Below are 129,777 nucleotides of genomic sequence, written 5' to 3'. Positions count from 1 at the left end.
GATTATGATGATAATTACGATGATATTTTAAAACAACACACCAAAAGCATCAAATACAAAAACAGAAAAACTATAGATCTAACAATTCTTATTATTCAAATTGGCGATACTTGATTTTTAAGATGTTATCATGTATATTAGATAAACATGTATAAATCATGAACACACCAGTTTATTTTTCTTTGCTCGTGTTTGGGAAAGAAAGTATTCATAGCCTAAGAAAATAGTCTCTTTATTCCGATATTTTATACCATTATAAATTCACATGTTATTGGTCCAATCAAACATAAAATAGTACACTTTTCTGGAAAATGCAATGTCAGACACTGAATGTGAACACTCAATCTCAATGAAGGCCCATTTAACTATCTATATGTTCCTCGATCAGAGTGAGAATCATAAATAAAATCTGTATCTAACGGTGATACTTTATAATACCAATAATATTAATACTCTAATAGTGATATTTGCTTCAACAGTAAAAATTAATGTTAAATTTGTATCTAAAAGTATTATTCACCAAACACTGTCTTATCTAACAGCGATACTCACAGAGAAGTTATATAGAACAATGTAATTCGTCTAAAAGACAAATAAATCATGACACTGTTTCTGTTGTTTTCGGAATTAAGTACAATCAAATGTATTTTCGGACAGAATTTCAAACTAGCTTTTCGAAAATCAGACAATACCATTATTTTTTTTTAATACTTGACAAGCTGAATCAACTGTTTAAATGAGTATTATCATTTAACATTGTTTTTTGAAATCCTCTTATTAATAGTGTCATTGCCATCTATGCATTTTGTAAAATTGATATTTCATAAGTTCTTAAGATGATAAAAATGTTAGCAAGTTTACAGGCAAAATGTTCAGATTTCTCGCCCACTTATTTCTTAATACATTTTCCGGCCAAAGGCCGTCTAAAATCATGTTGACTTCCTGAAAAAATACAAGGAAGAAATGAATATAAGAAGAATGTTCATTAATTGCTTTGTTTACAATAACAAACTGAAATCTGGGAATCTCATTGGCCATTGTAAAATAAAATGTAAAGGATAGTTCTCAGCATTCTTAAAATGAGTATTAAGAACAGTTCTAAAATAAAATGTAAATAATAGATCTTGCCATTATAAAATAAAATGTAAAGGATAGTTATAAAATAAAATGTATAGGAGAGATCTTCAACTTTCTAGTTAAATTGCTCAGATATTCAAGTTCTGTTTCAATATATATCCTCACACAAATCATTTTGCACTGCGTTTAGATCTCCTTACATTTTCTAGCGAACAGTTTATTTTACAAAACTTATTGAGTTATAAATTGTGTCCCAAATAACGAGACCACCAATTAAATTCAAGATAAAACGTTTGTTGATGTTATATAGCCATTATCATTTTTGTTCTATTTGCAATATGTCATATGTGATTCTTTCAATAATACTTTCAATATTGTATGTGATTACAAAAATGTAATAACAAGTAAGAGGAACACCTAAATCAGTACTGTAAAAAAGAAGTTGTCCAACTTTGAAGAGACATCAATATAAATATGCTTATCATTTAATGTTTACAAAATGTTGTTGCTGCTTTTTTAACCAGAACAAATATTATGTCATTGTTATGCAAGCATTCCTGACATAACATTTTTTATATGTATCGAACACGTAGAAATATGATATGTAAGTTAATCAGTTTTACTTTAGCCGTGTACTTTTTTAAGAGACTTCTTATAAGAACAATTACTATGTGACCAACACGATGTCAAACATGTGCGACTTTGACGATTTTTAACATTGTGTCGTTAGATGTTATCAAATGTCGTTAATAGTTGATTTAGCTATTTCCAATCTACTGGATACCTACTCCATCAAATTTGTTCGAAAGGACATACAAATAGTGGTAAACGTAACGTAGATAGTCATTATGGGGAGACTGGTTCATAGTTTTTATAACAATGCTAATAGGTTTTCGATTCCTAGCCATACCAAATAACCTCAAATAATAACCTACGCTACACAGCGAAAGCAAATGGAATAGTTCCTGTCACGCCATGGTATTTCTTAAACTATTTCTTCAATTTGTATCTTCAGTATTTTATCTCTAAATTTACAGTGATAAATTCGTTCCTGTAAACAAGATTATTTTAAAGTATGTGTGGTTCTTGTTATATGACATCATTTTGGAAATATGCTCAAAAAGAATAGGACGGTAAGTAGGAAACAGCAATTTGACGGAATTTACGGAGTGAAAAAAGAATTAAATTTTACAAAATTTTCTACCGACTGCATATCAACAGTTTTTCAAGCCAACGGTTAGTTGATATATAACTACAAGCTTTTATGCAATAAAGAAACTTTTTTATATAATATCAAAAATATTTATAAAAATCTTACACATGATAAGATATTTTAAAGCTCTATTTGCGGCGATAGAATTAACAAAAATGTCACCTATCTATTACCTTTCTAAATGAGATATATTGTGTTATTATTCATTCATTGTTGTGTATAACACTGAATTCCTTTGGACGAGTACACAGCTTTTAAAACTATATTAGACAATACGCTAGCCGAGTCTGATATACGTTTTGCAGTTATGTACTAGTCCAATAGAACCAGTATTGTTCTAAACAATGTAGTATCAAGTCTTATCACCCTTCTTTTATAGCATAAGTTATTAAATTCACACAATTTAACATAATGTTTATATCTATGGTTTTGAATATTTATATTACACTTTCTGTAATAAGACAATTTCTGTAATATTAACAATGACTAGTCGTTTGTAAACTGCTTACCTCAAAACATATACATGTATACACATTATGTTTGTATTTGTCTTAAATCATCTTGTGGATTTTCTCGGTTTATATCTATTAATTGTAAAGTGCAAGGATTTCTGGCAAGATATCTCTGAGACACAAGTAGGCGTAAAAGACTTACAGGCAATATGTCCCGAAAGACAAATGTCGCTGTATTTAATCAGCATCATCATCTGTTTCACTTCCTATGTATCCTGTAATGTATTATTGATTGTCAAATAATACGATAACATGACAAATGCAAAGAAAAACATAATTAAATTACATTTAGTTAGATTCAAACTTGTACAAATAAAAAAGAAAGAGACGGAAATAAAAGACGTTTTTGGTGGCAGTACAACAATTATCTCAAAATAGATATGGATAACATGCTGTTCCATTTTATCAAAGCATAAATGCGCTGATGTCTTGCATTATGTCATGTCATGCCAATCTGATTGACCCGTTCGTATAGAAAATAGACGATTGGCTAGTTCATATTGATTGCATACTAGTCGAATAACCTCTTACCATAGGGCTGAAACAGGCTTGCTATTATGCAATTTTTTGGTATTTTAAATTGATAACGGATTATTCAGTTTCAGGTTTCATTTTAATGCATTTAATTTGACTGTCAGAAGATTCAGGCAAGAGTATCTACTGTTTACATGGGTGCTAGAAAACCCTGTCTTAAATAATCCCTCATGTAAGACGCGTCGCGTGTTTTAAATGACGTCATTCCCACGCGCCTTTAATAAATAAATTGCGTTTTCAGGATTTGAATTAAGGTGTAAATTCATACGCTTCGATAAAAAGGTGCTGAATGAAAAATATAGTTTTTGTTATTGTTTTTCGTCATATCATGAATTTGTGAAAAGAAAGAAAAAAATCATGCACCGACTGTCGTCAAAGACATGAATATATAGCTCTCGGGTAACTGTTTAGCGGACACTCGTCAAAGCCTCGTTAACACCGTTAACCTCGAGCTAGATATTCCGGTCTGAACCGGCACCCGGTGTAAGATCATAATGATATTAAGATGTTATAGTGTTCATTAGACAAACATACATAAATCACGTGCATAAGCTAATATCATACTGACTTTTGTCTGTATAAATAACAATATCTCTATTTTAAGGGAAGCGAGTACATCACAAGAAATATCAATACATTAATTTATATCCCATAAGGGTTTTTTTCTGCCATCCTTATAACATTACAAATTGTTATGTTTTGAGTAGTTTATTTGTATGTCCGCAAATAAGTCAAACAAACAGTCATAAATGTTGTTTTAGAGTGATGGAGAACAAGCCATTGGAAGTACTTTTAAAGTAGTAATTTTAGTTGATTACATTTTTTATGATGATTCTTCATTTATTCTCAAGCAGAAAAGCAGAAAATAAACCAGATAAAACAAATAACTAGGGTATTGCTGTTGTCTGAAAGGAAAGTTATAAATCTACTTCACTCTTAAATTTGTTTGGAACCTCATTTAATGATGTTAAAAATACCCTGCTTGTTTCAATTTACCATGTGCTTTAATTGTATATAGCACAAGATCTTTTTCGTGCATATCATTGAACATTTAAGTTGAAATAACTCAGAGTTGATTTCATTTTTGAAAACATTTATTAGTCACGTTTAAACACACATGGTACCTTTCATTTATCCTGCAGCTTCACAGTTTAGCAACACTAAAAACCAGCTATGTTATTCATACGCCCAGGTTATAAAAGGCATGATAATTGTCAATACTAATTGTTATTTGTCAATGCGCAATTGACTATAACTAATTTATTGCCTATAACCTTAATTGTTGCAGCGTGAGTTAAGCCAAGATACTATATTTTGTCAGTGTATCCCTCCTGTTTTGATCACTTATGCAAAATATGATCGAGAAAATGAATTGATTGAGTTATGCACAGGATTGGTTTGATTCTTTCATTGATATACACTTGCTGATATCGTCGTATCTGGTAGTGATGATTATTTAAAGATGTTCAACTGAGTAAAACGCAACATTTAATTTTTTTCATGTATCAAAACTGAAAAAATAAAATAAATAAAAAACGAAATCATAAGTACTAATCTGAATTACGATCTTTTTGTGCAAGTATTTGGCGTATTCGAGTGTTAAACATTGCAATGCTTTCCATCTTTTAAATTATTTTGCACATAAAGTTATAACCCGGGAAAATAGATTTTGATTTGGAAATTGGAGTGAGCAAATGATGAGTTTTGTGCACACATGTTATTGTTCCAAACCTTAAACAAATGGTACAAAAAATCTTGAAAATATCTTAAATCGCTTTATTAGAAAAAAAGATCCTCAGTCGAGTCCCTTTATGATAGTTGTCTATAAGTGATATTATTTAAGATATGTTTTAACAGCAAAAAACTATTAAAGGTCTGTTTCTAAAAGTGGTACTACCTTAAACAGTAATTTCTTTTGTTACTTCTGTATCTTAAAATTAAATATACGAAACATATATTATATATTGTATGATATAACAGTGATACTCATTAGAAATCTATATCTAGCAGTGAAACACACTTGAAATAGGAATGTATCTTGGGGTGGGACAGTTTTGTAATATGTAATGCAGTTTTTATATGTTAACATTTGTAATTAACAATGGTTGCTCAGTCGCCATTAAAATAGCCATTTATTAAAATATACAACTAATTTATCTCAGTTTGACAGGTAACAATTATCGAAATGTCACTTTAAAATATGTATCTCAAAGTCAAAAAACCATGACACTGTTCCTATTGTCTTCATAATTATGGCCTAGTAATTACCCCCTCGCGTATTTTAGTATAAATTCTTAACAGTGAAATACACTATAAAAAGTTAAAGAAACTTTGTGAAGAATATATTTGATAAAAGTGCATTTTCTAATTCATTTGGGTATATTCTTTATTCAGTTATTAACGACTCATTTATAAGTATTTACTCACTCGGTGACCACCACGATGTCAAACATGTAAGAACATTTACAGATAGCAAGACGATGTGCAACGTCGTGTCGTTAGATGTGATTAAATGTCGTTAGAAATTGATTTAACAATTTCCAATCCCCTGCAAACCAACCCGATCAAGCGATCAAATTTGCATGAGATAACACACAAATAGCAGTAAACAAAATGCAGACAGACATTATTGAGAAAACAGTTCATTGTGTTTATAACAATACTAATAGGTTTACGATTCCTAGCCAAACAAAATAACCTCAAATAATAACCTACGCTACATAATTAAAACAAATGGAATAGCTTCTGTCACGCTACGGTATTTCTCAAAAAAATTTATTGAACTTGTATCTTCTGTATTTTATCTCTAAATTTACAGTGATGAATAGATTCCCGTAAATATATCTGTTTAAAAGTGTATGTGTGAAACTCCGATAATCATTCTGAAAATATGTTCAAAAAGAATAAGAAAGAAAGTAGGAAACAGCAATTTGACGGAATTTACGGTGTAAATAAAGAATTTACAAAACTTTCTACTGGCTGTATATCAACAGTTTTTCAAACCAAAGGTTAGTTGATATTTAATTTCAAATGTGTATGCATTTTTTTTCTAAAAGCTTTTTTGTCTAATATGTATATTAATTAACTATTTAATAAGTTTCAATATAAAAGTTAATTTGAAAGTTGTCACGTTAATAAAACACGAGCCGCTTAGCCATATAACCTGTCAAACAAATATTAAAAATACTATAAATTTAACACATTTTAACATTACGACATTGATATAATTTCGAAAAAGAAATGTTACTGACCGTTTTCTGTCATATTAACAATGTCCAGTTGTATGTAAACTGTTTTATAACTTAAGATATAAACGTTTGATATATCTATCTTTAAAATCATCTTGTAAAAGTTTCTCGATTATATATTTGATTGTGAAATATAAGAATTACTGATAAATATCTCCCCAAGACACAAGTCGGTGCAAAAAATTTACAGACAATATGTCCCAGAAGACAAATGTCGCTACATTTAATCAGCCACAATATCCGTTTCACATTCCATGTATCCAGTATTGGTTTAATAATTGTCAAATAAAACAATAACATGAGTAAAAGTAATATAAAAACTATTATAAATAACAATCAGTTTTAAGTTGAAGATGAAAATAAATTGTTGTTTCATCAAGACAATACAGAAGAGACGAAAATAAAAACGTTTCTGATGGCAGGAACAATTGTCCCATTATAAATAGAGACTGCTTATTGTCACATTTGATAAAAGCATAGATGCGCTGATGTCTTGCAGTTTGTCATGTCATGCCTATCTTTATTGAATCACGTTTAAACGGAAAATAAACTAGAGGCTAGTTCATATTGATCGGTTACCAACTGAATGACCTCTAACCACACGGCTGAAATGTAATCAGAAATGAGGCTTGTAATAATACAATTCTTTTGGTAGTTTAAATGCATAAACAAATATTTCAAGTTTCAGATTTCATTGTTGATGTATTTTATTTGATTTTGAGAAGTTAATTGGTAAAACTGATCAGGGCCATATTTGTGTAACAAGAGATAATATTAAAGATTTAATTAAACGTTTAGTTTAAGTATTGATTTTGAAGTCTAAAACCACAAAAGTCAGTTGGTAACAAGATTCGAATCTGATGCAGATATTCAAAAAACATTTTTTGTCGTAAAAATGCAGAGTTTCATAGATCTTGCACATTCTGTCTATGTTTTTTTAAATGGCACTATTGGACCAAGAGAATTAAAATTAAAATAATCATATATAAAACATATTCAAATCATGTGCATAGGCTAATAGCAAGCTAACATTGTATATTTTAAAAGGACTCTACTGAGGATTTTTGACTTAGCGGGACTGGAAATAATTTTTAAAGATTAATGTTGAATTAATGTTGATTTGATAAAGCTCAAGATCAATTACTTGTGTGCCAAATTGCTGACCATTCGCTCGTTTTACCAGCATAATAATTCAAGTTGTTAAAATTGAACAAAAATGGAAAAGCGTTGCATTTCGCTCAAATTAAGCTCAAAATAGCCCAATACTAAGATTTTCAATTTATTTCTTTGTATATTTCTTTTTTTATCATTTGGATATCTTTTTCTGTTTCAAGTGCCCGGCTGATCTATGTAAGCAATTCATTTTTTTAGGCTTTTGGACCTCAGTGGAGTTTCTTTATTAGTAATGGCATAATTTCATGTTTGGGAAAGTGAGTACATAATTAACAGACTATAAATTCCGGATAATAATTTATGTCTCATTATTTCCTTTCTACCATTCTGATACCATTATAAATTATCAAGCTTCTGGTAGTTTATGTGTCTGTCTGCAAAAAAAGTCAAACAAATAGTCATAGCTGTTGTAGTAGAGTGATGAAGAACAGCTCAGTAAAAGTCTTTGCAAATTAGTATGATCAGTTGATTTCCCATTGTATGATGATTTTGTGTTCTGAGAAGAAATAAATAGATTACAGATAGTATCGGTTGTCTGAATGCAAAAGAATAAATCTACACTTAATTTATGAGGACCTTCATTTAATGAAGTTGAAAATGTTTAATAAAAACATTGGCTTTTTCTACACACAACCAGGTTTCTTTTTCGTATAAACACATATCAGTCATGTTACACTTTTGCAGGTTAAATTGCATTTATTATGAAGCTTCACACATTGACATATAACTGAAACACGATTATTATCACATTTGAAAACCAGCTGATGACAGTCATGCGTGTTGTTGTTTTTTTTCTTTGTTTTTTTTTTGTTTGCTGTAAAAAACATGATACAAAAAATGTAACTGGCAAAATACTTGTACAACTTACTTTAACTTGTCGAATGTTTACACGCTTTTATTACATGCTTTTCGATGGTTTATAGAAAAAATATATCAGTGAATTAAAAACTGATAATTTCACTGTTTGAAACAGTGAAATTATCAATTTGATAATTTCACTGTTTTGAATTTAAGCCCCTTACGTTGTTTCAGTGAAATACCAGCGTACACACAACTGGGAACCAACTTAATAATCTGACGTCGTAAATGACGTCACGTTGTATAATTATTTGGCGCGTTATTCATTTATTACTAGGTAAAAATGTCCTTTTTAACGTTTGATTGCATGTAATAAAAATAAAATTTGTTTAGTTTAGTGTAAGATCGAAATATATTTCACCTCGTGAACACCAAAACTTCACATTTCACTCGTGGCTGCGCCACTCGTGAAATATACCTTTTGGTGCTCACTCGGTGAAATATATTCCGATCTTACACTGAACTTAACAAATATCCTCTATATATTTTATAGCGTAAAGTAAACCTTTTCTGTGTATACTTTCTATTCTGTTGATCAATTATGGCGAATAGGACCGAAACATTGCGATTTTCAGTGATGCATATCTATCATTTATAACATTTTTATCTGGCAGTGAAATATATTTCAAGGTTGGTTGAAAACACATAAAAAGGCAGAATGCAAAAAAAAACACATAATTGACTTTATTTAAACTTTGCCCCGGTAATTTTAGAATATGGATAACAGAAAAGTTTAAGCAAATCAAATCTGTGGTTGTACCGACCTCGTTTTCAAGAAACCTGCACTTTCTGAAAATCTGAAACATTCTCAATAAGTTATTTTTTGGGCCTGCGATTGATAGCCAAATTTGAGGATTAAAACATTGCAAACTTTTTCCTTTGTTTTCTTTTGTTTATTTTTTCACATAAATTCTTAAAACTTTGGGAACACCGAGTGGGGATAATATAAATTGATTAAAGAAATAAAGGTTTGAATTATTTTTCCGTTTTAAGTATAATTCTTTTTTTTGAAGTTAAAAATATTTTTTTTGATAACAAAATTCAAATTTTACAACACACTGTTCCAAAGTAATGTTGATTAGATGATAATTAGATGATATTTAAAACAAACACACCAAAAAGCATCAAAATACAAAAAACGGTAAAAATTAAAGGATCTTAAACAATTCTCATTATTTCAAATTGGCGTTTAACTTTGATTTTTAAGATGGTTATCATGTATTTAGAAAAGACATGTATAAAACCATTTGAACACACCAGTTTTATTTTTTCTTTGCTCCAAGTGCTTGGGGAAAAAAATTCATAGCCTAAAAAAAATAGCCTCCTTTATTTTCCGATAGTTTTATTTACCATGTTAATAAATTCACATGTTATTGGTCCAAAATCAAACATAAAAAGTACACTTTTTCCCTGGAAATGCAATGTCAGACACTGGAATGTGAAACACTTTCCAATCTTTCCAATGGAGGGCCCATTTAAACTATCTATATGTTCCTCAGAGTGAGAATCAAAATAAAATCTGTATCTAACGCGTGATATTTATAATACAATATATTAAAATCCAATAGTATATTGCTTCAAAACAGTAAAAATTATTGGTTTAATTTGTATCTTAAAAGTATTATTCAACAAAAACAACTGTCTTATCTAACAAAAGTTTATAGAACATGTAATTCGTCTTAAAAGATAAATAAATCATTGACACTGTTTTCTTGTTGTTTTCGGAATTAAAAAGACCCGTCATATTGTATTTTCGGACAGAATTTCAAACAGCTTTTTCGAAAAGATCAGACAATACCATTTATTTTTTCGAATACTTTACCACGCTGAATCAAACTTTGTTGCAAATGAGTATTATCATTAACATTGGTTTTTTGAAATCCTCTTATTAATAGGGGTCTTGTCCAAAATCTATGCATTTTGTTAAAATTGTATTTCATAAGTTTCTTAAGATTGATAAAAAAGTTAGACAAGTTTACAGGCAAAAGTCAGATTTCTCGCCCGACTTATTTCTAATACATTTTTCCGGCCGAAGGGCCGTCTAATCTGTTGACTTCCCTGACAGAAATACAAGGGAAGAACTGAATAAGAAGAGATGTTCATTAATTTGCTTTTGTACCATAACAAACTGAAATCTGGGAATCTCATTGGCCATTGTAAAATTAAAATGTTAAAAGATAAGTTCTCAGCAATTCTTAAAAAGGATATTAAGGACAGTTCAAAATAAAATGTAAAATAATAATCTTCCATTATTAAAATAAAATTAAAGGATAGTTATTTAAATTAAAATGTTACATAGGATAGAATCTTTCTAGTGAAATTGCTCAGATATCAAGTTCTGTTTGCAATATATCCTCACACAAAATCATTTTGCACTGCGTTTTAGATTCGCTCACTCTACATTTTTCTAGCGAACCAGTTTTATTTTACAAAACTTATGAGTTATAAATTGCTGTCCCAAATAAACGAGACCACCAATTAAATTCAAGATAGAAACGTTTGTTGAGTTATATAGCCATATCATTTGTTCGTATTTGCAATATGTTCATATGTGATTCTTTCAATAATACTTTCAAATATTGTAGTCGATAAACAAAAATGTAATAACAAGTTAAGAGAACACCTAAAAATCAGTACTGTTAAAAAAGAAAGTTGTCCATTCTTTGGAAGAGACATCAATATAAATATTGCTTATTCATTTAATGTTTACAAAATGTTGTTTTCTGCTTTTTTTTAACCAGAACAAATATTATGTCATTGTTATGCAAGCATTTCCTTACATAACATTTTTTCTTATGTATCGAACCGTAGGAATGAATTGCCAAGTTAATCAGTTTTACTTTAGCCGTGTTACTTTTTTAAGAGACTTCTTATAAGAACAATTACTGATGTGACCAACACGATCGTCAAACATTGTGCGACTTTGACGATTTTTAACATTGTGTCGTTAGATGTTTATCAAATGTCGTTAATAGTTGATTTAGCTATTTCCAATTGCTGAATGAATACACTCTACTCCATACGAACTTTGATTCAGATGAAGTACACCACTTAACAAATACTGGTAAACGATAAAAACGTAGATAGTCATTAGTAGGACATGGTTTCATAGATTTTATCTATAAATTACAAATTGCTAATAGAAGAGAGTTTCTTGATTACCTAGCCCTATACCAAAATAAACTCATACATAGGTGATAACCTTACGCTACACAGCGAAAAGCAAAGTGGAATAAGTGTTCTGTCGACGCGCGATGGGATTCTTAAACCTATTTTCGCTTCAAATTCAATATTCGTATCTTCAGTTATAACTTTATCATCTAAAAGTGGTTACAGTGATTAATTCGTTCGTGTAAACAAGGATATATTTTAATATAGCTATGTGTTGGTTCTTGTTATATGACATCGATAATCATTCTGGCAAATATGCTTCAAAAAATCGTAATTAAAGATAGAAAGTACGAAAAAAGCAATTTGACGGAATTTACGGAGTGTAATAAAAGAATTTTAAAAAAACTTTCTCTAACGGCTGCTATATCAACAATTTTTTCAAAACAAAGGTTAGTTTGATATCTTGACTACAAGTTTGTATGTAATATAAAAGAAACTGTTTTGTATAATATCAACATTATTTTTAAAAAATCGTATACATATGATGAATAGATATGCTTAGAGTAGATAGAATTAACAAAAAATGTCACTCTATCTATTACCATTGTCTAAAGATGAGATATATTTGTTGTGTCTATTATTCATTCATTGTTGTGTACAACACTGAATTCTTTTCCTGTACGAGTACACAACTGCTATTAAAAACTATATTAGCACAAGGTGCATAGCCGAGCCTGTAGGTTTTTGCAGTTATGTACTAGTCCAAAAGAACCAGAACTGTTCTAAACAATGTGTGTCCAGCCTTATCACCCTACTATGTATAGCATAAGTTATTAACTTAAAACATTTTAAACATAATGAAAAACTATTTGATGTCTATTGTTTTGAATATTTATATTTCATGTTCTGTAACTAAGACAATTTCTATAATATTAACAATGACTAGTCGTTTGCCTAAAACTGCTAACCTCAAAACATATACATGTATACACACTCATGTTTCTATTTGTCTTAAATCATCTTGTGGATTTTCTCAGTTTATAAAATTAGATCTATTTATTGTATAAGTGCAAGAATTTTCTGACAAGACTATCCCTCCGAGACAGACAAAGACAGGCGTAAATAGACTTTGAAACTTACAGGCAATATGTCCCCAAGACAAATGTCGTGCTCGCATTTACATCAAGCAGCATCATCTGTTTCACTTCCCTTTATTATCCTGTAATAAATTATTGATTGTCAAATAACTACCGGATTAAACATGACAAATGCAAAGAAAAACATAATTAAATAACATTTAGTTAGATTCAAACTTGACAAATAAAAAGAAGAAAGAGACGGGCGAAATAAAAAACGTTTTGATGGCATTACAACATATTATCTCAAAATATTAATATGCGATGTAACATTGCTGTTCCATTTTATATCAAAGCATAGATGCTCGCTGATGTGTTTCCGATTAATGTCATGTTATGCTAATCCGCATGGATATATGTATAGCAAAATCTGGCACGGATTTGGCTAGTTCCTCAAGTTGATTTACATACTAGCCGAATAGCTCTAGCGCATACGGTGGTAAATATTGAATTCCAGAAATAAGGGCTTGCTATATTTGTGCCATTTTTTTCTGGTATTTTAAATTGATAAACGAATATTTCAGTTTCAGATTTCATTGTTAATATGCATTAAATTAGATTTTCATAAGAAAATTGGTAAAACTGATGTAAACATATTTGTATAACTATATATAACGTCAAATTCAACGTTTTGAGTAATTCTTGTTTTTTTCAACCTGTCCTACACCCCTTATGTACGACAAGTCACGTGTTTTAAATAACTTCATTCCCACGTGCCTTTTATGAAAAAAATAGTTTTAGTAATTTCTATCATGAATTTGTAATATGCAAGAAAAAGAATCATACACTGGCTGTCATGAAGAACATGAATATATAGCTCTAGGATAAAAGTTTAGCGGACTAGATATTCCGGTCTATACCGGCACCTGGTGTAAGATCATAATAATATTAAGATGTTATCGTGTATATTAGATAATCATATACAAATCAAGTGCATAGGCTAATAACATACTAACTTTTTTCAATAATAATATTTCAAACTTTATTTTCATGAAAGTGAGTACATTACAAAATAAAATTAATAAATTAATTTATATTTCAAGTTTCTTTTCTGCCATTCTTATAGCATTTCGAAATGTCATGTTTGAGTAGTTTATTTGTATGTCCGCAAATACGTCAAAACAAATGGTTCATAATTGTTGGTAATAAAAGTGATGGAGAATAAGCCGTTGGAAGTATTTTCAATAGTTGAGTACTATCAATGATCTTACGTTCTTTTATGGACTGATTGGTCTGACTTTATTCTCAAGAGCAAAAATGTAAACACAAATTAAAATTAAATAACTGGTATATTTCTGTTGTCTGAAAAGGATAAAGTGAATAAATCTACCTTTACACTCTTAATATCTGTTTAGAACCTCATTTAATGATGATGATATTCTTTATCCCACGCTGCCATGATTTCATAATGTTTCCTTCATAGTGCTATTGATTGTTATATCAGCCATACACGCTATATTCTTTTTCGATGTGCAATTATCATTTTGATACACTCAATTTTGAAATAACCCAGAATTTATTTAATTATAATTAAAATACAAATTTTATCAGGTGAGTTTCAAACAAACAAGATAGATACCTTTCATTTATTCCTGCAGCTTCTAAAATTTATAGCAACACGATTAACCAGCTTATGTCATTCATACGCCCAGCGTTATAAAGAACAAATATGGTAATTGGCAATACTTTGTTGCTTAGTGCATGCAATAATCGCCTCTCAACGAGTATTGTTTGCCTATGATGCCTATATTATGCCTTAATTATCATATAGCTTACGAGTACAAGATCATATAACTACCAGATAGTTTTGTTTGAAGGGTATCCCTACTCTCTTGTTGTCCAGCCTTATTATGACCCAAGCCTGGCCAAAAAATGATCGAGAAGTTAGAATTGCATTGAGTATTGCCACTAGATATACTCAAGTCATCTATATCTTTTCATTGAATATAACACTTGCTGAATATCATCCGTATATTAGGCATAACAAACAACGTATATGTCAGTACTCATGTCATAACAGTGATGATTTATTTAAAGAGTTGTTCAACTGAGGTAAAATGCAACATTTGATTTTTTCATGTATCAAGTATTGAAGAAAAAATTGAAAACAAAAAAAAAAAAATTGAAACTAATCTGAATATCGTTCTTTTTATATGCAATTTTTTGGCGTATTCGTAGTGTTAAACATTTGCAATGCTTTCCAACTTTTAAATCATTTTGCACATAAAGTTATAACCAGTGGAAAAAAAGATTTTGCTTTGGGAAAATTGGAAATAGCAAATGATGCAGTTTTGTGCCACCACATGTTATTGTTCAAAACCTTAAACAAATGCGTACACAAAATCTTGAAAATATCTTAAATCTCGCCTTTATTAGAAAAAAAAGATCCTCAGTCGAGTCCCTTTATGATAGTTGTCTATTAAGTGTATGATTATTTAAGGTAGGTTTTTTAACAGTAAAAATTATTAAAGGTCTTTTTCTAAAAGTCGGTACTACCTCAACAACAGTAATTTCTTTTGTAACTTCTGTATCTTAAAATTAAACATACGAAACATACATGTATATTATATATTGTATGATATAAGTGAAAATCATTAGAAGTCTATATCTATCAGTGTAACATACTTGAAATAGGAATGTATCTTAGAGTGGGACAGTCTTTAAATATGTTATGCAGTTTTTATATGTTATCATAAACATTTGTAATAAACAATGTTTGCTCAGTCGCCATTAAAAAAGCCATTTATTTAAATATATAATTAATTTATCTCAGTTAGACAGGTATTAATTATCAAAGTGTCACTTTAAAATATGTATCTCAAAGTCAAAAAAACATAACACTGTTTCAATTGTCTTCATAATTATGGCCTAGAAATTCCCCTTACGTATTTTAGTATAAATTCTTAACAGTGAAATACTCTATAAAACAGTTAAAGAAACTTTGTTTCACGTGAGGAATATATTTGATAAAAGTGCATTTTCTAATTCATTTGGGTATATTCTTCATTCAGTTATTAACGACGCATTTATAAAATATTTACTCACTCGGTGAACACCATGATGTCAAACATGTAGGACATTTCAGATAGCAAAACGATGCTCAACAACTGTGTCGTAGATGTGATAATAATGTCATTAGAAATTGATTTAACTATTTCCAATCTCCTGGAAACCAACCCGATCAAACGATTCAAATTTGCCTTGAGATAACATACAAATAGCAGTTGAAACAAGATGCAGACAGGCATTATTGAGAGAACAGTTCATTGTGTTTATAACAATACTAATAGGTTTACAATTCCTTAGCCAAATAAAATAACCTCAAATAATAACCTACGCTACATAACTTAAACAAATGGAATAGCTTCTGTCACGCCACGGGTATTTCTCAAAACATTTTTCTTCAATTTGTTTATCTTCAGTGTTTTTATCTCTAAATTTACAGTGTGATGAATAGATTCCGTTAAGTATATCTGTATAAAAGTGTGCAATGTGTGTTTTCTTGTTAAATGACTTCGATTAATCATTCTGGAAATATGGTTTAAAAAAGAATAAGAAAGAAAGTAGGAAAAAGCAATTCGACGGAATTTACGGAGCTGAATAAAGAATTTACAAAACTTTCTACCGGCTGTATATCAACGGTTTTTCAAACCAAAGGTTAGTTTTTATTTAGTTTCAAATTTTTATGCAATTTTCAAGCTTATTGTCTAATTGTCTATAAAAGTTCGTAAGTTTCAATGTAATATAAGTAAATTGTTTTCACGTTCTATCTGCGGAAATACAATTCAATTTGGTAAATATATCAACTTACTATTATAATATCATTGATAATACTGCACATATACATGTATACACACTATGTTTCTATTTGTCTTAAATCATCTTGTGGATTTTCTCAGTTTATAATTAGATCTATTTATTGTTAAGTGCAAGAATTTCTGACAAGATATCCCCGAGACACAAGAAGGCGTAAAAGACTTACAGGCAATATGTCCCCAAAGACAAATGTCGCTGCATTTAATCAGCAGCATCATCTGTTTCACTTCCTTTATATCCTGTAATAAATTATTGATTGTCAAATAATACGATAACATGACAAATGCAAAGAAAAACATAATTAAATAACATTTAGTTAGATTCAAACTTGTACAAATAAAAAAGAAAGAGACGGAAATAAAAAACGTTTTGATGGCAGTACAACAATTATCTCAAAATAAATATGGATAACATGCTGTTCCATTTGATCAAAGCATAGATGCGCTGATGTTTTCCATTATGTCATGTTATGCTAATCCGATTGGATATATGTATAGAAAATAGACGATTGGCTAGTTCATATTGATTACATACTAGCCGAATAGCCTCTTACCATACGGGTAAAATTGAATCAGAAATAAGGCTTGCTATTGTGCCATTTTTTTCTGGTATTTTAAATTGACAGTAAATCGGAATATTTACTCAAGATTCAAGATTTCATTGTTAATATGGGCCATTAAATTAGGATTCATAAGAAATTGCGGTAAAACTGATCTGTAAACCATATTTGTACCTATAAACTATATTATAAACGTCAAACTCTCCACAAACGTTTTGAGTAAGTGGCTTCGTTTTTTTCAAACCTGTTCCTACACCTTTATGTAGGCGATACGACAAGTCCACGTTTTTAAATTAACTTCATTCTCCACCGTGTCCTTTCTCATGAAAACCATAGTTTTAGATAATTTCTATTCATGGAATTTGTAATATGCAAGAAATAAAGAATCATTACACTGCTGTCATGAAGAACATCGCAATATATAGCTCTAGAGATAAAAAGTTTCTTAGCGGACTACGATATTCCGCCATTATACCGGAGACACACTCGGTGTAAGCATCATAATATAAAATATAAGATTCTCTATTGCGATGTATATTAGATAATCATATACAAATCAAGTGCATAGGCTAATAACATACTAACTTTTTTCAATAATAATATTTCAAACTTTATTTTCATGAAAGTGAGTACATTACAAAATAAAATTAATAAATTAATTTATATTTCAAGTTTCTTTTCTGCCATTCTTATAGCATTTCGAAATGTCATGTTTGAGTAGTTTATTTGTATGTCCGCAAATACGTCAAACAAATGGTCATAATTGTTGTAATAAAGTGATGGAGAATAAGCCGTTGGAAGTATTTTCAAAGTGGTACCTTCAATTGATTTCGTTTTTTATGGATGATTCTGACTTTATTCTCAAGCAAAATGTAAACCAAATAAAACAAATAACTGGTATATTTCTGTTGTCTGAAAGGAAAGGAATAAATCTACTACACTCTTAAATCTGTTTAGAACCTCATTTAATGATGATGAAATTATCCCGCCTGTTTCAATTTACCATGTGCTTTGATTGTATACAGCACACGATCTTTTTCGTGCATATCATTGAACACTCAATTTGAAATAACCCAGAATTTATTTAATTTATTAAAACATTTATCAGTGAGTTTCAAACAAACAGGATACCTTTCATTTATCCTGCAGCTTCAAAATTTAGCAACACGATTAACCAGCTATGTCATTCATACGCCCAGGTTTAAAAAACATGGTAATTGGCAATACTTGTTGCTTATGTGCAATTTACTATAACGTATTGTTTGCCTATATTGCCTATATTGCCTTAATTGTTATAGCACGAGTCAAGTCAAACTACCATATTTTGTTGAAGTATCCCTACTTCTGTTGTCCAGGCCTATTATGACCAAGCATGCCAAAAATGATCGAGAAGTTGAATTGATTGAGTTATGCACAGTATAAGTTAGTATCTTTCATTGATATACACTTGCTGATATCATCGTATCTGGCAGTGATGATTATTTAAAGATTTTCAACTGAGTAAAATGCAACATTTGATTTTTTTCATGTATCAAGATTGAAAAAAAAAATTGAACTAATCTGAATATCGTTCTTTTTATGCAATTTTTTGGCGTATTCGAGTGTAAACATTGCAATGCTTTCCAACTTTTAAATCATTTTGCACATAAAGTTATAACCAGGGAAAAAAGATTTTGCTTTGGAAATTGGAAATAGCAAATGATGAGTTTTGTGCACACATGTTATTGTTCAAAACCTTAAACAAATGGTACACAAAATCTTGAAAATATCTTAAATCGCTTTATTAGAAAAAAAGATCCTCAGTCGAGTCCCTTTATGATAGTTGTCTATAAGTGATATTATTTAAGGTAGGTTTTAACAGTAAAAATTATTAAAGGTCTTTTTCTAAAAGTGGTACTACCTCAAACAGTAATTTCTTTTGTAACTTCTGTATCTTAAAATTAAACATACGAAACATACATGTATATTATATATTGTATGATATAAGTGAAAATCATTAGAAGTCTATATCTATCAGTGTAACATACTTGAAATAGGAATGTATCTTAGAGTGGGACAGTCTTTAAATATGTTATGCAGTTTTTATATGTTATCATAAACATTTGTAATAAACAATGTTTGCTCAGTCGCCATTAAAAAAGCCATTTATTTAAATATATAATTAATTTATCTCAGTTAGACAGGTATTAATTATCAAAGTGTCACTTTAAAATATGTATCTCAAAGTCAAAAAAACATAACACTGTTTCAATTGTCTTCATAATTATGGCCTAGAAATTCCCCTTACGTATTTTAGTATAAATTCTTAACAGTGAAATACTCTATAAAACAGTTAAAGAAACTTTGTTTCACGTGAGGAATATATTTGATAAAAGTGCATTTTCTAATTCATTTGGGTATATTCTTCATTCAGTTATTAACGACGCATTTATAAAATATTTACTCACTCGGTGAACACCATGATGTCAAACATGTAGGACATTTCAGATAGCAAAACGATGCTCAACATTGTGTCGTTAGATGTGATAAAATGTCATTAGAAATTGATTTAACTATTTCCAATCTCCTGGAAACCAACCCGATCAAACGATCAAATTTGCTTGAGATAACATACAAATAGCAGTGAACAAGATGCAGACAGGCATTATTGAGAGAACAGTTCATTGTGTTTATAACAATACTAATAGGTTTACAATTCCTAGCCAAATAAAATAACCTCAAATAATAACCTACGCTACATAACTTAAACAAATGGAATAGCTTCTGTCACGCCACGGTATTTCTCAAACATTTTTCTTCAATTTGTATCTTCAGTGTTTTATCTCTAAAATTTACAGTGATGAATAGATTCCCGTTAATATATCTGTATAAAAGTGTGCGTGTGTTTCTTGTTAAATGACTTCGATAATCATTCTGGAAATATGTTTAAAAAGAATAAGAAAGAAAGTAGGAAAAAGCAATTCGACGGAATTTACGGAGTGAATAAAGAATTTACAAAACTTTCTACCGGCTGTATATCAACGGTTTTTCAAACCAAAGGTTAGTTTTTATTTAGTTTCAAATTTTTATGCAATTTTCAAGCTTATTGTCTAATTGTCTATAAAAGTTCGTAAGTTTCAATGTAATATAAGTAAATTGTTTTCACGTTCTATCTGCGGAAATACAATTCAATTTGGTAAATATATCAACTTACTATTATAATATCATTGATAATACTGCACGTTTTAACGTCGATTTTCATTGGATAATCCTAACGTTACTATACACGACTACTGTCAATTTTGTGAAGAAATCTCATTTTTGTCTTAAATAAGGAAGTCTGATAACATGTTATATGACCGTGTATTTACACGGTTGTTTGCAGGATAACCTGAGCCGCTAGGCAATATAACTTGTCAAAAACCCTTATAACTAATATTATAAAGTAATCACGACATTTATATGGTTTCAGAAAGTTTTGTTTCTGACCACTTTCTGTCATATCAACAATGCCCAGTCGTATGTAAACTGTTTTTAATTCTAATATATAAAATTTTGGTTATTCAATCTTTTAAAGCATCTTGTGAATATTCTCAGTTATCTTTTGATTGTGAAGTGAAATAATTACTGATAAATATCTCGCCAAGACACAAGTCGGCGCCACAGATTTACAGACAATATGTCCCCAACGACACATCTCGCTGCATTTAATCAGCCACATCATCCGTTTCACATTCCATGTTTCCAATATTGGTTTAACAATTGTCAAATAAACAATAACATGAAAAAATGTAAAATAAAAATTATTATAAATAACAATCAGTTTAAGTTGAAGATGAAAATAGAGTGTTGTTTTATTAGGACAATACAGTAGAGGCGAAAATAAAAACGTTTCTGATGGCAGGAACAATTACCCCATTATAAAAAATAGACTGCATATTGTCACATTTGATAAAAGCATAGATGCGCTGATATCTTGCTGTTTGTCATGCCATGCCTATCTTTATTGAATCACGTTTAAATGTTTTAACAGCTAGAGACTAGTTCATATTGATTGTATATAAGCAGAATAGCCTCGAACCACACGGCTGAAATATAATAAAAAATGAGGCTTGTTATAATGCCATTCTTCTGGTAGTTTAAATTCATAAACAAATATCTCAAGTTTAAGATTTCATTTTTAATGCATTTTATTTGATTTAGAGAAGAAAATTGGTAAAACGGATCTTGAAAATATTCGTGTAAAAAGAGATAATATTAAAGATTTAATTATTAAACGTTTAGTTTTAGTATCGATTTTGAATTCTAAAACCCCAAAATCAGTTGGTAAAACGATTCGAATCTGATGCAGATATTCAAAAAGATTTCTTGATGTTGTGTTCTGAAAAAAGAGAAAGAAAACAAAAATTAAATATATTACAGATATTATCTGTTGTCTGAAAGCAAAAGCAAAAATATACACTTAATGTATGAGGAACTTCATTTAATGAAGTTGAAAATACCTCGCTTGGTACAAAATCTGTTTTTGTAAGCACCACACGTTTTATGTTTCGTACAAACACATATCATGCATGTTACTCTTACGCAACAGTGCAGGTTAAATTGCATTTAGTCTGAAGCTTCAGACATACAACTGAAACACGAATATTATCATATTTGAAAACCAGCTATGACATTCATGCGTTTTTGCTATAAAAAATGTTTATTGGCAAATACTTGTAGATAGTTTACAACTTATTTTAACTTGTTTCTTGTTTACACGCTTAATGTTTGTAGAGTAAACCTTCCCGGTGTATACTTTCTATTTTGTTGAGGTCTATTGCAATCAATTATGGTGAATAGGGTCGAAAAATTGCGATTGGCAATGATGCCCAGTTTAGATCTGTATCTAACATTTAGAACGTTTTTATCTGACAATGATATATATTCAAGGTTAAGAACACATAAAGCTGAATACAACAAATCGCACAATTGACTTTATTTCAACTTTGGGTAATTTTAGAATAATTATTATGATAACAGAACAGTTTAAGCAAAAACAAATTTGGGGTTACCGACCTCGTTTTAGAGTAATCTGCGCTTGATTGTTTTGCTTAAAATGTTTCTATCAAGATCTAAGATAATGTAAAGACTTTATAGTCTATTGTGTAGACTCTTCTTTACCTAGACATACGCCATTAGTTGAGACATAAAATTTGATATATTTACATAGATTAACCAATGCACTTGAACTTGTTTAAAAAACTACAACCGATAAAAAGGAAATATTTTCATAATTAGTTTTTTGGTGCGATTCATAGCCAAATTTGAGATAATACATTGCAACGAGTTCCCTTTTTTTGGTTTATTTTGCACATAAATTCTTATACTGGGAAAACAGAGTGGAAAAATGGATTGATTTTTTATAACATTTTAGTATAATTCCTTTTTTAAGTTAAAAAAAAAGAAATTGACACCAAGATTAAACTTTTATACAAAATGGTTCAAATAACAAGAACATTCAGTGTCGTACAAAAAATGTCAATTTATGGATCTATTGAAAATAGCGTTACTTGACTTTTAAAGATGTTATTATGCATATTATATATATTTAAATAAATCATGAAAATAGCCTATGTTTCACTAGTTTACGTTTATAACTTCATATGAGTGAAAGAGAGAGTACATAGTTAAAGAAAATTGATATATTAATTAATGTCTTTTTATTCTTATATTTGTATACCATAACTTATCCAAATGTTATTGGTCCAAGCAAAAATAAAAATAGTACACCTTTCTGGAAAATACAAATTCAGTCACTGAATATGAACACTAAATCTCAATGGAGGCCTATTTTGCAATATACATGTACATCGGAGTGAAAATCATAAATAGAATTTGTATCTAACGGTGATATTTTATAAGACCTATATCCAATAGTGATATTTGCTTCAACAGTAGTATTAATGTAAAATTTGTGTTATTCACCAAACACTGTCTTATCTAACAATTTGGATATAAGAATACTTACTATGTGACCAACACGATGTCAACATGTGCGATTTTTTTAACATTTTGTCGTTAGATGTTATCAAATGTCGTTAATAGTTGATTTAGCTATTTCCAATCTACTGGATACCTACTCCATCAAATGTGTTCGAAAGAACATACAAAAAGTAGTAAACGTAACGTAGATAGTCATTATAGGGAGATTGGTTCATAGTTTTTATAACAATGCTAATAGGTTTTCGATTCCTAGCCATACCAAATAACCTCAAATAATAACCTACGCTACACAGCGAAAGCAAATGGAATAGTTCCTGTCACGCCATGGTATTTCTTAAACTATTTCTTCAATTTGTATCTTCAGTATTTTATCTCTAAATTTACAGTGATTAATTCGTTCCTGTAAACAAGATTATTTTAAAGTATGTGTGGTTCTTGTTATATGACATCGATAATCATTCTGGAAATATGTTCAAAAATCGTAAGATAGAAAGTACGAAAAAGCAATTTGACGGAATTTACGGAGTGAATAAAGAATTTAAAAAAAACTTTCTAACGGCTGTATATCAACAATTTTTCAAAACAAAAGGTTAGTTGATATTTGACTACAAGTTTGTATGTAATAAAGAAACTGTTTTGTATAATATCAACATTATTTTTAAAAATCGTATACATGATAAGATATTTTTAGATAGAATTAACAAAAATGTCACCTATCTATTACCTTTCTAAATGAGATATATGTGTTTTTATAATACATTGTTGAGTGAGGTTATTATTCATTCATTGTTGTGTACAACACTGAATTCTTTTGTACGAGTACACTGCTATTAAAACTATATTAGACAAGGTCCTAGCCGAGCCTGTAGGTTTTGCAGTTATGTACTAGTCCAAAAGAAAAAAGTGCAAGAATTTCTGACAAGATATCCCCGAGACACAAGTAGGCGTAAAAGACTTACAGGCAATATGTCCCCAAAGACAAATGTCGCTGCATTGAATCAGCATCATCATCTGTTTCACTTCCTATTTATCCATTAATGAATTATTGATTGTCAAATAATACGATAGCATGACAAATGCAAAGAAAAACATAATTAAATAACATTTAGTTAGATTGAAACTTGTATAAATAAAAAAAAAGAAAGAGAGGGAAGTAAAAACTTATTGATGGCAGTACAAAAAATTCTTTCAAAATAGATATGGTCAACATGCTGTCACATTTGATCAAAGCATAGATGCGCTGCTGTCTTGCATTATGTCATGTCATACCGATCTGATTGAGAGATTGAGACCCGTTCGTATAGAAAATAGACGATTGGCTAGTTCATATTGATGCTAATATGCAAGGAAAGAAATCATACAACGGCTGTCGTCAAGGACATGAATATCTAGCTCTAGGGTAACAGTTTAGCGGACACTTGACAGAGCCTCGTAACCACCGTAAACAGTTACCCTCGAGCTAGATATTCCGGTCTGTACCGACAGCCGGTGAATATAATAATATTAAGATGTTATCGTGTATATTAGACAAACATATACAAATCAAATTCATAGGCAAATATTGTCCAACAATATTGACCTGGCACTTAATTAACTTTCGTAAAGGTTATTTGAATAAACATTGACCAGTATCTATCGAATATATCAATATATTTGCTAACTTCACTCGTCATTGAGGTGTGGTGTATTGGTATAGATGTCAGACTACCAATCTGAACGTCTGAGGTTCGAATCCTTACCAACATCACGTTATGATTTTTTTTTATTTACTTGCAAGAATCAATTTGAAGCTGGTTTTAGAATACCTTTTAAAGGGTGTTTTTATACACAGCTATATTTTGTTATTTCATTACAGAATCATTCAACAGAATTCTTTGTGACATGCAATCTTATAATTATGCTTTAGCTCACACACACTATAAAGGCAGTTACATGTATTAAAAATACTACACAGATAGTACACAGTACACAGAACAAAACGGTTTGCAATAGTTTTTCGTGAATAGGAGTTTAAAAATTAAAATAAAAAAGAAATCGCTGAAATAGGATTCGAACCTACCAGTTTACGTCTACATTCTTCTAGTAAAACCCCTTTACCAACTGCGCTAAGAGTGATCTTCAATTCAATTGGATCGATTCGTAGCGGTTACGGAATATACCGATTGCTAGGTCATATGCAAGAGTGCCAGGTCAATGTTGTTGGACAATAACATGCGAACTTTTTTCTGTATAAATAGCAATATTTCAACATCATTTATAGGAAAGTAAGTAAGTAACAAAAGAAAATCAATAAATTAATTAATATCTCATAAGTTCCTTTCCGCCATTTTTATAACATTACAAATTGTCATGTTTAGTGTAGTTTATTTGTATGTCCGCAAATAAGTCAAACAAATGGTCATAAATGTTGTACTGTTATGATGGAGAACAAGTTGTTGGAAGTACCTTTAAAGTGGTAATTTTAGTTGATTTCGTTTTTTATGGCGAGTCTTCATTTATTCTCAAGCAGAATAGCAGAAAGTAAACCAGATAAAACAAATAACTTATGTATGATGTTGTCTGAAAGGAAAGTAATAAATCTACTACACTCTTAAATATGTTTAGAACCTCATTTAATGATGTTGAAATTACCCTGCTTGTTTAAATTTACCATTGCTTTAATTCTATACAGCACAATATCTTGTTCGTGCATATCATTGAACATTCAATTTGAAATAACTCAGAATTGATTTCATTTTAAAACATTTATCAGTCACGTTTAAACCCACCGGATACCTTTCATTTATACTGCATAAAACGTACCTGGCAGTGATGTGTATTTAATAGTGTTCAATTGAGTAAATCGCAACATTTGATTTCTTTTTCATATATCAAAATTGAAAAAAAAACTAATCTGAATTCCGATGTTTTTGTGCAAATAAGAGGTGTATTCGAATATTAGTCATTGCAATGCTTTCCATCTTTTGAGTTATTTTGCACGGAATGTTATAACCCTGGAAAACGGATTTTGAAATTGTTGTGAGTGATATCATTTAAGATATGTTTTTTACGATAAAAACTATTTAAGGTTTGTTTTTTAAAAGTGATAAATTTTGTATAAACTTATAAAGTAATTTCTTTTGTAATTTATGTATCTTAATGTTATATATATGGAAAATATAATATATATTGTATTATATAACAGTCATACTCATTAACAATCTATATCTAACAGTGAAACATACTTGAAATAGGAATGTATCTTAGAGTGATATTTGCTTCAAGGGACAATATGCCCATCCAAGAGTAAATGAGGTTCAAGTTATATTAAAATGACTATAATTTTGTCATATTTCTCTGTGGGGCCCATTAGTGAGTTTATATGTAGGATGAAATTTCTTTTTATAATAAACGTCCCCTGAGTAATCCATTACCTCGTCACCTACAAAAATATCTATAAATATCCTTTGGAATTTGTCGGTAATGTTCAGTTTATAAAAAGAGTGGGGGTTCTTTTAATATTTTATGCATTTCTTATTTGTTATCCTAAACATAAGTAATTAACATTGATTGCTCAATCGCCATTACAATAGCCATTTGTTTAAATATACAACTACTTTATTTTAGCTTGACAGTTACAAATGACCATAATGTAACTATAAAATATGTATCTAAAAGTCAAAGAAATCATGACACTGTTCAAGTTGTCTTCATAAATAAGTCCTTCAAATTCCCCGCTCACGTATTTCAGTATACATTCTTTAAGATGAAATAATTTATAGGTTAATAAAAAGTTAAAGAAACTTTATTTCACTTGAGGAAGACATTAAATAATAGTGCATTTTCTAATGCATTTGAGTATATTCGTGTCTCCAAATACGCTTATACTTGGCATAACTATTGCAAGAGAATACAGTGAATCTAGTGTTAACTGTTTCAGAACAAAGAACACAGATTGTGTTTGATAATGGTATAAATAATTAATTATTTGATGATAATATATATTGATAATGATAATGATGTAGATGATAATAAAAATAAAGTAATGATGAAAGCAATGACAAAACGATGTTTAATTTGTTAGATACTTGATAGTTTTTTTATGTCGTTAGTAATTGGTGTACATATTTCCAATTTTCTGGAAAGCAACTCGATCAAAATTGCTTAAAAACAAACAAACGGTGATAAACGAAATGCAGAGATACACTATGAAGACAACTGTTCATTGCTAATGACTCCTGGCCAAACTAAATAACCTCAACCATAGCTTATGCTACATAACTAAAGCAAATGGAATAGCTCCTGTCACGCCACGGTATTAATCAAACATTTTTCTTCAATTTGCATCTTGAGGAATTTATCTCCAAATTTACAGTGATGAATTCGTTCCTGTAGATATGTCTGTATAAAAGAGTGTGTGTTTCACGTTAATTGACTTCGAAAAATTATTCTGGAAATATGTTCAAAAAGAATAAGAAAGAAAGTAGAAAAAAGCAATTTGACGGAATTTACGGAGTAAATAAAGAATTTACAAAACTTTCTACTGGCTGTATATCAACAGTTTTTCAAAACAAAGGTTAGTTGATATTTAATTTCTTATTTGTATACAATAAAGAACCCGTTTTGTAAAGTTAATACTAGACTGTAACTGAGCAAACTTATTAATTAACTAGGTGATTATATAATTTATTAATTAAGTATAGATTTAGTAAATTTATTTTAATGTATAAGAACATAATTCTTTATAAAAAGGCAACATTTCTTAACCCTCTGTCTGCGGAAATACCAATGTAAATATATCACGTTACTAAAATAACACCAATTATTACCATAGAACATTTTTACATCACGAAATATTTACTGTAATTGTTTTAAAACTTTCGATTTCGACAATTTAATGATATAAAACATAATTTTAACAATGTCCTTTCGTAAATTAACTATTAACCAACTAAGATAAAAACATATAATAAATGTATTTTTGTTAAATTGGTAAAGAATTTTCAATAAATATCCTTTGATTGCGAAATTCAAGAATGAATTAGACTGGCGTTTCCGTTAGTTTTAGCCATGCCGGAAATTTCATCTTGCATTGGGGTGCAAGATGAGTCGCGTGCTATACAATGGCATGCCTAGGATGACGTAATTTTACCGTAATGAATGAAGTTGTAATTTCATACGTTGTTGTAAGAAAATAGTTACGGTTGTAATGATATAAATTATTTTTATTAAGTCAAGAATTTAAAATGGAATGGAATATTGTGGAATATGCAAGAAAAAAATATCTGACATGTGTGCAGTTCGGATTGGAGTATTTGTCCCTCGTGATATTGTTAACATTTATGTTACTAGACACACGTCGGGGCAAAAACTACTTACAGAAAATACGTCCCAAAAGACACATGTCGCTGCATTAAATCAGCAACATCATCTGTTTCACTTTCCATCTTTCCAATAATGATGTATAATTGATTGTCAAATAATACGATAACATGGCAATTGTAAAGACAAACGTAATGCAATAACTATTAGTTTAAACTGAAGATCGATAGACGGAAACCTGTTCAAATACATTAAAACAGAAGAGATGAAAATAAAGACGTTTTTGATGCAGTAACAATTATCTCAAAATAGATATGACTACATTGTTGTCACGTTTGATGAAAAATGAAGGCATAGATGCGCTGATGTCTTGCAATTTCTCATGTCATGCCAATCTCTATTGAATCCTATTTAAATGGAAAATAAATGAGTTATCACAGTTAGAGGCTAGATCATATTGATCCTTTACTAGCCGGAAAAGCCGCTAACCATACGGCTGAAATGGATTCAGAAATGAGGCTAGTTACTCGTATTATATGGGTTTTCTGGTACTAACCATTGTAAAACATATTTAAAGTGTCAGATTTCATTGTTAATGCATTGTATTTGCTTTTCAGAAGAAAATTTGTAAAACTGATGGGAACATATTTGTTCAACAGAAGATAATATAACGTTAATTTGACATTTTAAGTATTTCTTGCTTTTGAAGTTTAAAACCGAAACGTGAATTTGATAACAATTGATAACTATTCTTACACAAATGATATACTTTGTAGTAATGATGATGATATTAAAAAACGATTTTTGCTGTCACAAAATAAAGAAACCTTATAGAGTCTGCACATCTAAAATTTCAAATACTTACATAGATCAACCGGTACACATCTAATGGAAAAATATGCAAATTATTATGTACTCAGAATTAAACTGAAATAAGATGATTTTGCAATTTAGCTCGATATGAGTTAAAATCGTTGCAACGCTTTTCATGTTTGGTTCATGTTGTACATAAAATGATGGTTCTGGGACAACTGAGTAACCGATTGATCTTACATTTTAATGGCTGATACCAACATCAATTGGTACACAGATTTGTGTCACTTTATGTAAAGAAACATCAGTGGTGTTCCTTTAACTTTAAGCCCTGAGCGTGATACTTTCATAGACTCTGTATCTAATATTGATATCTATTTAAGATCTACATCCAATAGTGATATTTCCTTTAAAACTGTATCTAACAATGAAATCAATTCAACAGTTGTATCAAACAGTGATATTCACTGAAAATAAGTATTATCAAATATGTATCTCATAGTGTTATTCGCTTAATGTATGTATTTACCAGAGAAAATCACCAAACATTGTATATGCTTAGAAATACAGAAATTATATGTATCTAAAAGTTTTACTGACTGAAATCGATATCTGACATTGATACCATCATACAAATACGTATGTGTTTACAAACGAAAAATGAACCTGCCAGAGAACACTGTTGTTTTCGAAATTCAGTACTTCTAAGAAGATCTCAAAGCCTTTCTGAATGTGCATATTCTCAATATAAATTTATTCCACTGCTGATTGTGTAAATGAAATATAAAGTATTCAATGGTCAGATCCTCTCTTTCCTTTATAATTCCCTTGCCATCTATGCATTTCGGTCAGGTTTAGATGGAAAATAAATGACTTGTAACAGCTAGCGGGTAGTTCATATTGATCGTATAGTAGTCGAAATAGCCTCTAACCGAGGCTTTTAGTTGCGGTAGTTAAAATTTAAGATCCAATTTTTAAGTTTCACGTTTCATTGATAGATTGCTTTTTATAAGATTTTCAGGAAACAAACTTGTAACACTTATGTGAATTTATTTGTACACCAAGGGATTATATAACGTTAAATTAAACGTTTTACATATTTCTTGGTTTTGAAGTATAAAATAATACACGAAAAGTCAATTGATAAGATTATTTCTATCTTATACAAATGATTCAAATGATAATGATGATGGTGATGATATTTTGCCTTTTCAAAAACAAATAATATTTTTAAAGATCTTGCATTTTACTTAGTACTATGTTTTAAAAATGACGCTACTGGATTCAGAGAAATGGACATAAGGATGCAATCTTATTTTATAAACATAAACAGATCATATGCATGAGCTAATAGAACACAGACATTTTTTTCTATGTTAGTATTTAAACTTTTGGAAAAGAAGAACATTACCAAAGATGATAAATGTAGTGATTCATATCTCATTGTTTTCTCTCTCCGCTATTCTTATACCATGCTCCTAGTGGTTTATTTGTGTGTTTGCAAATAAGTCAAACAAATGGTCATATTTGTTGTATTAGAGTGATGAAGAACAGATCTTAAGAAGTCTTCGTAAAGTGGTATCTTCAGTTGATTTCCTATTTTATGATGATTCGTTATTCTGAAGAAGGCGGAAAAAATAAAATATGTTACTGACGTTGTCTGAAAGAAAAGGAATAAATATACTTTTTAATTTATAAGGAACTTCTTTTGTACCGTGAATTTAGCAAAAAATATCATATCCGATGAGTGTGCTTTTATAATTACGCATCAGTATGACAAAAAGGGCCATGAAGTTGAGATTGGCAGTAAAGTGGCAGTAATACACAATAAAGACAAATATCTGACATTTGCATACACTTACTGGTTATATTTGGTAAAAGAAGTTTAACCGAGGGAAACGAACCAGTGCTTTTTAAATGGAAAAATGCAAAATAATAATGATTTGAAATTTGGTTTAACGAAATTGAGTTAAAAGCGTTACAATTCTTTCTTTCATTCTTGGTGTATTTTGCAGATTAACTTATTTCCTTATTTATTATATCTTATTTTTGATATCGGAGTTAGCAAGTAATGTGAAATTGTACTTTCAAGTTGTATTTTAGACAATAGACATTTGTAAATGTCAGTTTTTTACAGACCAAATGTTTAGATTCTATTACTTGCATTTTAGTACATGTATATCCATAAAAGTGAAATAATCAATAGAAATGACTATATACTTGTTTAAGTTGGAAAAAAACTATGTTCACGAGAGGAAAATGTTTGGTGATATTTTTCATGAATTTGAGTATACGTATGCACTCAAATGCGCTTAATGTTTCCTGTTACGATAAAAAGCAGTCGTTTTGCCATATTTACAATATACAGTTGACACTCAATAAGTCAAAATCGCTTTACTCAAAATTCTGCGTTGGTCGAAGAATTTCTAAAGTCCCGTCAACTTTCCTTCTTTATCATTGTATTTTAACTTCGCTTAGGTCAAAATTTGACTTACCGAGACTCCTGTTTAGTCGAAAAGAAAATTTGGTCCCGTCAATTAAAGTCCAACATATTTTCATCTCAATTAGTCGAAGTGTAAAAACAGCCGACAGATCAAAGGTCGGAGACATTAAGGTGAGATGTTGTCACTCGTGATTCACACGTTGCATAGTGAATTTAATTGCCGGTCATCATGTATTATTAACACGTCGTAATAGCGGCTTTAATCGGTTTCAGGACTTAATTGGTTTTAACAGTTAGATAACTAAATTAAGATTTAATGATCAATTCACTTCAAATACTAAACAAACTGTTGTTAAAATAAATGTGTCATTGTGTTTTTATTGTAATGAATTGTCATGAGTGCTTTACTGATGAATACTGACAAACTTGCATTTATGTCATTGCTACGAATGTTTGTGTTTATGTAACACTATTAATATACATGTACATGTATTAAATTTTCAATAATATACATTTTTGTTCATTTATAATTTGTAGTTGTAAGTGATTTACCGTCATTTCAACGGTTAAATATTGCAGCATTGGCGCTATCAACAATAAAAGACCTACTTCTTTGCACATTCAATCAGGCACATGTATATACATGTACGAATGTCAACGAAACGGCAGATCCACGTTACTCGAATTCCGTTTCTCTCGAAGTAAAATGCACAGTCCCTTGAAATTCGAGTTACCGAGAGTCAACTGTAATTTGTCGATAGATCAGGGCTCAGGCTCTTACAGAATATAAGATAATGATTGTGTTAGTCAATAGTAATAATAATAGCGATAATAATAAACAGCAATAATTATAACAATAATATTTTATCATAAATGTTGAAAATATAAGTTGATCATATTAATAATAATAATAATAGCGATAATTATAATAATAATAATAATAAAAATAATAATACTGCTTTCATTCATCGTCTTATTGCCTTGACATTTAACCAGTATACCAAAAGTACATATTAAACGACACAATAGTTTGGATACTCACTCAATGACCACCACGATAATAAACGTGTGAGAACATTTACAGATACTTAGACAACGCTCAACATTGTGTCGTTAGTTGTAATTAGATGTCGTAAGTAATTGATTTAACTATTTCCAATCCTCTGGAAACCAGTTCCATCAAATTGCTAGAGATAACATATAAATATATAGTGGTAAACGAAATATAGACAGACATTTAAGAGAGAACAGTTCATTGTGTTTATAACAATGCTAATAGGTTTACGACTCCTAGCCAAACAAAATAACCTCAAATAATAACCTACGCTACACAACTAAAGCAAATGGAATAGTTCCTGTCACGTCACGGTATTTCTTAAACATTTTTCTTCAATTTGCATCTTCAGTATTTTATAGTGATGACTACATTCCTGTAAACATATCTGTGTAAAAAGTATGTGCGCTTCTTGTTGAAATACTTCGATAATCATTCTGGAAATATGTTCAAAAAGAAAAAGATAGAAAGTAGGAAACAGCAATTTGACGGAATTTACGGTGTGAATAAAGAATTTACAAAACTTTCTACCGGATGTATATCAACAGTTTTTCATACCAAAGGTTTGTTGTTATTTAATGTTAAATATGTATGCAATAAAGAAGTGTTCTATCTAATACGTAAACTTGTAAAGGTTTAGTAAATGCATGTAATAGAACATATATGAAATGTAGATTTTTTATCACGTGCTTTCTGCGCAAATAATATTTTAAATATATCACTTTCTTATCATAACATCAGTTAGGAACTGTACACATTTTAAAATTATGAAATTTACTTGTATATGGTTTCAAACGTTTTGTTTTTGACCATTTTCAGTCATATTAACATTGCCTAGTCGAATGTAAAATGTTTGTAACCAAAACTAACTAACTAAATAAATAAACGCATGATATATGTATTTTTTTAATTATTTTGTGAAGTTTCTGAATTTATTTTGATTGCGAAGTACAAAAATGACTGACAAAATATCTTCTTCAGAAACAAAAAGGCCCATCAAACTTTAATGACAAATGTCGCTGTATTTAATCAGCAACATCATCTGTTTCACTTCCTATATTTCCATTTACGATTATTGATTGCAAACTTAGACGATAACATTGCAAATATAAAAATACTAAAAACAATCAGTCGAATTTAAGATCAATAAATGGACACCTGTATTGATAACAAAAGCTCCGAAGAATCAACTATAAAATGTTTTTTTATGTCAGTTACAATAACCTCAAAATGAATATAAAATACATGTTGTCACAATTGATAAAACTATAAATGCGCTGATGTCTTGCAGTTTGTCATGCCATGTCAATCTTTTATTGAATCCCGTTTAAATGGAAAATTAATGACAATCAGCTGCTAGAGGCTAGTTCATATTGATTGTATACCAGCAGTATAACCTCTAAGTCCATACCACTGAAATGAAATCAGAAACGAGACTTGCTATTATGCCATTTTATTTTTCTTGTGGTTTAAATTAATAAACGAATTATCAAAGTTTCAGCTTACATTGCTAATGCATTTTATTAGATTTGCAGTAGAAAATTGACAAAAGGGTCGTGAACACATTTGCACAACACGAGACAATAAAACTTGTATTTAAAAGTTTCGTATATTTTTTACTAATTTTAATACATTCAATAAAAAAGTATGTTAACAATATTCCAGCCTAATGTAAAAAAAACGTTCTCGAGAAAAAAAATATTAATAAAGTTATTCCTCATTCTAAGAAACAGAAAAGTGAAGAATAGATTTTGCACGTTTTATCTGATAGTTTTCATTGAAAATGACGCTACTATATCAACAAAATGGAATATTAGCCATTTACATATATTTAATAAACATAATAATTAGTGGTGAACGAAATATAGACAAGTCATGTACGTAGACGCCGGCATGAGAAAACAACCTTTAACGTCATTTTTCGAATGACGTCAAAAGACGTTAATATTGTCATTGTCATTAAAATATAAAAAAAAACTGCCCATGAAATGTTAAAAATAGACATGAATATGTAACGGTAAGCAGTTTTCAGAACTTTAATATTTTTATTTCAAGGACTAGAGAATTGAATATCTTAAAGAATTCAAAATGTCAATTAAGAAAATGCAGAAAATAGTGAATGGTGTTACAACACTATTTTATGATAATATGCTAATTTTATGTTTTGCAAGGAGTGCATTTAAACGAAGAATATATACATATTCCTCTGTTTGTCTTTTCCATTAGTCTTATACCATTACAAAAGCCAAAAACAATTTTCTTGTAGTTTATTTGTATTTCTGGAAGTACCTCAAACAAAATGTCATAATTGTTGTATAAATTAATGATAGAGTACAGATTATAATTATGAAGTAAGTTGCGTTTCTGTTTTATGTGGTTTCCTTTCTTTCCGAAGCAGAAAAAAATATTAAAAATATTTTTATCCGGTGAACTTGCGTGGAAGAAAATGAAAAGATGTATCTTAATAAATTAGGAACATCGACTTTATCTAATGATGTTGAAAATTCCTCGCTTGTTTCAATTTGCCAGGTGCTTATACTGTAAACATCACAAGTTTTTACGTGCATACCATTGAACACTTGATTTGAGGTAATCCAGACTTGCTTGCATTCTTCTTTTAAACAATTATCCATCCCGTCAGTACCTTGGGGTTAAATTGCATTAATTCTGCAGTTTTCCTCCTACACTAATTTCTCAATTAATTTTATATAAAAAATGAAAAAAAAAACTTAACAACTAACTTGTTAAGTTTGTTAAATGGATATGCCCAATTTTAAAGTTTAAGCTGTTAATCTAAAGTTTTAGTGCTTTCAATAATTAATTTAAACATACTATATTTACATATTTAATATTCTTACCCAATAGGATTAGAATGGAAGACAAACTGTCTTATGAAAATTTTATGGACTTCATTAAGCAGCCAACAGTGTTATTTGGTCATATGGCTCTCCTGGCTTTATACTGGTTGCAAATTTTTTCTTTCTTTCCCTTTCAGGTTTAGAACGTTTTTATAATTTATTTCGCTTTTACAATAGATATCATGTTATGTCAAATGTTTCATTTATTAAGGTATTATCTAATGTACTAGTAAGAATCTATCTGCTCTTGAGTCATTGGAAAAAGGTTGATGCAAACTTTATTATTTTGTCATATTGTTCCTTTTTTACTAATCAAAACAAGTTTTTCCTTTAAAGGTCGATACAAAGTGTTTTTGATTTAGAATCAATCTGAAGGAATATAAGTGAGCAAAGTTTTAAACAGCTGTGAAGAAATCAATCATAGTGTTTAACTATGTAATAACCATTAAACAGATCTTATCCTTCTATTGTCCATAATCTACAAGGAAAAGTATTTTCAAAAATCTAAGCCGATTTGCTTATGTCAACTAAACTGTGAAGGTGATTTTTAAGATGCTTAAATACTTACATAAAATAACCCGTGTAATTTACATTCTCACGGAAAGCTAATAAAAGATGCTTCTGATATTCAACGTTTCAGTTGTACAAGTTTATCAATCTTAAAATAAAAACGCATGCACAAATAATGAAAATGAGCATATGCGATTTGCCATTTTTATCATTTTCCATGTTGCAACACAGTAACTTATATCAAGTGGGAAGGATTATCTTTATAAGATTATCATGGTACAAACCAAACTATATTTATTTCGACAGCCGTATAGCTGAAATACAAATAAGTTTATTTCTAGTATGAAAGCAAAGAATTATATACTGTATATTAAGCATATTATATCTATTTTTCAGAAGGACAATTGAAACCTAAATCAGTTGATTTCTTACGTTGGAAGAACAGACAGGCACATAAAACTAGTGAATATGAGATACCCAACCTTATCATCAGACGCGGTCAAATGTTTGACATCAGCATTACATTCGAAAGAACATTCTCCTGTCAACAAGATGAACTAGTTCTTAAATTTGTAACAGGTACTTTAAAACCTTCAACCATTTTTATGAAATTTTACAAATCATTGTAGTACGTGATACGTGAGTGGCGATGCACGCCATTAAAATAGCAATTTTATTTTATTTCATTACAATTCTTTTTTACCAAGTTTTGACCAAGTCATTTAGCCAACTACTTTAGAATGATGTTGTGTAATAATTACGTTGTTTTTCATTCTTTTGCAATTTTGCAATTTCATTCCGACCTTTTTTTTATTATAACTCAATGTAAAACATATACATGTAAGTGGCGACAAGTGGATAACGCGAGTGGTTAACGCATCTAAGGATTCCTGACTGCGTTTGTTCAAACCCTGTCAGGGACAAGCCGTTGTTTTCTAGAGCAAGAAACTTCACATTGATTACTAAGTACTGGTTGGTTACAGGAACTGATTTGAAAGTGTTTCAATAAGCCTTTAGCTTCAAACTAAAATAAATTTTGTATAAACTAATGTGAAACTTAGTCTATAAAGTGTCAATGTTTGTTAAAGGACGACAACCCTTACAAAGTAAGGGAACAGTGGTTGCAGTACACAGGAAGAAAGTGCTGGATGATAAATCATGGGGTTACCAACTTGTAAGAGTAGAGGACAAACAAGTGCACCTTAAGGTAACAAAAACATTACTTGAAGTATTATGATATATATTCTGTGCTTAATGTGCTCTTTGAGCCATAAATCCCCACGTATATGACTTATATAATTAGGTTAAACTATATGTAATGTACAACAAGTCACATGAAACAAAACGATCACTTTTAGTCCAAATAACATAATTGAAACAAAATAATTTGAAGGCTGTTATATTACACGACCCACTTGAGGATGTTTAGAATGTTTGTTTATATGAGAAGGCAGCTAATTATGTACCCATTACACAAAGATTGAAGAATATACCTAAATTAAATGTTGGCTATAACCTGGAATAGTCAGTAAACAAGATTTTATTCCGTTTTCTATAGTTTATTATATAAAAGTTTGACTCATAAAATATACTGAGAGGTCATCTGGAGATTGCCTACATGTTAATTTTATTTCAATGATATACATTATTGAAGTTAAACAATTAAAATGGAATTATTTATAACTAATATAAATGTTTTATGATATGTTCACGCGTCATTGTTCTCGCTCTGTAATAAAAAGTACGAATTGTAATATTTGGTGTTTCATATCATTTAAAACTTTACTCTTACCTGTTTTTAGCTCACCTGTCACAAAGTGACAGGGTGAGCTTTTGTGATCGCTTTTCGTCCGGCGTCCGTCCGTCATCCGTCCGTCCGTCCGTCCGTAAACTTTTGCTTCAAATGACATCTCCTCATAAACCACTAAGCCAATTTCAATTTAGTTCCATGCAGAACTCTGGTTGCCATGGCAACCGAAAGAAAAAACTTTAAATATCTACTTTTAAAGAACCCAAAGAGCTAGAGCTTAGATATTTGGCATGAAACATTTTCTAATGAGTGTCTACCAAGTTTGTTCAAATAAAAGCCCTGGGTTTAAAATTGGCCCCGTCCCAGGGGGTCATTGATTTTCCCTATATGCATATAGTATAACTTAAAAAATCTTCTTTTAAAGAACCCAAAGAGCTAGAGCTAAGATATTTAGCATGAAACATCTTCTAGTGAGTGTCTACCAAGTTTGTTCAAATAAAAGCCCTGGGGTCAAAATTGGCCCTGCACCAGGGGGGTCATTGAATTTCCCTATATGCATATAGTAAAAACTTAAAAAATCTGCTTTTAAAGAACTTAAAGAGCTAGAGCTAAGATATTTAGCATGAAACATGTTCTAATGGGTGTCTACTAAGTTTGTTCAAATAAAAGCCCTGGGGTCAAAATTGGTCCTGCCCCGGGGGTCATTGATTTTCCTTATATGTGTTTAGCAAAAACTTAAAAAACCTCTTTGAAAAAATTCCAAATAGCTAGAGTTTAGATATTAAGCATGAAACATCTTCTAGTGAGTGTCTACAAAGTTTGTTCAAATTAAAAGCCCTGGGGTTAAAATTGGCCCCGTCCCGGGGGTCATTTTGATTTCCTTATAAGTGTATAGCAAAAAACTTAAAAAATCTTCTTTGAAATAACCCAAATAGCTAGAGTTAGATATTAAGCATGAAACATCTTCTAATAAGTGTCTACAAAGTTGTTCAAATAAAAGCCTTGGGTCAAAACGGGCCCCGCCCAGGGATGTCATTGTTTTTAACTATATGTGTATAGTAAAAACTTAAAAAATCTTCTTTTAAAAAACCCATTGAGCTAGAGCTTAGATGTTTAGCATGAAACATCTTCTTATGGGTTTCTACCAAGTTTGTTCAAATAAAAGCCCTTGGGTTAAAATTAATTCTGCCGGGGGGGGGGAGAGAAGGTCATTGTTTTTCCTTATATGTGTAAAGAAAAAACTTAACATCATGAAACGTCTTCTAATGGGTGTCTTAATTCCAAGTTTGTTCAAATAAAAGCCCTGGGGTTTAAACTGGCCCCGCTTCGGGGGCCTATATACAGGTGAGCGACCTCAGGGCCATCATGGCCCTCTTGTATTCAAAAACGTTACTTTCTAAACACCTGATATTTACCGTTTAAAAAACAAAAATTCTGTTAATTGTTCATTACAAGCAATATGTGTATAATTTTAATCTTCTATTGCAAAATACACGTGTTATATTTTACTAGCGTTTAATTAGCTACAAGCACGTGAAATCTTACTAACATATGACACTGTTTATACATGTAGATCGGCACCAATTTGTTTGATATCACCTACTTCTCTAACCAGACTTGACTCGTGACAAGCTTTTGCCTATATACTTGCTCGTTACTATCACTTACCTAATTAACCCAAACTGTTTAGCGTCAATCGTTAAGCTATTTTCTTATAGTACTCTCGTTTGTTTATCATTAATTAGCCTGGAAAATATCACAGAACTGTGTCATGCCTCTACCAAGCAATCTTTTTGATTGCTTTCCCATTTAAGTATTTTCCAATATCGGCAAGGTATTGAAATTACAGGTCAATAATAAGATCAACTATTAGGTGATGCATAAGAACAATCACTAAAAACATATATATCATTTAAATATCTAAGACTTCCCGTTCTGTTCTCAATATTTTATCAACACAAAAGATGTTTATCAATATCCAATGTATATTTTTAATCATTACATGTAGTACATGTTAATCAATCCAGTTTTGTATGACAAAAGAGCAACATAGTGCATCTCGAAAGAATTAAATATATATTTTTTTTTTAAAATTTGCAAATATTTCTCTCGCATGCTTATATGCAATTTCCAATACTTTTTGGACATTATGCCCTATGCTTGAAATAACACTTTTTTGTTGTTTTTTTTCCAAATATATATATTATTTAATCAAATCTCTTGTATTAGGTAAGCACCTCACCGGATGCTATTGTTGGTCGGTACAATCTATTTATAGAAACAACGCACAAAACTGACCAAGGAGATCAGGAAAAGTACAGATATGCCCAACCAGATGATATCTATATTCTGTTTAACCCATGGTGCCAAGGTAATTTGACACACAATATAATTTGACTTTCCAGAGCATGTTGCGTTCTTGAACAAAAATGTGATCAAACAAAAGAATTGTATCTGGTATTTTGTTTCGTCTGTCTAACGTCAGGTAACATTTACCAATTAATGTTTTCCGCAGGTTTCCTGCTAATTTCCTGAAAATGAATGATCGGATGTTTTTAACTTATCTAACAGTGTGAAATGAGAAAGAAATAATTCATTGCTATCAACTATAAAATTAATGTGCAAACATGCTTTATAAGTAATGCAGGAAGTTTGACTTGCCAATCTGATTAGCAGGGAAAGGGTTTGTTTTTGACCAGTTTTAACCAAATAAATTATCTGCTGGATATCATTTTTTGTTAGAAACCATTATTCTGTTCAAACATCCTACGATTGAATTTGAATTCTTTTAATATCACTAAAAACAGTTCAAAGTTTTTGAGTCAATGTAACAAGTGCATATGTGTATTTTTTTTGTTTTCAAATCATGGTGAGCGTAAATGATCAATACAATAGTAACATATAGGTCAGTTATTCTGTTTATTGTGTTAAATACTCTAAATGATATTGTTTATTTAAGTGTTCAATAGAACTTTATTTCGTTTCTTACTTTCGAATGACTAAACAAGAAATATAGCAAATAGATGTTATGTAGTATGCATGGTTATTGTAATTCTGTCATAAAATGTTCTTGTTTCAGACGATCAAGTATTTCTTGAAGAAGAATCTCAGCGACAAGAATATGTCCTCGGTGAAACAGGACGTATTTGGTTAGGCACTGTCGGAAAATTTTGTGTAAGGCCGTGGAATTTTAGCCAGGTAATCTAACGATGTGCTAAAAATGATGTTAGACTCTAATTGTTACATTACCATTAACATTATGCAAAATAATTGTTATATTTGTGCTTTTTACAGCCAATGATTAAATAGCAATCGTTACATCGTTACAATTAGTGGTTTACAACCATCTTCATTGGGGAAACACGAAAAATATATGGCTTCCCAAGCATATTATCTTCCTTTGTTGAAAATCACGATTTCATGTATCTATAAGAATTCATAATACATTGCTAGAATATTACTATTGATACAGATGGGAGAAACCATGACGTAATATTAAATACCATTGTGATTACTAATTGTTCGTATCGCTATACATGTATAACAAGAAATATTTACATAATGACTTAACCTTATTATATCAATCGATCGTCCGACACATTGAGAGTGGATGCTCTTCAATAATCAGTCATCATTACCAAACATTTACTGACACAGATAGGAAAGTACAAGTAGAGCAACGACAACAACAACACATTTATGTGTTTGGTTTGTTTGTTTTTTTTCGATTTTATGTCACACTGACATTGTAAAGTTCATAAAAAGACTTCCCAGCTTTACTGGTGCATCAAGATGTCAGGTTATCATCCATGCATTGTTCTAGGCACGATGCATGAGCGGGCACATGTGTTTTATCGCCAAACTTTCATAAGCCTTTTGAAAGCTTCATCACGCTAAGGAATCCAAGTCCCAGGCGGGTATCGAACCTACAAGTTAACAACTCAACAACAAATATAAAACAAAACAAACAGAACAAACGCAATAGTACTACACATAGTACTTTTACAAAAATCCCTAGAATTACTATATATTTTTGTCTTATGTAAATGGCCGATCAATGAATAAGTTTGCTTTTTCTTTCCTTGCAATTAGTATAATTTATTTTGCTAAAGAAATTAAGTAAGTTTTAAGTAAGGAATAAAAAAACGTACTTGTACAAAAATTGATGAGAGTTATATCAAAATGGCATCACTTAAAGATCATTGCTAACATTCCTTTTCAAATATTACATTACATGTAATAAAGATGTACAGTTAGAGGGAAGAAGGTCGTACAAAGTTAACTAGTTGCCAAAATTCTGTTTCAGTTTGACGATGTGAGTCTTGTAGCGGCTATTGCGATCATGGAGAAATCTGAACTTGGAGATCAGGCTAGAGGCAATTCTGTATTCGTTCTTCGGGCTCTTAGTAGAGTTGTATGTATTATTCTTAATTAATGTTGGTATCGTTTCCTTGCCTTTGTACCCTCTGTTTGACCAAAAAACTGCTAAATTTCTGAATTGGATGTGTCCAATCTTCATTTATGAACTGTCTTTTATCTATTTTGTGGATATCAAAATAATATTCAGCCAGAAATAGTCAGACTGCACGGATAATATTTGAGAATAATATTTGAATATTTACAGTTGTAGAAATGCTCTTTATTTAGATATATTCGAAGCTAGTATATGGGCAATAAGATCTTGCTAACTTACAACTTGTCCGAGCAAATCTATACATTCAGAAAATACAATACAGCATGTCTCGTATTTTCATATGGTAAATACTACTACAACTAAACACGAAATTTGAACACAACATAAAGAAATTAGATTATACTAAAGACAAAGGAAGTTAAAGAAGCTAATTAAAAAAAATGTGGGGGAAAAACTGATATTAAAGTAAAATATTCTCATTTGCTAGTCAAATTTAACCATAATGGACCCATACTGTTTCATTGCAGTTCAACACTAATGAGAGAGACGGTGGAGTTTTGGTAGGTAACTGGTCAGGCAAGTATGATGACGGTGTGGCACCACATGCATGGAATGGTAGTGCTGCTATTCTCGAAGAATTTCTAAAGAAACGGAAAGGTGTTAAATACGGACAATGTTGGACATTCGCTGCTGTAGCAACCACGGGTATGTATTGTTATGTATTTTATTATTCATATTTACGAAACCACAATTGTCAATTACAAGAGACGGGTTTTGGTTTACTTTCACATTTCCTTTTAAGCGTACAGTATAATATATTAAACTGGTCTAAAATAAACTAATACTCATACATATTATTCATCCCAAACATCAATTGCTTGACAGCCAGTCTATGCATTTTCAGATTCTTACCGAGATAATTAAAGGTGTCGGAAGAATATCGATGATAATCAGCATCAAGTTGACGCAAAAATGCCGAAAAAGATAATCACCTAATTCAAAATCCAGTATAATAAGATAAATAAGATAAATATTTATGCCCAGAGACTAAATATCTGTCCAAATTCATTTCACGCATAGTCTTTTTTTTGTTGTTTTTTTGATGGCTGATTCAAAAAATGTGCCGTTAACTTAATTGCACTTTGATTAAAACTTTAGGAACGGAATGAAAAGAAAATTGTACAGCATCTTGTCCTACTCTTCTTGCTTTTTGCTGATCACACGCTCTTAAAAATATAATTATGTTTGAAGAAACTAAAATTGTCTCCACTTAACTTATAAAATAGCCTTAATCTCTATTAATTTCCTGATTGCTAAAATCAAATAGGTCCAGGTACTGATTATATATTTTTTTAATTTATCTTATTTCTCTAACGCTTTAAACATTACTTGATGAAATAAATCAACAATAATTTTCAAAGTTCCAAAATTGAGGAATAAGAATAAGAGTAAGAGTCATTTTTCTAGATACCTGTTTTTTTATTATAAAAAACAACCTGTCTTAAAAAAACATTAACTTTATAATCAATGATAGTTTTTTTTTATAGTACATGTACTTGGATTAAACATTTTTGCGTACAGCTCATTCATCAAGAATTATCAAGTTTTTATGAGACAAAGTTTCCATGAAAACAATGCCATGGTATAGCCATGCTTTACATTTGAGTATTCAAGAGAGGGAAATAAGCAAAAATGTAGACCAATCATTATCAAATTATCAAAAATTAACTTTTCAAAATCACAAATTATAAGTTTTCAGCATAGTTCCAGATTAATAAGTCTATTGATTCAGGTTAATATTTCTATTACAATTAATTTTACGACGGAATAATCGACGTCGAAATTACGAAGAATAAAAGAAAGACTTCCGTAAAAAATGCGTAGTTTAGTTGCAAATTGCAGTTTGAGTTTATTCAAAGGGATCAAGAATTAGGACATTCTGAAGCGTTTAATAAAAAATATTTTTTTTTACATTTAATGACAATGAAGCATTTTATTATTGTTTAGAACAAAAATACATTGCTCAAATTTCAATAATTCATGTTCTTTAAAAAGGAATGTAAGTGTAATAACAATTAATGAACCATCATTAGCAACTAGTTTACAACATTTACTATAAATTTTGAAGATATCAAATATAGCAAAATAGTTTCTAAACTATCAGCTAGCGAAAAGCGAAATACAGACATAATGCCAGGAAAAGTGCAGATAAACAATAACAAAGCAATTATAAACTTCATTCCTCACAAAAACAGAAATAAACGACCTGCCCGACAAGCATTCAATCGTTTTATTTTTATTTCATTAACCATCTGTTCTTACTATACATTCGTGTACAATTATTTGATAACTATTCGATTATTATTTCATTTGATTATAGTATTCCGAGCTCTTGGCATACCAACAAGGTGTGTCACAGTGTTTAAAGCAGCACATGACAGCGACTACAGTTCTCCAATGGACTCTCATTGGTCTATGGACGGCAAACCAAAGACGTCTATGAGTGATACAATCTGGTAATTCCCTTGAAATATATTTCAGAAATAGAAAGATTAATGCATATCTTAATCTTCAATACTGCAATTGCCATGAAAAGCAGTCTGCTTTATTTTCGTGCCAATTACATTGTTGATTAAGTATAAATAGATAAAGGGACATAAAGCATATGGTTGGTATATATAAATGTTTCATATCATTACAATGTTGTTTAGGAGTAAATAAAGATTGAATTCTAAAAATAGAATTGTTATCATTTAACCATATGCTCGCTTACAATTGAAAACTTATATATATATACTATGTCAGAAAAATATGCAAAATGTTTTACGTCTCACCGTATGTTAGAAATGATTGGGATAAATTCAGTATAGATCTGCATTTTTCAATTCTAGATAATTATTTATCTTGTTTTGTCGTGGGATCGTTTACATCTGGTGGTTTGGAATTCTTGTTTGATCTAAATTGCATTGCCCTGTGCAAACATATGATCAACATCATTTTCAGTATTTAAATGCATTTCTGTTTATCCATTGTTTATTTTGTGAAAAGCCATTCGATTTTGTTAAATTTGGCATTTGCTTTGAATCATGAGCCAAATAGCATTGCATTTATTAATGTATATTTCAAATACCAACAAACTATAAATTGTTTCTCGTGCAATATTTTCCCGTTTGTGTACAATTTTCGTTTTCCCTAGGGATTTTCATGTATGGAATGAATCATGGTGCAAGCGACCAGATTTACCCCCAGGATATGATGGCTGGCAAGCATACGACCCCACTCCACAGGAATGTCTTGAAGGTGAATTATTTGTCCGTTCATATCATATCACGACGCCATGGTAGTTTAATATTATATTTATGTTCAAGTATTCAAATATGCATAAAAACTATTTTTTTTTATAGTTTTACCACAGTTTGAGGAGCAATTGGTAAAGCGTTCATATTTCAAAATAGAAATGTGCTCCGGGAATATTTATAAAGCAAAGAATATCAGAAAAACATTATAGATAACTTATTGAAACAGAATAATTAAATTAGTTTTTGTCACAGGAGTTTTTTTAATTTGTATGGCTATTTATATCATGATTATGAAGGTGCGATTTTTGAGACATACATATTATGTATTTTGTTAAACATAAATGATGTAATAAAGGTATTTATTTACTTGCAAACGTAACTCATTAACGTATAGAAATCAGGTATATACTAGTACATTGTAGAAATTCCAATTAAGCTAATGAAGTAGATATTGCTTGTTGGATAAATTCGGATTATTTTGGATGTTAATGTAGATATTGCTTGTTGGATAAATTCGGTTTATTTTGGATGTTAAAGTATAATTTTGAGAACATTCCTTTGTTTAGATTTTGGTCATATGTTTCCAATAGTTTTATATAAAAAAAATATTTTGCTTAAATCATTCTCATTGTTGCTATTGCTTTTTACCACATGTTTTCTTCTTCAATTTTCTGTATATTTTTGTACATTTTTATTGACTCGATTCTTGAAGGGCATCTTGATGGTACGTCAGTTTTTATTTCTTGCATGGTTTAATATTTTGAACTGCGGTGGTTGTTTCAAAGAAATATATACACACACGTTCGTTGTCCTAGTGTGTCTTGGAATATATATGTGTTAACATTTGTTCATAGCCTGCTCCTACATTTAAATCGGTTCGATTCTAATAATGTTTTCCTCTTCAATTACTTTGTATGTTTAAAACTGTAATATAATGAATGTATCTTTCTTTATTTTGTATAACACTATCGATAACTTCTTATAACAGGAGTGTTTACGTGCGGTCCGGCGCCAGTGAAGGCCGTTAGACACGGTGAAATTTTTTATGGTTATGACACAAAGTTTTTGTTTGCGGAGGTTAATGGCGACAGAGTTCACTGGACCGTTGACCAAGAGGGAAACATGACACCTGTTGCAATAGAGGAAACTATAATGGGCAAATTCATCAGTACTAAAGCTGTTGGTACAATTTCAAGGGAAGATCTCACAAATGCATATAAGTTCAACGAAGGTATTTATCATATATTAATAAAAAACGGATATTTTAAAGTATTTGTTTTAAAAAAAAAATGTTATACTTATAAATTTTATTATGTTAAACATTGATTTGTCAGTAAATTGTAGTTTATTTAACCTATTTAATCTATTACAAATCAATTCACCAAACAATATTTTATGATCAGAAGATTCATTTCAGTCCTAATCGCAAAATATTAGTATATGTACAATGTATATGTTTATGACATTATTATTTCTGCATGTGTATGACCATTTCCGTTTAGAGCTGTTGTTAATAATCTGCTACAGTAAATTCATTTAGAAATTTATCCTGACCAAAATAACACACATTTTGATGTACAACTGGTTTCCTCTAATATTTCTGAATTCATAAATAATTGTAGACAGTGATGAAAAGCGTGTCACAGCCGAGCTTGCAAGAAAATTGAGCTCTAGAAGAAAGACAAATATAGAAGAACCAAGCTCAGTTGATGTTGAATTTTACTTAACATGCGACATGAAGCGCTGTGGAGATTTTAGCACTGTCATGAAAATAAAGAACACAAGCACGGAATCTCGAACAGTTGATGTACATTTAACTGCATTGTCATGTAGATATACTGGAATTCAAACTACTGAATTGAAGGATGCATATTCAACAACAGTGTTAGAACCTGATGCAGGTATATTTGCATTTCACTCCTGTAAAATAGATGTATTTTGTTACAATATTTGTATCAACAAGTCTTCAAATTTTTATTTTGAAAAGAAATAAAAACTTCTGAAAGTTGTTCTAAATAATGCACATTGTGACAAATGTACAAATATTTTGACTCATACACTCACTATACAGTTATAATTATTGTTTAAAGATATGCTGAAACAGTCGTTACCCCGATATCAGCGGGATTTGAAAAAATTAATAAAATCATTTGTACATTTTCCCATAGTTTGCACACAAAAGAACACGCAAAGCATTGCATTGTAAAAACTTAGAATATCTCAAATGTGTAATATATTCTTCATAGAATTAACAATTTGTCTTACTCGGATGGACGTTGCGTTTGTGTACATAATTCATGAAATATTTCATAGGCCAGATATACTTTCAGTAAAAATGTCCTGACTATTCGAGAGCTATTGAACTCACCCATGCGTCGGCAACCCCATCGCCGTCACACTTTGTTTAAGTTTTGACGTGCAAAGTGGTATCTTTAAAACTACTGATTGGAATGGATTGTAATTCACAAACTAATTTGAGAGTATATTAGAAAGTCACTGTCATAGGCACATAACTCTATAATGGATTTAGACAGAAGTATTGCCTTCTTGAACTTTAACATTATCCAAGCTCTTGTTTTACTATCAAGCATTGAGAGTATTGAGCACCCTGTCCTAGTGACAGCACATGTAAGCAATTAAAGTACTGTTCTTATTTACTAGATATAGTTGTTTTGTTTCTTATTACAGAGACTGAAGTTACATTACAATTGAAGTGTGTGGATTATATAGGAAGTGTTGATTCAGATAGCCACCTTAACTTATATGCAATGACACATGTAAAAGAGACAGGGCAGCGATACATTTACGAAGAGCCGGTTTGGATAGAGAAACCCCATATAGAATTGAAGGTATCAAGTTTAGAATCATTTACATTATTAAATACCTGAATCACAAAAATGTATGATCAAAAATGTGGATACTATTTGTTATTTTTTGGAAACCAAATCACTGTTACATTATCTTGGCCGAACAATTGTTTGTTAAAAAGATGTTTTGGAGTCTTATAGCTGTCTTTTTAGCTGCAGGCATAAGTCTGTATAAATTGTCGATGAGAGTAGTTTTAAAAAAGAGCATAATAACATTATTTGAACGAAATCAAACTGATTTTGTATTTAAGGGCATGGTCGCTTATTCATTAACAAGAAAAAAACGATCCAGAGAATGTAGATGATTCTTAATCTATAACAAACGTTACAGCAATTATGACATAGCAAAACATTATAGGTAACACGTGAGATGAATTGAAATGAAACTGAAATAAAATAATACTGAAATTGGATAAACTAAAATGCGTATACCTTTTACCCGCTCCACCCCCTCCCGCATTATTGAAAATGAAACAACAAAAAACACGAAAACCAAAGAATGTGAAATGAACAGAACTAAATAAAACTGCATCAGAAGAAACGAAGCCTGTGTATAAAAACAGTAGTCAACATTCAAAGTTCCGTAGAATATTTTCCAATTCAATATGATCATGAAACTCATTTCTAATTGACTGTAAAATTTCTAATCATAACTTTTATTACAGCAAAGCAATTTCTATGGATTCTGTATTGATAAGGAACATTCGTAAGTTATTGTCAATAAAATCAGTTTGCGTCTTGAATCATTTGAGCCGCGCCACGACAAAACCAACATAATGGGTTTGCGACCAGCATGGATCCAGACCAGGATCAGGATCCATGCTGTTCGCTTACAGACCCTATAACAAGTAAAGAACTGATAGCGAACAGTATGGATCCTGATCAGACTGCGCGGATGCGCAGGCTGGTCTGGATCCATGCTGGTCGCAAACCCATTATGTTGGTTATGTCGTGACGAGGCTCATTTTTGTTTTTTCAATCAGAAGCAAGGATACGACTTCTTTATTTAAAAGTTTGATCAATTTCTAAAATTACTATGAGAATGATTGTAGCAAAACCAGAATAAATTAATTACTAGTCTTTTTGTTAATTTGGGCAAATGAACAATAAACACATATTTATGTGACCACACTAATGTATTGAACTTTGTGAATGATAATGCCATGAACTTTATAATGTCCAGTCTGTTATAATTGAGAGATGACACCCATAGTTTTCTGACACAACACCCAAAATGTATTGTGTAAATATAATTGTTCATCATGAAAAATATAAATATATCGAATAAATATGTTTAAACCAATGTATTTGGAAAATATCATAAATCATGTAAATGTCACTAATTGGTTCAATGACTGCATTCATATATTACAAAATATTTTTAACAAAAGTCCTGAAAAATGTGATCTGATCCCTCTGAAGCATTATTATCATAACAAAATTACTTGAAAACTGCAAGTCTTACAAGTCTAAAAAAAACTATATTGATCATAAATCATACAAAAATTAAGGGAGATGGGTGCTGATCTCGTTGTTTACCATAACATGTATGACATGACAATTTTACTTTTAGACGGAAGGCAGTGCTCATGTCGGCAAAGCATTTGACGTGATCATAAAGTTGGTAAATCCATTAAGTGTGCCGCTTACAGGGGCGCTGTTAAATGTTGAGGGACCGGGAATGCAAAGAACATCGGCAATCAAAATCAAGTAAGAATTATGAATAGTAAATAACCAAAGGTGATGCCTTACCATGCAACATATTACTTTTGAATTTTCTGGTATTGTAGAACAGAAAATGGGAAGGTTTGATGTATTCACAGAGATTTACGTGCAAGTGTAATTAATTTCAATCTTTTCATGCTTTATCTTTATTGAAATACCGGTATTAAAATTGCTTGTTTGTTTAAAACTGGGAAATTTCAAGATAATTATTCCTCTTTAGATAAATCACATTCAAACGTGATGTACGTAATGCACGGGAACGACACAGCTACATTTATTCATATGTTTACTTCCGACATGCCAGATCGCATACTGAAAACAAAATTCGCATTTTTATTATTTTCTTTTCTAGAAAATCCATTGCTCCGGGGGAAGAACTCCGTGAAGTTGTACAAATGAAGTCGAGACGGTTAGGAAGAAAGGAAATCATCGCAAACCTGCAATGTAAACAACTGAGTGACGTCACCGGTGTTATAGAAATAGATGTTATTGAAGAAAATCGCACGTAGATCTATACACAACCGGTGGTACAAAAAATAGTGTCAAATGATGATTACTTGAAACTTGATAGTATATTTTGTGGTGTAATTGTGCAAATTCTTGCTCAAAAAAACTTTTCAACGTATGTACTGTTGGGATTTTTAGCAAGTTTTGATAAAATGTTTTCAAATACATTACATAAACAAATGAAAGTTGAGTTCCGAAGAGAACCTAAAATTACCAATGTTTTGTCAGATTTTAATTTGCAATGATAGAATTGATGATTGGCAATGGTGCTGATGTATGTTGTGAAGATTAGGTAGGAATTCTAATAATTTGAACTAGTAATATTTTCATCAGTCTTGACCTGCGAATGTTTCTTCTTATGGGTGTTTAGATATACCTTTATAAATCATGCTTTTAGGTGCTTTACTCTGTACATGATGAGAAATGGAGCGATTGGTGAGAAGACTAAATGAATATGTATATAGTATAAAAAATGCAAGTTTTCTTCTTTAAAATCAAGAATTCCTGCTACATTCACTTACTTATTAAAGGAAAATAAAATGATTCAATGTAAAAAATACAATAATTACATGTTTCTTTTCCGTATTCTATGGATGAGAAAAATGTAAGGTTGTGTAGATATATATGGGCTTTTTTAATTAACTCATTAAAAAGATTACATTGACTGGTGTGCTATTATCTTTGCACTTACGAGTAGTTCTTAAAGCTTAGAGACTTTTAAAAGCTGCAGATAGATAGGTTTTCTTAAAGTGTATATTTTTATCGAACAAGGTTACAGGTACCTAGTATTCATTTTGTGCAATAGCTGAAATTTTAATTTGTAAATGGTTTGCCACTTCCCAAAGGCGATTTCATAAAATAAAATTTTGTTGTTACTTAGGAGACGACTAATAAATACTTGTTTTTATTTCTTTATATAAAATAGTTTATTAGAAGTATTTCAGTGTTGTTCTAACAATTATGTCTTATGTCCTTAAAATACTGATGTCTCTGTAAATGTACCGAATACAAAGGTGTGTTTTATATTTGTTATCGCCAAAGTGCAATATATACTAATACTCATTTAGAACCATATTTCATTGCATTTTTTTCTGTTTGAAGTATATTCTATAATAATAAATTATCAATATAAGAAAAACATGTTGTTCTAGTACCCAGTCACATTTATATTTAAAAAAGGACTTAAACAATCTTCAAAGCTATTGAATTTGATATAAGTTTATGTCTAGACAAAAGCATTGTATTCAAAATAGTCGATAGTTATTTTCTGTAAAACATCAAATTTATTCTTCCAATCATATCAAGCATTTCATTCTTTGCATATTCTACCAAGAGTAGTGTTTTGAACATTTTAAACCAAGGCAAAAGTCAATGATATCAGGCATCATTCAAGCTATTTGGAAAGAATTGTTGGATGATATTAAGACAAAGATAAAATGATGTCTGGCTAAGAGTTAAAGGCTAATATCTTTGGCTTGATTTGCATGCAAGATCTAGAGAGCATTTCGCGATGAGCCAACTTGAATAGCTTTATAAAATGCAATTTTTTAGAAAACAGTTGACCGACAATCAACTCGGATTTATGTTCCTTATTCTTATCCAAGTTATCGGTTCCATATATGATCTGGCCTTAAACGTTTTAAAAAAGATTGCTTGGTAATTATGGACTTTATTGATATTTATGGCATGTAATGATTCAACAGTGGCACATTAAATTAAGTAAAAAAACATAAATGACAATGGATAAGTGCATTTCTTGGTAAGGACTGTGCTAGTCCTTCATATCCCGAGGAAACGTTGGATGGAGGTATCTCAGATAAAGCACATTAATATCAAAATATCATGTTCAACAGTACTTTCTGTACATGATCATTGTCCGAAAAGGTACAAAGGCTTGTTATTAAGATGATTTATCGAGTAAATCACTGCTTTATTATTATGAATGCATAAAATTGTCCAGAAAAAGGCACAAACCCTTCAGCAGTTATGGAGATACAAGATTACAAGCAAAAACTTTACCAAGAATTTCTAAGCCGAAAAAGGGGCATAATTATGCTAAATAACACATCAGAGTTATGGGACTTTTGCCAATTATGTAAGATACTCACAGAGAAAAAAGTGTGTGAAGTTTCCATCAATTCCCTTTAGTAGTTATGGAGATACCAGTTTACACGCAAACCCTTAACCAAGGTTCTCCCTATTGATGTCCAGTCCTTCTGTCGTCTGTTTGCTGATTACCGTGTCATTGACAGGCAGGCTAATTCTGCTGATGTCACTACCAAGCTACAAAATATTATAGCAAATATGAGAGAAGTAATATATTTGATAAGAGTTATACCATGCATCAAATGATTTTACATGCATCGCTCAAAACACCTTGCAAAGCCATTATTACTTTATAGACAAGACTGATTTTGAGAATTTGGCTCCCTATAAGATGCTAGAGGCATTTTGTAGTACAAGTGGTATCTCGGTGTATTTTACCTATTATAGGTATGCTGAATCCGATAAAGGTGGATACCAAATTGAAAAACTTGATCTTGACCATTGAAATGGCCATTTAAAATGACCACTAAAATGGCCGCCAAATTTCTTTATCATAAATGGATGATATATCAAATAAAACTTTTAAGGAAAGGAAAAGCCTGAAATTTGTCACAAAGCATGTTTAGCTAAAAACAAATTAGACACCAAAACAGAATTAAAAAAACACAAAACAATCCAATATGGCCGAAAAATCCAAGATGGCAGACATTTTTCTATAGGCCAATATAATAGTAATATAGAAGTAATATTAAAGATAGTACTGAAAACTTTAAGGCATTTACGCAGCGAACACTACACTCTTTCCTGCCCTATCTGCTAGATATAGAGCTTTCATGTATTTTATCTGGCACTCTATGCAAGCATATAGAGTGGCTACTCAGATTCCTACTTATATTTGCACAGCGTGCGTATGTGTGAGGGGGTTAAAACGTGTGCATGCAAAATATACATTAATTAAAGGCACCTTTCTCTGAGTACTCTTGGGTTTTGGTGTTCGTTTTTCTGTTATCGGTCGTCGTCTTCGTTCTTCTGTTATCGGTTCTCGTCGCATTTCTCTGCTGTCTTCTTCTCTTATTGGTCGTGACTTTTGTTTTTCAGTTTTTGGTCCTCGACGCAGTTCTCTTGTTGTCAGTTCTTCTGTATTCGGTCCTGGTCTCAGGTCTTTTGTTGTTACATGTTCTGTTATCGGTCCTCTTCTATTTTTCTGTTATCAATCCTCGTCTCCGCTGTCCTCGTTTTTCTCCTTTCTTCTGTCATCGGTTCTCGTCTCTTTTCTTATGTAATCAGTCCTGGTCACCGTTTTCTAGTTGTCAATTCTGTCATAGGTCTGTCTCTGTTATCGTCTATGTTATTCTGTTATCGGTCTTCGTCTATTTTTCTGTTATCAATCCTCGTCTCCGTTGTCTTGTTGTCAGTTCATATGTCATCGGTCCTTGTCCTGTTAATGGTTCTTGTCTTCGTTTTCCTCCTTTCTTCTTTCATCGGTTCCCGTATCTTCTATAATCAGTTCTGGTGCCCGTTTTCTTGTTATCAACTCTTGTGTCATGGGTTCCCGTCTATGTTATCGATTCCCGTTTTAATCCTTCTGTATTCAGTTATCGTCTATGTTATTATGTTATCGGTGTCCGTCTCTCTTTGTTGTTGTTTTGTTGTCAGCTATTCTGTTTTCGGTCCCTGTCCTGTTCTGTTATCGGTTCTTGTCTTCGTTTTTCTCCTTTCTTCTATGATATGTTCTCGTCTCTTTTCTTCTGCAATCAGTCGTGGCCTCCGTTTTCTTGTTGTCAGTTCTTCTGTTATCGGTCCCTGTCTCTGTTTTTCTGTTATCGGTTGACGTCTCTGTTCGCTTGTTGTCAGTTCTTCTGTTATCGGTCCCTGTCTCTGTTCTTCTGTTAGCGGTCTTCGTCTCTGTTCGCTTGTTGTCAATTCTTGTCTCCGTTCTTCCTTCTGTTATCGGTCGTCGTCTTCGGTCTTGTACTTTCGGTACTTGTTTCCTGTTCCGTTAAGGTCTTCTCTTGTTTCTATCGTTGCCGTCATCCTGTGTCTATGTCCTGGTTTTGTCAGTCTTGTAGTCATTTATTCGTTCAGTGGAGTAGCGGGGGATCGAACTCACGACCCCTTGATTTGTAGGCAGACAGTGTTACCACTGCACCATAGCGCCCGCTCTGAATAATAACCATTTTTGAAAATCCTTTATACATTAAATACTATTTCAATGGCTAACAAAGGGTGTATTACAATTACAAAAATGTATATTTTAACACCTCTATTATGTAGCCAACCCACGTGACTTTTATATATGGTCAAAGAAAATATTACTCCATTTTTAACACGTAGTATTTTTATAGATAATTTTGCTGTTACTTTAAGATATCCTGGAAATTTATTGGAGGGTACCCGGAATTCTAATGTATAATCTTCTTGTAGAATTTTCTCAAAACCGTGACTGAATTCCAAAATTTTCGAGAGCTGCCATGGCATAGCAAGCACACGTAGCAATATCCCGGTTTCAGACATTTTATGACTCGATGAAAATATGGTGTTGTTATTGTTGTTGTTGTTTCTAACTTTAACTTTAAATTTCAAATTAAATAGTCACTTATTTGTAAACAAAATGGTAAACATTTGTTGTTTTCTGTATTTTTGTTAAGAATGTGATAAAGTTTAAGATGACTTTTTAATATTAACGATTATCCATCGTATACCTGAATGCAGATATAATTGAATCTAAAAAATGAATTATGCAGATATTATTTTTGGCAGAAAACAACAAATACAAACAAAACAACACACAAAAAACCTACATGCAGCATACATGTGTAATGTTCACAATGTGCTGAAAAACGGCTCTTTATTAATTTCAATATTTCAGCAAGTGACACATTTTATAAAAGAATGGGACAGAAATGTTATTTAAAAAGTAGGTTGAATATTTTTTAAACCTCGTTTGCTCAACACTCAATTATCACATTTTTATATATAAACCTGAGGTACAGAAAATTGACAGAAAACAACTTTCATAGATTGAGATAGAGCCAAGATGTCGTAGATATTTGGGTTACAAAAGGAGTTTTTGATCCTGATAATGTTTTAAGTAGGAAAAACATATTACAAGCTTAAATTCTTAAAATTTTGTACTGCCTTAATTTTTTTTAAATTATTGCAATTATGTAATTATTATGTCTTTAGTTAGTTTCTGGAGAAAAGGCTTAACAAAGGTGGTATCTTTTATTTTATAGATAAATTTTATAATGTGTCACATGTCGCCTTGAAAAAAGATTTTGTAATGGTTTTGCGCATACTTAATCCCGCTTTTGCATGTTGGAACAACAATAGTTCATTTGTTTGTATTCACAGCCTCCTTGCTTATTTTGTTTAGTCTTATTTCATTGACCTGTCAATTATAAATACATTACATCACTAATTGAAATATAAGATTACACTTCGAATATGGAGTATATAGAGGACATTTGTTTGTTTGTGTGTAAGATGAAATTTTATTTCATCGAGTGGGCTTTAAAAACAGTATTCCCACGAGTGGCGTGGCCACGAGTGAGAATACTGTTTTTAAAGTTCACGAAAAAGTTTATTTTTTAAAACACTTTTTGTGTCGGTTTGTGTTGTGTTTATGGCATTGAAATGACATTTTTTGACATTTCAAAATAATTTTTAAATATTCATTTTAAACCATAAATACCATAATAAGTGCAAAATATATGAAAACAAAATGAACAACTTAAAAAAAACATAGCTACAAATAATGTTGAAAATTACGGAACACCTGAAGTGACATTTTCCACATTTTCTTCCTGAATTGAATTCGTTTTTACGAGATAATAATTCCCAATTAGAAATATTATTTCGTTTTAACGAAAAATAAAATCTTAATTACGAAATATTGATTCGTTATTACGAAATATTATTCCGTAATTACGTATATTAATTCGTTATTACGAAATATTATTTCGTAATTACGAAATATTAATTTGTTATTACGAAATATTTATTCTTTGGTAATATTTATAAACTAAGTTTATTGTTAAATATAAGTCAAGTAAACAAAACATTAAAAGTGATTTTTTTTCAATCTTAGTCTTATACTATAACGCGCTAGTAAAACAGTACTGTATATACTGTTAATTGAGCCATTAGACTTATAATCGCTATATTTGGTGGCCAATCTCATTAAAATCCAATCATATTGAATAATCATTTGATTTTTACAAGAATAATTAATTGCATCATATTGTATCATAGTTTAAATGACCTATTATAGTATTTTTAAGCAGCCATTTTGAATTGACCTTTTGAAGGTCAAGGTCAAGTTTATTTTCTTGGTATCCACCCTCATCGTCTTCAGCATACCAGTATTAGGTTAAAGCACTCGAGATATTACTTGTACTATAAAATGCTTCCAGCATTCATATTTTCTTAAAATCAGTCTTGTCTATTACACGCTAACCTCGTGACTATCAACCAAACTATTTTTGGAGGTGTGAAATAAGTCGAGTGGTCAACACATAAAAACAAAGCAACGATGATAGGTCGGGTTTCTGAGATGCATGAATCAGTAGCTTCGAGTTTATACAAAACAGCCAAGGCTATCATCTTGTTACTTCGTAACTTAGTAATACATAAATAAAAATCTTTTAAGTTCTTATTCTTTGCATATACTATCTTCTGAAGAAAATGTTAGTAGTAGCTGCCACGGTATCGGAGTTAGCGTAAGACTTTTGCGCTATTAGATACATTTTAACTGCATGTTTTTATTACCGATTTGAAAGTATTATATGCGGATGTTTCAAAGTTCAAATTTTACCACTTCATGTGAAATGTTGACTGTGCTAGGGAACGTGAAAGGCAGTATACGATCAGCGATACCTCCGTGAACAGGCTTAATCAAACCGAGCCTGCAACATTTTCAATTTTGCCGTGTTGGGCTTTCTTTAGGGATTCTGTTTTTATCAATTTTATATGTAATTGCCTGTATGAAAGCCAGGAAAAGATCTACATGATATGACAGTCACATGTAGGACTTTGGTTTAGCTTTATGATTGTTGTAGGACTGGAAGGATTGAAAAAATATTGCAAGTTTTGCTTAATTGCATTTATTATTTTCGTCTTGAATCAGTACTCGAAGTTGACCACGGAAAATCTTCTTTAAATTCCATTTTGTACTATTCATATTTGAATAGATAAAATGTTTTAATGAGTTTCAATTTAAGTAGATACCTTTATAATTTCAAAGTTATGCAATATCAATATTGCTGATTGAAGTTATACATTTACATAATTCATTTAAAGCTCAAAATAGAATAGGTTTGCAAAGAATATTGGGAAATGAAATAAATGTGTTGCTAATTATTGTTCGAAAGTTTGATACAACAGGTAAGTGGAATTATTTCTCTGAATGGAAATCGAGCTGGCATTTAAATTACACCAAGATACAAATTAATATGTAATATTTAAAATTTGTTTCTTCCAACCTAAATAGCTGCATAGAACTTTTCAGAAAAGCCAGAGTTTCTTCTATTGCTTAATTTGAACCTTATCAGTATCATCCACACTAGAATTTCAATCTATAGAAAGTAGTGTACATCGTATATTACAAAATAGTGATAATGAGGCTTTTCATTAGATGCGAATCAGTACATGCTTACACTAAATAGACACAATGTATAGTATAAAGTCGACAATGATAAAACAGATGCACAAAAGATCTAGTTATAATAGCTATTGCACTATAAGAAAGCAAGCAACAATAATTACCGAAATTTATAAAATCTAAACATCTTTGATTAAATGGTAACTATAAAATTTAAAGAAAATACTGCAGTACATACAACAAGCGGACGTTACATTAAATTTAAAATAGTACAGTTGGTGTTTGTTTTTCGGCATTTTAGTTCCATTAAAGTTTGGCGTGACACAGTCGCGCTACAAATATAATGGAATTGGTGCTGACATAACAAAATAACATAATTAGTGGTTGAATGTTTACTCAGCGCGCGTATTACTGAAAAATGGAACGATTTCATTGAACAAAATAATTGTTCAACCATTAAGTATAGGTGAGTGTTTGTTAGCGCAGCCGGGTGACAGAATGATTTAACGGAATTATGAAATTATAAGTTGTTGCAGGTTAAATAAACTAAATGTACTACTATAAAGCGTAATATTGTTCATCAATAAGGAATACATATAAACATATTCACAACTATAAACTAATCTTAGAAAATATACAGTATACATAAATTACGTCATATCTAAATAAGATGTCAAAGATATAGTTAAATATAACATTTATACAAAGGTGGGTAAGTATGAAATGCAAGATGGGATATCAATTAAACAAAAGCGAAAATATTTATTCCTACAGAATACAATTAAAGTTTCAGCCGTATTTTTTGAGCGCAGTTATACTCTTAACTTTCAAGTGGTTATTCAGAAGCGTATGAGTTTACTCTTTCGATATCCCTGTGGTAAAGGTTATCTGGGTAAATGAAAGTCTGGCATCTTTGTCAATGATAGGCTTGACTTTATGAATGTTTTTGCATTAGGTAACTATGAAGCGTTTTTCTACCAGACTTACAGACATCTTTAATTGACTCGTGCCCCTTTTTGAATGAATGCATTCACCTGGAAACAGTTGCATAAGATACAATGTACTTCATTATTGCCATAAATATTACATATATCATTACTATATAAACATTGATAGCAGACTGTCTAAGTTTTGCTCGAGCATTTATGTAAACCCGTATTTCAGCACTTTTAACTGAGCGTTTACCAGCCAAGTTATAATATATACTCGTGTAAAGGTATTTTAATGTGAATAAAATTCTTAATGAAGATGCTCTAAATCATAGCAAAGTTTAAACAAACACAATCTTGATCACGAGCTAAGTTAGAAATGTACTTCATAGTACATTATATATTGACAACCCTCGTAATTAAACTTAATATTAGGCAATGCAACTTATGAAAGATTGTGGCATTACAAAAAATCCGTGCAGGAGCAAAGATGCAAATATCAAGAAAAGCAACAAACTAAATAAATGCCAAGTAGAAGAATACATTATATTAAATTACAATGCAATGAAATGGTAGACACAATTTAATTCACTTCATAATTCAAAAGAAAATGTCACACACAAAGCATGCTTGCAATCAATTCATACAAAAAGAATCGGCTGAATACTATGAGCCAGGTAAGGGCGTGTATGTAAAAATAGATATAAAATAAAATGAGCTCATTACATAATAACAGCTTTTAAACAAATTAATAAACTGCAGTTTGTGCATAATTTACATATTCTTTCCTTTTTCAAATGAAACTAAAGTTAACTTTTTAAAATGAGCAAAATTTGAAAGTTACTTGTACTTAAATCTAGTACTTTCTTTGAATCTTTCACTGAATTTTCAATAGGTCCATCAACTGAAATATACTGTAGAGTTCCATATTATCATTTATATTCGTGTCCCTTTTCGCTATTTAAAATTAAAAGCGCTTTTCGCTAATATTGTAACCGGAATGGTACGGCACAGAGACCGTCTGAAACTTTATTTGACGCATGCGCAATCAATAAAAACAAATGCAGCAGCTGTAACTGTCTGCATTCGACAGAAAGTCAGTGTTAAACGTGTATTCTAAATGAAACATGTGGCGACATTTATAATTAAATAGTGACAAACATACATACAATCGATAGAAATATTTTAACTTTATTTTAGATGAGAAAATAATTTATTTAGGAATCATATGAGCAGATAATGAAAATGGAATTGTTAAAAATTCTGCTATTTTTTATGACATTTTGCCATGCCTATGCCGCATCTAATATTGACATGGATAAAGGTATAGTTTTGTATTTATAGTGATTAGATTATACGTTATTTTTTGTATATAATACATTTATTGTATTTGTATTCTTAACAAACAAATTGTACATAATTTACACTGGAACAGTGTAAGAATTCTGGAAAGGTTACAAACAAATGAGTGCTTTGGTAAAATTTATGTATAAACTGGGACACAAAATGTGCCCCAGGGATAATACATACATGGTAAACAACAGAACATCATCTTTCAATGCTAAAACTTTCTATCTCATAATCTGGGAAACGCTGCCGCAACAACTACAGTTCAAACATCAATTCATCAACTTAATGTTTTTATTTTCTATATTTGATTAAAAGCTTACATAAGCTGTATCACAAGACAACATGATGACAATTAAATCCGGTGACATGCTCAAGCTCGAGACGGAAGTAATGATAAAGCACTTTATGGAACACTGCTGAAAGAAGTAGCTCTGTTTTTTACCAGGCTTGTTATAATTCATTAATTGTACTGCGCGACAAGATATTGTGCTATTTTCATGTCTGGGCAATGTTATAATTGTACTGCGCGACAAGATATTGTGCTATTTTCATGTCTGGGCAATATCTTGCCTCTAGATTCTGCCCCAGAATGATAATATCTCAGAATCAATCTTTGGCACGTCAATATATTTTAACTACGAAATATACCTATAGATATTCTCTGTAATATATGTTAAAAAGGAGAAATAAATATAAATTCATTTCATAATTAACAAGGAAAGTACAGTGAATGTTTATAAATCAATATTCTATTTCTATCTATCACCTAATTTTCAGCTGTAAATAAAACTTTTGAAAGGCTCTCTCTATATTTTTGGGTCTGTAATCAATACTGTGGTGTTGTACATCATTAATTGTTGTAAGCTTAATGTTTTGTTTACTTTGAATTCATGGATCATGATGCAGTTTAATGTATAGTGTATCAGGGTTTCTACTAGGAATTTTTATTTAAGAGTCCCAGGGACTCATGCTTCTAAAATATGAGGGTCCCAGAGAAAAATATGAGCGTCCTAATCATTTATTACTTTAAAGTAAGGATTACATTTTTTGGTTGAGACGCAATGGTTGCATTTCATACCCGTAATCTTCTCGTTTTGGACGAGCCACGGGTAAGTACTTGGCCACTTTTCATTAAAACTATGTGATTTCTTAGGGGGAGCAGCCAACATGTTTTACGATTTATTTGCATAGCAACGCATAGACTTGGACGCTTTTTTAAGGTCAACTAAATTCTAGTGTGCGCCGTTTTATTCCGTATTAAACTATAATTAATTGAAAGAAAGATAACTCTGCTGTATTCAATATTAGAACCCGTCTACCAAATTACGTCATTTCCTTTAAAGAAGTGGAAGGAATTTCCAAATGACATTTACGGAGGAAAATTTAATTTGCATCCCCGTGGACGCAGACTTAGAGTTATTGAGGGTCCTAGGATCAAGGACGCAGGAAATGTGCGTGGTGTATACAGATAAATGAAAACGGAAGGCATAGAAATGTTCAATAATTAAGGGAGACAGGAGAAGATGTTTTAATCTTAATACTCGACTTCACTTTTCATAACTTAGTTCTAATACGATCATATTAATTTGTTACATATATCCCAATGTCAGTTTCTTTATGTATCTAATGACAGATCTAAAGGCTTTTATAGAAATATTGACCTTGTAAGACTAAGAGCCTGTCCTCTATTTATAACTATTATTTTACCAGTTGAACTCTTAGAAGTAAGTTTTTGCCAAGTTAGCTTGGCTTCGTGATTCACTATATCTTTCGAGAGATTCATAATGGTTACATTATGTATGTTGAACCTTAAATTTCATGCTTTTGATTTAATCTAGCAGATATGGAAACCATTTTCAGAACTCAATATAGTAATACGTAGGTTATATTGTACAGTACAATGTATGATATTATATTCCTACATGTACATACTAAATGAGGTTTCAGCCTATTTCATACACATGATATTTTTACACATTTAATTAAATACTACTATATATTTGTACTACAAAATAAATAATGAAATTATCAAATATGATAATGTCAAGTAAGAAGCTATTGAATTATAACTTTGGATCTTTTCTCATAATATTTTAATTTATAATTCTCTCTAGATATACTGTATGGTATAATTAAGAATAAAATCTTTAGCCATTTTACCAATTCATTTGGTCTTTCAAATTCTTTTTCAAAACTTTTAATTTTTTCCTTTATTGAATAAATGCTGTATTAAATTAACTGATATATTGTACAAAGCAGTCTCTTTTAGAGTTCAGTTACACAAAAACATATTGTCACAACTTACTATAAGAAAATCATTGTTTCAAGGTGTGCAATATGAGTTTTCAGAAGTAACACAAGTGTTTATAATGTTCTAGGTTGAAAAGTACAGTCATGTTTTTGTACATTTATGTAGGTCTGAGATATAAAACAAGTGTGAAAAGCTTTTTTCACTGGAAGGAAAGTGGGGGGGGGGGGCTTCCCTTAAATTTAGGGAAATATAAAAACAGCTTTTTTCGCAAAACGGAAAGAAAAAACCTATAAAAAGCTGCATGACTTTTAAGAATTTTCTGAGGGGGAATCAGAAGGGAAAAAAGCTGTGATTACCTGAACTTATAAATGTAGGTAATATAAGATATTCATAAACATGTACATACTACATAGTGCTCTATAAGCTAGTGACATTCAAATCATGAAATGTATTCTTTGAAAGATCATAGTGGCTAGATTATTTATGAATCTTTAATTTGGTTCCCTGAAACTGAAACTTGAAGTTGTTATTTGAATATATTTCTTTTGAGAAAAAACTTTTATTATATTTTTCTCAAAGTATTGTTAACTTAAAAAGTACTAAAAAAAAATGGTACCAATAACGATGAAAAGTAATTGTTGTCTGAATTAAGCTTGTTGGAATCCTATGTATTCATAATCTGCAACCTTTGAGGGGAGACTTATACTCGTAATAAGTTATTATAATGGTTCACGACAAACTATAAAATTATAACCAAAATATTTATGCGATTCGAATTGTTTTGCTTAAACAGAAAACATAACAGAGAATGCTTTTCAAGGCCTTTTGAATGGTAAGTGAAGTTTAGACTGCAATGTACAATGTATGTCTGATTTTTTAAGGGTTATGGATCGTATTGTAACAGTCTTGTGTTACTATGGATTTATATCATTCTTGGAAGCTATAAAAGCCTAGGATTTTATTCTTTTATTTAACAATTTTATTAGAATAGAAACATATTATTTTCATCTACACATGAATACTCTGTTGAAATTTTATTTTTTTGTTGGTACTTATATTTTGATATTATATTTTTGGTTGATTGAATTTATTATTATGCATGCTTGATTGATATATAATGTATTTACTTTTTGTGTCAATTTATGTGTGATAGATTCATTATGACCTTTTGCATTTACATACTGTAACCTTTAACCCAGTAAATTAATTTATTCTGGTTTGCCTTTTGATTGAAGAAATGTCCATTGTCAGTTTATACTATTTCATTAATTTAGTAATTGCATGTATGAAAATTGAATATTCATCCTGCTTAATAGCTCAATTGGATATTTAGCATTATATAGATTTGAAAACGTTGAGTCTACATGGTTCAATCCTCTGGAAATATGTAATTTCTTTGTGACAATTGGCCACTGACATTGTCGTGGTCATTTTATCTCTCACTGATGATTCAGAAATCATGTGAGGTAAGCAGTTGGTCACTATAGAGAAGTTGGAAATTTACTGGTGTATAAGTTATCCAGGGTTAAAAACTAGAAAGTCACTGCTGAGAAATGGCAAAAATTATGTATATTGGAAATGAGCATAAAAGCACTAAAACAAACTGATCAATAAATCAAACTGATAAAAAAAATCAATAAATTTGCAGTCCAGCCAAAAATATAATTGTTTTATAATCTGATATGAAAGATTTGTATCATGATTTTAAGTCTAGATGTGATTTGAAAGTTGTTTCAGGTAAAAAATAAGACATTAAATGAACTTTATTCAAATGGTTAAAAGGTTTGTCATGTAAATCTTTATAAAAAGTGATTTGATATATTTTAGTTAAATTCTTAATATGATTATTATATACATTTCAGTTCTGAGGGGCATTTTTTCTGGTTCAGTGTTTATTGTTTACTTTACCTTCTGTTTTATATTGTCTTATTGTATTGAATTTAACATGTCTTTTTTTGTTTATTCATTTATATATTAATTTAAACCAGTAACTGTCGAGAAATAAAAACTCTTCATGACCTAGATTATTATTAAACTTTCACAGATGTTGAGATTTATGCCACATATTTCTGTCAAAGTAAGTGATGATTTAAAGCACTGATTTGTACTCATAATTCACTTTAAAAGCTTAAACACATATACTGTGGAAAAAAAAACACAAAACAACTAGTTACTGTATGTGAAGTTTCTTGGTGACCATTTCATTTGTAGCGAAGTAGCGAATTTCGTAAAAAACATTGTTTTTTATTTTTCTTTTGTTTCTTTCTACCCATTTTGTAAATTGTATCACATTACTTTTCATGTTCATGTTTAAAGTTGAGAATTTTGACAATGGATGTTACAACCACATTTAGGGAGCATATGTCAGCTTTACTAAATGTCCTTGTTATTGATGTTATTAACATTTATACATGTACACCAGGCATATGTACATGACATTTATTGATATAACTAACAATCTGTCAGCCTGTACGAAATTTTGGCACGGATTCTGGGCGGAATTGGCACGGAATTGGCACGGAATCAGTGATTTCTGGGCGGACCAGGGACGGAAACGCAAAATCCGTGCCATTCTGTCTCACAAGAAAAATATTTTGTTCACTTTTCTGGGCGGAAAACTAGAAAAATTCCGGCTGGAATTTTATTTTGAGCAGAATTTATACTTAAACATTTCATCTTGGACAGAATTTTCAACTTTGAAATTTTTTTGGGTAGGAATAGTCTTCACTACGGGCGGAATTCTATACTTAAACATTTTTCTTGAACAGAATTTCACATATAAGATGTCCAAATCATAATTGTACTCCTGTTTTTGCACTTGCAGACATTGAAATTTTACCTACTGTACTTATTTTTTTTTGCTGAACCAATAATTACAGGTGTATTTTTAGAATTAATATATTATTTATTTTAGACATTAAAATAGGCCTTCTTTTTAGATAAAAAATGTGGCATTAATAATATATTGTCAGACTAATTTATATTTTTTGTACTGAAAAACAACTGTAATTATCTTAGTGTAGAATTTGAAAACATTCACCTCCAAAATGCTTAAGTTTATAATATAAAGATTTTTCATACAGCTTGTATTATGATACATTTACTGTATTATGAATTTTAAATATGATTTAAGGACATCATCTGAAAGCAACATTAAAATAAGAATGCTTTTTAAATTTGAATATACTATAGAATATAGGGCAGTCACATAGGGACAAGATTATGTGTGCTTGCCATTTTAAATTCTAAGAATTCATGATTTTGTTATAAAAAATATAAACAAAACAAAACAGTGCATGAAATAATCTCATATATAATGCCCTTTTAATCTATATAAAATTGATCAACCAATATGCCCAATAATTGCTTTTATTTACTGTAGGCAAATAAATACTACAATGTATATTCTCACTGAGATAATATTCACCCAGATTTTACACTACACAGATCAGAGCTCTGATAAAACTCTACTGACCAGCAGTTTCCCATCATCTACGCATGACTGGTCATTCCAACAGATCAGGCTGTTCCATGTAATTATTTTGGGGAGAGATAACATTATAAATTGCATATGTAGAATTTGTCTAGGACATATTGCAATTTTTTTGTACAAAAATTTGTAATTGTTTTTTAAAATTTATATATATCTATTTGTTATTTGATATTTCTTTTACATTCAATGAATGAAAGTTAAGATGATGAGTAAATTAACCCAGTTTTACATAATGATGGGCCGGTCCATTATACAGTAAACTGTTGTGAATTTTGAATTCTAAGATATCTGGGTCAGCAAAAAGAGTGGAGGATGTACTTGATATTTTAACAATTTTGGAGTAAAGTTTTGTTTAAGATCTCAAAGTGTTAAAGTAATTGGTATGATAACATGGGACAAGGAGATGTATAACATAATCAGGTAATTATTAACTTTTAGTTACATTAATTTTATATGACGACAGTATCAATACTAAGTAGCCAACTAAAATTTGTAACAAGAGGTCATTGTTGTTTTAGTATTTTCAACTTCATACATTTGTTTTTTTTCTGATAATTGTTTTAAATCTTTAATACATTGTATAATTTGCAAGTTAAAATTATTCAATGATTTTTTTGTTAATATATAATGGTTGTGTAAATCTATATTGTATAAATAGCATGTAAGTATATCTTTTGCATTTCCTGGAAATTAAACAAATTAAATGAATTTGATTAAATAGGACTAAATGGTACAATCAGTAGTTTTGTACAGTTGAACAGGGTCATCATAATCATTTATTATTTTACATGTTTGTGTTGTCTTTCCTATGGAACAATCTAAAATTACATTTTACACTCATAATTTGCAGGCTGCTCAGGGACTTAAGTGCTGACTGTGAGATGCCAGGTGTTTAATAATGATGTGCAGTATTAATCCTGAAAAGGTATATTTTTAAATCTCTATACTTAACTATTCAACATCTTTCCTTGAAAAATACATAACCAGTATTAAATAGTGTCACACATAAAGCAATCAGTTAATTCTTATACAGAGCAATTCTTAAACACTTGTACACTTGAATAGCTGATTCTGTGTTGCTTTACTATTTTTGAATATGCTTTATAAGCATAGTAAATATTTAATACTGTTGAAACATAAAATTTGATATTATTAAAAAATATAAAATATAACTGCATATAATTATGCAATAAAACATAATTGAGCCATGTCATGACAAAACCAACATAATGGGTTTGCGACCAGCATGGATCCAGACCAGCCTGCGCCTCAGCGCAGTCTGATCAGGATCTATGCTGTTCGCTATCAGTTTCTCTACTTGTAATAGGGATTGTAAGCGAACAGCATGGATCCTGATGAGACCGCGCGGATGCGCAGGCTGGTCTGGATCCATGCTGGTCGCAAACCCATTATGTTGGTTTTGTCATGACATGGCTCAATTCATTACAAAATATTTGTTTAATTAATTATGAATTTTATTATTAAAGGTGAGCACAACCACAAGAAGTTCTAGGAAACACAGGCAGTGGACTTAAAACAGACATGGATTAAAGAAATAGTAATTTAAATAATAAGAAACATTTGAAACAAATTTATGATTGAAACACTTCCAGCAAAATAATTGCAAAAAAAAAACAACAAAGTGTTGGCTTCTAAGATTCCAAAACCTGCAACTAGAAAAAAAACTGTTTGTGTTATAGTGAATGTAGGGTATTCTATTCTGTATTTGGACTAAAGGATATGATATTTTTTTTATTAAATTTTGTGAAAGAAAATTTAATGTGATACATTATTGATAATTTTATGCCAAAATATGTGATCATGATAAACTCATAAAATTCCGCCCCCTGAATTCTGTCACAGAATTCCGCCCAGAATCTTGTTTGACAATTCCGCTCCGAAATTCCGCCCCAAGGTTCCGCCCCAAGATTCCGCTTCAAAATTCTGCCCCAAGATTCCGCTTCAAAATTCCGCCCCAACTCATTTGCATATTTCGTCCCAATTCCGCCCAGAATCCGTTCCATTTCCGCCTGGAATCCGGCCGGAATCCGTGCCAAAAGCAAATGGTTTAACACTTGTATATTCGGGGTAGAATTTAAATTTCTGGGCGGAATCTGCCTTTGAATTCCGCCCCATTTCCGTGCAGAAAATTTCGTACAGGATGTTATATTCTCTGCATGCTATAATTACATATCATTATTTCTACTTTTCTAGAAGTATTATTTATCCCATGTGCATGATGTATACAAATTGCATGTCTGACAAGAATTAAACAGATCATTCAAATTTTTAGTAAAAATCTTTTGGGAGATTTTGAATTTTATATGGAAGTTATAGTTAAAGTGTATAAAGCTATATATCTGGTTTGAATTTTATAAAAGTATACTTTCAAAATGCTTGTATGAAATAAATATGGTAATGAATTGCCTTAAAAGTGAATTGCTCATGCACAAAATCATTGCTAAGAGGATAAAACACATTTATACCCTTTAAAAACTACATGTAGCTCGTGTTTCCTTTATTTATAGAAAGAAGTCTGTATTAAAGAAATGGCATAATAGTTTATTTAAAAAAAAATTTTGTTCCCACTACTAATTGTGTAAATAAAAATAAATTCATTCATATATCTTAGTGTTATAATACTAAAGCTTTGATACCAGAAAAAGGGACAAATAATTTACTCAGGCTTATTCAAGTCTGGTATGTTTGTATTATAATATTTATGAGTACAATTGCTCATGAAGAAAATTGCCATACTTATGCATATTTGACCTTTGCAAAGGAATACAGAAAATGAAGTACTAAATAGGAGCTATTTCTCAGCAGTAATTGTATGGTAAAGGTCAGATTGATTGCAGGCATTCTTATGTTGTTGTTGTTGGCGGTTTCATCATGCATGATTATGCCCCTAATTATTAACAATATCCATGTATGCGTGTAACATTAGTACATGTACAATGCATGCCATTTAAGTAAATCAGACAAAAGGCTTAAAACATAATATTATATAAACCATCTTTCTTAACTAAAGCCATCCAAATCAGAATAAAAAGCAACTGGATTGTTTTTTGTTTTTTTTTAAATACTTCATAACTATTTGGTATGTAAATTGAAATGTAAGTTGAAATTTATTCGTTGGGATGAGGAATTAATAAAAATCCTCCTAGAAATTTTTTGTGGTAAAACGTTAAGAAACAGTCCCTGTGACTTATGGTGGAGCTTCATACTGTGATCAGTGGGTGGTTGATGCTCATAATTCAGATGTATGTTACCTCCCTGTCCGATCAATAATTTGTTTTTGAGGTCAAAGTTCAAGGTCATGGTGACCTAGTGAAATAGTAACCCTTGTCTAATTATTAGCTTGAAAAGGAATATGCCTTAGTTAAAGCTAAACTTACATGTAGCTGGAACATAATGATCATCATCAGGCCAGTGGGATATCCTTGCCTAGTCAGTCATACTAACTAGAATTTTCTCAGTTTGAGTTTGCGAAATTTATTACATGTAGTTAATTATATGTATTGATGTAACATAATTTATAATGACCTGTATGAAATATGCATATAAAGTATAATATGCTACTGTAAAAGGCTAAAGTTGGGGCATAAGTGTCCCATGGACATATTTCTAGTATATCCTTGTAACCGTTCCATTAAATGAAAAAACCATTTCCCAAAATGAATCAAATATCCCAATTTTTACTGTTTTACATTTCTCATATTGGTATAGGACCCATGCACACTTTTCCCAAAATGGTGAGAAAAAGGACATTACATGTACATGTAGATTTTGTTTATGTCAATCTGTAAGCTCTACATCATGATTATTTTTAGCTTGTTTTCATTGACAGAGAAGAAGAATACTATATATTTACCCATAGGGGATTTAATAGGAGAGTCTGCACCATCTGTATGTGAGATATTAATTGTTAGAGGAGATATTGTTAGACTTATGGGACAGTGTATTGTAACATCTGTTGATGAACATGTATATATAACTGATAACATTGATGAATGTCTCTTTTTAACCAGTCACCTGGCATTGTATTATAAAGCTACTATTGAATATTGATGAAAACGTCTGTAAATGGCTGAGATAAGTTGGAGAATTTAATTAAGAGAAAAATAAAGACCTTTTAAGATTAGGAGTCTCTGGGAAAGATGACAGCTTGTTTGTATTATAGTTATTGTAGTTTGGGAAGAGTTAAGATGTATGGATTAACTTTTTAATACCTTTTAATACTCTGTATAATATGAAGAAGTCAGTTGTGCAATATTAAGTAAGATTTATCCCCGCTCTGGTCATTATCTGCTCTTGTTATAATGTATAAAGGGAGGTAACTTAAAGGAACTCTTACTGCGGTCTAAAAGCCTAGAAATATTGAATATGAATTTCTTACATACATTTAGGTCAACTTCTTACATAGATCAGATGGGGCACTTAAAACAGAAGGATATGCCAAAGATAAGTAAGAAAATACTCAAAAATAAGTTGAAAATCTTATTTTGTGCTATTCTTAAAAAAAATGTCCGATTTCAGTGAAAAGTGTTGATTTATGATTTTGGGTAACTTTTCACTGTGAGTTAGTATACCCATTCAGTGAGTGAATGATCTGAAATTTTGCACACTTAAATTTAGTAACTGGTTATCAGACCTACATCAAAGGGAACATTTATCCAAAAAAAATATATTTCCAGTCTTCATTTGCGTCAAAAAACCTCTGTGGAGTCCCTTTAAGTTTTATTTTTTTCATACAATTTAAACATGTCCTTAATTTTTAACTTTTTTAAAGTTTATTCATAAATTATTAAATTGTCAAGTCATGAAATCTTAACTTTTGTTATCTTAAAACCTTAATTATCCAACTTCAAGGAAAATGGAATGGTCAATATTTGAGCATAAAAAGGGTTGGCATCTTAGCATTATACTGTTGGCTTACTGAGCTCTTACTTGATTTTTGGTTTAGTCGGACCCACTTCATATATCCATCTTATAAACTCATAATACAAACACAGCAGTCATTTTATTATGCATGCAGGCCTTGCCATGATAATGTTGCAAATTGGCTTAAATTAGCATGATTTTTACTGGCAAATGGTTATTTCAAATCTCTTTAACATTGTTTCTAATTATTTACATATTTAACTAAACCCAAGATGAAAGTGTCTATTGCAAAAATAATCACCGACACGACAGTCCTAGTGCATTATAGTTTGGAAACCTTTCCATTAAAAATCCCATACATGCACAGTGTGTTTTTAACTGGAGTGCAGATATTAGTATCCAGTTACCACACTTTCTGTCGGGGATAAAAACATGGTTTTGCCTATGATACAAAAGAGAAAGAAAATCAGAATGCTTTGCAATCAGAATACAGTCATGTAATTACAAAAAAAACTTGATGTTCTGGGATTGACAAATAATCAATGCATTTGGATATTAAGGCATTTTGAGCTCCTTACCCAGATTCCTTGTGAAAAAATAATGGTCTTTAAAATACGTGCTGTTTCTTACTTGATAGCATAATGATACCACATTGTATTTGTTTGAACAGCTCAGTTTAAAGTGAACATTAAAATGATTGTCAGCGTCAGCCTGATGTATTAATTCCTTTTAAATCTTGTTGCAGGGCTGATTAAGCCTAATATAAATGACCAATTAAGAAGGAATAATTGAACAATGTTTATTATAAAGGATTTAACTCATTACAGTGTTGGAGCAGTACCTATAGACTCTTGCAGAAATCATGATCATAAAGTAGAAAAACATCTTCTTCTTTTTTTGATGATAATTACATTTATCATTCATTATAATATATAAAATTGGTGTGGAAAGATGAATTTGACGGTTTAAAATGCATTTCAGCGAGTGAAAAGGCGAGTTTTTAACATTAAAACTTTCAAGCCCCTAATGTGCGGTTACGCCGGAATTAAGGGCATTTGGTTCCATGCTCCGACACTTTTTTTAGTCTCAGGTAGAAAATCAATATATTTACATAATCTTTTGGTATAAAACATTGAACTAATGGCAAAACATGGCTAGGATAAAAATATACATTATACCTGCATCTGTTGTCTATACACAGCCAGATGTTATTTAAGGTAACATACTGGCAGCTGCTGCCACAGTTCACATCAATAAATAACTGTATTTACTGCGTTGTACAAATATCATTTGTTTGTCAGTTGTTGTTTTTAATTGTGACAGTTGAGAGTACATGTTTTTGCTTTTTTTTTAGGTCATTTATGTTTGAAACACATTAACATTAGTAATATATTACATGTATAGTTATATGAATAATTAAAATGTTTTTTCTGGTGACTTTATAATAATGCCATTTGAGTGCTGACTGATATTTCAGAATTGTACTTATAAAATGTGACATATACATGTAGGTTAGACATGCTCAATGTATAGAGACAGTTGACATTCAATATGCTTCAGCAGCAATTAATTAATTGGCAAGTAAATAATTTACAGTCTAGACATTGCTTCAATACAGCTTTAGAAATACATGTAGACTATTATATGTTGTGATGTTCAGACAAACTAATAAGATTTTTCATATAAAAATATTGCATCTTTAATTTATTCACTTATTTTGGGGTATATTTAGCTCATTTGGCTTTACTCAGAATTGATTGCCCGCCCCCCCCCCCCCCCTTTTTTATAGCTAGGTTACAATGCAGACTGCTTCTGGTTCTAATAGTCAGATGCCAAGTAATGTATGGAGAGGCACTGGAGATCTACCTATACCAGTAAAGCTTGAAAACCAAGTTGCTTTAATAGTTTTTATGTTTCATATAGAATGATATATAGATAGTGAAAGAAACAGCTCTTGTATAAAAACTATTGGTAATATCTTATAGCATATTGGCAAGATGATAGACAAGCTGCATGTTGTTGTTTACTTGACATTTATGATCTCTTCTTGAATCAATGACATTTAAATTATAGGTAGTGTAATCATAGATTAAAATGAGTAACTTTATATTGTTTTTGTGCATAACATAATTATATAATAAATTACATTTTCAACAGATTTTGACATTAATAGTTTACTTTTATTTCAGTGCAATGTCTGCCGCGGCAAGTTCACCTGTCATTTGGGGGTTCTTTGACAGAAATGGTCGTAATGTGGTCTACAGAGGTGCTGTGTACCCCACAAGTTTACTACGGTGAAGGGGAATGGAATCTGTCCATTATTGCAACAGGACGGTCACTTCCTATGGTATATAAAGAATCACTCGGACAGACTGTACATAAATCATCCTATCTTCACAGGGCTTATCTTACAGTAAGTGTAATTTACTTCTGAGTTAAATATAGCTCCAATTACTTCCTATTTGCCTAGCAGAAATAATTCTACAGTGCATGCAGTATGATCGACTTAGTTTTCGTATGTTATTATTTCCGCAAAGTGATGGATATTAGACTGTTGAAATAGTTATGTACTTTACTCATATAGATCTGGTTATGTACTTTTGTAACTACTTATATAGATTTGGTTTACACATGATTGGTAATGATTCAAACAAAAAGAAGAAACACTTTAAGTCATAAGACATCAAGCTTAGCACTTTTAACCCTTTAGAATTTTGTAAGTTTAAGAAGCAAAAGAAATGCAAGTTAATATTGAAACATGCAATAGTTCTTAATGTTGTTGTGGTTTATTTTACCTTTTCTTTAAATTATCTGAGCACAGTGCTCAGAAGTAAGCTTTTGTGGTGGCAATGTCCGTTGTCAGTGTTCTAATGTTCAGAAAAATGTCCATATCTGATAAACCACAGAGTAAATTTTGTTTAATTTTTGCATATAGGTCACCTTTAAGGCATATAACTGTCCTGTTGTCAATTTAATAGTTCCTTAAATAAGTGCCCATTAGGGGTGTTTTCCCATTAAGTTAATTTTTAAAATTCAAAAATTCTTCTGAATCACACTTTTTGAGCATTATTTTATTTATTTGTCCCGTATTTTATTACAGAATTTGAAGCCTGGTACCACATATCACTACATGCCAGTGAGTAATGATGTGAGCCGGGGACCATTCTACTTCAAAACTCCACCACTAGCTCAGGTAGTATACATATTCTTGTTTAAAATGTACAATACCATGATTTTTAAAATAGCAAAGCAAAATTAATGTAATGAATTATTTATTTCCTTCCTTGCCTGTCTTTGTTTTGATGTTTTTGGGGTATAACAATTGAATTTTTGTTTGTGAAATGTGATACAGTCACAGTTTACACTGATGGTCAAAATGAGTCGGCATTTTAATATCATTCTTCTTTCTGATTATTTGCCATTATGTAAATAAGCTGTTTTACTAGCTATTTCTACCATTATAAAGCCACGGGTAAGCATGCATGCACATCCATACAGTCTGACCAGACTTTGAGAACGCTGCTTGTCAATGTCTTGTTTAGTGGGGTAAAGGTAATTTTTTGAAAAATAAAAAGAAAAACATATTTCTGTCAGTCAATTGTGGACAATATTTTTTGTCATTTGAATTGATGTGAAGTATAAAATACTGGTTACATTTACATTTATGTATACTGTTATAAATCCTGTTGATGATTCAGATCACATGACTTTTTTGTATGTGGACATTCCCTCCAATTGGTATGAACAAAAGATGATAAATTTTAGAATTATCGTTAATAATGTTATGAATATATTTGTTTTCAAGTACATGAAACCAGAGTTCCTTATTTATGGTGACTTGGGAGTCCATTCAGAGAGTCTAGCTAAGCTGGAGTTAGAGGCGATGAAAGGAAAGTACACGTCTATACTTCATGTTGGAGACTTTGGTTACAACTTGGAGGACATGATTACAGAGGGCTTGTACAGTGGAGAAAATGTAAGTATAGTTTATCAAACTTTTATATGTTCTGAGTTCTATTTATGTAAATGTGCATTACTTACTTGGAGATTAAGCATATAAGTCAAACCATGCCCAAAGTAAATAGAAAGTTACATAATCAAGTATGTGCTCTAACAGATTTTGTAAAACCGTCTTGTTCTTACTGTTCATAAACTGAAGGCAACACAAATCAAGGAAATATATCCTAAGATAGGTTTTTAATATGTTTTTTGTGAAATTAAAAATTTTTTAACTTTTATTCAACAGGTTGGTGATGTATTTATGGCACAAATAGAAGAGATGGCGTCACATATTCCGTACATGGTATCGCCTGGAAATCATGGTAACCATTATAAAACTACTTCACACTGACATCTTATATTTAATTCTGATTTTTAATTTCATTTGAGTGGGAATTTTTTCATGACAAATTAGAATTTATACACAATAAATAAAGTACAGACAAAATGGGGAAAAAAATATTTTAAACATTTAAATTCTCATAGGAGTGTTTTCATATAAAGTCTGTAAGGAGAATAGGAAAGGTGATAAGAATCTGTGTCAAACTTTATAACAAATTTTGAAATATGTAGTGTAATTTTATATGTAAGACAATTTTATTACATAATAAAAAGCAATCTGAACTTTTAGGAAATGCATGTCAATATTGAGTGCATTGCTGTAGAATAATGCATGGTTTGCGGAATATAATCACGAAGGTCGGTTGGCCTTTGTGATTAATTAAAAAGCATTTGAATGATATACCGTGTAGTATTGAACTACAGTGCAGGAATAAATTTATATCTATTTCCATCCTAAAATGCTAATAAAATGGGTCATTGATAAAAATGTATTAAGTACAATGAGTGGAGAAATAAATTTTTCTGATGTCATTTGGTTTTATGATGTCATATATGACGTCATATGACAAGTAAAGCATTCTTTTTTTGTGCCATGCATATATTGTATGCACTCGACTGTTTATCTCTTTAACAGAGAAGTAATGTGAAACATGTTAGAATCATTGTTCCATGTGAAATAACATAATCTTAATTAATCTTTATTACTCTCAATACATGTAAGACATGCAAATATTAGGAATTTACAGTATATTATTATATTTAAGGCTTACAAACAAGCCTGTTAATCAAAAATTACAAATTTGACAACTCTTTAGTAAACCTAATGTCATTGAGGTGCAATGAACATACCACTTTCCTTATAATACAAGTTAATGATGCCTTGACAGTTTATTTAATTTATATTAAACATATATATGTAATGTGAAGAAATACCTTCATTTGGCAACACATCACTTTTATGCTAGTACAAATATAGACTTAAAACAGGCATCACAGTTTCAGTATCAGACTGGTTTTTCTACTGGTCAATTTTGAGGTATCTTGTGCAAAATTATTTTCAGAAAGAAAAACAACTCAAAAGTTTGTTACATTGTCACTCTATACCATGTTATTTAAGACAACATTCCATTAACTAATATCAGTTACAAAAGATTGGTTTGCCCTTTTGTTTATGTACTATAAATTACTGTTTTAAACTGATTATAATCTTTATTTAACTAAAATAACCCCTTGTCAATCTTATTGCTTTATGTACCTGTAACAGTAGCAGGGAAATGTTTGGTGCTTTTATCAATTGATCAAAGAATTGATGTTTTTTGTGTTCTCTCATTTTATCTTCCTTTTTATAACACAGTAAAATGTAGTATACATAAAGGCCCATTATGCCTCAGAAAAAAGTAAATGTTTACCTCTTTAGAAAGGGAAAACATGAATTAATAATGTTTAAATAATGGTTTTAGAGAATGTAAGATGCTTGTTACTTGAAGAAAATAATGATAAATGTAAAAAGATTTGTCATAGAATTAGCAAAATGTGAACAAAGTACTGCAGTATATTGACTTCTATACAAAATATCCAAATTCGCTATAACTTTACCGAAAATAGTTTGGGTTATTCGCCAATGAGTAACTTTTGAGCTATTGTTAAAGCACATCAAAATTAAAAAAGCTTTTGAGAAATAAAATAAAAGCATTTCTAATGCATTATGGTCTTTAATATTATACAAACATCCCATTCCAAGTTCTTTAGTTAGATTAATAGAATATGATGTTAAATAAAATGTGCTAGATATACATGACATATTGAGATAATTATACAAATTGTATAAATAAATTCATTGTAGTAAAAAATGATATCATTGAATGTTGTTTTTTAGCTTGACTATTCAAAGAATAGGTAGAGCTTTTGTTTTTGTATCATTTTACGCCTTTTCCCAACAGTATTTCAGTCATATAGGAGGCGCTATTGGGCTTACCAAGGCATTAGCATCACACCTTGGTTAAGTTTTTGCATCCAAGTTGGTATTTCCAATTCTTTTGAAGGGAATGGGTTGAAACTTCACTTACTTATTTGAAAGCGTAATTATAATGAAGTCACTAGCTGTCCTTAACTCTAACATGAATTTTGACAGAATTAAAGCCCTTTTTGAAATTAGAAAATTCTACTGTTTATACTATCAAGCGCTGAGAATAGTCAAACATGCTGTCCTACCCACAACTTTTGTATTTTTAATTGTTATATCTTAGGGTTTATTTATTGCAGAGATAGAAGAAGACACCTTTAACCAGTATAGATACAGATTTTCCATGCCAAATACAGAATGGCCGATTCCACTGAACAAGATGTGGTATAGTATGAATATAGGACCTGTACACTTTCTCAGGTATCAGTTTGTTCTACTTATTTCATTGTTCTTCAGTCTGTGCCAAGTTGAATTTTTAGCTTATCAGTGGTGTCCTTCGACCTTATTTAAGTGGAACACTGGCCTTGTACTTTTAGGAGTCCATGACCGAGTAGTTAATGTTGATGATTTCGAACCAATTGCCCCTTACAGCTGTGGGCTCGAATTCTGCAAGGGACATTGGATTCTCGCATGTAAGGAAGTTATCTGGCTAATAAGAGTGTTCTCAGGTGCACACTTGTGCCAGAAGTAATGAAGGGAAGCGCACCTATGGTCTTCCTCCACTGGTAAAACTGGAAAGTCACCATATGACATTTACAGTGTTGGTGCAACATGAAAAATAGCATTTAGTTTCTCTTTAACACTCAAATTAACAAACAGATTGTTTCAGTGAAGAAAGGTAGCTGTGATAAACTTGTGTACATATACATGTATTACACAAGTGTGTTCTGTTGAAAGTCTAAATTTATGTTTTCGCAACATGGTGGTGATTAAAACACCAAGTGTGAATTGATTTTATGATAATAAGTCATGTGAGAAGCAGATTGTCTGTTTTATAAAACAGCTGTTGAAATGAGATCATAATTCAAGTTGTTTACGAGTGCTCTAATTAATGATTTTCAAGCCATCCGAGGTAGAACTATAAACAAAATAGAGAAATAAATTTTGGGACCGCAAAAAGAAAGAGAATTCTGAGGTGTTAAAGAGATCCAAGGTGCAAGCTTTATAAGTAATTGTGTATATTTTCATTCAGAACCTCAATGTTGTCATAGTATAATAGAAATGATATGGCAAAAAGATAACAAACTAGCACAGTGTATCAAAATATGTTTCGCTTTGATAAGCTTTATCAGTTGATATGATATATTAAAAAACAAAACAAAAAAACACAGGGCAAACAAGTTTTTGTATGACAGAATTCTGTTTCAGTTATTCGTCTGAGGTGTTTTTTACAAGCAATGGACGATACATTGAGAGTCAAAAACAGTGGATTTTGGCGGACCTTGCTGCAGCAAACAGAAATAGACAAACTACCCCATGGATCATAGCATTTGGACACAGACCAATGTATTGTTCTAATGATGATCTTGATGATTGTACGTTACAAGAGTCCCAGGTCAGACTGGGGTAAGTTGTACACTGTAATATAGTTTAATACTCATTCATATTATTAATAATGCTGGCTTGATTTTAGCTCACCTGTCACAAAGTGACATGGTGAGCTTTTGTGATCGCTTTTCATCCGGCGTCCGTCCGTAAACTTTTGCTTCAAATGACATCTCCTCAAAAACCACTAAGCCAATTTCATCCAAACTTCACAGGAATGTTCCTTTGGTGGTCACCTTTAAAAATTGTTCAAAGAATTTAATTCCATGCAGAACTCTGGTTGCCATGGCAACCGAAAGAAAAAACTTTAAATATCTTCTTTTAAAGAACCCAAAGAGCTAGATCTAAGATATTTGGCATGAAACATCTTATAATGAGTGTCTACCAAGTTTGTTCAAATAAAAGCCCTGGGGTCAAAATTGGCCCCGCCCCAGGGGGTCATTGATTTTCCCTATATGCATATAGTAAAAACTTAAAAAATCTTCTTTTAAAGAACCCAAAGAGCTAGAGCTTAGATATTTGGCATGAAACATTTTCTAATGAGTGTCTACCAAGTTTGTTCAATAAAGGCCTGGGGTCAAAATTGGCCCCGCCCCATGGGGTCATTGATTTTCCCTATATGCATATAGTAAAAACTTAAAAAATCTTCTTTTAAAGAACCCAAAGAGCTAGAGCTAAGATATTTAGCATGAAACATCTTCTAGTGAGTGTCTACCAAGTTTGTTCAAATAAAAGCCCTTGGGGTCAAAATTGGCCCCGCACCAGGGGGGTCATTGATTTTCCCTATATGCATATAGTAAAAACTTAAAAAATCTTCTTTTAAAGAGAGCTAAGATATTTAGCATGAAACATGTTCTAATGGGTGTCTACTTAGTTTGTTCAAATAAAAGCCCTGGGGTCAAAATTGGCCCTGCCCCGGGGGTCATTGATTTTCCTTATAATATATGTGTATAGCAAAAACTTAAAAAACCTCTTTGAAAAAATCCCAAATAGCTAGAGTTTAGATATTAAGCATGAAACATCTTCTAGTGAGTGTCAACAAAGTTTGTTCAAATTAAAGCCCTGGGGTCAAAATTGGCCCCGTCCCGGGGGTCATTGATTTCCTTATATGTGTATAGCAAAAACTTAAAAAATCTTCTTTGAAAAAACCCAAATAGCTAGAGTTAGATATTAAGCATGAAACATCTTCTAATAAGTGTCTACAAAGTTTTTTCAAATAAAAGCCCTTGGGTCAAAACTGGCCCCGCCCCAGGGGTGTCATTGTTTTTAACTATATGTGTATAGTAAAAACTTAAAAATCTTGAAACATCTTCTAATGGGTGTCTTAATTCCAAGTTTGTTCAAATAAAAGCCCTGGGGTTTAAACTGGCCCCGCTTCCGGGGCCTATATACAGGTGAGCGACCTCAGGGCCATCATGGCCCTCTTGTTTTTATTATGTTGTTTGAGACCAAGTAATTATGGTTGCTGAATTCAAGTCAAACCTTGTCACATTCTAGAACTCCAGTGATGTTTTTGGGCTAGTGGCTTAAAGATTGTTGACTTCAAAGTTGCTGCCAACTGCTACGGGTTCCAATCCCACCACAAACTTTTGATTCTTCTTGTAAATACACTATCGGGCTAGCTTTAGGAATGTTGGTTGTTCTACTCAGGGGCTGGATCATTCTTGAAGTAATGCACAGATGCATCTGAGGTTGAGCTGGAAAGTCACCAAAAGAATATTAGGATATTGTGTGACATAAAACTAAACATATGAAGTAAAAAATTCTGTTATGTGAGGTAGCTATCCAGCTAACTTATATCATGATTGATTGTCCCACCCATAGGTGCTCTATTACACTTAAAGTTGGAATGCAGCCAAATTACCTTTATATTGTTGATGTGATTCTAAACCAAATCAATAAGCTATTATTTTAAGTATAGAAATGTTTATAAATTATTCCTGCATATAATTTCATTCATGCTGTTTTAAAGCAAACAATTCTAGATTCTATTTTGGGAAAAAAGTGATGCCAAACAAAGATTTAATATTAAGATCAGATTTTGATTAAGAGCTTGTAACTTACCTTTACAGCTTTACATGTTCATTGTGAGTCAGACCATATTGAATTAAACGTCTTGAACACATTGTCTTCTCCTAAACTGATTAATCATTGTGTAGTTAACATATTTGACTAGTAATCTAAGGATTTCTTGCCAAGTTGGTTCAAATCTCATCAGGGGCAAGCCGTTGTTTCCATGAGCAAGTACTCATTGCTTAGTTCCTGTATGTTCCTGGAATGGATTCGAGAGTGTTTCAATAAACTTAAAGCTTCCAACATGCTCAAACTGAAATATATTATTATAAACTAAACTGCACTATATATATATATTATAGTTTGGAGGAGATATTTTACAACAATGGTGTGGACATAGTGTTACAAGCTCATGAACATTCATATGAGAGGTTATGGCCAGTTTACAAGGGTGTTGTTCTTGCTGAAAATTATACAGATCCTCAAGCCCCCGTACAGCTTATAACTGGAGCTGCTGGTAGTAAACATGGTGTCGATTTGATGAGTGCTAGAAATGGTTGGTATACTTTATTCCCCTTGTAAAACAAATATTTTATTCCCTTGTAAATAAATTTTTTTTCCCTTTATAAATACATTTTAATTTCTTCATAATATGTCTATATTTTAATCCCTTGTGCAAATAGTGTTTAGTTTAATTCCCTTTAAAGCTGAAATATTTTAAAATTCTTTTTGGTTAAAATAAGTTATATTTACTGTTTGTAAAATATGGTTTTTCTTTCTCTTATTAATTAAATTTTAAGGTATTTTTAATTTTGTTTGAAACTTTGGTTTCTTGTCGCAATTCATATGCTAAATTACCATTTGCCCTTGTAGTCGAGTGATATAGGGGAAAACTTGCGGACCGTGAAAATTTCTGACATTGGATATCCTTTCCCCTGAAGTGAATTGATAAATATTTTTCATATGACTGAATGGAAACGAAAAGTTTTTCATTTGACTGACATGTGAAAATGTGTTTTTTAAAGTTAACATTGTATTTTATATTCTAGACAATATAACATTATTTGCAAAGTATGCAACCAAACAGTGTAATATTATTTTTTTTTGAAAAACTGTTAAGGCAATATAATCACATGAGTGGTGGAATCTTTTTAAGGTTTGTTGCCTGTTTTCGTGAACACATCAAATTACTTAAATTTTTCAATTTTGTAGATGAAAAACTTATTCAATGAACTAAATTAGTTTTTCTGGCTTCAGTGAACTTATTTATTAATTGTATTAAATTGTTTTCAGAGAGTTGGTCTGCATTTAGAATGGATAACAAGTCTTTTAACAGTTATGGAAGACTCAAAATATTCAACGCAACACACTTATACTGGGAGCAAGTGGCAGTTTTAAACGGTGAAGTACTCGATTCAGTATGGATTACACAAGAACATCACGGTCCTTTTTCACATGCAACGCTCCCAGAGGACAAAAAAAATAAAATAACTGAACAGAAGCAGAAAGATACAATAGTGCAAAATAACATGCCTAAACCTGAGACAACCGGAGATACATTAACTAAAAAAGTGACCGAGGCAATTAAAGGTGCTGATACTAAAGTAATTGTCGGCGTCTCGTTCGCAGTGTTTGTGGTAATATTTCTACTAATTGTGTGCATAATCAGACAATGTACGAAGAAAAGAACAAAGTCTTATCGTAGATGGGAAACTCTTGATTACGGGAAAAAGTTTTATTCAAATCTGAAAAGTGACGATAAGGATGCGGATGATTTTGAAGTGGATGTTACGGACGGGACTACTAAACTGATTGATAGTTCTAAAGACTGAGACAAACTTGAAATACTGTAGGATAGTTAGGGAAAAACCAATTCCAAGTCAATGTGATTACAGAATCTCTCCAAGTGTAACAGTCATAATCACTTCATGTTACATGCATTCCTGACATTCAATGTCATGTTTCATTTTATATTTCAACGTTTTCAGTGTACTTAAGATTTCATGTTTGTATTAGTATGGTTACGACATGTCAGACTGACAATTTGTATTGTATGCCATGTTGTGTTTCTATGGTTACAGGATGACAAATTTTGTCGTATGTTTTCAATGTTGACTATGTGTATCATAATGCCTCAATGTGGTACTTCAGTTTTTAAAAGATGTTGAATATGCCATATATTTGTATTCCAATGAGAAAAAACATTTAACAAATGCCATATTGCATTCCAGTGTTTAAAATAGCATGTACCATTACGCCATATTGTATTTCAAGTTGTACAGTTATTATATTTGTCATGTTATATTTCAATGTATACAGCATTTAGTATTTTCACATTGTATTCCAATGGTGAAAATATGACTCACATTCCCCGTTATATCTCAATGTTTACAGCATTTACATAATGATTTCATATACAGCTGTGTTGTTAGACTGTAATATCATTCCATGTTATTGTTTTTGATTAACAATTTCAATCACATTCCATGCTGTATATCAACTTACAAATTTGATATTATATATCTTATTTCATGTTTTATTTGGAGTCATAAATCAATGACAGCATTTTCACATTTTCATGTTGTATTTTATTATTTTTTTGTGCTTTGATTGTATGCCTGTTCTGAATATGATATCAGTATCGTATCACCATATTCCATGTTGTCTTCCCTTGATTTTTTACATCCTATGTGCTGAAATTCTTTGTTATTTTTCAAGAAGAAAACCAAATCCAGTGTTATCAATTCTATTTGATGTTGTAATTTTGTAAATTTTGTTTTGGCGATTGATTAACGATAATTTTTATTATGGTTTCCTTGTGATTTGTATTGTTTGCATTGTTGTGACTAAGATTTCATGATTGACTGTATAGGACAGGGTATGTCCAATAGGAAAATTATAAGTGATTGAACTTTGATTGATTGCTAACAATGGTTTGGAAAACCAAATTTAATTTTATACGCACAAAGGTGTCTAATATGATTTGTTTATTGTTCTCACAAATTTTCCACATGTATTTACAAAATCTTGTGAACATACATGGCTATAGTGAAGTTCACTTGTTTAAGATTAACAAATGTTTTGAAGGGAACTATATTCTCCAACAAGTCTTGTCTAAATAACCAAACCTGGGTTAGTGACTATCTCAATGGAAAACAGAACAAAACAAAATAAAAGACTTCAATCCATTTCACTAAATAAAAAACAGCTTGTGGCCCTCTTCTACATTAAAACGTAAAAACAATCAAAATTATACCTTCCCGATTTCTTTTCCAATCACATCATTTTTTGAAGCAACTTAATTTGTGGACTGATTTCTTTGATACTTGGTATGTAGACACACCTAATATAGACCATTACATATAGGGCTGTTTCAAATTTGATGGTGTGATGGTGAAAGTCTCTGAGACTGAATTCAATGGTTGTGTGTTTTTTTTGACAAGTTTTATGTGTAATTTTGTTGTTCTACAGCTTTTACAATATTATGCATTATACATGTATATTTGTTAAAATGTGCCATGTATGATTCTTTTTCATTGCACCAATACTTGTTAGTCCCCTACCGGTTTACCGGAGGGGACTTTAGGTTTACCCTCCGTCCGTCTGTCCGTCCGTCCGCACTACAAAAAAGGGATAGGGGGCCATCTAACTGTAAACAGAACAAAAGAGAACAATAGAATTCATTCCGTAACAATAGAGTAAGGGGCCATTGGCCCTCTATTAAACAATAGAAAATAACAAAAGAAATGGCCCCTTATTCCATTTCGGCCGTCCGTCAGTCCGTCCGTCCACAAAACTAGATCCCGCGATAACGCAAAAAGTACTGAAAATATTTTAATGAAACTTGATATATTGATAGATGGCAGTATGGAGATTATGCACGTCTTTTTCTTTTCTTCCTATGTTGAAAATTCTGGTTGCTATGCCAACAAATAGACTGAAAATATGGCAAATTTTACACATAACCTGGATCCCGCAATAACACAAAAAGTACTGAAAATATTTTAATGAAACTTAACATATGGATAGATGGCAGTATGGAGATTATGCACGTCTTTTTCTATTTTTCCTATGCTGAAAATTCTGGTTGCTATGGCAACAAATAGACTGAAAATATGGCAAATTTTACATATAACCTGGATCCTGCGATAACACAAAAAGGACTGAAAATATTTTTTATGAAACTTGATATATAGATAGATGGCATTATGGAGATTATGCACGTTGTTTTCTTTTTTTCCTATGTTGGAAATTGTGGTTGCTATGGCATCAAATAGACTGAAAATATGGCAAATTTTACACATAACCTGGATCCAGTGATAACGCGAAAAGTATTGAAAATATTTTTATGAAACTTGACATATGGTTAGATGGCAGGATAGAAATTATGAACATCCTTTTCTTATCTTCCTATGTTGAAAATTCTGGTTGCTATGGCAACAAATAGACTGAATTTCAAGATTTCTGATTCTAGTTTTTAAGTTTTTTCACTATAAGTTCTTTATTTCTTTAAGTATTTTCTTCAAACTTTAAATATAAGTTGCTAGTCATCAACCACATCTTATGTGACAAGGTTTACAACTCTAGGACAAAATTTATCAGAATTACCTCCCTTGAACTTAAAATTTTCATGAAAAAAATATTGTTTTTTTTTTAATAACTTCTTTTTTTCTGAATGTATCTACTTCAAACTTCATATAAATGTTTCTTATTATCACTCAACATTTGTGAGAAAGTTCAATACTCTAGCAAGACTATTTCCAGAATTATGCCCCTTTTGAACTTAGACTTTTTTTGAGAAATTGGTAATTTTTACTCCAACTTCTTCAATCATGATAGGATTTTCTTCAAACTCCCACATCATAATAATAATTATGACAAGGTTTATAAATCTAGCATCCATATTTCCAGAATAATCTCCTCCTTAAACTTTTAATTTTTCCTATTCGTTCTTTTAACTTTCATTTACTTCAAATTCAAAATAAACATTCATTATTCATACCTTCATTACTAATTGTTCTTTGTTACACTCGTATCATGTATGACATCTTGCATCTTTATTTCAAGAGTTATCTCCTTTTTAAAAATTTTGCTTTTAAAAATGTTATATTTTGATAACAGGGATGTTTATAAAATAACTTTAGAGTGTCCTTCAGTCCATCTGTCTGTCTGTACATAAAAACTGTTTCCTGTGATCACTTTTAAAGAACTTTTTCAACAAATTTACTTAAAATAGAAACATAAGTGATTATGGCCAATGGCCCTTCAGAATGTTGCTGGGGTTCTAACCGGTAGGGGACTTATGGATTGCTTGCAATACTATGATAATTGCTTGTTACTTTATGAAGAGGATTTAGAAGTCGTAAGCATTATCTATTTTCTAATCAGTTTTGCATAATATCATTACCTAAAATTGGTGTGTAATGATATTTTTAACTTAAAGAGTCTAGGAGGGAATAATATCATTATCTAATATTGGTGTGAAATGAATTATTTTTAAGATAAGAGTTTCAGAGGAATGAGAGTTTGTACAGAACTTTAGTTTAGGAAGCTTTAAGCTTATAGAAACACTTTTTTCAAATCCGTTTCTGGATAAGAGGGATGTTAAGTGATATTTGTATTGTCCCTCTGCTTCAACATTCCATGATAATCATAACAGTTATATATACTTATACATGTAGCACTTGTGTTCTTGTTGTTGTTGTTGTTCTTTGCTCATCCTTATATAATTGCAAACGATAAAATAACTTGTACATGATTTAATAATGACAGATTTATATTTCACAGAACCATTTCGGTTATTTACATTATTAAATAATGAAATAACAAGATTTAGTAATGAAATTACATCAGATAATGAAAGATTTATTTCTAACAATACCATCATTATTTACATGAATAAATAAAGGAATTACATGAATAAATAATGAAAGATTTAAGTATTCAATTTTACTAAACCATCTATGATATTTACATGATTAAATAATGAAATTACATGATTAAATAATGAAAAGTCTACATTTAACAAAACCATCTGTTATTACAGTCAGGGTAACGCTGTGTAAGGTAAAAAATTAGTTTCTTGAGCTACCTAAAAAAATTAAAAAATTTTTTGTAATTTTTTAAACTAAATGCGAAAAAGTTTTGGAAGTAATGTTGAGAGTTTAATTGCAAATTTTTTTTGTGTTATATTATGAGCAATGTTTGGCTTTAACATGAATACCATTATATATACACACATATTATATAATTACAAGGTCTAGTCAGAAAAGGTATTTCTGTAAATATTGAAGTTTTCTATTTATTGATGTATGTTAAAATACATGGAGAAAAAAGTTTATTAAAAAGTATTTAATATCAAACACTTTTCTATCAGAACAATTTAGAATTAACAACTATGATCTTTTTAGGCATACTTTCTTTTTTATTTCAAAACATGAAATACTGACAAGCAAACAAAAATGATGAGAAACAGATAATGAAATGCTAGCATTGCCAATTTTTTTTAAGTTTTTACATTATTTTGCAAAACCTGGCATTGCCAAATTTTTTTTTTGGTTTTTTTTTTTTTTTCCCCCCTTTTAAAATTTGGGGGGGGTTTTTCCAAACATTCCTGGGGGGGGTTTTGCCAAAATTTTTGTTAAAAAGTTAACTTTTAATTTGGTTTTCCCCCAAAAACCTTTGGGGGTTTTTTTGCCAATTTTGTTTGTTTATACAAAAGTATTTTGCAATCCTGGTGTTACCAATTTTGTTATACTTGTATTTTGCAATCCTGGCATTGCCAATTTTGTTAGTTATACATGCATTTTGTTAATTGTTGTTTGTACGGAAGGGTTTAACTCTCATGTCAATTATCATGTGCCTTCATACTTTAACAATCCTAAATGTTCCTAAAATTATAGTTATGTACTTTATCCATATTTATTATGTCATTGTTTTTCTTTTTCCTTTTATTTTCTAGCTTTATTGGGTACTTGGGTCAAGTTTTAGTTTTGTTGTATATGTTTAAGGAGTTATGTTGTTGTTTTTTAAGTATATTTATGCAACATATTTCATTAAATGAAAATGCTAATCGCTTTTGTTCTCTTATTTATATATTTCTAATGGTAAACTGAATTGTGGAAATAAATTTTGAACACCAAGCTAACAGAGTAGCAGATGTATATTTTGATATGTTATATTTGGAAGATTTTTTATCACAATATATGTAGGTGTGATGGTGACAACTGATACTACTCATGTGACTAGGTGCAGACCAATATCATGTTCTGCACTGTTCGCTATGCAGTCAGTGCTTCATTTAGAAAATTTCCCCCGAAAATGACAAATGGTTTGTCCTAACATAAAAGATGGACAAGTCTATTTAAGATATTTGGCATGGTAAGGGTTAAATAACACCAACTCAAATGTATAATGTGAAGAAATTTAGACCCACAGCCAACAGCTAGGAGCAGATTTTTTCAGTCAGTGACATGTACAGTAATGCGAAACATATCAACTGTAGTAACACTAAAAGATTTTATAAAAACATCATTTAATGATGACCATAAGTTCATAGATTTATACTACTAAAATGACAACAAATGTGTTCCATATATCAATGAATTATGTAGTACCAGAAACAAAAGATACAAAATTAATGTACAAATGTAGCATCAACAAGATTGGTATCTGAAGTGACAGAAATCCTACTTTTCCCATCCTTCCATAGAAGGTAAAAGTTGACACTGAAACAGCATAAATCTGTGTGAATGTGAAATCCTCGGACTGTTTTATACAGCTAATAGGACCAAAGTATTAACTGCTGCCACTGGTCGTTTCACTGAAGTATTTTGCAATTGAAATCTCTGAAATTAGTTCTAAATTTAAAGCAATATAAGATCTTTACATAAATCAGAGGTAAAGAAGGTAAAAAAATAAAAGTGGTAAAAAAACAATAGAAAAATCATTAAAAATCTTTGAATTTTATTTGTTCAATAATTATGAAAAATCAAAGTTTCTTTATAAATCAATCCCTGATTGTGGTAAAACAGTCTCTATAATATGTGAGGTAAGATAAACCCATACAATATACAGGTAAGTCAAATAACAAAGCTCTATAAATGTCACAATGATAAATGTCTACAAACAGCACCAGAACTGCTTAATCACAAGGGAAATAAACTTACATTTATTGAAATAATCTCGAAACTTTCATTACTATTAAAGGCACATTACTGGGATCCTACATATTACCGGACGGCCCGGACAAAATATGATTGTTTTTTCGCTGTAACTTTTATTTAAAACAATAAAAAAGGAATTGGAATTTTACCCAAATTATTTTGGGTTCAAATACAAGTAAACATTACTTTAATAAACATGAAATTTAAACATTTGAGACGGCAGAAATGTGTCCTTTAAAGTAGGGCATTATAAGAAGAGAAAAAATTCTTGTAGACAGCACAATTTACCGGACACTGTGTTTCAAGTTTTTTAAAGTCCTGAAATTGAAATTAATCTTTAAATAATCAGCAAGGAAACTACAACTATTTGAAAGGCAAGGTTAAGATATTGAAAAAAAAAAACACAGTATGTCACTAAAACAAGACACTGCAGCCATGCTTGTAACGAAGAGGCAAATATATGGGGTGTAATTGAAATTAACACTATTAACGCAATTAACGTATTGATTCTTAATGAAAACTTAAACGTATAAAACATTTTAATATTTAAAATGGAATTCTGTTCTTTTGTTCATACAAGTTTCTTTTTGGTCATCATGTAGCATGTTACAAAAGCCAAAATTTATTTTATTTACATTTCTGAAATGTAAATTCATGTTGTAGAGATTCCTCCCATGGGCGTAACCCGTTTTCTTATATGTTTTTTAATGTGCATTTCATTGTAAAAGACAACAACGAGATACTCTTTGGACTAAATTTAAATTACTTTTTATTATTAAAATATGTTTCGATTGTCTCTTGAGATAACGTGGAGAAGAATTAAAAGTAAAACCTATCTAAAATAACCCATTAAGGGCCTCTTTATTCTGGGCATGCGCAGAACAGATTGTTCCCCCGCATGACCAGGTCGATGAAATAATTAGTAAACACAAAAGGGAAGGGTATACGAGGGAGTTGTTCAAAAAGTAATAGGACTGAGAGTCTTGCATATTCATATTTCTTCCAATTTAGAATATTTTTCATATGGTATCAGGGATCGTAAAATGTTTTCCTAACAATTTATGCATCAATTATTAATTAATTGTGTGCTAAACGCGCGTTTCCTGTGATATTGAATAACCATGGTACACGCGCCACCCGGCGCAACACATCAAAAATAGTTATTGAAGCTAAGTTGTACTTTTATTTTATTCAAACTTTTTTTTACTCGTATTAGTAAATAAAGAACTGAATCAACCATATTTACCTGAGAGTAGTTTTGTTGTTATTTACTTTGAAATAGAAAGTGTGTTTATGATTCAGACCAGATGATTTTTTAATCAAAGCAAAAATAAAAGCACTATTCAGCAGGAATACCTTTTGTCCGGTAAACTGATTGTCCAGTAAACATGTAGGATCCCAGTAGGCCTTAAAGATGTTAAAATGTTTATTTTTTCAAAAAAAAATTTTTGGTTTTAGTGTCCTGTTATAATTTCTATAATGTAACTCATTAGCCATATAGCTCGGAGCCATCGTTTGCATCTTCTGCATTTTGGCAAATCGTGCTGTTGTAATATTAAGTATTTTGTTTGACAGTATAAATGTTACATTTACATTTCACAAATTATTTCACATTCACAACTTGATAAATATCTAACATGTTTTTTATCCAAAACACAACACTATTAAACACATGTTCGCCCTTAATATACAAAAAGAAAACAATATTGAACTAAATTGAGGCTAAGTGGGCCTTTAAACAAATGTATCCTTCATACGATAAAGTAAATATTTCAGTCTAGTGAATTCAATAGATAAGATAAATTGACTAAATGAAATTAATAAAAATAACAAAAAAACATAATTAACATCAGTTAATCGAGTTTGAAAACTTGATAAGATTTTACTTTAATATTATCACGATATAATACAGTTTAAATATACAAACTACAAAGATCTGAAAATAGAAAATTATTATTAAATATTTCTATTTCTTCATCTTTAATTAATTTACACTTCAAACCTCTTCACAAGTTGAATTAAAGTGATAAAAATTGAGTGATTAATAAATCAATCTTTTGAATCAAAAATACAAATGTAGCTGAAATTTTTTAACATTTCTGAAAATGCTTCAATTAAAGAGAATCAAAGTTATTCCATTTTAGTAAAACATATAATAGTTTTAATCACATGAAAGTTTACTTATAAAAGGAAAGAAATACATGTACATAATATATTATTTGCAATGTAATATACTGACCAAATTTTAACCATTGTAATAATTATAATACAGTACATGTACAATTATGAGACAAGACATTATGGAAGTAACAATTGTATAAATTACTTTTTAGATAAAAAAAATGATTTGTTTTATTATTGTATGCATATATGTTTATATAATAGCCAATAATTATATTATATTGCAAACCATATTGGAAATTAAACTGAATATTTCAGATAAAACTATAATTAAGCAATAATCAGGAAATTAAATGCTATATGATATGTTTTATATCAAGTTATATAACAGCTTCAAAAGAATTTGATATCAAATCAAGTTTGCAACAATTTCCCTGTTGTACTCAAAATAATAACAATAATGCACAACAAAAACCCCTCCTTAAAGGGACTCCACTGAGGTTTAAAAAACCTAAAAACATAACATTCAAATTTCTTACATAAATGAGCTGGGGCACTTTAAACAGAAATATATGCAAAGATAGTTAAGAAATATACTTTGAAATAAATTGAAAATCGTATTTTTATGCTTTTCTTATCCCGATTTGAGTGAAAAGCGTTTAAAATTTCACTAAAATTAGTGATCTAAACCTTCATCAAATGGTACATTTATCTGGAAAAAAATATTTTCAGTCCCATCATGTCAAAAAACCTCAGTGGAGTCCCTTTAATATTAATGTCCATTATATGGTTAAAAAATGCACCAAGAAACATAAAATCCCTGCAAAGGTTTTTCAAATCAAATTTTAACTAAAGTATTCTGGAAATAGCGATTTGGCTAACTCTTTCTTGTTCACTTTTCCCATTGCATTTCTTGGCATATCGTCAAGGCACTTGAGACATCTGGGGATTTGATACGGAGCCATTTTATCCTTACACCAAGCCTGTAGATCAGGTAATGTAAGAGTTTCACCTGGCTTCATCACAACCACTGCAGTAATAATCTGTCCCCATTTTTCATCTGGTAATCCTGTAACATATATGTTTGTTTATACAAGGAAAATAAGTAAATTAAAAGGAATTGTATTTTTTATTTAATTTTACCCATGAAATATGGTGCTATATCAGTCAAATATATTTCATATTTTTTAAAAATAAATATGAAATATAAATATGAAAGTGGGCAGAGTCAAAACTCATATTTATTTTAAGGGACTTCTTTCGCCGTTTTTGGAAAGAATCTGATTACAAGATAACTTTTTCTTGAATTTTTTTTGAAAAACTATCTAGCATGATAGAAAAAATGGTCTAAACTAAGAAAAATTAAATCCGCAAAAACACCAATATCTTTAATTCAGTAATTAACGCTGTACAGACTTTTAAAGTTGTTTACATGAGTCACAATGTAGCGCCAAACAGCGCTACTTTACGCCATAAAAATACTGCGCGCTGTTACAATTGCAGGTGGTAGAAACAAGGGGATTCATTGCATTTTCTTTGATTAATGAAATTAAATAAACAAGGTTTATTTTTTCGTTTTTTCGTGAAATATGGTATTATATTTTCACTCAACATGATAAAATGCCACATATTTTCACTCGCCGTACCGGCTCGTGAAAATATGTGGCATTTTATCATGTCTCGTGAAAATATAAATCATATTTCACGCAAACGAAAAAATATCCTCTTAATATTTTCATGCACATGGCAAGCTCACGTAACTCCGGCCCTTTAGCTTCGAGTCTTTAATTCTGCCTATTGCAGTCTACATTAACGGCAACATGGAATTATATATCACACCTGAGTAACCAGCTGTATGTTGTTGGATTTAAAATTTGTGGGTTGACCTATCCACAAAAACAATTTTTAAAAAATAAATGCTCCATTTTGGATTACTTTATGGATAAGACACTTTAGGCCCTTATTCAAAACTGTTTGTTCAGTATAAAAACTCACATCTCACATCTTGGTATTTAACATGATATAAATGCCACATCCAACTAAGGGTGATGAAATGAAATGTTCAACCTTGACAAGATGTCAACCTCAATTGATATACATCACTTGTCTTGGGTGAACATTTCATTCTATCACCCTCAGTTGGATATGATATCTAATTAATACTGTTCAAGCCTTCTAATGACAATAAATGTGATCAAAGATTCTACTTGACCAATTATTCAGTTTTATGTCACTTATCTCATAGATATATCTTATCTGTATACCATTTATACATGTACCAAGTTTATTTCAGTCTGAATTCATGGGAAGAGCCCACAACAATATTGTTAACCCTTTTGACATGTACAAGCAAAATTGTCAGAAAATTGCAAATTGTGTGCATACCTATCCAATGAAATAAATGTAGTAACACTTTTATAAGAGATTTTCCCTTACATTCTGTCACGAACCTTTTGTTACTTTTGCCAATGGCAAGATTTTTCTATGGATATTTTGTCAATAAAATCTCTCATTATGGTATGCAATTTATGCTCATCTATATGATATTCTGGAACGTAATTCTCTAATGAATACTTAAACTGAATTTTATTGTTGATATAAAAGTTGATATTTCAACCTTTATGTATATTTTATATACTTTTACGATGCTTCAATGCTCTTGTATATTGATTTTAACATAAAGCTTGCAAACACATTCTAATAAATGATGATACCAGTAAATAAAAATTGAGATTAATTGCATTTCAAAATGAGAAAAAAAAAGTCAATCACATTATACGGAAAATTTAAAACTTTAATATAATGGCTACATTAGTATAAGTACATGTCAAGTTCTGATATTATCACCCATAAAATGTCATGTATTACACAATATCAAGCTTTAAAAACATTTTTTGAAATACAGTATAACCTTTGCTGAGAGGCCCTTTGTTGAGCAACAACCTCCTCAGATCAACAATCTCAACACTTCACAATAAATTTAACCTCTCCAGAGATACACCTCTCAAGAACAACCAATTTTTTAGTCTCCCAAAGGGTGTTGCTTTGCCGAGGTTGTACTGACCACAGTAAAAAAGGAAAACTTTTATTTCAAATTTTTGCCATCCTGTATTAACGCAAACTCATGAATCCCATTTGTTAAATGTCAAATATTAACTAATAACTTTATCTGGGAGAGGACACTCATAAGTTTGTTATAGCTTTCTGCCCAATCCCAAAATGTACTTTGTAAATATTGTTCACTTGATAAATATGTTGTTGAATAAAATAATTGTTTAAACCAAATATTAACTTCACAAATTGAATACCAATTAAAAAAAACTATATATTGTATGTATACCCTATAATTAAATATACTCACTAAAACTCAAAATTAAAAATTCTGAAGGAGGTTTAATCTGACAGCCCTCCTTGATGTAACTTACACAAAGTAAATTGTTTAGCCCAATATCTTACTGGTAAAACAATTCATGAGAAAATGTCATATTAAAATCTTAAAATTTGTGACTATGAAAATCTTGAATGCATTTTTCTGATACAAGTTGAAATTTTATCTCAACTGCTATGACAGAACTTAGCACAAATGCTCTATCTGTACTTAAATTTAATCTTGTGCATGCATTGTTTAAACAACTAATTGAATGATTAAGGCATACAATACCTATTATAGCAACATCTTTAATACCAGAATGTTCCAGCAGGTGGCGCTCTATGTCTAAAGCACTTATTTTATAAGCTCCACTTTTAATTACGTCAACAGAAGTACGACCAACTATTTTTATCACACCATCTGTATACAAGGCTGTATCTCCTGTAAAATAGGGACACATCATTGAAACAAATATCATGATAGCTAAAAAAACAATTTCTATTAACGGAACCCATGTGATCTCCATAACTTGTTAAAATGGTAACCCTCTAATTGCTAACACCTCATAGCTGTAAGGGATCAAGTCCAACCAGGAACCTAGCTATGAATCTAGCTAATAAGTGTGTTTTTTTTTCTAACTGGTGGCCAGGTACTGTCACTTGTGTCTGAAATAATGCCTAGAGGGACACCTAATCTATTACTCTTCTAGTATACAGCTTTGAATTTGCCATCTTAAAGCTACTATCCCACACAAGATGGTTTCGCTTTCTTAAAAACAAAATGTAAGCACTCAGCTTTGAAGCCTCCATCAGCAAGATAAAGTTCATAGCTAAGTTACTTCACAACTATGAATATTATATATCAGGAATTGGTTAGTATGAACCACTTTTTTATCAAAAGACATGATAAATAACAAAAATTTCTATATCATATTTAAAAATCTTTCCCAAGTGTATGTTAACAGAGGTAGTGCATCATTTTTATGAAATGTTTAAAGCATTTATCTAAAATTCCAACAGTCTAAATAATCTTTATTTCAGTTTAAACCTTTATAATTTTTACTTCTTTTTAGTCAAGTATCAAGCATTGTAACCTGTTTTAAACCAGCCATCTGCAGTAAAAGCTTCACTCGTAGCATCTGGTTTATTCCAGTACTCACTAAACACATTATCTCCCTTTACAAATAACTCGCCAGAGCTGCCTTCCTCACCTGAAATGTTTATTTCAGATATCACTTTATTGTTAAGAATGTTACATTTTACAATAAACAATTTGAAAATAATTTGCATTTTTGTATACTACAAAAGTTTGAAATATTCTTAGGTCAGATACCCTCAGCAATGTCTAGAAGGGAAGTAAATTGACACATAAAAACACTTTTTGTTTTAATTAATTGAAATGTTAAGAATGATTATTACTGACAAAACAATAGTAAAATTCAATACTATAAAAGATAACAAAAAGAGACATAAAATTGACAATATATACTCAACATCACTAATTCCGAGCCATCACTTAATTTCACGGTAATGGCATATTTTCATGTGACCAGTGTTAAAATTGGTCAGAATATACATATTTTATTCATACACCTATACAACAAAGTTTTTATGCAAATTTTAAATCTCAAGATTTTTACATAAAACAGAACAACATTTTACAAATTTCTGCAAAATGCAATAATAGTCCATTAAATTTGTGTGTATGTCTGAAACAATCATCATTTTCTAAATGTTTTGGTTGTTGAAAAATAAATTTTGAGTTACAAAGTAAGGCTATTTTAATATTTAAAATCAAGCAAATTAACATGTAGAATTTTTTACCGAAACATGAAAAAACTGAAATGTAACACCATTACCGCAATTTAAATGATTGTAACATACTGTTTTCAAAATGGCCAACATATGGTCTATGTTTGGTCCATTAAAATTGACTTTTGACTGAATATATTGTTGTTTCCTTGTGCAATACAGCAGAAAATATGTGTATGTTATAGCTTATGACAATTTTTGTACCATAAGTTTCATTTGTTGTTTTCTTTCTGTTTTCAAAGCGTTAAGTACAGTATAAGTCATGTAGATAGAATATTTGCTAAGACACTTCATATAACTGAATGTCAAAATTAAACAGTAAACATACCTATAGTGGTTTGAATATTTTCAGAATCCCCCTCTGCGAGAACTTTCTGTCCTTTTTCACTATGTTCAACTATCTGAACTGATACTCCTGGAAATGGTAAGCCTACCATACCTGTAAACACAAACATCTTCTTGTTTCAACTATGTGTATAAACAGCACAGAAGTACATGTTTGTATTCAAAACAAATTATACTTTTACTTAAGCAGGTAAAGAGATAACCATGTATCTTTCAAATTTAACTAATAAAAAAAACTTTCCAATGTACTAAGGATAGCTTCTCTTTGTACCAACTGTTTGAAATTCCTAAAAATCTCCTTATTTCTTACCCTTACTTCCAAAAAATACCACCACCTTATAATCATATATGTAGCATACAATTAGGCCAAATTGACATCTTATACCAACTATGAACACTAGAACCACAATCCTTCAATACACCATAGTTGATGCAATATGTTAACTTAATTGACTAACTGTGTGCAAGGGCCCGAACCCCCCGAAAATGTTACGCTCCCGGGGGCGTTAAATAGTACTCGATACTACTATAAGAGCTTATCTTTATGTTCACGACATCTAAAAAGTGATCCTTTGAGCTCTGAAATAATTGTTACATGATAGTATACCAGGAAGTCTGTCTCCAATGAGAGGATTGGTTAATGCCATGCCAACCTCGGTCATCCCATATCTCTCCAATAATGTGTGACCAGTTATAGCCTCCCATTTCTCCATGATTGGTTGTGGCAAGGCAGCTGATCCACTTACCATCAATCTGGTGGTAATAAAATAACTGACATTTTTAATTTCAAATATGAAGAAGCGATGACAACATTTGACAATTTACAGGACCTGGTTGTTCAAAACATTGGTTAGACTGTCATAATCAATGGATAAAATCATTATCCACTGGCTCAAGTTTATCTGGTTTCATAGCCAGGGTACTATCCAACTGTCGAGTTATGAAGTTTTATCCAAAAGATAGCTGGCCTCTAGCTAAGGATTTAACTAGTGGATAATTAAGCTGACCACTGGTTAATTTTAACCAATGTTTAGAACATTACGTAGGGCAGGTATCTATATACATGTATAAAAGTATATGAATTTGATTAAAATTGTTCCTTAGTTTTTGAAATCTAAATGCCAAATGCTACATTCATGCTCAGTACAAACAGGATAATACGAGATTCTAATTGTTCCTCGAATAAAATAATTTCAAGGCCATGCCAACACTTCATCAGTTGATATTCATTAAAGGCCACAAGTCATATTTTCCTCAGTTAATACAATTTAAAGACCAAATGCTATTTTTGCCCTCAGTTAATACAGTTAAAAGACCAAATGCTATTTTTTGCCCTCAGTTAATACAGTTAAAAGACCAAATGCTATTTTTTGGCCTCAGTTAATACAGTTAAAAGACCAAATGCTATTTTTTGCCCTCAGTTAATACAGTTAAAAGACCAAATGCTAATTTTTACTCAGTTAATGCAATTTAAAGACCAAATGTTAATTTTTTTCCTCAGTTGATAAAATTGAAAGACTAAAAGCTGATTTTTTCTTCAGTTAATACATTTTAAAGACCAAATGCTGATTATTTTCTCAGTTAAGATAACTTAATGGCAGACATCTTTTACCCCAATGCTTTTTTAAAAATAGATAGGTCTGTTCTTTCAATTAACAGATATGTAGGTATCAAACAAAGACTTACCTGAATTTTTTTGTTAAAATTGAAGACAAATCATCTGGTATGTAAGGATCTTCAGATTGTTTTTGACTGTCATATTCCTCTATAAGTTTGGCATAAATTGTTGGAACTGCCATAAATACATTTATAGGAGGATCTGTGCGTAACAATGCTTTCCATACCTGTAACATTGATGAGCTATGACATAATGGTTTAAAAATTATAACATTGATGACATGTTTGAAACAACATTGTAAATATGTTCCATCAACCTGATGACTTATTATTAAGTCTTTTAACAAGTTTTTGTTTAATAGGCTATCACAGCAGTTATTTTATCTTCCCATTACATTTAAACCAAATTAAAGTATAAAGAATCATTCAGTATGTTCTATTTTATCCTTCAATGACTATGAATCATATCCTTCTTGCCATTGATTTCTCCTGTAGTGCACTCTTGTAAGTGGTTCACTAGCTTACCTTTAATAAGTGGTTTACTAGCCTACTTTTAGTAAGTGATACACTATTCAACCTGAAGTAAGTGATCTCTAGCTTACCTTTAGTAAGTGGTTCACCTGTTCACCTTAAGTAAGTGGTCTCTAGCTTACCTTTAGTAAGTTCAACTGTTCACCTTTAGTTAGTGGGTATCTAGCTTACCGTTAGTAAGTGAACAACCAGCTTACCTTTAGTAAGTTGGGCACTAGCTAACCATTGGTAAGTGAGCACTATCTAACCTTTAGTAAGTGGGCCACGAGCTTACTTTTAGTCATACCTCCTGGAATTCATTTCTCCCACATTAAAACTCAGGTTATATGCCATATGAATTTTAATAGTTTGTTCATTATAACTATGCCAATACACAGTACAATATATATAGTGCTTCAGCTTCAGATAATAATTTACCTATACTATACTCACTTTTTTGGCATCAAAATTTGGTAGCATGACAAGTGTAGCCCCACAGTATAGAGGTGTCATCAGTACATTGACTATACCATGCACATGATGAAGTGGTAGCACGTGCAGGATGACGTCATCTGGCTGCCATCCCCATGATGATATCATACCTTGCATCTGTGCATCTAAATTTCCAAAAGTATGAACAACTCCCTGAAATATTATACATAAAAACAGTCATTATTATCACCCAGAAATCTTAGACCTATCCATCTATTTAATATACATACCTATGTATGGTGTACCACTAACCTTTTCTTTATCATCAATTGTAAATGCTATATCCCTAAACTTTTAATCTATTTTCATTGAGAAGAAGTAAAAAGTGGATGTACTAATATATTGATCTTCATGTAAAACATTTTGTTTATTTTGCCCTGCTTTTCTAACCAAAATGTCGTCTTCATAATATTAGATCATTATGATTCAATGTCTTAGATCTCAGAATTGTACAGTGAACAAACTTTTGGAAAAATCTGGGACTTAATCTTAAGTCCAAATTAAGGTAAAATACAAGTTTTATCTTAGTCCTGTTCTTCTTGATTTCATTTGTTTCAATTCGTGATTTATTCAAACATTAATCATTGTATATACTCACCTTTGGTCTGCCTGTAGTGCCGCTCGTATATACAATCTTTGCCTTTCTATCTTTGTAAGTATCGTTCTCTAAGAGAGCGCCAAGGCTTTGTCTAAGTTTCCTCCCCAAGTCAGTTTCCCAGTGCTTACAATCTTCATCATAATCCCCGCTATAATCGTCCATCGTTATAGTCTTCAACAATATACCCAACTTACTGGCCACCGGCTCCAACTGGTCTTGATAATTTTTACTACACACTAATAACTTGGCACCGGAATCGTCTGCAAAGTATTCCAGTTCACTGATGGGGTGCGACTTACACAGAGGAACAGCTATAGCCCCACACATCCAGACTGCCCACTGTGTAACTATATAGGACAAATCATTGTCACAAAGAAAGGCTATACGCTCGCCTTTAAGCGGAAATTCGGAATCTCCAGACGAATATCTCATTCTGTGTGCGATTTCGTTAAATTCATGAGCCAGTGTGCAGCTGTAATGCAATAGGTCGTGATAGGTGTAACGCCCATGTTGCGTCACTACTGCTAATTTGTCTTGAAATAGTTCGGCTCTAAGAAAAACAGGTGTTGTATGGCTATCAGGTACCGTATGACAACCACGTGCAGTGTAACCAACAGTTGCCGCGTGACAAGCACGTGTAATTAGACTTCCGGTCGCCGTGCAACCTTTAGTTAATACCTGTCTCTCTAATAAAGAGTGACCGCCAAGTGATGTTTGGAGACCATGGTCTGTTTGATTGACTGGTGCCGTGCAAATGCTTCGCCTTGGCAATGTGTGATCACGTGATGTGTGACTTCCGCTTGCCGCAAAATCACTACGTGTCATGTGACTAGATGATGTTGATATGCATCTATAGAAACAAGATTTACAGAAGTTTGTTCTACCAAAGGATAACTGTTTATTGTATGTATATTGACCAAGTCTGTATATACAAGTGTTTAGATATGAAAACTGTCTGAAAGACCGAGGTGGTGATCTTGTCAACATCGTTATCACCATCCTGAAGTTATAAACATAACATATAGTTATCATAAACTTGTAACAAAGTTTGTTGAAAAACGGATTTATATCTGACTGCACTACTAATTGGACACAGGAACAAACTCACGTAACATACCGCTACATTATTAATGCGAAATCACGTATACCCAAAGTAGAAGCTACAAAGAAGACAGAGGTATCAGGGGGTAAACAATCGATATTTTCGATGTTTTATGCAATCTTAAAGCTTATAAAATTGATTTAACTTTGTACATTGTAATATAAATTATGAAAATAGATTTCAAAGACTATTTCTTGACATAGAAAAGTTGCCTCTACGGAAAAAAAAACAACATATATACAATGTAGGGACTAAAATTAAATCATATCAGCAATATTTGTTTTGCTTTAATACAACGGTATACTCTTTCACATTTAATGAACGGATCGTTCAAACATTAACAAAAACATACACTTAACTTTCAGCCGACATTCTACCAATGTGACCAACGTAGAGCAAAATCAGCCGACACTTCCGTGCCGTCTGATGATGTTCAATAATACATGTTCGCTATTCAGTCAGTTATTAATTTTGGATTTTCTCTACAAATGATAAATAATTGTGTCCAAATTGAAAGATGCACACGTTTATTTAAGTAATATAGCGTGGTAAGGGTTTATAAACACATGACACTGCTGTGTCCGAAAAGTCCGCAATTTTTGACGCAGACGAAGAGCATGCGGGGATCTCCAATAGTTGGACATAACTGATCATTAAATTACAATGCTCTGGTAATACAAGTCTGCATAATTTCGCAAAACAAAAACAAACAAAAAACCCAAAGAAAACAAATAAAACAAGAGCGATCAGTGATCACATGTCGCCTCATGATGGCCAATTTCATGTTGGGACAAGTTTTGTGACAGACGGACAGACAGACGGACAGTGCACAACTAGACTTGGTACTGATCATTCCTGTAAAGTTTGGATGGAATTGCACCAGTAGTTTATGAGGAGTAGTCCGGACAATCTTTTGTGTATCTGGCAACACACAGAAAAAAAACACATTTTTATCAAAGGGCCATAACTCGGCCAAAAATCATTCAACCGGATAACCCATGCAATATGCGCAAGGACTTGAGCTACAGATCAATCCTGTAAAGTTTCATTGAAATTGCATTAGTGGTATAAGAGAAGTAGTCCGGACAAACTTTAAAAATAAAAATTATTAAAGGGCCATAACTCTAACAAAAATCATTGAACCGGAAAATGCTGACAATATGCACAACTAGACTTGATACTGATCATTCCTGTAAAGTTTGGTTGAAATTGCACCAGTAGTTTATGAGGAGTAGTCCGGACAAGTTTTGTGACGGACAGACAGACAGACGGACGGACAGACAGACAGACGACGGAGAAGTGACCACTACTCCGTAGAGGCGACACAAAAACCTCAATGAATAAACATAAAGCTACAAACAAAAGATGTATAGTCTCAAAACAAGATCATGATGTTTATCAACAAGTAACGGGTCAAGTATAACTATTATAGTCACGTATCAGGTTTTTGCAAAGCTCGCGATTTTTTTTTCAATTTAAAAACTGATAAAAATAAATGTGCATCTTAATATGAAACATAAAAATGCCTACCTGTGATGTTAAAATACCTTTAAAACCAATTAAATTGTACCTATTTCAAGTATTCCGAAGGAGCATACAGTGTTTAAATCAAAGTTTTATCAACACCGCATAATTTCTTGACCTTCATGTTCTATTTACATTGTGATAAATTCAAATAAAGTATGCTAGCATATGAGGTAATTTAATCTCCATAAACACTAGTTTAAAAACAGAAATATGTTTTTCTCTTACTGACATGTCCAAGCGGAAGGTGTAAGTTTTTGCAAGTAATGCTTCTTATTTGCTCTGATTTGTTTAGGTTTTTGTCAGTTTTTTTATTGAAGAGCCTTAATTTTCATTCCATATTGGTGTATGAATCCACTAGTCAGCTAATACAAAACAAAATATTACTTTTGAACCAAGATTTTCGTTCTGCTACATTTTCGTTCCTCTGAAGAGTTAAGAAGTTGATCAACGAGTGTCTATAGTGGTGTATCCACATATTCAGAAGTTTCGATTCGTCATACTGGTTGAAAACGTTTATTTAATACGGTAGTTAGCATAACGCTGTACATAAACACACTAAAGGCCATAACAGACGGTAGGATTTTGAAGTACAACGCCAATTAAAACTAAGATGTACAAGCAAATCTTAACGTGTGAAGGCTACTATTTCTTGAATTCGTAAGTCTAGATGTAAAGGATAAAGGCCTCAACAGACGGTAGGATTTTGAAGTACAGCACCAATTAAAACTAAGATGTACAGACAAATCTTAATGTGTGAAGGCTACTATTTCTTGATTTCGGAAACCTTATGTTTAGATGTAAGGGATAGGACATGTTCTATTTTGAAAATCTTGTCGTACCGATTTTTACAGACCTCCCACAATGACAAGTAACAGATAACCAAATTAACTCCTGATAATGAGTGTAATGAATGAAATTCCAGAACAATAAGGGCTAAAAGGTAAACATAGTAGTAAGACGGGGTAAAAATGATGTTGAAAAACTCTTCAGGAGACCCAAAGTTGTGTTATGTTCGAATCCCAAATTATTCTGAAAATGATTATGTTATGGTATTGAATTGTTCTCTAATTAGGGGAGGGGAGGTAGTTTGTAGGCGGCCAGATAGCTTAGTCAGCAGAGCCGCAGTACGGGTCCCAGGTTTGAGTCTCGGTCAGGCTTCACATTAAAAATATATTTTTTTTTTCTAATGGAGGTGTTTCAATCATTACTCATGGCGAAAAAAGTATTTAGTGAGTAAAGTATGTAAAGGATCAATGTAAAAGGATCCTTTTTAGGGGAAACCTCAGATGATTCTTACAGTGTAGAATTACCGTCTGAATGCAAGTGTTGTATAGCTTTGAAAATTGTACATATTATCTCTAATTAGTGCTGTACAACTAAATCCTACCGTCTGTTGAGGCCTTAAGACATGTTCTATTTTGAAAATCTTGTCGTACATATTTCTATAGACCTCCCACAATGACAAGTAACAGATTACCAAATTATCTCCTGATAATGGGTGTAATGAATGAAATTCCAGAACAATTATGGCTAGGTAAACATAGTAGTAAGATGGGGTAAAAATGATGTTGAAAAACTCTTCAGGAGACCCAAAGTTGCGGTATGTTTGAATCCCATATTGTTCCGAAAATAATTATGTCACGGTATTGAACTGTTCTCTAATCAGGGGAGGTAGTTTGTAAGCGGTCGGATAGCTCAGTCAGTAGAAGCGCAGTACTGTATTTCGAGGGTCCCAGGTTTGAGTCTCGGTCAGGCTGCACATTAAAAAACAATAAAATTTAACAATTTTTAAAAAAAAAATGGAGGTGTTTCAATCAGTACTCATGGAAAAAAAATTAGTGAGTAAAGTATGTAAGGGATCAATTGGAAGGGAACTTTTTTTAGGGAAACCTGAGATGATTCCTACAATGCAGAATTACCGTCTGAATGCAAATGTTGTATCGCTTTGAAAATTGTAAATATTATCTCTAATTAGTGATGTACAACTAAATCCTACCGTCTGTTGAGGCCTTAATACAACCAATGGTCTATTCCATTCAACTCAGCTCGAAAGAAACCGGATTTAGAAAGCTCTTTTTATATAACAGCTCAATACTAAAATTTGACAAATTACAACTTTCATAACCCAAGATAACATATTTAAGTATGTAGATTCACTACAAATAGGCATAAAACCGGATATACTTCCTAATAATGATTAAAATGTACTAAAATTTACGGAGAGAGTTTTCAAAAAAGCTTTACAAGCTTCCTACTCAATCCGTAAATTTTATTTTATGTACTTTATTATGTAAATCAGTGGATTATAAATAAAATATTGTTTAAACTTAAATGTACTAAACCCCTCAAATCGATTTTAAGTTTTAACTCCGGAAAAAAACGCACACACTTGTATACTAACAGACGAACGGACGGACAACGAAAAATAAATATCATTAAGCAAATTGACGGAGTCAATACATATTCAATTTAGTTATAGTCATATGACTTCGTAGCATACACTTATGGTGGCTTTGTGGCCGAATCGCATAATTAGGAAGTCAGTGACCCCTATGTAGATCAAGGCCATTCAAATTCTAATTTATCATGCAGGTAAATAACAGTATAACAGGTCAAAATCGGATTTAAGTACGGGGAATAATTTGCTCGAGATCTTAAGGTAAAAACTACAGATAACCATAAATATTTGACACAGGTTTTATTTATCATCCGGGACATAATGTAGCCGGTAGTTGCGTGTCCCGTCATAGCATGTCCCAGTTAATATTTGTATAAAAATTAATACAATTTTAGAATGAATTAAAATTTTATGTGCCAGTAAATCTCCCGATGTTTTATTTTGTAGATCTAGATGTCGTATAAATGGAATTCGACGCAGCTTACGGTAACGATAATAAGATAATTAATAAAACAGATGAAACAGGTTCTAATTTACGGCAAAAGGCTCAATTTAATTGAGTCAACTCATGTGGTAAGTGCCAACTACACATTTACGTCCCTTTAATTTAAATTGCCATTTGTTCACGATCCGATAATCGATAAATTACCTGTTTACCGTACGTGACATTCAAATTTATAAACGGTATGTGATTTAAAACCAAATTTGCTTGTGTTTAGAACGTTAAAATAGTTTTAAAGACGAGTAGTTTAATAGTCTATATTTAGTTTACATGAAGTGACCGTACCCAATGACGTGTCCGTGGACGTGGTCCTCGGCAGGAAATTTTATATGCACTCAAAGAAGGCTGACGCATCAAGGTATGTAGTTCGAGCAATATCTTAAGTTCAGTAATAAATATTGTTATTTACGTCCAGTGAATAGACTTTCATATTGTTGACATGAGAAAAGCGAAAGTAACTTACTCTTTAAAGTTGACTGCAAATGTCGGAGATGAATGTAAGGGAGAGAAGTCTTTTCTCTTGATTGGATTCAGGAAACTATAGTATGTGTACTTAATATTATTTTAAATTAAAACATCTTTAAAAACAAGAACGTTGATGTACATAATTTTGTAAGAGATAACTGTAAGTTCATATATTTGTATATTATTCATTCTTAATGTGTACTGAAACTGCAAACTGCGAGTACAAAATTAAAATATATGCATGAATTGATGTGTTGATTTTATCTGTAGGTTTGTTTCTTTGTTCGTTCGTCCGTACGATCGTTCGTTTAGTGTTTGGATCCATCATTGATTGGTGGCTGGATGGCGAAAAATTTGGGTCTGCATGATGAATTTATATTTGAAAATGTATCAGCTTTTACTTAAGTTTTTTTAGGTCAGTTTCAAATCTCACTTGGTTGAAAACCAAAAGGGAACCACTCTCACTTGTTCTTATCATTTTGTGCCAAATAGGCAGATACCTTGGACATGTGGGACTAGCAAACACTCTAAGATTATATCGGTTTTGTTATTTTAATATGAGAGAATCGGAATAAATTACGTAATTTTAACAAGCCCAAAATTCGTATAACGAAATACAAGGGCGTTCAACATTTTTGCCAAAAATATCGTGACAAAATCTATTAAAATGTTTAATTTGCTAATAAATATAGTGTTGTTAGTAGCGGTTTTGGTAATGAATGGTAGGGGTTATAGCGTAGGGGTTAAGTGAGAGTAATGTTAGGGGAGGTAAGTACTAGTAATTAGTGTAGATCTAGTTATTCGAATGCATGATTGATCGATCGACCATGTTCGATTGGTTGATTAATCGATTGGTTTGAGCAAATGCATGAGCAAAATACTATTTCTCCGCAAATTCCTATAGGACTTATTATCTCGATAGACCGTGCAGTTATTCATTCTTTGAAAAAACAAACGTGCAATTTACTCATATTTTTGATTATATTAAAACGATAATATTTCAAGTGATTCAGAATGAATGAATAACTTATGCATTTAAAAAAAATATGTAAAAGGAATGAGACAAATGGTGTTTTAACGGTTGACTCCAGGAAATGGTGTCTTAAAATTACGAAAATTGATACACTTTTTACATGTATTGGATTGTTTTATATTTTCCAACATGCATTTTATTCTCGTGTCGCAATATCAGTTAATCTCGACGCCGCATGCTATTATATAATTTGTGGGATTTTGATCTACAGCAGCAGATGAAGGCTGGTAGTTCTGATAATTAAATATGTAATAAGTGTAGATAATGATACGCTGGAAAAATTCCCACTTTAGTCATATATATATACCAACCATGATATAATGATATAATTGAAGCGCTATTAATTTCACTGGCTTGGAATTTCCATAAATAGACACGAGTTCGAAACTTTAAACTCTTTAATTAATACCCCCCCCCCTCTAATTCAACAATCTATATCCCCTTAACAATTGACCTTCACTCCATCGTATTCCTGGATCTGTATCCCAATTTCACCTGACCTTCATCCTTCCTATTCCACCAGCCATATACCCATTTCACCTGACCTTTACCCTTTCCTATTCCGCCATCTATATCCCCATTTCACCTGACCTTTACCCCTTCCTATTCCTCCATCTATATCCACATTTCACCTGACCTTCATCCTTTCCTATTCCTCCATATATATCCCCATTTCACCTGACCTTCACACCTTCCTATTCCTCCATCTATATCCCCATTTCACCTGACCTTCATCCTTTCCTATTCCTCCATCTATATCCCCATTTCACCTGACCTTCACCCCTTCCTATTCATCCATCTATATCCCTATTTCACCTGACCTTCACCTCTTCCTATTCCGCCATCTATATCCCCATTTCACCTGACCTTCATCCTTTTCTATTCCTCCATCTATATCCCCATTTCACCTGACCTTCACCCTTTCCTATTCATCTATCTATATCCCTATTTCACCTGACCTTCACCCCTTCCTATTCCGCCATCTATACCCCCTTTTTCACCTGACCTTTACCCCTTCCTTTATACCACCATCTATATCCCTATTTCACCTGACCTTCACCCCTTCCTATTCCTCCATCTATATCCCTATTTCACCTGACCTTCACCCCTTCCTATTCCGCCATCTATATCCCCATTACACCTGACCTTCACCCCTTACTATTCCGCCATCTAAACGCCCTTTTTCACCTGACCTTTACCCCTTCCTATACCACCATCTATATCCCCATTTCACCTGACCTTCACCCCTTCCTATATCTCCATCTATATCCCCATTTTACCTGACCTTCACCCCTTCCTATATCTCCATCTATATCCCCATTTTACCTGACCTTCACCCCTTCCTATTCCTCCATCTATATCCCTATTTCACCTGACCTTTACCCCTTCCTATTCCGCCATCTATACCCCCTTTTTCACCTGACCTTTACCCCTTCATATACCACCATCTATATCCCTATTTCAGCTGACCTTAACCCCTTTCTATTCCACCATCTATATCCCCATTACACCTGACCTTCACCCTTTCCTATTCCGCCATCTTTACCCCTTCCTATACCACCATCTATATCCCCATTTAACCTGACCTTCACCCCTTCCTATATCTCCATCTATATCCCCATTTCACCTGACCTTCACCCCTTCCTATTCCACCATCTATATCCCTTTTTCACCTGACCTTCACCCTTTCCTATTCCACCATCTATATCCCCATTACACCTGACCTTCACCCTTTCCTATTCCACCATCTATATCCCTATTTCAGCTGACCTTCACCCCCTCCTATTCCACCATCTATATCCCTATTTCACCTGACCTTCACCCCTTCCTATATCTCCATCTATATCCCCATTTCACCTGACCTTCACCCCTTCCTATTCCACCATCTATATCCCTTTTTCACCTGACCTTCACCCTTTCCTCCTCCACCGTCTATTTCCCTATTTCACCTGACCTTCACCCCTTCCTATTCCACCATATATATACCCTATTTCACCTGACCTTCACCACGTTCTATTTCACTATCTATATTCCAATTTCACCTGACCCTCACCTCTTCCGATTCCACCAGCTATGTCCCCATTTCATCTGACCTTCCCCCCTTCATCTTTCCCAGTCTTGCTTACATAATCATTCCAATTTCATCTGAGCTTGACCCCCTTTATCTTCTAAATCCCTGTCCGTCTGATCTTTATATATCAAGGCATTATTTAAGAATAATTCGCATTGGAATTTGTGAAATTTCATTTATCAATGTAAAGTTATGTTGAAAAAAGCCTAGTATGCGATATTTTTAGCATTGAAACTCAACCGCATTAATAAAGAGCCGTTGCGTTTGTGTACATTAGTACATGTACATGTATTTAAAGGGTTTGAAAAAGATTTTGTACCACTTGATTAAATATAGGCTTCATATTCATGCGTTGTTTCGATATTTAAGTAAGATTTATATTTTGATAGAACTTCCATATACTATAAGAATATTACAGAGAATAAGTTCTGTCTTCGGCATTTGTATCTTATTTACGGATCCAGATGACGGAGGCGTGTATTGTGTTAGCGGGTTACGACAACCCGAGATTTGGATATCAACTTGAAAATCACGCAAAATGTTGTTTCATTTCATATCTTACTCTGGAATATAAAAATGTCAACCCCGCTTTACATTATTCGTTTTTCGAAATTTTACTACCCCTCTGGTAAAAAAATCTGGATCCGCGCCTGTTTTTTGCAGTGTGTTAGATCGACATAAATTTTATTAGGATAAATACGCCTGTTGCTCGGCGTGTATGTGAATATATGTATATATGTACTTGTTAAGGACATTTAAATAGATAAACTTACTCAAGGTTAACGCTTTTATGTAAGTACATTTTGAATATTCATTCTGAAGTCTGTGTATTTGTTTTCAATGATTTTGTATGTCTTATATTTGTTTATTTTATCATATCAATAATTTACGGTTAATTTAATGTTTTGGGATGGTTTGTTTTTAAAGAAAAAAATAACTACACTGTATCGTGTTATTTTTCACGTACGCGTCATGTATGAATATTTTTTGTTGGGTTCCCTGCCTTATCAACTTATACTTTTCACGTGTACGTTTTGTAACGTTTGAAAAACGCGCTAATCTATAAAAAGAAATCAGCTGATAATAAATGATATTTTGTATACAGTGACTACATTTTATATATTTGTGTAAGTAGTGAGTTTATTATTTATCATTTATAAAGAAATTCACGTTCATTGTAATAAATAAACACACTAAAACAGCAACATATTTTACATTGTCGATTAAAGAGCTCAAATAAATTTCTCTTATTTTTGACTAAGTAGTTTCTAGTATTGAAATACTCTTTTGTTTGTAATGGTCAAGTGATCTTTATTAATTCATCATAGTCTTAATTTATTTCCAAACACAAGTCCTTTTCCGATATTGTGATTTTATTATATTTTTTGAGTATTAAACGGAATTCTATTGGACAAGTACTCAGCTGTCAAACCAATATTGGATGAGGCGGTATCCAAGTCTGATATAGGTTTGGCAGTTGTGTATACAAGAATCAGTATTGTTTCCATCCATGTTTGATGACCTTTTTATTTCACACCACCATTTTTGGTCACTTTGACAGAAATTTGTTACTTCAGTTACAATATATGATTTGATATAGATATAATATAGATTTTTGACTCTCAAGAAATGATGCTAGAAGGTGAGTGATATGGATTTTATATGAACTCTTTGAACTCTGACAATGAGAACGGAGCAATTCGGTGTGTGAAATGGATTTGATATGGACTTTTTTTACTCTGAAAATGAGAACAGGGCAATTTGGTGTGTGAAAGTGATTTGATATGAACTTTTTGGACTCTGAAAATGAGAACGGAGAAATTTTGTGTGTGAAAGGGATTTGATATGGACTTTTTGGACTCTGGAACCGAAAATGAGGCTGAATTGACAAAATATGGTCCAATTCTAATTTCTGCTGGAACATCACGTAGTGCCAATAATTTAAAAAGGTGTGAAATAAATGTCTCTACAAAAAGAATTGGGTTTAACCTATACATAATATAGAATATATATTTGCTTAGTAATATGAATTCTACCAAATCGAGCAGCTTGTGCGAAAACTCAGCGCTAAGCACACCTCAAATAGCACTATAATATTTTCTGTATGGAAATTATTCACTCTGTCAAGGGATTTGGTATTTATTTATTTATTTATTTATTTATGTGCATTAAAGTGCATTAAATATCAGCGATACTTTCAGATAAAACTTCACAAATAACTGCATGAGTATGAAAACAATATGTGTGTACAGCTTCTGAAATATATAGATACAGAGCCATCATATACAAATGTATTTGCAAATTATGATAGAACGCTGTTTGTTTGCCATTTTCAACCAATTCAATGTTGCATGAAAAAGCATATAGATCACCAAAATCACTGTCGCATCCGAGAGGTCCTTCCCGTCAAACTTTGGATAGGGACGGATATGAATAATAGCCGAGATGTACCGATTGCCAAATTCAAGCATGCGATCCACATGACCAAGATCTAACAAGCGTCGATATAACCAAGGCAAAAACATTCTTGACAATTCCCGCCTTTTTTTCAGAAATATGTCGAATTTGCAGAATTCGCACATGTATTGCATTGTTATGGCCATACTATATATATACTTGTTATGTATTAAACATGTATTGCATGTTTATCCATTACTTACTTACTAACATCGATAACATTACATAGTTGTTTCTGTTGACGCTTCTGCAAATCGTACTTTTCATTGATTATGTAACAAAGTGAGTATATTTACTCCAGATATACATTTTGAACAAGAATACATTCCGATGTCAAAATGCATGGTTTCAACTGTTATTTTTACTTTGTGCTTTAAAAGAAATAGAGGAAGTACATTTATTTAGTGAATTATTCATGTTTTCCTTCGTTCATTTATATAGGGGAATTTAATTCGTGGATTATTCATGTTTTTTTTGTTCGTTTATATAAGGGAATTTAATTCGTGAATTATTCATGTTTTAATCCTTCGTTTTATATAGGGTAATTAGGGTCTTTCAAATATTCGTATTTTGCTTCTTGGCTAGCCATGGATGACACATAATTGTGACTTTTGATTAATTTGTTTAAGGACCAATGAATGCTGCTCACTAGCTTCCGGTTGCGTTCTGCTTCGCGTAATGTCGCGTGAATGTTAAATTTGTTAGAACGCTTTTGATTGGTAGACCTCGATGTACAACCTGACAAAGAAAATCCCCTACCTGAAATATTGAATGAAAAGTAATTAAATAATTGAAATTTTTCACGCTCTGTTAGAATAGAAAAAAAATATACAGGATGTATTCCAAGAAAGTTAGAGTTTTTTATTTATACTTTTGTTTATTGCTATTCAAATGAAAAGGTAAAATCCCCAAAGACCAAATAAAAAAATGAAATAAAATGATTAATACGGTAAAACAAAAGTAACTTAATAAACACAACGCTCTTATTTCACTGCTGCTTCTTGTGTCAATATGAAAAATACCAAATTATAGGTTGGCATGTAGGCAAGGTACCATTCAAATATATAGGCACAGTAGTAGTGTATCTAAACAATAATTATGTATCAGTTTGGGGGAAAAAACTATTGTGTATAATGAATTAACAAAATGAACACAGTAGGTAAATATTATAAACAACATATTTACATTATGAATAATATTTCCACAACAAAATTTGTACTTTTCGAATGACTTTTAATTGAAGATGTTATATTTTTGATCCTTGAAGATCGTTCAGCACGACATAATTGTTGGGAGTGCATGTTTTTGATACTTTTAGTTCTTTCCAATTAGGTGGGTTTTTCTAGTCGGGCGGTTCCAGTATTCCTCACGTGAAAAATGTTTAATTCACCCTTAGCATATGTTGCCTGCTTTTTAATCTTGTGTTTTGACTGTGTATCTGTGATATGCTGCCACCCCTTTTAAAATTCCATTTTATTTAATTCCGCCCATTGTTTTCTCGTTTAGTTAGGGCACACGGATTTTTTAAATGGGGACCATATGCTTTACATAGAATGGCACTAACGTGTTACATTCATGGTTCCATGATAATCGCCATATGAACACATCTGCGGATGTTTCAAAATTCAATACTTTACCAGTTCATGTTAAATTCTGCTTAAGCCGGTGCTAGGGGTGTTGGGCGGCAGCTTGCAATTACCACTATCGTCCATTAACAAGGTCAATTAAACCGAGCCTGCAACTTCTACAATTTTGCAGTGTTGGACTTTGTAGGAATTCTTTTTTTCCTCTAATTTATTGTTATTTTAGTTTTAGCGATTTCACGACGATTTTCAACTATGCCGAAAGTGGTTGTCGTCGGTGCCGGCGTCGTCGGATTGTCAACAGCAATTCACATACAGAAACAGCGTCCATCAACACAAGTTACCGTTGTTGCCGATAAATTCGAGAAGCAGACGACAAGTCATGGGGCTGGCGGATTATTTCGGCCGAATTTAGAACATCTCCTTGGTGTTGACCCTGACACTGTCACGTAAATAATCGATTTTTTTTCTATTTAAAGATTTGTAAGATTAAAAACAAAATACAAGAACAGTCTTTAAAGGCAAGCGACAAATATATCTTATATTGTTAGCGTAAAAGTTATACATGTATATATAGTCAGCTTTTATTGAGCTGCCAATTATGAATACAATATAGCACTCATATAAAAGTTTGATCGTCAGTGTAGTTTACGGGAATTAATATAGAGTTTTGAAAAGTCGCGCCAGTTTAATGTAAAGAACGTCACTAGTACTCACTACATCCGCAATAGCACAGTCAGTTAAGTGATTGTCTAATATATAGGAGGTCTATTGTTCGATCCCTGCTGTTGTCATTGTTTAAGACCTACTCTTTCTAGACCTACACTTACTCTACTCTTACAAGACTATCATAGAGTATTGTATACTAGTACTTCAAGACACTGGACACCTTTAATGTGAAAATGTTAACAATTGTAATTCTAATGCTTTATTTGTGATTGACTGACTGATTGATTGATTGATTCATTCATTCATTCATTCATTCATTCATTTGATGATTGATTGGTTAAATAATCGATTGATTGATTAATTAATTGATTGATTTATTTATTTTTGTAGGAGATGGAGCCATGAAGGATTTAATTTTTATTCAAAACTGGCAGTGTCACCGGAAGCGGCCGAGACCGGTCACATGGTGATGCCAGGATATGTCTTTAGTAATACAGAAATCAAGGTGGGTCGATATGATTTACAGACAGACTTTAAATTATCATTTATAAAGTAGATCTGTGAAAAGGCATTTAAGACTTTTGTTTCTAAATAGTTTTTGATACCAAAAATGAGTCAATCTCATTTAAAATCAGATCATCGTTTTCGCTGCGGCGTTACTCGTCACTATCTAGCCAAGAGCAGTAAAGGGACAGTTATAATATGATTTTAATGAGATTGAAAAAAATGAAGGTAAAGATAAGAAATATTGGTAAAATATAGTTATAGTTACACATTAGTAACTGGATCGGATGCAATTTGCAACTTAATTAAACTAGTATACACATATTCAAAATAAGACAACAAAAATTCGTTTCATTACTGCACAGATTTGGAAATTGTATACTTAATTCACTTGCCTTATCAAGTAAAGTTCTTCTACGGTCACCTAAGAAGTACATGAGCAGTACGTTTATTGCTTTTCAAATAGAAAGAAATATTACATTAAAGATTTGTTTAATGGCAAAAAAGAAACAGCAAAAAAAAGCCATTATAAAAAATAGTCCAAAACAACTAAACAAACAAAACGCGCTCATTTTCGTATTATATAAGAAGAACTATTATTTGTTATAAAGCCCTCAGAAGGGCCATGGACAAAGCATTAATATATATAAAGCAGACACACGGCAATACGTGACGAGAAGTCGAGACGGCATGTGCATTCACGAGAAATAATTCTTTAGTAAAAATGGAAACGTAGCTCATTTACTTTGAACTGGATCACGTTTAGGTCTTTATAAAATTTACTCACTGATTTTCATTTTTAACGTCTGCTTACTTTTTAGAAAGTATATAAAATCTAGATTTATTAAATAAAATGTAACCACAGACTATACTCCAGATATGATATTCTTGTACCTGTTCATTTACAAGCATACTTTCTGGAATAATTATATAACTTGTTAACTTTTGATGGGATAGAACATGTGTTTAATTATATGTAGAGAAAATACAGCTAACTTGATCATAAACTAGATCTTGTGGTAATAAAGCTTGGGTAATGGTATTTCTGAAGTGCCTATACATACTTAAATACATATTACTACATATCCTTTTAATCATATTATATAGATAATGTAGTTTTGAAAGGAATGTGTGGCGTGGCTTATAAGTATTATACGACATTAACGTAATGAGCAGGCACGGATCCAGATTATTTTACTAGTTTTCAGAGGGGTTCACTTTGATTGCGCTTGTATTAGCGTGATTATTAATCCGACAGCCCCCGCGCCCCCCCCCCCCCAAAAAAAAAGAATAAATAAACAAAAGAAAGAAATTGAAAAAAAGAAATGCGATTCCACATACTAGCCCAATACCAGTGTATGTGGGGGTCAGGACCATCTACCCCTCTCACCGGCGGGGGTGGGGTCAAGACCATCTACTCTTCTCCACGCCCGGGGCGTCAAGAACATTTAATCCTGTCCGGGGGACCAGGACAATCTACTCCTCTCCCCGCCGGGGGTGGGGTCTAGATCATCGACACATCTTCCCGCGTGGGGTCGGGTCAAAACCATCTACTCCTCTCCCGACCATTCTAAAGATCCGCGCATGATGAAGGGAAAAAATGTTATAATATATAAGTTTTACAGTATAAATGTTTGTGTACGGGACAGGTGATAATATATTTACAAAAAACAAATGCATTTTTAATGTAATTTAATGTAGAAACACATGCATGCTAAAATACATTTATTCGATATCTATACAATCATTATATGAATTGTTAACAGTATGTGTTGTACACAATATTAAAATGAAAGGTAAATTCTTTAATATAGATTTTCTAGAATATGAATAAAAGGTGACATAACAATCCTTTAGTCTAGCAATAAAATTAATACACCCAAAGCAAGGAATTCTCATATATTTTCCTATGTTTAAGGTCGTTGATTTTAAACCACTTGTCATTAACCGTTCGAATCCTGTCAAGGACTTTGGATTTTTTCATGTGAAGAAGCTATCCAATAAGCTTACAGAATGTCGGAGGTTATACTCAGGTGCTCGCTTGTGCCTGAAAAAATATATGGAGGGGCAACTTAGATCGTCCTCCACAAGTTAAGCTGGAAAGTCGCCGTATTTAGCTCCAAATGATCACATAACTTATATACAATTTAGAAATAAAAGACACATTTCTATGTTTTGGATCTATTTTTACACTCTATAATTTGTAAATTCTCTAAATTTTCAGAATCCCTTGTATAAAAGTGTTGTGTTCAGTTTTCGTCAGTTGAGTTCCGAAGAATTGGAGAAGTTGGCAGTAAAATACAAGTACTTCAATTATCATTTTTCTTTCATGGTTAAAGAGCAATTGTCGGTACCTCTGCGTCCCTTTCTATAAAGGATTCTGTGTAACTCTTTTTTTTTCGTAAATCAACATTAAAAAGAGGACCGATTGTTTTTAAATGTGATAAGTTGATTTTTTTCTTAATATAAAAAGCAATTGTGGGAACTTCTGCCTCCCTTTCTAAAATGTATAATGTGCAACTCTTCTTCAATCAATCATTATTAAAAAGAAAGGACTAATTGACTTAAATTTGAAAAGTAGATTTTTTTCTTTAATATATACTGACTTGGGCAACGCTTTGCGCGAATTCCTCGATTGAGGTATCTCGCAAAAATGTCTTAGATGGATAAAAAGTTGTCCACGGCGTTTTAGGTACAAATTTTCTGTCTGCCAACAGGTTTACAGGTCATGGGAACTTTGACCTTTGACCCTCTGATCTAAAGTATAAAAGGGCTCGTCTTCTGGCTTCGTGAAAGTGATATCAGTAGGCTTAAGCGTTCTCTATTTATTGATGTGACGATCACTGTAACGACCATGACCTTAACCGTTTACATACTAAGCTAAAATATACAGGTCATGACTGAATGTTGAGAGCGGGGCCATGACCTTAACCGTTTACATACTAAGCTAAAATATACAGGTCATGACTGAATGTTGAGAGCGGGGCCATGACCTAAACCGTTTACATACTAAGCTAAAAATATACAGGTCATGACTGAATGTTGAGAGCGGGGTCATGACCTAAACCGTTTACATACTAAGCTAAAATATACAGGTCATGACTGAATGTTGAGAGCGGGGCCATGACCTTAACCGTTTACATACTAAGCTAAAATATACAGGTCATGACTGAATGTTGAGAGCGGGGCCATGACCTAAACCGTTTACATACTAAGCTAAAATATACAGGTCATGACTGAATGTTGAGAGCGGGGCCATGACCTAAACCGTTTACATACTAAGCTAAAATATACAGGTCTTGACTGAATGTTGAGAGTGGGGCCATGACCTAAACCGTTTACATACTAAGCTAAAATATACAGGTCATGACTGAATGTTGAGAGCGGGGCCATGACCTTAACCGTTTACATACTAAGCTAAAATATACAGGTCATGACTGAATGTTGAGAGCGGGGCCATGACCTAAACCGTTTACATACTAAGCTAAAATATACAGGTCATGACTGAATGTTGAGAGCGGGGCCATGACCTTAACCGTTTACATACTAAGCTAAAATATACAGGTCATGACTGAATGTTGAGAGCGGGGCCATGACCTAAACCGTTTACATACTAAGCTAAAATATACAGGTCTTGACTGAATGTTGAGAGCGGGGTTGGCGTAAACGATCTTGCAGCTTTTTAGAATAACTAAATAATCAGATAAATAACAAATGTTTCACAACGGGAAATAATTACTGCCTTCTTTATCATGATAACAGCAAACACAAGTTGTTGGCCGTTGTTTGCTGCGGCCTTTATATTTATATTCGTTTAGCTCAATGAGTTTGTCGGAGAGACTGTAAGTTCATTGGGCCAGGCAGTCCATAAACCCTCAAAATGGTTTAAGTTTTAGTGTTTTGTTACAACTCATTGGCAATTTGGCTGAAACATTTTTTTTGTTTCTTTATAGTAAAGTTTATATAATGTAGTGATTAACTATTTACAAGTACGGATGACAATTTTTTTTTATTACTTTTATAATAGATAAGTTCATATTTTATTGCATGTATCTAACATGCTCTTAACACATTATAAAAAAAAATCATTATTTAACGATTTGTCTTTTATCTGTAACATCAATAAATTGGTGCAAAATTAAAAAATTAAATAAACCAACAATAACCGATTAAACTTATATATTTATTCACTATTAAGAGTTTTATAAACTGAGATGAATAGCCACTTTCGTATTTTGATGTGTAACTATTTCCTACTCATTTGCAAGTTTAAAGCTGCATGTTTCCAGATGAGCTGATATATTTTAAGAAAAAACTTCAGAAAAATGTACTAAGATTCTAAGAAATGTAAAAAAGATTCAAGATCCAAATATTAATTACATGTTATGTGCGATCAATGACCTATTTTGTAGCATCAGTTAACTTATTTCTGGCGCGTGACTACTAATTAAGGACTATGTTTTCATATTTGACGTCTTTTGGGGGTAATTTACGTGGATTGTAAGATCCGTTTGCGATGTGTAAATTACTTTTTTTGTTCTCTTCTTGTACATACATTTACAAAATTTTCATGAAAATTAGCATAAATCTGGAGGCATGTTGCTTTAAACAATGGACGTACGATCGTACACAGTTATTGTTTCAATATATTTTTGTCAGTTATACATAGCTGTATTTTTTTATTTAAAGATCCTGTAACATAATTTTTATGGTTTTATATTATAAATATGATGCTCAAATTAAGATTTATCAATTCAGCATTATTTATAAAGATATTACCGAATTTAACATTTCATGTAAATAAAGGGAGATAATAAAAAATATTTTCTATAAAGACTGAGTCAAATTTTTCAATAAGAAATGAATGTCTATATTTTAATAAATACATATATATATGTACACATATTTGCAGTACATATTTCACATATTCTTCGATGTTTGAAAATTGTTTTATAAGCATAAATATATACATATATATAATTTCATTTAAGTGTGGTATACAACCTCAATTATAACATACAGGATCTTTAATATGAAAATGTTAACTTTTTTTACAGATTTGGTTATCAAGTAACAACAGTTATAACAGACTGCAGTAGATTTATGCCATGGTTAATGAGAAAGTATGTTTATCGAAGTATTGATTTTTAATGGTTATTGACACGAAAGCTACGTCATTTTTTTGTCTGTGTCAATTAACCACAGATAGCGGCTTTCTTGAATTCAGATGCTATTTTTAAATGTACTTTGGAGAAAGTAATTGCTCTATATGATTAAATTGCTGTGTGTTTATTCCTATTTCTTACAAAACATCTCATGAAAGTTTCCGTGTTATTATAAGTTTACTTTCCGTGCCAAGTAAACTTTTCGTGGAAAGTTTTTCCCGAAATCAATTTAACAATTTCCTTAATAAGTCCCATTTATTGTGACACATAGTTAAAAATAATAACAATAGTTAAAGATAGCTTTTTTCGTTCCTGGTGTACGCCCACTTTGCTTAATAGAGAGCCCAGGGGTCGCTAGTTCGGTCCTCGGGTAAGGCGTTATTTTTCCGAGATAATTGCCTTTGGAAATATAATCGTATGATCATGTATATCTAGCCGCTGATTCAGAAAATCATGTGAGATAAGTTGTCGGTCACTTACGGTGAAATTTGTAATAACTGGTTAGTTATCCAGAAAAAGTGGTTAACTGGGTCGACCGCTGGCACACGTAAGGCCAAAAATAAGTTGAGATTGGCCTAAAAACAGGACAAAGAAACGATGTACCCTGCAATTCTTTTTTAATAAATATTGATTAGAAATGTTTTTTCCGCTAATTACATACAATGCCATGACATATTATAAATGTAATTAGACAGAAAAATCGATTCACGTTTCGTTTATGAGTAATACAAGATGTCATTACAATATTGCTAGTGTCTCATTATTTTATTAATCAAATATCATTTTTGTTTACACATTTTTTTCACATTTTAGTCATGAAGAATTGAAATTAGTCACTAGTATTTTTAAATATTTTATATTGTTTTATGTTTTAGATTTAAAGAGCAGGGTGGTGTGGTAGAGAACAAGCATGTTGATAATCTAGAAGAGGTATTGTTCATTAATCTTGGCTGATTGTTTTTAGTACTGTGGTTACCTATAGCAAAATGAACAAATTATTATTTTTTAGACTTACCCATTCTTTTCCACATACACTTTAGAAATTTTAGAAATTTCCAACATGGTTAAACACATTAATAGCTAGGTAAACATGACATTCTTGAAACTAATGGTACGCAATTCATCAAAACCGTGTTTTATTAGCAATAAGTCTTAAAATAAATAACAACAAACACAAAATAAGTTATTTTGTTTATTGCTAATTAGAAAACGATTTTGAACAGTTTTGTTTATTATAAGATAGGAAGTGATTTTGAGCTGTGTTGTTTTTCAAAATTCTTGTAATTCAAAAAAGTATTCATCTTTACTTAGCTTTTGTCTCTAGTTTTTTTTTCACTTTCCGAATATATTTGCAAGATTCTTATTTCTTTAATCTTAATATAAACATCGGGAAATATTGTCGAATTGATCGACACAGAAATTAATGATCACAGTGATTTTGTTTTTACAGTTTGTAGGTAAATATGATGTGGTAGTGAACTGCTCTGGAATACATAGTCGTGAGCTGGTGGGAGACAGGTCTGTGTACCCTATCCGAGGTCACCTTATACGTGTAAGAAACACATTAAATTTTGTATATATTATAATAGACTAAAACTCTATTGTAGTGGATCATAACTGTTTTCAAATAATTTTATGCGATTATTTCAACATTTACTACTACACAACATTTACCGTATGTTTGATGCTGTGTGATGTCGACATATAGGGTTACTTTTGTCGTCTGCGTCGTCGGCGGCGGCGTCCCATTAGGCTTGTCCGGAGCATAACTCAGTCGATATAAGCCGGATTGATTTCAAACTTGGTATGTATGCTTCTTTCAATGACCCGAAGTGCAGTGCACAAGAATCGTTACTTTGCACTTTTTTATTTTTTGAGTTATTGCCCTTTGTTCATTTTCATACTTATTTTTTGACGGGCCAATTCTCCCGCCCAACTGGAAACTTGTACTTTCACTTCATGATTTTTTAGTTATTGCTCTTTGTTAATTTTCATACTTAATAAGCTTGTCAAGAGCATAACTTGGTCATTATAAGTTTGACTGACTCTAGGCAACCTTTTTTCATTGACCTGAAGTGCAATGCACAAGAATCCATTACAGAGTCCTCCATTTGATCTGTCAGTGTTAAACTTTTCCATGGTATTTTTATTTTTTATAATAGAACAGTTTTATTAATCCTGACTTAACATTGTTACAATCAGTTCAAATTCTACTTAAGTTAAAGGAACATGTACATTGTAAGAGCAGTGTTTATAAATAAGTTGAAATAACCTATATTTAAGACGAAAATGCCTAACTGACAGCTATACTATTGATAAGGCGACACATCCGACTTGCGGAGTTCTAGTTAGAAATGCTATAGCATCATTTATTTTTATGTTTATGTGAATGATTCCACAACAATCACTGTTGGTTGTGAAATTTAGCTTTATTGTTTAAATGTTTCGCGTCACAAACAAATTTGCTCGTAAATTTTTTAGTGCCATATGTTTACAAATACAAAGTTTATTGCTTATTATTATTATTATTATTATTATTATACATTGGTGTAAATATTCCGTTTCCTGTTTCAGCTTAAAGCACCTTGGATTAAATATTGGGTGTATACTGAGGATTCTGCTTATTTTATCCCGGGGTATGTTTAACTTAATTTCTTGCCTTTAAGCAAGTTTGTTAGTGTTTCTACGGATGTATTGCTCGTGTTTATAGTGCACTAGTGGTGCAGTATTTAGAACATGTCTAGTGGCGGTATAGCCGAGTGGTTAACGCGTCGGACTAGAAATCTAAGATTCAAACACAGGAGCAGCCATTGTTTCCTTGAGCATGGAACTTTACACTGGTCGGTTCCAGGAACGGGTTCGAGAGTGTGTCTATAAGCTGTAAGCTTCCTTCACAATCAAACTAAAATAAATTCTGTATAAATTAACCTTTGTCAATATCTTAAAATAAAGTATATGTATGTTGGTTATGATTCTGAGAAAATTTTGTCTTACAGTTATGACTCACTTGCGATAGGTGGTGTTCGACAAAAGGACAATTATAATTTAGAAATTGATCCTAAAGACACTGCCGGCATACTGGAGAGATGTTATAAGCTCTGGCCTAGTCTACAGGTAATTATGCATCTATAATACTTTGTATATAATACTATTTTCATCTTGCTGATGTGCAATATATCAACAGTATAAATTTTTTGTTTGTAAACATCAAATGATTTATCATTTTAGGGGGCGTCCGTGGCCGAGGTGTTAAGGTCGTTGACTTCAAGCCACTTGCCCCTCACCGCTGTTAGTTCGAATCCCGACAGGGACTTTAGATTCTTTCATGTGAGGAAGCTATCCAGCTAGCTTACGGAACGTCGGTGGTCTTCCTCCACCAGTAAAGCTGGAACGTCGCCGTTTGACCTATATTGTGTCGGTGTGACGTAAATCCCAATCGAAACAAATTTATCATTTTGATGTCAGTCAAAAATCAGTCTGCCAATAAATGTAGTATTCCTTAAAATTATTGTTCCCTTGTATTAAAGTTTAACTAAGTTTTCTTTTGAAATTTAAGGATAGTTTAGTTTAAGATGTGTATTTTAATGTAGAAAATAAACATTTGTAAAAGAAGGGAATGTGCATTTTTTTTCTGAAAGTTTAGAATAGTTTAGCTTAAAATATATATTTTAATGTTGCAAATAAAAAAATTTAAGGGAACAAAATGTGAATTTTATGTACTTGATATTGAAAATTGTTTCCTTTTAACATTTCTAAACATTTCTTCGCCCAAAATATTGAGTATATAAGTATTTTTAACTGATTTGGTTATATAGAAACAAAACGCATGACTGTAAAAAAGTATATGTTTTGTTTTGCAGGGCGCACCAGTTCTTTCAGAATGGGTAGATTTGAGACCTCACAGAGATCCCCTAAGGCTAGAAAAGGAAACCATGAAATTTCCAAAGGGATCTTTAAATGTAAAGTATCATGCATATTCAGAGTTTTTATATTGAAATTCTCTTTCTATTTAAAACTATTTCAGTCAAACATTACCTGCAAATATTTTGAATTCTTTACGTCCATAGAGTTATCGCTGGTTTGGAAAAAAATGCACGTATCAATTTTGTTACGTCACTTCCCTTGTTTTGTCAAATTATATTTCATTATAAAATAAAGAGGGGTATAACCCCTCGAATTATTGGAGGTTAACCTCTCAAAACATTGGAGGTAGAAAACTGTGGAATATACAGTTATATATTTCGTTACGTTGTATATATTTCGTTAGTCACTGTCCTTGTTTTGTCTGATTATATTAAGGCCGAAAACCACGGCAAATACAAATTAGTGTTTTAAATTAATATGATTTCTGTATCGTTTCATAACTTATCAGTATTTGCTACAGAAAATTTATACATAGTGTAACACCAGCCCTATATTTTATAGATAAACTCACCGAATTACCTTAATAGCATTTGCGTGATATGATGTGATCAAGCGAAATATGTCATATATATTTAGTGTCGTGGCAACAAATTATCTATTTCCAACTATAATGACTTCAGTAGATTATTACCGGGCTTCAAAGATTCCATTTGAGTCTTGTTTCTGTTCCATATTAATTGTTTTAATACTCAGTAAATAAATAGAAAATGTGATTAGCTTTCATGGACAATATCAGTGAAATTCTATTTGAAGAGTATTCTACTTAGTCCCATAATTATATATTTTTTGTCACGTAACTTTTACTTTATCATTTACTGAATTGTTATCCCGAACGATTACAAATATGCAAAATGTGCAAATCATCGAATTTTCGTAGTTATTACAAAAAGAAAATAACATGATGGCTATAATATGTATTTGTTACTCCTATGCTGGAATATACAATAAAACCTGTGTTAAAAGACCGAACACGACTTATGTAGACAATTGGTCTTTATTCGGAGGTCAATTTGTTTTACCTGTCCAATAAAAGGTTGTTGGCGAGTGGAATTTATTTACAGGGTGGTCTCTAGAACAGTTTTGATTGTATATATACAGTCACACATACGTATATGTGGGTGAAATAGTTTCAGAGACACACTTAGTTACATTTCAATCTTTATTATGCTTGAAAATACTTACTTCTTGAGCGCAATGATCGTAGCATGTACATATGATAATGTAAGTCTGATTCCCTGCTTTCATTTACTACGTAGTGCAAGGGGCAAGAACTCCAAACCAATTACGTAGTGTAAGGGGAAAGAACTCCAAACAATTACGTAGTGTAAGGGGAAGGAACTCAAGACTAATTGTAACGTTAGACCATTATGATGTTAATGATTTGGTGCTGATATTTTTCAGGTTGTTCACAACTATGGACATGGAGCGTTGGGTATAACGTTAGCCTGGGGGACGGGGAAAGAAGCCTCACAACTTGCTGTTCAATGTTTATCATCATCTACATCAAAATTATGATTTTTAGTTTTGACAAGAAGCGACTTGTCTCAAGCTATTTCCTCAATTATTTTTTTTGTTCCTTTTTATTCAGATTTTGTTTTTTATTTTATGATTTAAATTGTTATTTAGAATATTAAGATAATATATTTAAAAGTACAAATTTGATCGTTAAAACTTTGTGATTGTTTCATTGATGTTTGGCGGAAGCTCAATGTTAAGCAGAAAGTTTCATGGGACCACGCTTGATGTAAAGTTTTATTTTGTGTTCTAAGTCTTTGTAAAATTACTTTGAATATTTGCAACTTTTTTTATTTTAAATGTGGCGCAATACAGATCATTTTAATGAGACTGAACAATTGAAATCTTTTTTATTTACATGCAAAAATCATGCTCTATTCAAGATCCTTTTTTGTTGCTTATAATTAAAGGTCCATTATGCCCATACAATGCTAATATTTTCATTTATCAAAATGTTTAACCTATGATGACCAGTTACAAAATCCGAAAAAGTGCTCAATAAACCTCTATAGGTAAACCATCTACTGTTTTGCTTGATGTTTGGAAATTGGCGCTGATATTGTGATTTAGTATTTTGTATAGAAGTCAAAATACCATTTGTTTACATTGTGCCACCTTTATCACAATTTTTGTTACATTCAGCGTTATTTTCCTCTGGTGATAAGCATGTTACATGTTCTAAGACATTTATGAAAAAAAACAAATGTTTGCCTCTTCTCTGGAAGTAAATATGTATTCATTTCAAAGGCATAATGTGCCTTTAATATAAACTGTTTTTACTCTCTTTTATCATTCCATGTTATTGTAAATTGTTTACACAGAAATGTGCCTTTTTAATCTTTAAATTTTAATTTGTTATATGTGTAATTTACTTAAAGGGGAATAAAATGTATCGATATCTTATATGTGTGTTTGTTTGTTTGTTTGTTTTATGATCATATGTTTTAACAGACAATATATCTAGGTTTGGACATCTGATCATTTAATGCAATTGCATTTTGATTTATTTTATGCCAAACTTTTTATATACATGGTTAAAGATATTTTAGAGTAAGTCTGATCAATTCAGCTAGATGTTAACATAGAGTATACTGATTCTACTATCAAACAAGTAGGACTGTCGAGTACAATCTTATAACGCGATATTTGCACGGCATAAAAAAGGAATGCTTACCCGTCGTATGACATCAATAAACCAAATGAAGTCATGTGAAAATTACTTCCACGATCAATGTAGTTCATCATATTTTTATTAACTTTTTATGTTAGATGTTAGAATGAAAATTAGTTATTTATTTTTCAAATGCTTTGTAATTAATTATTCTCTGTTCCTATAAAAGTCGGGAACCAATTCCATTATAGCAGGGGAGTTTGTCACTGTTTAGAAACTGTCCGTTAATATGGGAGAATATATAAAATCGGTCGAACAGTAAGAGTCGCGGAACGGTATTCCGAGGTTCCCAGGTTCGAGTCTTGGTCAGGATGCACATATTTCTAACCCTGTGACAAGTGTATGTGAGAGCGCATGCGCAGTAATAACGCTTTAATTTAAGTACAGAAATCATTAGAACTCTTACAACATTTTGTTATGATTCTCATTATTGAGGTGTCTATATGTCATTTCACTAAAGCTGCAGTAAGGTAATTTTGGTGGATAAAGGCGTGTCAAATTAATGCTGTATTTTAAGAACGAAAATCATCTGCTGTTCATTTTGAAAACTATATGTTTTTACTACTGGTTTTCCTATACGAGTAATGTAATATGTGTCAGATAATTGGATATATTAATAAGAAAGTTTTCTTAGTTCGTCTAAATAACACATATTGGTTATGATAACAATAGTAAATAAGGTCATACCGGTATAACATACGATTTTAATGATGTATAAATATTCGTTTTTAATTTTATCGTGTCTTTTATTAACTTACAAAGTTCGGCACATTATGGTCAAATAATTATATAAATAATCTCCCCTAGATTATCAAAAACAAAATAACACTCCAGCACTTGTGTACTACATGTATTTTATAAATAGTGCACGGGTGTTGGATGGAGATTATTTTTTATTACATACTTACAAATGAAATATTGAGAAATATTGATGAAATAAAATGCGTATTTTCATTTTCCGTATTTTCACTGTAAAAAATTATTTTTCACTGCAGTGAAACATATTTTCCGTATTTTCACTGGTGTCATGCCGGACTACTTTCTTTTAAATTCTGCCAGTACACAAAATTTAAGGGAAAGTCTTTATTATATTATTATCGCAAAAAAGAAAACAAATGTATATAATAAACAGAAAATTCAAGTTTTTTCTATCAATACATGATTTATTTTCATCTTGTGGCATGAAAATTACCATATTACCAAATTACCATATTTCACTCGTGGCTACCGCCACTCATGAAATATTTATTTTCATACCACTCGATGAAAATAAATCATGTATTTATAGAAAAAACTTGAATATCCTCTATATGATCATTTGACCATTATGGATAAATGAGCCGAACGTCTGTGTACTATGAATTACAAGTACACTTGTTGTGAACTTTGCAAAGAAAGGTAGCTTTCTTTGGTAACATCCTAGTTACATCATTTGTGTGTGAAAAAAATGACCTGAAGCTAATTGGATACATATTACATGACACACGCTTGCTTTTATATACATGTACATGTAATTAATTATTGACGTAAATGTTAACTTTTGCTAAGGCTAAATATAAAAGCTAACGTCCATGGGAAATTACAGCAAACTATAAACATTAACTATACAACGTGCTTAAGTCTACACCAAAGCTTGTAACTGGTACAAAGAACACTTGGGTTTTATAAAAAAAATATCAAAGAGAAGGATTATAACTAATTATGATTGTAATTCTACAACATTGTCTACTAACAAATAAGTGCCTGGTATATTTTTCTCATAAACTTTGAAAAGCAAAATCAATTTTTCTGCCGATAATTAATTCATTTTACCCCTCAAGAGGACGATGTTTTCAAAGGAGGGAAACTGTCTTTGATAAGAAATTGTTTCTTTATCGTTCGTTATTATAATTAAAATCATCATACCATTTAAGTTTTTTTTCAAGTCAGTTCATTTTCTTAATTACAATAGTTCTATGTAAGATATAAAGTTCCCTGGTTGATTTAACGTATGCGCTATGTGCGTCACAATCATGCACGCCGACGCACACGTACATGCACACACATGCGTGCACGTGTGTTTGTGTCTGTGTTTGTGTCTGTACAGTATATATAATACATAAGTTCTATCCGTCTGTTTTTATTACAAGAAAAAGTTAATATTACCTTTGTTAACCAGACTAGATACATTGCACACAAATACCTTTTAAAAAACTATTTGCAAATTGACTGTTAATTTTAACTTCAGAAAGTTCATCTTTCAATTTTGACAATAAAATTCATCATATTTAGGGAACGTTTCAGAACATGTTTTATCTGAAAATTGAACAGCGCTGACCATAATAAAGCTACATGGATGTGCCGGCTGAGCTTGGTCTGCAATGGATACAATTTCATGGATAGCATTTGTTGCCGCTACACTCTTAGAATGCATACAATTCTAATGTCTTGTTACTTATCGAATCGAACATGTAAATTCTCAACAATACTCCTTAATTATAGGCTACACCAATATATCATGTAGAGCATTTAGACATATGTGATAGCAAGTTTCAGATGATATTTTTAAACCTGATTCAAAGGTCTGTTATGTTTCAAGCTCAAAAATGAAGACAATTTATTCCCATGAAAAACCATATAATAATATATTATATTGTTTGAAAACAACTGGTTAAATCCATTGTTTATTGACATAAATAACAAATGTTTTCATCATTACATGTCAACTTTAATGCAGAAAATATATCAAAAGTTTCTATAACATACAGTAGATCAATTCTAAAGAATAAGATTAAGATTTTGAAAAGGCCATCATTGTTGCATTATGAGCTCTCTTAAAGTTAATAAAAAGATAACATGTTTATGAGGAGTGTCTCTTTATGGATTTGAATGATATAAATTATCTGTAATAGAAATTGACTTTACGAAACATTTTACATTATTTACGTACAATATATAAATAAATGTTTTGAACTTTATAAAAGCTATACCCTATATATAACAATAACATGCATATATACGTTAGTCTAACAATACAAAAGGATTATCATGTTTTGATAAAATGTGTCCAGGTGTGATTCCAAACCATTGATATTAAATTGCAAATGACCTCAAATTAACGGCGACGATGATAATATTTCAGTGTTGAAAACATATCAAGCAGTCTTCTTTCAATGTTTGGACATATGTTAACACTACATCTTTGGAATTGTTTGTGTTAAGGAGAAACTCGAAAACTGTCCATTATGTTACAGGAATGGACAGGTCGAGTTTCGTTTATTCTCTCACAGAATGGACATTTCGATGAGTTTCTCTTACTTAAAACATGTTCTCTTTTGTCTTAATAAAAGACTATTGCATCCATGCAAATATTGAAAATTGCTTGCTTCCGTAACTGATTGGACACTTGCAATAGCTTGTTTTCCTCTTGTAGTATCAGAGTTATGTCAGAGACAAAGTTCAAAGTGTAAAAACAAGGTAGCGACTCAAATGTTGCGCGCGACACTTTATCTCAATATGATGAT

General features: G+C 31.4%; 4 protein-coding genes and 1 long non-coding RNA gene across 11 annotated transcripts; 4 read left to right on the top strand and 1 right to left on the bottom strand.

Moving 5' to 3' along the window:
* The first annotated feature begins 33,231 nt into the window (after positions 1 to 33,231).
* On the top strand, positions 33,232 to 51,889 carry LOC132723302 (protein-glutamine gamma-glutamyltransferase K-like). Its single transcript, XM_060707979.1, has 14 exons — positions 33,232 to 33,375; positions 36,577 to 36,759; positions 37,269 to 37,387; positions 40,160 to 40,301; positions 41,010 to 41,128; positions 42,237 to 42,344; positions 42,872 to 43,049; positions 44,725 to 44,860; positions 45,541 to 45,644; positions 46,632 to 46,874; positions 47,266 to 47,544; positions 48,332 to 48,492; positions 50,084 to 50,220; positions 50,588 to 51,889. Exons 1-14 carry the CDS (start codon positions 33,258 to 33,260, stop codon positions 50,742 to 50,744), a joined length of 2,184 nt encoding a protein of 727 aa, XP_060563962.1. The 5' UTR covers positions 33,232 to 33,257; the 3' UTR covers positions 50,745 to 51,889.
* An 8,459-nt stretch (positions 51,890 to 60,348) lies between these two features.
* Positions 60,349 to 85,233, top strand: LOC132723300 (acid phosphatase type 7-like). Of its 2 annotated transcripts, XM_060707977.1 has the most exons (10): positions 60,349 to 60,643; positions 63,714 to 63,752; positions 73,487 to 73,710; positions 74,398 to 74,490; positions 75,103 to 75,273; positions 75,544 to 75,619; positions 77,901 to 78,021; positions 78,970 to 79,167; positions 81,522 to 81,715; positions 82,453 to 85,233. In XM_060707977.1, exons 1-10 carry the CDS (start codon positions 60,559 to 60,561, stop codon positions 82,989 to 82,991), a joined length of 1,740 nt encoding a protein of 579 aa, XP_060563960.1. In that variant the 5' UTR covers positions 60,349 to 60,558; the 3' UTR covers positions 82,992 to 85,233. The 2 variants fall into 2 exon arrangements, with proteins under 2 accessions (XP_060563960.1, XP_060563961.1); XM_060707978.1 differs by lacking the exon at positions 63,714 to 63,752.
* LOC132723301 (uncharacterized) lies at positions 66,106 to 68,573 on the top strand. The gene is made up of 3 exons (XR_009624727.1): positions 66,106 to 66,833; positions 67,264 to 67,338; positions 67,901 to 68,573. It is a non-coding gene; the product is annotated as an uncharacterized LOC132723301 (long non-coding RNA).
* A 6,333-nt stretch (positions 85,234 to 91,566) lies between the features above and the next one.
* Positions 91,567 to 106,210, bottom strand: LOC132723298 (malonate--CoA ligase ACSF3, mitochondrial-like). Of its 4 annotated transcripts, none has more exons than XM_060707973.1 (9): positions 106,181 to 106,210; positions 100,189 to 101,188; positions 99,552 to 99,743; positions 98,658 to 98,815; positions 97,579 to 97,724; positions 96,955 to 97,065; positions 95,909 to 96,025; positions 95,107 to 95,256; positions 91,567 to 92,514 (listed from the first exon to the last, which is right to left on the bottom strand). In XM_060707973.1, exons 2-9 carry the CDS (start codon positions 101,185 to 101,187, stop codon positions 92,291 to 92,293), a joined length of 2,097 nt encoding a protein of 698 aa, XP_060563956.1. In that variant the 5' UTR covers position 101,188; positions 106,181 to 106,210; the 3' UTR covers positions 91,567 to 92,290. The 4 variants fall into 4 exon arrangements, with proteins under 4 accessions (XP_060563956.1, XP_060563955.1, XP_060563953.1 ...); XM_060707972.1 differs by lacking the exon at positions 106,181 to 106,210 and adding an exon at positions 102,861 to 102,976; XM_060707970.1 differs by lacking the exon at positions 106,181 to 106,210 and adding an exon at positions 102,821 to 102,970.
* LOC132723299 (D-aspartate oxidase-like) lies at positions 105,920 to 126,006 on the top strand. Of its 3 annotated transcripts, none has more exons than XM_060707974.1 (11): positions 105,920 to 106,075; positions 113,553 to 113,775; positions 114,386 to 114,500; positions 116,724 to 116,803; positions 119,557 to 119,622; positions 120,540 to 120,594; positions 121,115 to 121,216; positions 122,239 to 122,300; positions 122,661 to 122,778; positions 123,525 to 123,623; positions 124,990 to 126,006. In XM_060707974.1, the coding sequence occupies exons 1-11, from the start codon at positions 106,006 to 106,008 to the stop codon at positions 125,101 to 125,103; spliced, it is 1,104 nt and encodes a 367-aa protein (XP_060563957.1). In that variant the 5' UTR covers positions 105,920 to 106,005; the 3' UTR covers positions 125,104 to 126,006. The 3 variants fall into 3 exon arrangements, with proteins under 3 accessions (XP_060563957.1, XP_060563958.1, XP_060563959.1); XM_060707975.1 differs by lacking the exon at positions 105,920 to 106,075 and adding an exon at positions 109,921 to 110,078; XM_060707976.1 differs by lacking the exon at positions 105,920 to 106,075 and adding an exon at positions 110,283 to 110,413.
* Positions 126,007 to 129,777: the final 3,771 nt, after the last annotated feature.

Source organism: Ruditapes philippinarum, unplaced genomic scaffold (genome assembly GCF_026571515.1).
Source record: "Ruditapes philippinarum isolate M1 unplaced genomic scaffold, ASM2657151v2 ctg5653_1_1_1_1, whole genome shotgun sequence".
NCBI classification, from domain to species: domain Eukaryota; kingdom Metazoa; phylum Mollusca; class Bivalvia; order Venerida; family Veneridae; genus Ruditapes; species Ruditapes philippinarum.
The sequence above is the reverse complement of the archived record's forward strand: the minus strand, read 5'-3'. Positions and strand labels throughout refer to the sequence as shown.

Bases quoted from the DNA above. Each gene is read 5' to 3' on its own strand.
- LOC132723299 (XM_060707974.1), top strand. From the start codon at position 106,006: ATGACGTGTCCGTGGACGTGGTCCTCGGCAGGAAATTTTATATGCACT. The intron at 114,501-116,723 runs GTGGGTCGATAT...CTAAATTTTCAG, and splicing joins TTAGTAATACAGAAATCAAG to AATCCCTTGTATAAAAGTGT. The intron at 123,624-124,989 runs GTAAAGTATCAT...GATATTTTTCAG, and splicing joins TTCCAAAGGGATCTTTAAAT to GTTGTTCACAACTATGGACA.
- LOC132723302 (XM_060707979.1), top strand. From the start codon at position 33,258: ATGTTCAAAAAGAAAAAGATAGAAAGTAGGAAACAGCAATTTGACGGA. The intron at 36,760-37,268 runs GTACTTTAAAAC...TGTTTGTTAAAG, and splicing joins AGTTCTTAAATTTGTAACAG to GACGACAACCCTTACAAAGT. The intron at 40,302-41,009 runs GTAATTTGACAC...TTCTTGTTTCAG, and splicing joins GTTTAACCCATGGTGCCAAG to ACGATCAAGTATTTCTTGAA.
- LOC132723300 (XM_060707977.1), top strand. From the start codon at position 60,559: ATGAAAATGGAATTGTTAAAAATTCTGCTATTTTTTATGACATTTTGC. The intron at 75,620-77,900 runs GTAACCATTATA...TATTTATTGCAG, and splicing joins GGTATCGCCTGGAAATCATG to AGATAGAAGAAGACACCTTT. The intron at 78,022-78,969 runs GTATCAGTTTGT...ATTCTGTTTCAG, and splicing joins GGACCTGTACACTTTCTCAG to TTATTCGTCTGAGGTGTTTT.
- LOC132723298 (XM_060707973.1), bottom strand. From the start codon at position 101,187: ATGGTGATAACGATGTTGACAAGATCACCACCTCGGTCTTTCAGACAG. The intron at 98,816-99,551 runs GTGAGTATAGTA...TCAATGTTACAG, and splicing joins CAAATTTTGATGCCAAAAAA to GTATGGAAAGCATTGTTACG. The intron at 96,026-96,954 runs GTATGTTTACTG...TAAACATTTCAG, and splicing joins AAATATTCAAACCACTATAG to GTGAGGAAGGCAGCTCTGGC.